General features: G+C 42.5%; 1 protein-coding gene across 1 annotated transcript; it reads left to right on the top strand.

Moving 5' to 3' along the window:
* Positions 1-29,331: 29,331 nt before the first annotated feature.
* PPA1 (inorganic pyrophosphatase 1) lies at positions 29,332-140,689 on the top strand. Its single transcript, XM_044297448.1, has 11 exons — positions 29,332-29,480; positions 66,494-66,558; positions 96,233-96,286; positions 99,087-99,206; positions 119,811-119,897; positions 121,218-121,344; positions 126,167-126,294; positions 127,489-127,574; positions 132,759-132,828; positions 137,726-137,765; positions 140,314-140,689. The coding sequence occupies exons 1-11, from the start codon at positions 29,420-29,422 to the stop codon at positions 140,343-140,345; spliced, it is 870 nt and encodes a 289-aa protein (XP_044153383.1). The 5' UTR covers positions 29,332-29,419; the 3' UTR covers positions 140,346-140,689.
* The last annotated feature ends 3,490 nt before the right edge of the window (positions 140,690-144,179 follow it).

The following is a 144,179-nucleotide window of genomic DNA, read 5'->3' as shown; positions in this document are numbered from 1 at the left end:
ACCGTGAAGCATGGAGGAGGAGGTGTGATGGTGTGGGGGTGCTTTGCTGGTGACACTGTTGGGGATTTATTCAAAATTGAAGGCATACTGAACCACAGCATCTTGCAGCGGCATGCAATTCCATCTGGTTTGCGTTTAGTTGGACCATAATTTATTTTTCAACAGGACAATGACCCCAAATACACCTCCAGGCTGTGTAAGGGCTATTTGACCATGAAGTAGAGTGATGGGGTGCTGCGCCAGACCTGGCCTCCACAGTTACCGGACCTGAACCCAATCGAGATGGTTTGGGGTGAGCTGGACCGCAGAGTGAAGGCAAAAGGGCCAACAAGTGCCAAGCATCTCTGGGAACTTCTTCAAGACTGTTGGAAGACCATTTCAGGTGACTACCTCTTAATGCTCATCAAGAGAATGCCAAGAGTGTGCAAAGCAGTAATCAAAGCGAAAGGTGGCTACTTTAAAAAACCTAGAATATGACATATTTTCAGTTGTTTCACACTTTTTTGTTATGTATATAATTCCACATGTGTTAATTCATAGTTTTGATGCCTTCAGTGTGAATCTACAATTTTCATAGTTATGAAAATAAAGAAAACTCTTTGAATGAGAAAGTGTGTCCAAACTTTTGGTCTGTATATATATATATATATATATATATATATATATACTGTATATATATATGTAGAAAAAGAATCCAAGGCAGCACACAGATATCCGTGAAAAAAGGGTATTTTATTCACCCATGTGTAGACAGCAACGTTTCAGCTCTCTCTATGGAGCCTTTGTCAAGCCATGATACTCAGTGCAAATTCAGGTGCTTATAAAGCATGCATAATTAACAGAAAGTGATTGCATGATTATATTCCAATTAAAACACAAACATTAATAAAACCTGTGAATCTCGATTGTACATGATTATATTATGAAAAGTATAGCCACATGAAACCAGATATAAAAAAAGTGCTATGTGCCACAAATATTGATCGTCGATACATACAATTATAGTGTATAAAATCGTCATTTGATAATCTCTTGCAGGTGTACAAAGTTGTGTTAATTAAAAATTATTCATTTACTTATGGATATCTCACATGTCTCTGGAGACCGCAGGACTCAGTCGGCGTCCGGAACTCGACATTGCGCAGGCGCGGGGAATGTTACATCCCGCGAGACTGCCTGTGACATACAGCAACCAGCGTCCCACAGTCAAGATGGCGGCTTGGCATCACACATGCGCCATGCCTGCAACTGCTGTCCATCCATATTCTATCAGGAAATCTCACAGTCACAGAGCGCGAGAGATTGTGAGATTTCCTGATAGAATATGGATGGACAGCAGTTGCAGGCATGGCGCATGAGTACATGATGGTTGTCTAGCGCTGACAGTGTCGGCGTGTGTTTGCTTGGCCCTCCCAATGTGGGGACAGTGACACAGTCACTTTACGGTGACATCTGTGCTCGCTGGACCCATTATGGTGTGTTGCCCCTGTTCTGGTTTCCCCCAGCGAAGGCTTCACATATATGGAGAGCAGGTATGAAAGTTTATGCTGTGCGGACCTGTGGATTGACAACTTTAAATATATAAATATGGGGATTAGGTGTTCTAGGGTGACAGTGGCGTCTTGCCATTAGCCCGCAGTATACCGCTAGACCCCCCTTGCTATGGACGAGTAACTAGGATACGAATAACGTAACAGGTCCGTTGCTATGCATGATTGTCAGGTGACCGGCCACATGATCGCCGTGTCTGTTTGACTGTGCCCGTCTAGTTTTGGGAGTGAGCATGCTGGGTCCGTGTGTGATGCCAAGCCGCCATCTTGACTGTGAGCCGCTGGTTGCTGTATGTCACAGGCAGTCTCGCGGGATGTAACATTCCCCGTGCCTGCGCAATGTCGAGTTCCGGACGCCGACTGAGTCCTGCGGTCTCCAGAGACATGTGAGATATCCATAAGTAAATTAATAATTTTTAATTAACACAACTTTGTACACATAGCACTTTTTTGATATCTGGTTTCATGTGGCTATACTTTTCATAATATAATCCTGTACAATCGAGATTCACAGTTTTTATTAATGTTTGTGTATTAATTGGAATATAATCATGTAATCACTTTCTGTTAATTATGCATGCTTTATAAGCACCTGAATTTGCACTGAGTATTATGGCTTGACAAAGGCTCCATAGAGAGAGCTGAAACGTTGCTGTCTACACATGGGTGAATAAAATACCCTTTTTTCACAGATATCTGTGTGCTGCCTTGGATTCTTTTTCTACATATACTCAGCTGGATCAAAGTCTGCAATCCATTTCGAGGAATTGCACCATCTTGGATTTGTGTGCTGCTCGTCAATTTTTTTATTTTATATATATATATCTATATATATATATATATATATATATATATATATAAAATAGCTATCAGTACTGAATATCTGAAATAATTCAGGGATAAGATAGAAACAGTTGATGAAAATAGCTATCTTGATTTTACCAGTTGCCATTTCCATAAGTGGAAAAGAAATATCCCTTATAGACAAATGACGCAAGTTAGTAGAAATTGTTCAGAACAACTAGAAACTTTACAGAAGAGGTTCCAAGATAAAGGTTACCTCTCGGGCCTCATTATGGATTCCAGAGGGAAAGTTCTAAAAGAGAGTCAATTAGACTGTTTGAAACCTCACACTCCTACCATAAATGTAGGTACTCCTAATATTAACTTTAACTCTATTACTAGGTATAACTTCAAACATAATCTCATCAAAAAGGTTTTACCGAAACATTGGCCTATCTTACATAAAGATCTGATTATTGGTAAGGCTCTTCCCAAAGTTCCAAACATTACTTTTTGTAGAGCATGCACCTTAAAAAATCGGATAATCCCCTCATGCCCCAAACTCCAGATCAATACCACTTCACCAGGCCAGTGTTCTAAGGAAGAGGAAAAGTAGTCATTCCGTTGTGGTTCAAGGCGGTGTAAGTGCTGTTTGAACATTTCCAATTGAGTTAAAGTAGTAACAATTACTAGTACGAGGGAATCTATTAAATTGAAACATCATATGGATTGCAACTCCAAGAATGTAATTTATATGTTGGAATGTTCATGTAGCTGTAGTATATAGGCCGCACTACCCAAACCCTGAGGGAGAGGCTGAACCAACACCGTTCTAACATCTACCGCCAATATATGAAACAGTGTTTCCAAACACTTTTCAAAAAAACACATGGGTAACTCTGATTGCCTAAGATTGACTCCGATTGATTTGATACCCATTCCTACTCCCAGTTGTGTAGAAAAGAGATGTAATGGATTTATAAGTTTAACACCTTACTTTTGTTTGGCTTAAACAAATCATTAGAATACAGTCACTGCTAAACAGATCACATTATCCTAGTTTTTTTTTTTTTTTTTTTTTTTTTACACATCATTTGGTTACAATAATTATTTATTATATTTTTCAATATAATTTAGTTAGGTCAACCACTTACCATTTACTTTGGCCAAAATCCAAATATTTAATTGTCCTCCTTTCATTGAGGTAGTGATGCGATAATAGTTAAGGGATATTACTTACTTTAGCATCTGGATATTACTAGAATTAACATTTCAATGGGTACTGCTATAATACATATGTTTCTATTGTTTTGGCTTTGTAGATAATATATGAAAATCTCCCATATTGTATCTATATATTTTTTTTATCAATGTACCTGTATTTATATATATTCTACCAATATGCTTTGGATCTATGCATTTTATGTATGTAATAAGGTCAGTTCTCTATTTTTATCATATTAATTTTATCATATCCATCATTTTTAATATCTGTGATCGATTTATTTATATATATATAGTAGGAGGGTGCAAGGGTCCGTAGTTTGATTGAGGGTACGTGTCACCGAGGTTCCTGGCCTCGGTGAGATAAGAACCGGTAATTTTGTGTGTCTGCGGCAGCTAGTGCTCTCTGACACTGTTTTACTTAGTGTGGCTGTAAAGCCAATCCGGGCCGGTTCTTATTGGGAGCAGCCAAAGAGCAGGGTGGGTGGCTGTTCCCCACATCCAGGCCAGGTTTTGGTCTGGGGTTTAAAAACCCAGCCAGCAGCTCAGCTGGGTGTGGTATATTCCTACAAGTGAGAGTGGAGCTGTGAAAGCTCTGTGTTTTTGGGAGCTGCATCAGAGCCGCCTGCTGGGAATCAGGCGCCCTAAACCTGCTGTGGTCTGCCAGGTGATTTATGTTATTTTTAGGAGCTCTTGCTGTGTGAACTAACACTAGGACTCTGTAAAGCATTGTTTTTTTCTTTTCTGCCTTTGCTGTGTGAATAAACAATGGACTTTTGTTTTTTCAACCGTGGTCTTGCCTCTGTATTGCGTCCGCTTACCCTGCCTACCAGAGCAAATCCCTACAATATATATACATTTCTATTTTATTTCTGAATTATTTCAGATATTCAGATAAATTTATATATATTGTGGGGACTCGCTCTGGTAGACAGGATTAGCGGACGCAGTATGGAGGCAACAACAAGTTCTTTGGATCAAACAGTTCAGTGTTTTATTCACACTTTAGGCAAGTGACAAAACAAGCAGTCATATTCAAACAAAAAGTCACCTTGCGGTGTTGGTGGTAATTCACACCATGCGGCAATTCTGCCTCAAAGAGTCCTTGCTCATAGCAGCACCAACCTGTTTTCACACCAAACAGGTAGCAAGCCATGATCCAGACACAAGGCTCCTAGATCCCAACACTGAGACATGACTTCTGAGCTCAGCTACCTATTTAAGGACAGCCAGGTGCTCCCAAAACCCGTACCGACATTTAAAATCCAGTCTGGTATTTGACCTAGGAGGAAAATACTTGTTTTCCCAGACCAAACCTCTCACTGTGTCACTATACTGTATATATATATAATATATATATATACAGACGTGGACAAAATTGTTGGTACCCTTTGGTCAATGAAAGAAAAAGTCACAATGGTCACAGAAATAACTTTAATCTGACAAAAGTAATAATAAATTAAAATTCTATAAATGTTAACCAATGAAAGTCAGACATTGTTTTTCAACCATGCTTCAACAGAATTATGTAAAAAAATAAACTCATGAAACAGGCATGGACAAAAATGATGGTACCCCTAGAAAACACAGAACATAATGTGACCAAAGGGACATGTTAATTCAAGGTGTGTCCACTAATTAGCATCACAGGTGTCTACAACCTTGTAATCAGCCATTGGGCCTATATATATGGCTCCAGGTAATCACTGTGTTGTTTGGTGATATGGTGTGTACCACACTCGACATGGACCAGAGGAAGCAAAGGAAAGAGCTGTCTCAAGAGATCAGAAAGAAAATTATAGACAAGCATGTTAAAGGTAAAGGCTATAAGACCATCTCCAAGCAACTAGATGTTCCTGTGAGTACAGTTGCACATATTATTCATAAGTTTAAGATCCATGGGACTGTAGCCAACCTCCCTGGACGTGGCCGCAGGAGGAAAATTGATGACAAATCTAAGAGACGGATAATCCGAATGGTAACAAAAGAGCCTAGAAAGACTTCTAAAGAGATTCAAGGTGAACTTCATGCTCAAGGAACATCAGTGTCAGATCGCACCATCCGTCGTTGTTTGAGCCAAAGTGGACTACATGGGAGACGACCAAGGAGGACACCATTGTTGAAAACGAATCATAAAAAAGCAAGACTGGAATATGCCAAACTACATGTTGACAAGCCACAAAGCTTCTGGGAGAATGTCCTGTGGACAGATGAGACAAAAATCGAAGTTTTTGCCAAGGCACATCAGCTGTATGTTCACAGACGAAAAAATGAAGCATATCAAGAAAAGAACACTGTCCCTACTGTGAAACATGGAGGAGGCTCTGTTATGTTCTGGGGCTGCTTTGCTGCGTCTGGCACAGGGTGTCTTGAATCTGTGCAGGGTACAATGAAATCTCAAGACTATCAAGGAATTCTAGAGAGAAATGTACTAGCCAGTGTCAGAAAGCTTGGTCTCAGTCGCAGGTCATGGGTCTTGCAACAGGACAATGACCCAAAACACACCGCTAAAAACACCCAAGAATGGCTAAGAGGAAAAAATTGGACTATTCTAAAGTGGCCTTCTATGAGCCCTGACCTCAATCCTATTGAGCATCTTTGGAAGGAGCTGAAACATGCAGTCTGGAAAAGGCACCCTTCAAACCGGACACAACTGGAGCAGTTTGCTCATGAGGAGTGGGCCAAAATACCTGCTGAGAGGTGCAGATGTCTCATTGACAGTTACAGGAAGCGTTTGATTGCAGTGATTGCCTCAAAAGGTTGCGCAACAAAATATTAAGTTAGGGGTACCATCATTTTTGTCCATGCCTGTTTCATGAGTTTATTTTTTTACATAATTCTGTTGAAGCATGGTTGAAAAACAATGTCTGACTTTCATTGGTTAACATTTATAGAATTTTAATTTATTATTACTTTTGTCAGATTAAAGTTATTTCTGTGACCATTGTGACTTTTTCTTTCATTGACCAAAGGGTACCAACAATTTTGTCCACGTCTGTAGCACAAACATATGATCAAAGTAAGGAGTGCCAGCAATAAGACACAATCCACCGTCATAAAATGCAATAAAGGAAAGACTGCAGCACTTCCAATCAGTGAAAAAAAAATTGAGGTCCTTTATTCACCCATGCGACGTTTCAGTCTGCTTACTGGGACCGTTCTCAAGCCTTGACAACGGTCCCAGTAAGCGGACTGATACATTGCATGGGTGAATAAAGGACCTCACTTTTTTTCACCGATTGGAAGTGCTGCAGTCTTTCCTTTATTATATATATATAAATATACAGGGAGTGCAGAATTATTAGGCAAGTTGTATTTTTGAGGATTAATTTTATTATTGAACAACAACCATGTTCTCAATGAACCCAAAAAACTCATTAATATCAAAGCTGAATATTTTTGGAAGTAGTTTTTAGTTTGTTTTTAGTTTTAGCTATTTTAGGGGGATATCTGTGTGTGCAGGTGACTATTACTGTGCATAATTATTAGGCAACTTAACAAAAAACAAATATATACCCATTTAATTATTTATTTTTACCAGTGAAACCAATATAACATCTCAACATTCACAAATATACATTTCTGACATTCAAAAACAAAACAAAAACAAATCAGTGACCAATATAGCCACCTTTCTTTGCAAGGACACGCAAAAGCCTGCCATCCATGGATTCTGTCAGTGTTTTGATCTGTTCACCATCAACATTGCGTGCAGCAGCAACCACAGCCTCCCAGACACTGTTGAGAGAGGTGTACTGTTTTCCCTCCTTGTAAATCTCACATTTGATGATGGACCACAGGTTCTCAATGGGGTTCAGATCAGGTGAACAAGGAGGCCATGTCATTAGATTTTCTTCTTTTATACCCTTTCTTGCCAGCCACGCTGTGGAGTACTTGGACGCATGTGATGGAGCATTGTCCTGCATGAAAATCATGTTTTTCTTGAAGGATGCAGACTTCTTCCTGTACCACTGCTTGAAGAAGGTGTCTTCCAGAAACTGGCAGTAGGACTGGGAGTTGAGCTTGACTCCATCCTCAACCCGAAAAGGCCCCACAAGCTCATCTTTGATGATACCAGCCCAAACCAGTACTCCACCTCCACCTTGCTGGCGCCTGAGTCGGACTGGAGCTCTCTGCTCTTTACCAATCCAGCCATGGGCCCATCCATCTGGCCCATCAAGACTCACTCTCATTTCATCAGTCCATAAAACCTTAGAAAAATCAGTCTTGAGATATTTCTTGGCCCAGTCTTGACGTTTCAGCTTGTGTGTCTTGTTCAGTGGTGGTCGTCTTTCAGCCTTTCTTACCTTGGCCATGTCTCTGAGTATTGCACACCTTGTGCTTTTGGGCACTCCAGTGATGTTGCAGCTCTGAAATATGGCCAAACTGGTGGCAAGTGGCATCTTGGCAGCTGCACGCTTGACTTTTCTCAGTTCATAGGCAGTTATTTTGCTCCTTGGTTTTTCCACACGCTTCTTGCGACCCTGTTGACTATTTTGAATGAAACGCTTGATTGTTCGATGATCACGCTTCAGAAGCTTTGCAATTTTAAGAGTGCTGCATCCCTCTGCAAGATATCTCACTATTTTTGACTTTTCTGAGCCTGTCAAGTCCTTCTTTTGACCCATTTTGCCAAAGGAAAGGAAGTTGCCTAATAATTATGCACACCTGATATAGGGTGTTGATGTCATTAGACCACACCCCTTCTCATTACAGAGATGCACATCACCTAATATGCTTAATTGGTAGTAGGCTTTCGAGCCTATACAGCTTGGAGTAAGACAACATGCATAAAGAGGATGATGTGGTCAAAATACTCATTTGCCTAATAATTCTGCACTCCCTGTATATATATATATATATATATATATACATATCCCTTCCTTTTTCCACTCGTCTAGACTATATTTTAGTTTCTTGCTAATATCTAATGCGTTTCACGTTGAGACACAAGTTTCCCGTCCCAATGCTTTCTATGTTTAAATGCAAATCTGTAGATTCATTAAATCAGGGCTAGCGTCTTTTTGCTCCTCCCTGTCCTTTCCTCTTTTGACGTATTAGTATTCGCCTTATGCTCAATTTCTCAAACGTTTATTATCCCCCTATCTTCCCCTTCTTTGATTCAGAATGTATCCGGAGAACATTATTTATTACTTTTAAGTTGGACATTTGCCATCTTGTTCGACCTATTGATTTCATGTTTATTTACAGTATCTATGTGGATACTTTGTGCTTGCGTTCCAGCGGTGGAGGGCAATTACGGCGTGTGCGGTCATCAGAAGGAAACGCTAGATACCAAGTCGGCCAATGATTGACACTATACAAATTTGAGTCTTTATGATATACACTACGTGCAGAATTATTAGGCAAATGAGTATTTTGACCACATCATCCTCTTTATGCATGTTGTCTTACTCCAAGCTGTATAGGCTCGAAAGCCTACTACCAATTAAGCATATTAGGTGATGTGCATCTCTGTAATGAGAAGGGGTGTGGTCTAATGACATCAACACCCTATATCAGGTGTGCATAATTATTAGGCAACTTCCTTTCCTTTGGCAAAATGGGTCAAAAGAAGGACTTGACAGGCTCAGAAAAGTCAAAAATAGTGAGATATCTTGCAGAGGGATGCAGCACTCTTAAAATTGCAAAGCTTCTGAAGCGTGATCATCGAACAATCAAGCGTTTCATTCAAAATAGTCAACAGGGTCGCAAGAAGCGTGTGGAAAAACCAAGGCGCAAAATAACTGCCCATGAACTGAGAAAAGTCAAGCGTGCAGCTGCCAAGATGCCACTTGCCACCAGTTTGGCCATATTTCAGAGCTGCAACATCACTGGAGTGCCCAAAAGCACAAGGTGTGCAATACTCAGAGACATGGCCAAGGTAAGAAAGGCTGAAAGACGACCACCACTGAACAAGACACACAAGCTGAAACGTCAAGACTGGGCCAAGAAATATCTCAAGACTGATTTTTCTAAGGTTTTATGGACTGATGAAATGAGAGTGAGTCTTGATGGGCCAGATGGCTGGATTGGTAAAGGGCAGAGAGCTCCAGTCCGACTCAGACGCCAGCAAGGTGGAGGTGGAGTACTGGTTTGGGCTGGTATCATCAAAGATGAGCTTGTGGGGCCTTTTTGGGTTGAGGATGGAGTCAAGCTCAACTCCCAGTCCTACTGCCAGTTTCTGGAAGACACCTTCTTCAAGCAGTGGTACAGGAAGAAGTCTGCAAGGTAACAAAAACATGATTTTCATGCAGGACAATGCTCCATCACACGCGTCCAAGTACTCCACAACGTGGCTGGCAGAAAAGGGTATAAAAGAAGAAAATCTAATGACATGGCCTCCTTGTTCACCTGATCTGAACCCCATTGAGAACCTGTGGTCCATCATCAAATGTGAGATTTACAAGGAGGGAAAACAGTACACCTCTCTGAACAGTGTCTGGGAGGCTGTGGTTGCTGCTGCACGCAATGTTGATGGTGAACAGATCAAAACACTGACAGAATCCATGGATGGCAGGCTTTTGAGTGTCCTTGCAAAGAAAGGTGGCTATATTGGTCACTGATTTGTTTTTGTTTTGTTTTTGAATGTCAGAAATGTATATTTGTGAATGTTGAGATGTTATATTGGTTTCACTGGTAAAAATAAATAATTGAAATGGGTATATATTTGTTTTTTGTTAAGTTGCCTAATAATTATGTACAGTAATAGTCACCTGCACACACAGATATCCCCCTAAAATAGCTAAAACTAAAAACAAACTAAAAACTACTTCCAAAAATTTGATATTAATGAGTTTTTGGGGTTCATTGAGAACATGGTTGTTGTTCAATAATAAAATTAATCCTCAAAAATACAACTTGCCTAATAATTCTGCACTCCCTGTATGTATGCCAGTTTGCTCCTGAACAAGGGGTTTATGATTATAAATACCCGGAAATGCATCAAGCTTTTTACCACTATTAAAGCATCCTTTTTGAAGTTATCTCTGGAAGTCCTCCAGTTCATCATTTTGTAAGGACGGGGTGCAGACCATTTAACAGGTGACCGCGGCGAGGGAGGGTAAGGCAGCAAGTGTCTTGAGTTTATCTTGCACCCCCTTCCCTGGTGAAGTGAGCATATCAAATGTTTCCTTCTCTTGCTGAATACAACTGTGTATGTTTGAACTTCACTCTAAACGGACACTTCAGTATTTATTCGACCGGCCACCATGTTCAATACTGCTAATAATGGGATATTATTTCTGGGATATTATTTCTAAATATATTCCACTTGACAATATATAGCTCACCCTGCTGATGATCCTTTTGAGTTGTTACGCCTTTCTGGCCCCCACCTTTTTCTTTTTCCTCCTCGATAACCTTAAAGAGGACCTGTCACCACAAAATGCAGTGCAGTCTGAAAACACCATGTTATAGAGCAGGAAGAGCTGAGCAGAATGATATATAGTTTTGCAGGAACATATTCTGTAAAACTTGTAAGTCATACATTTATATCTTTGTTTTTTACAGCTCTGTGAATACGGTACATAGATGAGGTGTTATCTAGGGGTGGACTGGGGACTTAAAGTGGACCCAGGAAAATAAATAGAAGTGGTCCCATGTTGTAGGGAGGTCTAAATTGACAGAAGGTGAGGCAACACAAGTAGGCAGGGTCAACAATGCCGTAGCGCAGCACAATATACTGCCCCAAAAGCTGTCCCTCTGTGTTGGCCATTAATAGATGCCATTTTCTGTCCTCCTCTTCCAATTGTCTCTGATTAAGAAATGGAGCAGAGGGCTTAGGAAGTGAGGTGTAGGCCAACAGCAGTTGAATTCAGGAGGGCATGTGTGGTCACTGGCTGAGTACCTGATTCTCACAGTGTTAATTACTGCAGAGACCTCATAATGTATCTTGCCAGCGGCAGATAGGAGGCCTTGGGCAGCACCCTGGGCATTGGTCCACTTGGAAATTTGCCTGTAAGGTCTATGGCCAGTCCGCCCCTGGTGTTATCAGTAACTGACACACGTATACACACATTGCTATCAATCACTGAGAACACCTCCCGTACCAATAGGTATTAACTCGAGGTGAAAAAAGCTTTGCTATACATGTATAAATTGCAAGGTTTACAATTGCAATTTCACATTAGAGGCAGGGGAGTCTGGCAGGCTGTTCCAGCGGGTGAACAGCCTGTCAGATCCATCCTGCAGCTAGTTCACGTGTGCCCCGGACTGCTGCTCAGTCCCCATTGACTATAATGGGGGCGGAGTTCCGGCAGCAGCTCACGGCAAGAGGCAGCCGGACAAAATGTACGACATGCAGTACTTTTAGTCTGGTAGCCTCTCGCCATGCGCTGCCGTGCTGCGACCGAACTCTGCCCCCGCTCCCATTATAGTCAATGGGGACGGAGAGGAAGTCCAGGGGCACACGTGGACTAGCAGCAGGACGGATCCAACAGGCTGTTCCGGCGGGTAAACAGCCTTTCGGATCCGTCCTGCCGCTAGTCCACGGATAAACAGCCTGTCAGATCCGTCCTGCCGCTAGTCCACAGATCCGACAGGGTGTTTACCCGCCGGAACAGCCTGCTGGACTCCCCTGCCGCCAGTGTGAAACTAGCCTTAATCTTTTTCCCACAAAAATAGGCATCAATCTGCTCTGTAACATGGTGCTGTCAGATTGCACTGCATTTTGTGGCGATAGGTTCCCTCTAAATATTGTTTCATCAATACACACCAGACTGGAAAAGGAAACATATAACTAATAAGGGTAATTCTATCCGGAAATAAAGATAACGGATATGGAACGTGACCTAAGTGATTGCAAAGAAAAATTGTTTTGAAAGAAAATAAAGAATTAAAGGATTTTGATATTGAAGGCATATCCCTATGATTGACCATCAATATCAGATCGGCGGAGTTAAGACTCCTGGCATACCCGCCGATCAGCTGTTAGAAGAGGCCAATGTGCTCACCGAAGCAGCATGGCCTCCCAGAAGCTTACAAAGCACAGTGTCGTCCATTGGATAGCAGCTCAGCCTTATTCACTTGAATGGGACTGATCTGTACCTAGGCCATGTGACCAATGTACGGTGACATCACTTGCCCATGAAGAGGTCTAAGTCTATTAAAATATTAACCTGGAATGTTAGAGGGTCACGGCATAAAGTAATTTGGTGTGTAATTTTCAGTGTCATTAAGAGACATATACTGGCAATTGTGGTCTTTTTGGAGACATTTGACATCAGATAGGTTGAGATGGGTGAAAAACACTTGGTAGGATAAGACTTTAACTCTATGCACACTTTTTATTCATGAGGATTAAGGTGGTACTTTAATAAAACCGGATTTTAGACACCGGTCTAAATATCCCCTATACCTGCTGGTGGAAGAGGCACTGGCATCTACATAACTTTGGCGGATCCACTGCCACTTTTAAATATAAGACAGCTTAAGAAGATAAAGAAGGAAGATTTGTTGTTCAGTCCAGGGACGGCACTGCTGCAGCCGTACACTTCCTCTGCCAGTCAGGGGAATGTCAGCTCCAGTAAGCAGGGAACCAGGAGAGCAGGGCAATGCAGACAGGTGCTGGTAGTGGGAGACTCCATTATTAGGGGAACAGATAGGTCAATCTGTCACAAAGACCGTGATCGCCGAACAGTGTGCTGTCTTCCTGGCGCTAGAGTTCCACATATCGTAGATCGGGTTGACAGATTACTGGGAGGGGCTGGAGAAGATCCAGCGGTCATGATCCATATTGGAACCAATGACAAAGTTAGAAGTAGGTGGAGAGTCCTTAAAAATGGGATTTAGGTCAAAAGCTTAGGGCAAGGACCTCAAAGGTAGTATTTTTCGAAATACTGCCTATACCACGGGCCACACAAGAAAGGTAGCGGGAGATTAGGGAGATTAACAAGTGGCTCAAGAACTGGTGTAGCAAAGAGGGGTTTGGGTTCCTAGAGAACTGGGCCGACTCCTCTATCGGCTACAGGCTCTATCGTAGGGACGGGCTGCACCTCAATGGGGAAGGGGCAGCTGTGTTGGGGAGAAAGATGGCTAGAAGGTTGGAGGAGTGTTTAAACTAGGGACTGGGGGGGGGAATTATATTATAGGAGGGGAAGATAGTGCAGATAGAGACCGGGGGCAAGGTAGTGGGACTGGGGGAGGAATGGAAGGAGGAACTAGAACAGTTCAGAAGGAAAGGTGTAGGGTACAAAATATACATAAACCTCTCAATTGTATGTATACTAATATTGGAAGCCTGACTAATAAAACTGGGGAACTGGAATTAGTGATGTGTGAGGACTATGACATAGTGGGAATAACGGAAACTTGGCTGGATGATAGCTATGACTGGGCAAGGTTACTGTCTGTTTAGAAACGATCGCCAAAACCGGAGAGGGGGGTATGCCTTTATCTAAAGTCCTGTCTAAAGCCCACACTCCGGGAATATATAAATGAGGGACATGAACATGTGGTGTCACTGTGTGTAGATATACATGGAGCTAAAAACACTAATAAATTACTAATAGGAGTTTACTATAAACCGTCTAATATACCACAGAACATCTAGTACTAAACCAGATAGACAAGGCGGCAAATCATAATGAGGTGGTTATTATGGGGGACTTCAACTACCCAGATATAGAATAGGAAACTGAAACTTGTATATCTCATAAAGGAAACAGGTTCTTGGCAATAACCAAAGACAATTACCTCTTCCAACTTGCTCAGGACCCGACTAGATGGACGGCCATACTGGACTTAGTATTAACCAATAGGCCTAACAGAACAGCAGACGTGCAGGTTGGGGGACACCTGGGAAATCGTGACCATAAAGTAATAACCTTCCAATTATCATTCAAAAGAGCGTTTCTACAGGGAGTAACAAAAATACCAAACTTCAAAAAAGCTAAATTTTGCCAACTAAGAGAGGCCATAGGCCTAACTAACTGGGAAAAAGTCCTCAAAAATAAAAATACAGCCACAAAATGGAATATCTTTAAAAGCATCCTAAAATCTCATTGTGAGAGGTTCATACCGTATGGGAATAAAAGGTTAAGGAACAAAAAGAAACCAATGTGGATAAATAGAACTGTAAAGAAAGCAATACATGACAAAAAGAAAGCATATAAATCACTAAAACAGGAGGGTAGCACCGAAGCACTGAAAACCTATAAGGAAAAAAATTAGAACATGTAAAAAACTAATAAAAGTGGCCAAACTAGAGACCGAGAGATTGCCAAAGAGAGTAAAACTAACCCTAAAATGTTCTTCAATTATATAAATGTTAAAAAGTATTAATCTGAAGGTGTCGGCCCTTTAAAGAGTAATGAGGGGGGAGTCGCAGAGAGCGGAGAGGAGAAAGCAAAGCTGTTAAATATTTTTCTCTCCAATGTATTCATTGAGGAAAATAAACTGTCAGATGAAATGCTGAATGTAAAAATAAATTCCCCATTAAAAGTGTCCTGTCTGACCCAGGAAGAAGTACAACAGTGACTTAAAAAGATTAAAATAGACAAATGACCAGGACTGGATGGCATACACCCCCGTATCCTAAGGGAATTAAGTAATGTCATAGCCAGACCCTTATTTCTGATATTTGCGGACTCTTTATTGACAGGGAATGTCCCACGGGATTGGCGCATAGCAAATGTGGTGCCAATATTCAAAAAGGGTCCAAAAACCGAGCCTGGAAACTATAGGCCGGTCAGTTTAACATCTGTTGTGGGTAAACTGTTTGAAGGTTTTATAAGAGATGCTATCTTAGAGCATCGAAAACGGAAATAAGAAAATAACGCCATATCAGCATGGCTTCATGAGGGATCGGTCATGCCAAACTAATTTAATCAGTTTCTATGAGGAGGAGTTCTAGACTTGACAGTGGTGAATCAATAGATGATGTATATTTGGACTTCTCCAAAGCATTTGACACTGTACCACATAAAAGGTTAGTATATAAAATGAGAATGCTCGGACTGGGAGAAAACGTCTGTATGTGGGTAAGTAACTGGCTGAGTGATAGAAAACAGAGGGTGTTTATTAATGGTACACACTCAGATTGGGTCACTGTCACTAGTGGAGTACCTCAGGGGTCAGTATTGGGCCCTATTCTCTTCAATATATTCATTAATTATCTTGTAGAAGGCTTGCATAGTAAAATATCAATTTTCGCAGATGACACTAAACTGTGTAAATAATTAACACTGAAGAGGACAGTATACTACTACAGAGCGATCTGGATAGATTTGAGGCTTGGGCTGATAAGTGGCAGAAAAGGTTTAACACTGACAAATATAAAGTTATGCACATGGGAAGGAATAATGCAAGTCACCCGTACATACTAAATGGTAAAACACTCTGTAACACTGACATGGAATAGTATCTAGGAGTTTTTATAAACAGCAAACTAAGCTGCAAAAACCAGTGTCAGGCAGCTGCTGCCAAGGCCAATAAGATAATGGGTTGCATCAAAAGGGGCATACATGCCCATGATAAGAACATAGTCCTACCACTTTAGAAATCGCTAGTCAGACCACACATGGAGTACTGTGTACAGTTCTGGGCTCCTGTGAACAAGGCAGACATAGCAGAGCTTGAGAGGGTCCAGAGGAGGGACACTAAAGTAATAAATGGAATGGGGCAACTACAGTACCCTGAAAGATTATCAAAATTAGGGTTATTCACTTTAGAAAAAAAGACGACTGAGGGGAGATCTAATTACTATGTATAAATATATCAGGGGTCAGTACAGAGATCTATCCCATCATCTATTTATCTCCAGGACTGTGACGAGGGGACATCCTCTGCGTCTGGAGGAAAGAAACAAACATAGAAGAGGATTATTTATGCTAAGAGCAGTGAGACTATGGAACTCTCTGCCTGAGGAGGTGGTGATGGATGTACAGTACAGACCAAAAGTTTGGACACACCTTCTCATTCAAAGAGTTTTCTTAATTTTCATGACTATGAAAATTGTAGATTCACACTGAAGGCATCAAAACTATGAATTAACACATGTGGAATTATATACATAACAAAAAATGTGAAACAACTGAAAATATGTCATATTCTAGGTTATTCAAAGTAGCCACCTTTTGCTTTGATTACTGCTTTGCACACTCTTGACACACTGTGCGACAGGCTGCGTTACTGCAGTGTTCTGCTCCAGACTTGATGTGCCCGATATGGAAACTGAGAGCAGACTGGTGCTTGCGGCGTGTGGAGCAAAATTTTTACAAATTTATTGTGTGCTTTACAAAGTAAAAATATCTTTGAAAAAAAAAAATCTAAGGAACATTTTTAATGTTTTATGCCTGGGAGCACATTCCTGCTCTAGACGAAGAAGTTGCTTCTGTCAGAGGTGTCTAAGTTTATTTGTTGTGTTGCCCCAGTCTGGTGGGGGCCCATTCCTGGGAGTACATTGCTGCTGCAAAGAAAGAACATGCTGCTGTTTGTCTGTCCTGATCATGTTGAGTTATGTGTAGGCCTTATACTACACCATTACCTGTACCTGCTGCTGTCTGTCTTGATCCTGCTGAGTTATGTGTCGGCCTTATACTACAGTGTTACCATTTACCTGCTGCTGTCTGTCCTGATCCCGATGAGTTATGTGTAGGCCTTATACTCCACCGCTACCATGTACCTGCTGCTGCTGTCTGTCCTGATGAGTTTGCCCTGGACTAAAGGGTCCTTACTGCAACCTTATCTGTTAATATTACACTAAAACACAACATTTTGTTAAAAAACAAAAGCACACATTATAACTGAACAACATATTTATTTTAAATTTTGGCAACAAATATGCCTCCATGGCACTACCTTAGGTTTCTCAGGGTCCAGCAGCTCCTGGATTCTCTGACAGTGCTGCTCCTCTATCTGCTGCATCTTTAAAAACATCAGCTGCTTCTTCCTCTGCTGCTCGCAGGGCTCATTAATTGATTTCAGGTGCTCCTGTTGCAGCAGCCTTATTTTTTACTTCAATTCTATTTGTACTGTTAGGATTAAACATAAAAAGGATGAAAATTACTTGCAATTCAGATTAAGAGGCAATTAGTGCATTGTGTGGATTATTTGTTAAAGCACTTCCGATTTACATCTAAATTCTTTAGTTTATGATATTTATGATGATTATATAGTTGGTTAATTATTGATAGTTATATATTATTGATAGTGTATATATATATATATATATATATATATATATATATATGGTGTTTCCTGAATGGGGAGAAAATGGGGAACATAAACTGGGGCGAATTTTGTCATGTTATCCCTTGTGAAAGTGAAAAATTGGGGACTGTTAGTAATTTTACATAATTACAAATGTGTGCTTTGAAATGCTTTCACTATTGTCTCTGCCTTCTGTGATTCACCTGTTTGCTGACAAATACCGTACTCTTTCCAACACTTAAAATGTTTGTACAGAGGTGCTGTTTCTGAAAAGGGGTCACTTGTTGGGGTTTTTAATTTCTGGGGACCACAGGAATTTACTTAATGCTACATGGTACCTAAAATACAGTTATGCAAATAAGTATTTAATCCATTTACAAATGATTACTTAGTACCTGGTGTGACACGTAGCAAATCAGATGATTATATCATACATCTGCACGTCGCTGCATATATATATATGATGTAACCGGCTGATTTGCTACGTGTCACACCAGGTACTAAGTAATCATTTGTAAAGGGATTAAATAGTTATTTGCATAACTGTATATACAGTTGCAAGAAAAAGTATGTGAACCCTTTGGAATGATATGGATTTCTGCACAAATTGGTCATAAAATGTGATCTGATCTTTATCTAAGTCACAGCAATAGACAATCACAGTCTGCTTAACCTAATAACACACAAATAGTTAAATGTTACCATGTTTTTATTGAACACACCATGTAAACATTCACAGTGCAGGTGGAAAAAGTATGTGAACCCTTGGATTTAATAACTGGTTGAACCTCCTTTGGCAGCAATAACTTCAACCAAACGTTTCCTGTAGTTGCAGATCAGACGTGCACAACGGTCAGGAGTAATTCTTGACCATTCCTCTTTACAGAACTGTTTCAGTTCAGTAATATTCTTGGGATGTCTTGTGTGAATCGCTTTCTTGAGGTCATGCCACAGCATCTTAATCGGGTTGAGGTCAGGACTCTGACTGGGCCACTCCAGAAGGCGGATTTTCTTCTGTTTAAGCCATTCTGTTGTTGATTTACTTCTATGCTTTGGGTCGTTGTCCTGTTGCAACACCCATCTTCTGTTGAGCTTCAGCTGGTGGACAAATGGCCTTAAGTTCTCCTGCAAAATGTCTTGATAAACTTGGGAATTCATTTCTCCTTCGATGCTAGCAATCCGTCCAGGCCCTGACGCAGCAAAGCAGCCCCAAACCATCATGCCCCCACCACCATACTTCACAGTTGGGATGAGGTTTTGAGGTTGGTGTGCTGTACCTCTTTTTCTCCACACATAGTGTTGTGTGTTTCTTGCAAACAACTCCACTTTGGTTTCATCTGTCCACAGAATATTTTGCCAGTACTGCTGTGGAACATCCAGGTGCTCTTGTGCAAACTGTAAACATGCAGCAATGTTTTTTTGGACAGCAGTGGCTTCCTCTGTGGTGTCCTCCCATGAAATCCATTCTTGTTTAGTGTTTTACGTATCGTAGAATCGCTAACAGGGATGTTAGCATATGCCAGAGACTTTTGTAAGTGTTTAGCTGACACTCTAGGATAATTCTTCACCTCATTGAGCAGTCTGCGCTGTGTTCTTGCAGTCATCTTTACAGGACGGCCACTCCTAGGGAGAGTAGCAGCAGTGCTGAACTGTCTCCATTTATAGACAATTTGTCTTACCGTGGACTGATGGACAGCAAGGCTTTTGGAGATACTTTTATAACCCTTTCCAGCTTTATGCAAGTCAACAATTCTTAATCGTAGGTCTTCTGAGAGCTCTATTGTGCGAGGCATCATTCACATCAGGCAATGCTTCTTGTGAAAAGCAAACCCAGAACTGGTGTGTGTGTTTTTATAGGGCAGGGCAGCTGTAACCAACACCTCCAATCTCATCTCATTGATTGGACTCCAGTTGGCTGACACCTCACTCCAATTAGCTCTTGGAGATGTCATTAGTCTAGGGGTTCACATACTTTTTCCACCTGCACTGTGAATGCTAAAACCACCTTGATCTCTATTGCCCTTGAATACATGTGCGAAGTCCCCTGATGATGTCTGGAAAGAAAGACAGAAACATGGCATGTAGGGCGTTGTAATTAGGGCTATATAGAACACTAGACCCATACTGAGGGAAAGGTTCGGTGTGGGGTCGCCCCTGTTGGGGCGGGTGCTCCATGTGTGCTAGGCAGGCTATAAGAACAGCCCCTTACCCCTAGGAAGATAGGAAAGCCATAATAGGGTGTATTAGGAGCGGATTTGGTGCCAACCAAGACACAAGCACCCTGGTCACACTGGTCCCAGGTATTACCAACTGCCAGGACCTTCCTCTACGGTTTGTGGATCCTGCTAACACGGGGTAAGATCCACCCTTTTTATCATTCATTAGTACATGATTTGATATAGTGGAGGTATTTTGTTGTTATTGTCGTCTCTCACCCAGTGTGAATCACTATTTTAAATGACTTCGTAAATGTTACGTTTTATAAATCCCAGATTACAAAATTAATCTGTCTTGCAGGAAAGACCTAAAAAAGCAGTTTCTAAGAGACATCACAAAGAATATGCCTTATGCAAATGTTCTCTGGCTTCTGAATATAGCAAGAGGTTATTCCAGCAATGCATAGATAAAACAGTGGCTGAGGAGACTCCATCCTTTTATAGTTGTCTGCAGAATTTTGTAAAAGCTGAGATTAAAGCTTCTTTATCCTCCAAGAAGCCTGTTAGTTCCAGAGAAGCTAAATCTTTGAAAAAGGAAAAAGAGTTTAAGGTGGTTTCTTCGGACTCAGATGAGGGGAAGGAGGGACAGTCTTTCGGTTTGGACTCGGACACTTCGTCCCTCTCCTTAGATTCCGATAATGATGAAATTAAGAGAGCTTTCTTTCACTTGGAGGATGTAGATAAACTCTTGTAAGCGATCAAAGCAACCATGGGAATAGAAGACATAAAAGAGGCTAGATCAGTGCAGGATATTATGTTTGGGGGGCTGCAGACAAAACAGTCTAGGTCGTTCCCTTTGCATAACAATGTATCAGCCTTAATTAATGAAGAATGGTGTAAACCAAACAAAAGAGTCTTTATTTAAAAAAATTTAAAGAGGAAGTATCCTTTTTCTGAGGACGTAGCCACTATCTGGAATAAAGCGTCAAAGATTGACGTTGCCACGGCTCTTCCATTCGAAGGCATGGGGTCCTTAAAATATCCCTTAGATAAAAAAGCTGAGCGGTTCCTGAAAGGAGCTTGGGAAGCCTTGACGTCTTCCTTCAGACCTTCCATCGCTTCAACCTGTACTGCCAGATCCCTTATTATGTGGTTGTCAGATCTAGAGGAACAAATACAGAACAAGAGCCCTAGAGAGGCCGTTTTAGCTAGTCTTCCTACTATTAAAAAGGCGGTAGATTATTTTAGTGGATGCATCTGCGGATGCTATTAGATTGTCCGCCCGCGCGGCAGGACTAGCTAATTCCGCTCGAAGGGCCTTATGGCTAAAAAATTGGAAGGGTGACCTACAGTCTAAGAAAAGACTACAGTATGTGCGGTGCTTTGTGGGGTGCAGTGTGAGGAGAGTATCTATTCGGACCAGCTCTGGATGACCTGCTAGATAAGGCTGCTGACAAAAAGAAAAAATGTCCCTTTTTTTCCAGGGAAAGGTCCAACCGATCCTTTTGCTCCTTCCGTTCCTTTCAGAGTAACAAAGAAAATGCAAAGGAAGAAAAGTCTTACAAACCAAGATCCCGGAGAGAAGGAGCAAGAGGTTTTTTTCTTCGACAAACAGACCAGAGGAAATAAGAAATCTGAACAGCAATGATGCCAGGGACCATGTAGGGGGAAGGTAAAACACTTTTGGCCTGCATGGACTCAAATTTCCATCAGCCCTTGGATTCTGGACACATTAAAAGAGGGATTAAAGCTGGAATTTCGTTTAAGTCCTCCTTCAAGGTTTGTGATTACCGAAGCAGCACAAAAAGATGGAGGGGCAATCAGGTCAGAAGTGCAGTCATTAGTAGAAAAGAAGGTCCTAGGGGGAGTCCCAAAGCATCAAAGAGAGGGGTTTTATTCCTCTCTATTTTTGGTTAAAAAAAAAGCCAGATGGTTCCTACAGAACCATAATCAATTTATAGAAACTGAACCATTTTCTCTTAGAGAAAAAGTTCAGAATGGAGACCATCAATTCAACTATAAATCTACTCTTCCTAGATGCTTCATGGCGGTTCTGGACTTGAAGGACGCCTATCTCCATTTTCCGATCCATCAGGATTATCAGAAATACCTGAGATTTGCAGTTCAGATGGAAGGGGTATTGAAACACTGGCAGTTCCAGGCGCTCCCATTTGGTTTAGCAGTGGCCCCCAGAGTCTTCACCAAGGTGATAGCGGAAATGTCAGCTCACTTCCGGGAAAAGGACATATTGTTTATACCTTATCTCGACGATTTCTTGATTGTGGCAGAAACAGAGAAAGCTTGAGAGTTGGCAGTCTTGGAAGTAATCCGCATCTTGAAGAAGCTGGGTTGGATTTTGAACGACAAGAAGTCAAAGCCAAGGCCTATTCAACGTCCGCAGTTCCTGGGCCTAATCTTGGACTCCAAACACCAAAGTGTTTTTTGACAGACAAGAAGGTAGCAGGTATATGAAAGAAGATCCAAAATTTTATAGATCATCCTCCGATCACTTTGATAAAAGGTATGTCGATCTTGGGGAGCTTAACTTCCTGCATCCCAGCCGTCACTTGGGCACAGTTCCATACAAGAAAGCTGCAGTGGGAGATTCTAGAGACTTGGCAGAAGGGGAGTCTTCCTCTAGATATGAAATTCACAATATCTTCCCAGACCTTACTCAACCTAAGGTGGTGGTTGAAGACAGACAATTTAAATCAAGGTCTTCCTTGGCTAAAGAACAAGATTGTTTGACAACAGACGCAAGTCCGTGGGGCCCACATTCAGAAGTTATCTTTTCAGGGACATTGGGAGGGAAGCTAATAAAGGCTTCCTCCAACATGAAGGAGCTCATGGCGGTGAAAGAAGCAATTCAGGAAGCTCTTCCACTATGTGTAGGCGAGGATCTAAGAATTATGTCCGCCAATACAACAGTTGTTTCCTACATAAACAAGCAGGGGGGGACAAGGTTTCAGGACCTAATGCTAGTACTAAGTTACATCCTCCAGATGGTAGAGGGCAAATGCAGGTCTATTTCAGCAGTTCACATCAGTGGGAAGGAAAATATCCAGGCAGACTTTCGCCATCAGATTTCCCAGGGGGAGTGGTGTCTGGACCACAAGATGTTCACCCAGTTCTCGAAAAGCTTTGGTCTCCCATATATAGACCTGTTTGCCACGGCTCAGAACAAAAAGGTGAAAAGGTTTTTTTCCCTGTCTCCAGAGGGATCCCCCTGTGGGCTGGATGCTTTCCTCCACAGGTGGGATTTTCCTCTGGCCTATGCCTTTCCTCCTTTCCTTCTGATTCCCTGACGGTGTGGAACTTGAGAGGCAGTTGTTGAGGAGTAAGGGATTTTCAGTCAACCTAACAAATACCCTTTTAATTAGCAGGAAAAAGATAAATATGTCTATTTATGCCAGAACCTGGCAGAAGTTTTTGTCTTTCTCAGGTCTTCAGTTTAAAAACCTTCCAGGCTTTCCACCCTTAAATAAGGAACTAGAGTTCCTTCAGAAGGGGCTAGAAATGGGTCTCTCTCCAAGCACTCTGAAAGTCCAGGTGTCTGCCTTGTCTGCCCTCTTTAGCGAATGCTGTTTACAGATCTTCCCTTAATGTTTCCCAGAGAATAGCCCCTTGGGACCTAAATCTGGTTCTGCAGGCCCTGACAGACCCTCCCTTTGAGCCTATCCATCAGATTAATATAAAAATCCTTTCTCTAAAGGTATGTTTATTAGTGGCCTTAACTTCTGCACGTAGAGTCTCCGAAATCCAGACGATTTCCATAAATCCCCCGTACACAACTATCCTTCAGGACAGAGTCATTTTAAAACCTGACCCGGCTTTCTTACCTAAAGTAGCTACTAAATTCCATAGATCACAGGAAATTATTCTTCCTTCCTTTTATGATAATCCATCTTCAGAAAGGGAGGAAGTTTTCCATTGCCTGGATGTCAGAAGAGGTCTCATTCAGTACCTGAATGAGACTAGGGAGTGGAGGAAATCTTCCTCGCTATTTGTTCTTTTTCAGGGGAAAAACAAGGGACATCAGGCATCAAAGAAGACTCTGGCAAGATGGATCACTTCAGCTATTACTTTGGCATACTCTTCCTCGGGGAAGGAACCTCCTGAGGGTCTGCGTGCGCACTCCACAAGGGCTGTACCTACGTCATGGGCTGAAAGAGCGGCGGTCTCTATCGAGGACATCTGTAAAGCGGCAGTTTGGTTTTCTCCTTCTACCTTCTTTAACCACTACCAGTTACAATTGAACTCTCCTTCTGATTTATTCTTTGGAGCTTCGGTGCTATCTGTTGTCATCCCACCCTAGTTTTCCTTGGCTCTCTCTCTTGTGGTGCTGTTGTGGGTGAGGGGTAAAATTGGATTGTGCTGAAATATCTCAATTGGCTGTCTTGTCCCACCTGATGGATGTGTCATGGGTCAAAGTTCGGCACAATGCAAAATAATATGGCACATGTTCGGCGAATCACTAACGATATTGCGGAACGGATGCAGACCCATTTGCGGACGTGTGAATGGAGTTGCATCTCTTGACTACCAACTCTCATTGCAAAGGAACGTAAACCACAAGGTATGTGTTTTGGGGGATGATTCCCCTGAAAGTATACTTGATTAAGTAACAAATTGTTGCAATGCCCAAACCTATGCCATAATTACAGTCTGGCATATGTTGTACCCATTATAACCATACTTGCTAGGTCTCTTGAAATGTTCAGGCGATAACTGGAAAAAGAGAAGACCTCATGGACTGAGGTGGCGAATCTCCACATCCTCTATAATGTGTATGGAGGTGTACTGTAGGTAAAATCCCAAGCACAGAGATATCATCTACAGCACGGGTGTCAAACACAAGGCCCGCGGGCCGAATCCGGCCCGCAAGACCTTGTCATGTGGCCCGCGTAGCCGCCGCCGGCCGCCAGCCTTCACCTTTTTATTATCATTATCACTTACACCCGATACAGGAGCCGGGAGGATCAGCTGTGAGGGAGGCGGTACTTACATCTACAAGCGCTCGCCGAGAGGAGGGAGGAGGCAGGCTGGGAGGATGGGCGCTGGCAGCGTGAGTCATACGTCACGCGCCTGCGCCGCCCACTTTATGAATGAAGCAGACGGCGTGGGCGCATGTTGTATGACTCACGCTGCCAGCGCCTGTCCTCCCGGCCTGCCTCCTCTCGGCGAGCGCTTGTAGATGTAAGTACCGCCTCCCTCACAGCTGATCCTCCCGGCTCCTGTATCGGGTGTAAGTGATAATGATAATAAAAAGGTGAAGGCTGGTGATTGTGAAACTTGAAAGGGGGGAAAGACCGTATGTGAATGGCTACTGGGCTGGCGCTGCTGAAAGGGGTTAATTATAACTACTGTGGGAGCAAAGGGGGGAATAATTAGCTACACTGAAGAGGGGACTGAAAGGGGTTAATAAATACTGTGAATGGGGGACTGCTGAAAAAGGGGTTAATAACTACTGTGAAGCCCCTTCACAGTAGTTAACCCCTTTCAGCAGTCTTCACAGTATTTATTAAACTCAGCAGTCCCCCTTCAGTGAAGGGGGGACTGCTGGGGTTAATAACTACTGTGAAGGGGGACTGCTGAAAGGGGGAAATAACTATGAAGAGGGGGCTGCTGAAAGGGGTTAATAACTACTGTGAAGGGGGACTGCTGAAAGGGGTTAATAACTACTGTGAAGGGGGACTGCTGAAACGGGTTAATAACTACTGTGAAGCCCCTTCACAGTAGTTTTAATCTCTTTCAGCAGTCCCTCCTTAACAGTATTTATTAACCCCTTTCAGTCCCCTCTTCAGTGTAGTTATTTATTCCCTCTTTTGCTCCCACAGTAGTTATAATTAACCCCTTTCAGCAGTCTTCACAGTATTTATTAAACTCAGCAGTCCCCCTTCAGTGAAGGGGGGACTGCTGGGGTTAATAACTACTGTGAAGGGGGACTTCTGAAAGGGGTTAATAACTACTGTGAAGGGTAACCTCTTTCAGCAGTCCCTCCTTAACAGTATTTATTAACCCCTTTCAGTCCCCTCTTCAGTGTAGTTATTTATTCCCTCTTTTGCTCCCACAGTAGTTATAATTAACCCCTTTCAGCAGTCCCAGCAGGGGACTGCTAAAAGGGGTTAATAACTACTAGGGGAGTGACACCATTTTCTACGGCACCGGGTGACACCAGCCCTAGCAACGCCACTGTCAGCGCTCCTTATGCGATTATATACATACGGTAACCATTAACTATTAGAGATACGATTATACAGTGAGTGGACGCATAGTCCTACAGATACAACCGGCCCTTTGAGGGTGACCAAACTGCTGATTTGGCCCCCGATGCATTTGAGTTTGACACCCCTGATCTACAGTGTCACCTGGGAATTACAAGCTGCAGGGATGAGAAAAGGTGAGTATCTGCAGGTTCTGATCTGTGGTCTGTACAGGCGGATCCATTACAACAGCGTTCCCCAACTCCAGTCCTCGGGCCCACCTACCAGTGACAATTTGAGAATATCCTACAGAATGAAAATATGTGGTAAGTATTAGGAAATCCTGAAAACATGACTGGCAGGTGGGCCCTAAGGACTGGAGTTGAGGAAAACTGAATTACAATATTAATTTGTAGAGATGGCCTTGTGGTTTGCCCGGCGGTCATTTTGCATTGTGTATTGTGGATCCGAAATACACCCGGCCAGCACCCCCATAGAACTGCCTATTCTTGTCAGGAATTGTGGACAAGAATAGAACATGTACTATTTTTTTGTTGAGCTGCGGCCTGGAAGTTCGGGGACGCGCTCCAGAAATGCGAATGCGGAGAGCACATAGTGTGCTCTACGCATCTCTTCCGGCCTCATAGAGAATGAATTACCCATGTCCTCAGCTCTATGCACAAAACCCGGTGACAGGTTCCCTTTCACAATAAGGCTTCATGCACACGACTTTTGTTTGGGTCCGCATCCGAGATGCATTTTTTGCAGCCTGGAGGTGGACACATTCACTTCAATAGGGCCGCAAAAGATGCAGACAGCACTTTGTGTGGTGTCCGCATCCGTTGCTTCGTTCCGTGGCCCCACAAAAAACATGTCCCATTCTTGTTTGCTTTGCAGACAAGAGCAGGCATTTCCATCATGGGCCGCCTATCTGTGTTTTGCAATCTCCAATTTGAGGACTGAAAAACATGGCGTGGTCGTGTGCATGAGCCCTAAGTCTGTTGCCCACAGAGGTGCACCACCAATGAGGCGAGATAAGGCAGCACCAGGTAGGGGCAAGAGGGGGGCAGTGGAAGCCCCATTGTCTGTTTCTGCAGTATAGTATTGGGAAGCACAATGGGCACAGTATATGGCACTGTATTACCTTGTCCAGTCGTGGCCAAAAGTTTTGAAAATTACATAAATATTGGAAATTGGAAAAGTTGCTGCTTAAGTTTTTATAATAGCAATTTGCATATACTCCAGAATGTTATGAAGAGTGATCAGATGAATTGCATAGTCCTTCTTTGCCATGAAAATTAACTTAATCCCCAAAAAACCTTTCCACTGCTTTTCATTGCTGTCATTAAAGGACCTGCTGAGATCATTTCAGTAATCGTCTTGTTAACTCAGGTGAGAATGTTGACGAGCACAAGGCTGGAGATCATTATGTCAGGCTGATTGGGTTAAAATGTCAGACTTGACCTGTTAAAAGGAGGGCGATGCTTGAAATTATTGTTCTTCCATTGTTAACCATGGTGACCTGCAAAGAAACGCGTGCAGTCATCATTGCATTGCATAAAAATGGCTTCACAGGCAAGGATATTGTGACTACTAAGATTGCACCTCAATCAACAATTTATAGGATCATCAAGAAAAGAGGTTCAATTCTTGTTAAGAAGGCTTCAGGGCATCCAAGAAAGTCCAGCAAGTGCCAGGATCGTCTCCAAAAGAGGATTCAGCTGCGGGATCGGAGTGCCACCAGTGCAGAGCTTGCTCAGGAATGGCAGCAGGCAGGTGTGAGCGCATCTGCACGCACAGTGAGGCGAAGACTTTTGGAAGATGACCTGGTGTCGAGAAGGGCAGCAAAGAAGCCACTTCTCTCCAAAACAAACATCACGGACAGATTGATCTTCTGCAGAAAATCTGGTGAGGACTGGGGCAAAGTCATATTCTCTGATGAAGCCTCTTTCCGATTGTTTGGGGCATCAGGAAAAAGGCTTGTCCGGAGTAGAAAAGGTGAGCGCTACCATCAGTCCTGTGTCATGCCAACAGTAAAGCATTCTGAGACCATTCATGTGTGGGGTTGCTTCTCATCCGAGGGAGTGGGCTCACTCACAATTTTGCCCCAAAACACAGCCATGAATAAAGAATGGTACCAAAACACCCTCCAACAGCAACTTCTTCCAACAATCCAACAACAGTTTGGTGAAGAACAATGCATTTTCCAGCACGATAGAGAACCGCGCCATAAGGCAAAAGTGATAACTAAGTGGCTCGGGGACCAAAACGTTGACATTTTGGGTCCATGGCCTGGAAACTCCCCAGATCTTAATCCCATTGAGAACTTGTGGTCAATCCTCAAGAGGCGGTGGACAAACAAAAACCCACTAATTCTGACAAACTCCAAGAAGTGATTATGAAAGAATGGGTTGCTATCAGTCAGGAATTAGCCCAGAAGTTGATTGAGAGCATGCCCAGTGGAATTGCAGAAGTCCTGAAAAAGAAGGGCCAACACTGCAAATACTGACTCTTTGCATAAATGTCATGTAATTGTCGATAAAAGCCTTTGAAACGTATGAAGTGCGTGTAATTATATTTCACTACATCACAGAAACAACTGAAACAAAGATCTAAAAGCAGTTTAGCAGCAAACTTTGTGAAAACTAATATTTGTGTCATTCTCAAAACTTTTGGCCACGACTGTGTTTTGTAGCTATGTATGTATGTCTTTAACAGTAGGGCTGGAGGGAAGGTGTTAAATAAAAAAAATTGGCATTGGGGGGTTGGAGCGCCGCTTCAGTTTTCGGCTCAGGTAGCAGAAAGGCTAGGTGCATCATCCTGTGAACAGAGAGGTTTCTCTGGTTATACCAGTTCTGAGCACTGAGGATATGACGGTACAGATGGGAAATAGTGTTCTGCTCTATCAACTCCCAGGTACCAGGCCTGGCCACTAGGCGGGAAAGTCCTTACCTAACTGGGAGCCAGCTGACTAAACCATCATAAGGTAACTAGATGCCACCCAGCATGCAAACTCCACGTGGCGCCAGCACTAGAGCAGGACGTCAGTCAGAAGGCGGAGCTCTCAGCCTCGTCTGGCAGGGGGCGCATGACGTCACTCCCCTTCATTCATTGCGTATGCTGGACCACGCCCATTCACTACGGCTGGCGGCTATTGGCTGTCAGTTCTGTGGGTGTGTGCTATAAAGAATTCTCTTTTGACAGCAGGCCCGGCCCAAGACACACCCACGGCCTCTGCGGCCAATGAAATAAGAGCCGGGCAGGCGTGTGAGGATATGGTCGCTGCGCGCCGCCCGGCCTGTCCTTGTTGTGCCTGACGTCAAGCCAGAGCAGACTACAGAGGACCTGCAGCATGTCATTCAGCGTGGAGCAAAGGGCCAAGGCCAACAGCCTGGAGTACCGGCTCTTCTTCAGTGAGTGATGTGACCGGGGGAATAGACAGTGCGATCGGGAGGGGATGTCAGTGAGAGGGGTTAATGGAATGGCCTGACTCATATGTGACCCAGATAACACATTATAGAATGTATACTAATGCTACCTACACAGTACAGAACATATACCGCTGCTCTGTACACCTTACAGAATATATACCGCTGCTCTGTACACCTTACAGAATGTGTACCGCTGCTCTGTGCACCTTACAGAATGTGTACCACTGCTCTGTACACCTTACAGAACATATACCGCTGCTCTGTACACCTTACAGAATATATACCGCTGCTCTGTACACCTTACAGAATATATACCGCTGCTCTGTACACCTTACAGAATGTGTACCGCTGCTCTGTACACCTTACAGAATGTGTACCGCTGCTCTGTGCACCTTACAGAACGTGTACCACTGCTCTGTGCACCTTACAGAATATATACCGCTGCTCTGTACACCTTACAGAATGTGTACCGCTGCTCTGTGCACCTTACAGAATGTGTACCACTGCTCTGTACACCTTACAGAACATATACCGCTGCTCTGTACACCTTACAGAACATATACCGCTGCTCTGTGCACCTTACAGAATGTGTACCGCTGCTCTGTGCACCTTACAGAATGTGTACCGCTGCTCTGTGCACCTTACAGAATGTGTACCACTGCTCTGTACACCTTACAGAATATATACCGCTGCTCTGTACACCTTACAGAATATATACCGCTGCTCTGTACACCTTACAGAATGTGTACCGCTGCTCTGTGCACCTTACAGAATGTGTACCACTGCTCTGTACACCTTACAGAACATATACCGCTGCTCTGTACACCTTACAGAATATATACCGCTGCTCTGTACACCTTACAGAATGTGTACCGCTGCTCTGTACACCTTACAGAATATATACCGCTGCTCTGTACACCTTACAGAATGTGTACCGCTGCTCTGTGCACCTTACAGAATGTGTACCGCTGCTCTGTGCACCTTACAGAATGTGTACCACTGCTCTGTACACCTTACAGAATATATACCGCTGCTCTGTACACCTTACAGAACATATACCGCTGCTCTGTACACCTTACAGAATATATACCGCTGCTCTGTACACCTTACAGAACGTATACCGCTGCTCTGTACACCTTACAGAACATATACCGCTGCTCTGTACACCTTACAGAACATATACCGCTGCTCTGTACACCTTACAGAACATATACCAGTACTTCGCACACATTACAGGATGTATACCGATACTCGGCACACGTTACAGGATGTATACCAATGCTACATACACATTACACAACATATACCAATGCTCCGCACACATTACAGGATATATACCGGTACTCCACACATCTTACATAATGTATGCCGGTGTTCCATACACATTAGATGACGTATGCTGGTGCTCCGTGCACATTAGAGTATACAGTATAACAGTGCTCTGTACACATTACAGAACGTATACCGGTACTCCACACATCTGTAACACAGAATATATATATATATATATATATATATATATATATATATATATATATATATATATACACTGCTGCTCTGTACACAGTACAGAATATATACCGGTGCACTATGATAATGACCGGACAGCAGTGACAGATTGTGGCGGCCTCCATTGTGAGTGGATGAGCCAAATCCTTTAATTCAGTAACAGGAAATGTAATCAGTGGTTAAAGGGGTTCTCTGGACTTTACAACCTTGCTGTATGCTAACCTGTGGAGACAAGATAGTCTTCTCTGTACTTACCGCTGTGTAGCATCGCCACTTTCGCTATTTCCACTGTGTTCATGTGACCATGGGGACTGGATGTGGGTTTTTCCGCTCGGGTTCTGTCCGGATGTGTTCCGGAGTCTTCCTCTTCATCTGTGTGTACAGTATATGCAGCTGAACAGGAAGACTCGGGAACAGATCTGGTCGCGACCTGAGCGGAAGAGGCCGTAGCCAGTTAGAGCAGCGAAGGAGACAACAGAGGAGTAGGTACTGAGCAGATCATCTTGCCCTCACAGATCAGTGCACAGCAAGAAAGCGCAGAGAACTCCTTTAAGATTCTGGGGAAAATGGAATCGTGAACAGTTCTGGAACTGTCTAATTGACTTGATGTTTCTATTTCTCAACAAGATGTCTTCCTGTGATTGCAGAGGACATGTATCACTCTGCTTGTCTCATAGTGGATTGCTCTGCCTGGATACAGTGGTAGCTCTAGTAATGTAAACAAATCTTAGCTCTAAATGTAAAAAAAAAAAATCGTTCCATTTACTGACAGCAAGCAGTGGAATGGTGAGGACTAAAGTCTTTCAAACCGTAAAGCTAGCCCTGCTGCCCATACGAACTAATCCCTCCCTTGTGCTACAGTTTTGATAAATGAGGCCCATATATTAGAACATTACATATCACTATGTGGTAATTAAACTTGATCTATGGTCCAGCCCCTGTGAACAGATTTCTAAGTTTTAAAGAATAAAATTGGTTGAAGCCTGCTCTATACAGTGCTGCCCATAATTTTTCATACCCCTGGAAAATTTTGACTTAGTTACTTTTATTCAACCAGCAAATAATTTTTTGACGGGAAATGACATAGGTGTCTCCCAAAAGATAATAAGACGATGTACAAGAGGCATTATTGTGGGAGAAAAAAACATTTCTCAGCTTTTATTTACATTTGAGCAAAAAGTGTCCAGTCCAAAATTATTCATACCCTTCTCAATAATCAATAGAAAAGCCTTTATTGGCTATTACAGCAATCAAACGCTTCCTATAGTTGCAGACCAGCTTTTTGCATGTCTCCACAGGTATTGTTGCCCATTCATCTTTAACAATGAGCTCCAAATCTTTCAGGTTGGAGGGTCTTCTTGCCATCACCCTGATCTTTAGCTCCCTCCACAGATTCTCAATTGGATTCAAGTCTGGACTCTGGCTGGGCCACTCCAAAACGTTAATGTTCTTGTCTGCTAACCATTTCTTCACCACTTTTGCTGTGTGTTTTGGGTCATTGTCATGCTGAAATGTCCACTGGTGCCCAAGGCCAAGTTTCTCTGCAGACTGCCTGATGTCGTCGAGAATCCTTATGTATTGCTCTTTTTTCATGGTGCCATTTACTGTGATTAGGTTCCCTGGTCCATTGGCTGAAAAACACCACCATGTTTGACAGTAGGGATGGTGTTCTTTGGTTTGAAGGCTTCTCCTCCTTTTTTACGCCAAATGAAGGAAACATCATTGTGACCAAACAATTCAATTTTTGTTTCATCTGACCATAATACAGAAGACCAGAAGTCTTCTTCTTTGTCCAGATGAGCTTTTGAAAAGGCCAAGTGAGCTTTTGTATGCCTTAGGCCTCATGCACACGGCCGTGTTCCGTGGCCGAGAGCGGACCGTGGAAACCCGGCCAGGATTCCTCCTGACAGCATGAGCGCACGGCGTCATTGGTTGCAATGACGCCGTGCGCTTCATGCAGCCACTGCTGTACAGTAATTCACTAGTATAGTGTATTACTGTACAGCAGCGGCTGCATGAAGCGCACGGTGTCATAGCAACCAATGACGCCGTGCGCTCATGCTGTCAGGAGGAATCCCGGCTGGGTTTCTCCATTCCGCTCTCGGCCGCGGAACACCACCGTGTGCATGAGGCCTTATCTGAAGTGGAACCCATCGGTGTGCAGTGTCCGTTGGATTGTCTGCCTTGAGACATTTCCACCAGCAGAGCCCAGATTCACCAGGATGGCCTTGGTGTGATCCTTGGATTCTTTTTCACCTCTCTAACTATCCTCCTGGCCAGCACAGGTGTCACTTTGGGCTTCCGACCACGTCCTCAGTGCGGAACATCTTGTATTTTTTGCTCAAATGTAAATAAAAGTGGAGTTGTTGTTTTTTTCCACAATAATGCCTCTTGTACATCGTCTTATCTTTCGGGAGACACCTATGTAATTTCCCGTCAAAAAATTACTTGCTGGTTGAATAAAAGTAACTTTAGGTCAAAATTTGCCAGGGGTATGAATAATTATGGGCAGGACTGTATGTGCTCCTAATATGTAATGTAGGTCTCCCAAAAGTCTTCTTACGTCCACCACGTGCACAGAGAGCTCAGTGGACACCTGCCTTCTTCATAGGTGCTGGATGTACCTTAGCTGCACCCTTCAAGATCTGCTCTTGGATGGGATTGTGACAAGTTCACTGGAACAAGTGCTGAAAACTTGTAGGGTTCCTTTAATAGTATGACCATACAAGAGCTTAAAGGAGGTGTCTAGCTGCAGATCATTATTTAGGTACCACCCAGACAGATGCATCCTCACCTGGTCTCCAGCCACGTGGCCCCACTGCCGTCTTCGCTGCTCTTTGGTCCCCACATGTCAGTTCCGGCAGAGATGGAGATCATGTGCTCATTTGCAGCCAATGACTGGCCGCAGCAGTCATGTGTCCCCCCCCCCCAAGAGGCTCTGTGACCCCTGTCCATGCCGGAAGTTTACATGTGGGAACCGAAATCCATTGGAGACAGAGGTGGACCCATTATGGCGGAACAGAGTATCAGGGAGCAGGTAAGCAGGGGCAGATTGGCCATAGACCCTACAAGGAAATTCCAGGTGGGCCAATGCTAAAGGGAGCCGCCCAAGCCCTCTTTACAGCCGCATGCCACGCTCAGTGCCCTCCTGAACTCAACTGTGGTATTGCAGACCCCGCCCACTTGCGTTGTCCCCGCCTATCTGTCACTTTGGACTCTCATACAACATCGGGCCACTCCAACCCTGCAGGTAACTATGCTTCCCTCGACCTGTAACTTGGTAGGGTGTGGTATTTGAATAACTATTTGAAGTTGGGCGTGGTGAGGGAAAAATGCTCGCAGGCTGCCAGCTTCCTCACTGCACCTGCGCCGAATACTGAACGGCGCGAGATTTTACCAGAGCACAGGGCTGGCAGACAGATGCGAGCGCTGCCTGGCCCTGTCAATCAGTACTTGGAGGGAGGCGACAAAGGTGGGAGAACGGAGCCTCTAGGAGCAGGAACAACGCCCCCACCTCCTGCTCCTAGAGGCTAATTAGCATATTATAAGTTAGATTTCTGGCATAACGGGGCATAGATAAAAGTAGGAATAGGCCAGTTAGGTTTAGCTGACATTAGCACATCGCTAATGTCAGCTAGTTTAATAGGGTTAAATCTGGTGACAGAATCCCTTTAAGAAAATGAGGTTGGGTATGGCCGCATGGTCAGGTTTCTGCATGCAGTTTTGAAAGCCGGAACCAGCAGTGATCTCGTAAAAAGAGAAGTTGTTCCCTTTTTCTACTTTTATGCTCCACTCCTGATTTTGTGTACTCTTAGCATTTCTGCACCAGTTATTTCTCCTAGTGTGAACAGAGTCTAAAGGTTCCGGGCTGATAAGGCGATCGATCATTTGTTTGCAACCAGTGCTCAATGCAAGGCTATTATCTGATCAGCTAAGAAATGAGCAAACTATTGTACTGTTTATTGGCTAATTTTTAGGCGGGCATCAGTCAGCAGATTTGTACCTCTGAAACTGGCTGGCCTGTTACATGTGCACTTGGCAGCTGAAGGTATCTGTGTTGGTCCCATGTTCATATGTGCCCACATTGCTAAGAAAAATGATGTTTTAATATATACAAATGAGCCTCTAGGAGCAACGGGGGTGTTACTGTTACACCTAGATTATCTTCTCTCTCTACAAATGAACATGGGACCAACACAGATGCCCGTAGGATAGGTATAAATCTGCTGAGAGATGCCCATTAATGCCCGCCTTGAAATGTGATTGGGCAATAAACGATAGTTCACTCATGTCTTAGCTGATATGCATACATTGACCAACAGTTGGAAACAAATGCTTGTTTGCCTTATCAGCCTGCAGAAAAGGACCTTTAGACTGTTCACACCACAGTCCAGGAGAAATACCCAGTGCATATGCTGAATGTATCCCCAGAGCCCCAAGGACCTGGTAGATGACAACAGAGTGTCCTTTTAGCAGCCTATAGTCTATTATAGTGCCGAATCGAGCATACATATATGTGGGAGGAATAAGAGAGATTGCGAGTCACTATAATTGCTCCAGATAAATCGGGCTAAATGAGTGATGATCAACTTGCTATATCATCGATCGGCGCTGGATACAGGAAATCAGCCCATGCTAAAAGTCCCATAGACACAACTGGGACATAGATGTTGGTCCATGTAAAGTCTTCCCATTTATTAGTGCATGCGTGATATGTATCCTCCCTTGTATGTAAGGATAATATGGACCAGTATCTTTAGGACCATATTTGCTAATGTATCTGTGCCAAAAAATCTGTATAAAAAAAGTGCCACAAACTGCAGAAATTTGCAGCTCAAGTTTCTACACTTTTTTTTTTTTTTTTTTTGTAATACATGCCTGCAAGGGAGCAGAGTTTAGCAGTAGGGGCCGAACTTTACTAGACAGAAGCAGGTCCTAAGATGCACCATTCGGCGCCAAAATTTCACTACAATTCTGGGGTAAAAATCTCTCCCAAAGTAAGCCGACCAATGTTTGGTATAGAGGGAGAGAAAAGCGTCCGTCCCTGCGCTGGATTTATCATCCTGCTTGGGCCGTTGTGATAAATCTGAAGCAGGTCTAGACAGCCTGTCTAGAGGGTAACACTTTTACAACACATTTATTTCTTCTTTATTCCTTGTATAAGGAGGTTGTCTTAAGTTGATTTACTAACATTACTAGATGCTTTTTACTACCTGTATTTCCCGCCCTATAAGATGCTCCTAGGTTTTGGGGGAGGAAAATAAGAAAAAAAATATTTCATCAGACCCCCTATCTTTCAGACCAAAATAAAAGAACCTACCTCTCCTGCTCCAGACGGAGCAACCACCTGGGAGATCCATGCACTTTTCCTGCAGCGCTGCACTGTGACCTGATCTTCTTAACCGTAGTGAGACCTCAGCACACGTCTAATTGGATGGCTTTTGTGGGTGCTCGTCTCCTGATAGCCTCCTTCCACCCGTGGAGTGAAATACAGGTCCTTCTAAAAAAAATTGCATATTGTGATAAAGTTCATTATTTTCTGTAATGTACTGATAAACATTAGACTTTCATATATTTTAGATTCATTACACACAACTGAAGTAGTTCAAGCCTTTTATTGTTTTAATATTGATGATTTTGGCATACAGCTCATGAAAACCCAAAATTCCTATCTAAAAAAATTAGCATATTTCATCCGACCAATAAAAGAAAAGTGTTTTTAATACAAAAAAAGTCAACCTTCAAATAATTATGTTCAGTTATGCACTCAATACTTGGTCGGGAATCCTTTTGCAGAAATGACTGCTTCAATGCGGCGTGGCATGGAGGCAATCAGCCTGTGGCACTGCTGAGGTGTTATGGAGGCCCAGGATGCTTCGATAGCGGCCTTAAGCTCATCCAGAGTGTTGGGTCTTGTGTCTCTCAACTTTCTCTTCCCAATATCCCACAGATTCTCTATGGGGTTCAGGTCAGGAGAGTTGGCAGGCCAATTGAGCACAGTAATACCATGGTCAGTAAACCATTTACCAGTGGTTTTGGCACTGTGAGCAGGTGCCAGGTCGTGCTGAAAAATGAAATCTTCATCTCCATAAAGCTTTTCAGCAGATGGAAGCATGAAGTGCTCTAAAATCTCCTGATAGCTAGCTGCATTGACCCTGCCCTTGATAAAACACAGTGGACCAACACCAGCAGCTGACATGGCACCCAGACCATCACTGACTGTGGGTACTTGACACTGGACTTCAGGCATTTTGGCATTTCCCTCTCCCCAGTCTTCCTCCAGACTCTGGCACCTTGATTTCCGAATGACATGCAAAATTTGCTTTCATCCGAAAAAAGTACTTTGGACCACTGAGCAACAGTCCAGTGCTGCTTCTCTGTAACCCAGGCGCTTCTGCCGCTGTTTCTGGTTCAAAAGTGGCTTGACCTGGGGAATGCGGCACCTGTAGCCCATTTCCTGCACACGCCTGTACACGGTGGCTCTGGATGTTTCTACTCCAGACTCAGTCCACTGCTTCTGCAGGTCCCCCAAGGTCTGGAATCGGTCCTTCTCCACAATCTTCCTCTGGGTCCGGTCACCTTCTCGTTGTGCAGCGTTTTCTGCCACACTTTTTCCTTCCCACAGACTTCCCACTGAGGTGCCTTGATACAGCACTCTGGGAACAGCCTATTCGTTCAGAAATTTCTTTCTGTGTCTTACCCTCTTGCTTGAGGGTGTCAATGATGGCCTTCTGGACAGCAGTCAGGTCGGCAGTCTTACCCATGATTGCGGTTTTGAGTATAAACCAGGCTGGGAGTTTTTAAAAGCCTCAGGAATCTTTTGCAGGTGTTTAGAGTTAATTAGTTGATTCAGATGATTAGGTTAATAGCTCGTTTAGAGAACCTTTTCATGATATGGAAACACGCAGACCGGCCATCCAGCTTGACAAAGGGCACCGAATGGGCCCGAAACGTTGCACATGGCAATAAATGTCTTAAGAATATATTGAGAATATACCACTGGTAAATAAAGGTTGAATATAAAGCTACATTGGTGCACTGTGACCTGATGACTTTGTACTCAGTCAGGACACAGCACAGTGCGGTGCCAGGAGAAGACCAGGGAGCGGTGAGTAAAGCCAGCTCCCACTATATTCACCTCTCCTGGTCCCACTGTATTAAAGGAGTTGTCTGGGATTTTAATATTGATGACCTATCCTCAGGATATGTCATCAATATCAAATCGGTGGGGGACGGATCACCCAGCAGCCACGCTGATCAGTTGTAGGTAGAGACTGTGCGCGCAGTGTGCACGTGCCGTCTCTTCCTGCTGCTATGTCTATGGCAAAGCAGAAGAGAGAAGGTGCGTGCACGCTGTCTCCACATACAGCTGATCGTTCGGGGTAGGATAGGTCATCAATACTCAAATCCCAAAGAACCCCTTTAGTGAGCGCTTCCATAATGGAGTATTCACTTTATACGACACACTGCCATTCCCTCACCCTCCTTTTGTGCGGAAAAATGCATCTTATAGTACAGGAAATATGGTACTTTGGCTGGAACTTTTTTGGTCCCTGTCGCCTGTCGTGCTTAAATTTGTATGGGTCCACAATAAATGCAACAGTACTTGGATGTCATCAATGTCCAGTACACATCCATGTGGCTGTTCATAAAATTATAGCACATGTCCTATTGTCCATTTTGTGGGCATGCAAACGGCCGGTATCTGTATTTTGTGGATCTTCAGTTTGCGGAACACAAAATTGATACACTCTTCTGCATGAGGCCTTAGGATCGTAAAGAAAATGGTGTCTGGTCCCTCCTGCTCAGCCACAGAAGTGACCCACCTCAGCCAGGGTTTAGCAGAGCGGTCACCTTTACTTGTCGAAGGGACCAGGAAGAGTCTGGATGGGAGTGGTAGGGGATTGGTGAGGTGAGGTTTTTTTTTTTGTTTGTTTTTTAAGCTATTATAAAATGTTTGACAACCGGTTCAAAGCATACCTCATGTTATAATTTACGTGAATCGGCAATGTATGTGCATGTATGACTCTTTGTTAGATATCTTGTTAGAAGAAGTAAGCATCTTCCAGTATCCTGTAGGTTCTCCTTTCTCTGTCTGAAGGCTCCCTGTAAGTGTGCAGAAACCTCCTCCCTCACCAAGGCGCTTGTCTGTATTATCTCAGAAGCCGAAGACAGGGGCAGAGGTTGCTCTATAGATTTCCCAGTGGAGCACAAAGATTCCTCTAGCCAAGGAGGATTGTGCCATTTACAGTGATGTAAATTATTAAAACCTTACTATTTACTATGGGAAATGGCATTGCTTCCATGTATAAATAGGGAGCTGAGGTAATTCTTAACTTGTGTTACATCGTTCACCGCAAAATAACCGTGAATGAGACAAAGCTGTAACACCCTGCACCACTGCTGCTAAAAGAGAGCCCGGACGTAATGAAGAAGCTGCAGCACTCGCACAGACCACTTCAAAGAGCTGATCGGTGGGGGCGCCGAGACTCCGACTCCCACTGATCTGATATTGATCTTGGACTATCAGTTTTAAAAGGCTGGATAGCCCCTAAAGAAGAATTGCGGGAAATTGGTTTATTTAGAAGTCATTCGTATCCGCAGTGGGGATCTTCTGTAAATATCAGCAGTTATGAGACTGTCTGGAACATGTTCTTAATGTTGACGGCAAGCTCAAGAACATAAGCATTTATTGGGAAACTTGCTTGTAGGTCATGGTTACATGCGGCTACTTTGGCCTCTTCTGCTCTCTAATCTTTGTGCAGCTTAAAGAGACTTTCCAGAGAGAATAAAAAAAATAAAGGGCCAGAAAGTAGTAGTAGTAGTAGTAATAATAATATTATTAATAATAATAATATTATTATTATTATTATTATTATTATTATCTCACCTCCACTGATTCTCTGCTGCTCTCCACTACCCTTTTCTAGTTTGTTTGCCAAGAAAGGCTCACTCCAATCACTGGCCTTATCAGTGACCTGCCGCTGATTGGCTGAGTGGGTCCTTCTTGCCATTTCCGGTGTGCTAATCCAGGGCAGTGGAGAGCAGTAAGGAAACACTGGTTGTGTTTTTTTTTTTTTTTTTTTTATTGTCCCAGGAAACCCTTTTTATGGGTGTTTTCCCAAACAGACAGACTCATGAAGAAGAGATGAGCATGAGATTGATGCAGAAATTGGATAGTGCATGTAATTTTCAGATAAAAACTCGGTTGCGACCATTATTATTGCAATATAAGACCTTTAGTATGTAGAGTAATGTTTAGGGTTAAAAGGGTTGTTCAGCTTTGAAACAACTTTTGCCACCACCCCCCTAGAACTGTGGAGGGAAGCATACGTACCTGCTCACCACCACTTGGTCCCAGCACTTCAGTGTCCTGCTTGCCAACTTTCAGACTGGGTCACATGTCACTTGGAGGACACATCACTGCTGCAGCCAATGACACATGTGCCGCCGCTTAACTCCGGAAGAGAGGAACCGGAGTACGGTGAACTGAAGGAGCCAAAACTAAACGGTGGGGAGCAGGCAAGTAACCCCAACCATAGCATTGCCACTGACTACATATGAAAGTAGACAGTCTTCTACTGCCATGTCTCACCCCCTACAACTTTCAGACAGCCCTAGAGGTGAACATGTCCACCTTCCCATGACTTTGGTTTTTCGTCAATGGTGGTGAGCAAATGAGCAGTTTAACATTGAATTACCCCCTATTATGTAATGGGACATTGGTCCACACCAGGAATCAAGTCTTATGGAGATTTTTTGGTCTTCAGTTTTAAAGATTGTGTGAAGATATCTGGCATGTGATCCTAGGCCTAAAGTCTGCACATACTGAACTTTTTAGTTTAAGGTCTTGTGAAACTCTGGCTTTGATTGGATCAGAGTTTTAGCCACAAGAATAATTTATTTGTTCCTTACATAACTTTAAAGGGAACCTGTTATGTTGAACATGTTTTCAGGGGTTTATTCTGCTTGGTGCAAAACAAGCTGGCTTCAGGTGGATGTTATGCAAATCTTCTTTATTGAAGGTGATCCACAAAATAATGCGTTTCGAGGATACCTAGGTCCCCTTCATCAGGTTACACTTGCTGGATATGCAGTACAACAGTGGGAACACATGTGGGAGGTTGTCCCTGACATCTGGTCACCCCTTTGTGGGGTGTGTCCTAGAGTGTGAAGTTAGTTCATGCATAAAAAGCTTTATTTCAAAGATCTTCACTTGTGGACTAACATGATGGAGGCCCATTAAAGATAAGAAGAAAAGAGTAGTGGAGATGATGTTTAAAAAGATTCCAGTGGAAATATATGCATAGATCACGTGATCGCTGAGGATGCGGTGACGTGACCCATAGCAGGGGGAGAAAGGGGTGTTGCTGGCGATGTGCCTTGCTGGTCTGGTCATGTGATCGGAATGGTCGCTGTCACATGACCCTATGCCAGTGATCACGTGACTGGTAACCCGGACACCAGAGGATTGAACGGCGTGTAAGCTGGGTAGCCCTGTCACATGATCGCAGTCACATGGCTGATTACCCCAACAACAGGACGCTAGATGCGGTTCCACTAGGTGTAAGGGAGAATAACAGGAGTGTGTAGAGAACTACGTGCCATTGAAACGTGTGATTTGAGGAATGACCATTATTGGAGACCACTGTACCTATTATAAAAGGACAAACCAAATTAATACAAATGCAGAAGCGATTATAAAGAAAAAGTAAAAGCTGTGATTTGTTAGCCTGACTTGAAGGATCGAATGGACGTCGGGGGGGGGGGGGGGCTGTGTAAATAGAGAATTAGGGAGATAAGCCCTACCCTATACTGTATGGTGTCTACGGTCTCTCCAAATTGTATGTAAAAGCATGACTGTATATGATTCTTTAAAATGAGTCACGTGATTCTCCTATGATGATAGTCGTGAGGTGGATATGATTAGGGAGAAAGAAGGTTAAGTGTCTGTGTACAATTTCATAAACCAAATAAAATATGGACAGTCTAAAAAGCTGGTATACATCAAAAGTATGAAATGTACATGGAAATAAATACACAACTGGCAAGTTAAAATACTGTATCTTAAAAGAGAAGCAACACTGCTAAGTTGTGAAACCCTGGCGTCTCCTCCTCCCTGTACCGATGCTCGGCATTGGCCTATTGAGCGCAAAAACTTCAGGACGGCGTAGGGGCGATGCTTAAAAACAAACCGGGTGGCAGCATACAAGTACAGGTATTTAGCTTCTATAAGTAAAACAGATGAAAGGTCCTCTTTAAAGTCATGGTCAGATCCATCATGGTTGTCCGCAGCATGTCTCGAGCCGCTATGTTTACAAAATTTATTTTTTACTTTTATGTTTGTTAAGCCTGTTACATAGAGTCTGTATTGTTTGTCCTATGTATTGGAGGCCACATGGGCACTCCAGTACATAAATTATATGGGTGGAGTTACAATCTAAGTTGATTCTGATTAGAAACTCTTCGCCGTTTTGATTGTTACAAAATGAGGTAGTGGTACTTATGCTTTTACAGCATATGCATCTGGGTTGTCTGCACTTTTGGCTGCCCCATATACGCTGGCTAGTCTGCTTTGTTTTCGTAGAGTTACACCTGGTTGTGCTTAGGTTCGCTTTAAAAGCCTTTCACCTCAATTTCACTTAATAAACTAGCAACAGTACCTTATAGATCATCTTCAGTGTGTTCTTATACATCCTTGTGCCACTTTCATGCGCTGTATATGCCTGAAAAAATTGTCTTATAAAGTAATCATTTCCTGCTCCAACAGTCATGCTAGAAGTCAAGGGGGTAGCCCTTCCCTCACTTCAGGCTGTACCTCCCCTGCCCTAACCCCGCCTCTATGCACTGTAATTGACACCCAGCTCAGTCGCCGGGACCGCGCTTGTACAGGCTGCGCATGCACTGTCCTCCTCATTCGCCGCGCGACCCGGCTATCACGCGGACTCAAGCACGATCCTGTAACCTGCATCCTCACCTGAGTTTTTTCTTTTGGTGGGTTTGCAGCCCCCAAAAAAATGTTATTGTGGTGGTATTGGGACTTTTCATTATCGGGTTTATTGTGGTTGGGGTGATTGGTGGCAGGGATAAAATATATAGTGTAGTTGAAGGTCCTGCTATTGCTAGAGATGCCGATACATTTTTGGTAATGGTCCAGTGTATATGGTTAGATTGAAGAGCTTCCTCCTGGTGTAGTGTACATGAATTATTGATAAGGTTGTTGTTATTCAGAGACCAAGTGGTTGTGATTTCCTGTATAGTAATGAGCAAATCTGCTTCAAGGTCCTGAGGTGTAGTGGGTGGAATCTGATCCTTGATTGGGATAAATGGAAAACTGGGTTGGAGGTAAGTTGAGTGGGGCACATCCAGCTAGGATGTCATCATCAAATAAAGGTGGGGCTGGAGTCTTGATAAGGGAGTTTTTATGAGACCCTGAGTAGTTGTGTCTATGGGTAGGTGTCCCATGGCAGTATGAAACTCCTGATTAGGTGTCTCAATGCTGAATGGATAGTTTGACAAAAGCAGTGGTGTTCTTACGATGTGCTGGAGTGGTTGTATCCCCAGAGAGGATGTTTGTGGATGTTGCCATTGCCGATAAGCCGGAGAGGGGAAAATACTTTTTGGTGTAGGATTGGGTTTCCTTCTATTACTGTTGATGAACGTGTGGCTGTTCTTTGTGCATTTCAGGTGGGAGTTGGGTTTGTTGTGTTTTCTGTGTCTGTTGTCCTTGTACTGTGATGTTGGAATTCGGAGTAATACATGAATGGACGTAACCGGCTGATTAGAATCTGCCATGTCTGAAGGGCTGGTGACCTTTTGTGCTGCTGGACTGTTACTCTATTGGACCCTGGTTTTGAGCCAGTATTTGATGTTGTTAGTAGAGAAGTCTAATCTATCTCTTGCTAGTTTGCTGGTTTTTCCCTTCACCCATGACAGCACCATAGAGAGAGATGGCTCTGCCCCCACAATTGGACTGGAAGCCCCAGAGCAATCAAAATGGGAACACCCACTTCCTCACTCAGTGTGGTTTCCTGTCCTCTGGACAGAGGAGACTGGAGCATGCAGCCTCCAGGGCTGTGATACAAGAAACACCTTATGAAGGATTGAACTTAGGTTATACAGTGAATATTTGTGTTATGTGGTTGGTATGATTCTCTTGGTGCCTTTAGCATGATTAATAGGTTTGAATTTTTGAGCGGTTAAACGCCTATGTATGATATGTTCAGGGCCTGGATGACTGCTTTGGGGCCTGGTAGTCTGCCTCAGGGCTTTGGGGCCTGGTAGTCTGCCTCAGGGCTTTGGGGCCTGGTAGTCTGCCTCAGGGCTTTGGGGCCTGGTAGTCTGCCTCAGGGCTTTGGGGCCTGGTAGTCTGACTGCCTTTGGGTCTATAAATCCAAACAGTACCATAGAAAATTATGCAAAATATAATGAGGGCCTAGTAGCAACATTTAAATACTCCTACACTAGATCAAAACCAATAGCCCATATAGAATACACTGAGTATAATATAAAATATATCAACTTTTTTTATTTATTGAAGAAAGATCACATAAAATATATATTTATATAAGGCCTCGTTCACATCAGCGTTCAGCCTTTCCGTTTTCCTGCTCCGTTATAGGAGCAGGAGAACAGAAAGGATGGATTGGGCACATAACTGAGGCGAGCGGAGCCTACGGACTACATAGACATTATATAGTCTATGGGGTCCGTAGGCTCCGCTCGCCTCAGTTATGTGCCCAATCCGTCCTTTCTGTCCTCCTGCTCTTATAACGGAGCAGGAGAACGGAAAGGCTGAACGCTGGTGTGAACTCAGCCTTAAAGGTGAAAAAACTGTATGGGGATCAATTGGAACAGTCCCTCACCAGATCCCTACATTACAGAGAGTGCAGGTGCAAACCCAGGACACACCTTGTATGGGAGATCACATAAATGAGATCTAATATATAAAATAGTTTCTCGGACTATCAAACGCCCGCTTGTGTCTTAGAAGTCAGAATGGGCTTCCCGAAGTGTTGGTGTGACGTCCCGCATGTACGACAGCCTCTGGGAACCAGAAAAGTTTAGCTGCCTTTCGGTCTCTGCCTGGTCGGCTGGCTGCCTTTGGGTCTCTGCCTGGCTGGCTTGTTACCCCTTTGGGTCCATGCCTAAATAATGATGGCTGCCTATAAGCTGGGACCTTTATGGCTGACTGCCCTGAGACTGTGATATAAACAGGCACGATTTCCTATACCTATGGAGCTGTTTTCTTTTGTGTTCATGCTTGCTGGGATGTCTGCTTCTGCAGCTTTGCATTGTAGCTGCCTGCTTCTGCTGCTGGGCTTATCAAGTGGAGCTGTGTTTGATCAGCTGCTTACTTTACACTGCTTCCGGGTCTTCATGGTTGGCGTCTTATGCCACTGTGTCTTCATGGTTGGCGGCTTAAGCATCAGTATCTGGATGACCGTACTTGGCTCTGAGTGGGTGTCAATGTGACCAGCTGTGACTGAGGTGCCACCATGTCTTGGTGGCGGTTTACTTTGATAGCTATGTCTGGTTGACAATTTGTCCTATAAGCCCAAATAATACTCCTAGTGGGGAGTGAGAAGATGGGCTGAGTCCTAAAAGTCTTCTGGTTGGGATTAAAGATATGGGCTGGTCTATTTAGTCTGGATAGCCTACAGGAGATATGGCTCACCAGCAAATCCCTATAAATACTTGCCGCTGATCTAGTACTTCCCAGAGAGTCGGCGGCTGTCTGCTGGATTCCTTCGTGCAGTAGTTTCTTGCGGTGGAGAACCTAGGAGGGCTGATGGGTCCAGGGGGCTCCTTGGACCTCTTGCAGCAGATCCGTGAGATTCTCCAGAAAAGGGACAGATGCCACTGTAGGGTTCCATCATGGATGCCAGATTCTGAGCAGTGGTTCTTGGATGAAAACATCTGTATCGCAATATAATCTGCACCAAAGGAATTGGTGTTCAGCGATCATATTCAGTTGGATCATTCTGTGTCAAGATAAGTACTTCTCAAAAAAAAAAAGTTTTTTGTTAAATCTGTTATGATTATTTTTAACACTTGATGAGAAACCCATATGAGATTTATTTTAGAAGATTATTCTGGGTTTAAAGTATGTCTAGTATTGAATTTTCCTAGGTTTTAAGATGTGTATTCTGGCTTTCTTTTAGTTCGAACCTCTTGTTAGCCTTTGGGTTCACTATGCTTCCTTCTGGGTATCCTTAGCTTAGATTACTTTTCAAGCACTGTCCCTCCCGAGGGATGGTTTTTCTCTGGTATTCGGTCTCTCTATAGTGCTATCATGGGTGAAGGGAAAAATAATAATTACACTTAACGGTAATTGGATTTTCCACAACCCATGACGGCACCCCTCCAAATTCCTCCCTGGTGCTTATGGTTGATGAGAATTGTTTGTCTTTCAAGAAAAAATAAAATGAAGTTATACTGTACCTATTGTATTAATTTGGTTTGTCCCTTTACAATAGGTACAGTGGTCTCCAATAATGGTCATTCCTCAAATCACTCATTTCAATGGCACGTAGTTCTCTACACACTCCTGTTATTCGTACTTCCACCGAGTGGGACCGCATATAGCGTCCTGTTGGGGTAGCCAACCATGTCACCACAATCGCGTGACAAGACTACCCAACGTACACACGCCGTTCATTCCTCTGGTTTCTGGGTTACCAGTCACATGATCACTCTCCCACGATCACGCTCTGTATATCCAGCATCATTTAACTTCTCCTTGGTGATGGGTCATGTGACCGCATCCTCAGCGATCACATGATCTATGCATACATCTCCACTGGAATCTTTTTAAACATCTCCACTACTCTTTTTTTTCTATTTTCTTCTCATCTTTAATGGGCCTCCATTATGTTAGCCCACAAGTAATCTTCGAAACAAAGCTTTTTATGCATAAACTAACTTCACACTTTGGGACACACCCCATTAATGTGTGCTCAGATGTCAGGGACAACCTCCCACATGTGTTCTCACTCCCCCTTTTTATGTATTTAAACCCCACAGTACTGTTATATATCCAGCAAGTGTAACCTGAGGAAGGGGACCTAGGTATTTTGCTGATCACCTTCAATAAAGAAGATTTGCATAACTTGCACCTGAAGCCAGCTTGTTTTGCACCAAGCAGAGTAAACCCCTGAAACCTCACTGTTTCTTTAAGAGATTGTGCTCCTCCAGTCAAATAATCTCCTCCTGCGGCAGCATACCTGGCTCCCCCGATTGCAGCTTCTACAAGCTTACGAAAGAGTTGTGCCTACTCCTAGCACAACTCCATAAGGTGAGCCCCATTTTGGAGTTTCTACCCTTGGCAGATCGCCTATAACGTACTTTACCCCATGTTGCGCCTTTCTGTGTTTTTACAGCCAAATTGTGCCTTTTTTTTTTTTTTTTTTTTTTTTTTTTTTTTTTTGTGTGTGGACGTTGAACATGGTGTCTGAGATGAAGGCAGGAAGAGCTGAGCCGTGCCTTTTGTGACATTGATGGCATATCCTAGTGATAAGCCATCAATGTCTCAGACAACCCCTCTAATCTGTTCTGCAAATCCCGAACTATAACATGCTGCCTTTAGATTTTCATTTTAAGCTGTCATGAAGGCATCCATGAGTGCAAAGTGTTTGATGGCATGTACTATATGTAAGGGAGACATATGAAAATTAACATAAGAGTTATATCTTACTTGTGTGACCAGAGTAATATTTTCAAGCTCTGACTCATCTCAGGTTAATTTGCATATCTATCAAATAGTTTTTTTACACAATAAAAGCACACAGAGCTATGGGGACTGGATATTACGGATCTAGCAACCCATGTCCTCAGCTCCATACCCAAAATCCCAGTGACAGGTTCCCTTTAAATATAAGCATTAATCAAACTCAGTAGTTGACCATAGATTTTCTACCTTAGGCTTAGTTCACATCACCGTTCAGCCTTTCCGTTCAGAAGCAGGAGAACGGAAAGGACGGAGAAGGCACATAACCGAGCCAAACGGAGCCTAAGGACCCCATAGACTATAATGAGGTCTGTTATGTTTCCACTCATTTGAAGCGGAGACAAAAGTCCTCCATGGACAACTTTTGTCTCCGCTCCAAAATCCATCTTCTGAGTGTAAACATAACAGACCCCATTATAGTCTATGGGGTCCGTAGGCTACGTTTTGCTCAGTTATGTGCCTTCTCCGTCCTTTCTGTTCTCCTGCTCCTAAATGGAAAGGCTAAACTATGATGTGAAAGAAGCCTTAATTACATTGTCAGGGAGTGGAGTCGAAGAGAAGTCCCCCATTTAAAAGCCTTATCTTGTAGCAGAGTAGAGGGCAACTTTAAAAAGCATATCTCACTCTAGGGCAGGGATCAGCAACCTCCACAACTCCCAGAGTCCTCTATACACTTCTAATGGAAGCTAGAAGAACAGCCCAGCATCTTTGCATGCTGGAAGACAGTTGTAGTTTCACAGCAGCTGGAGTGCTGAAGGTTGCTGACCCCTGCTCTATGCTCTAGAGCAGGCATGCTCAACCTGCGGCCCTCCAGCTGTTGCAAAACTACAACTCCCATCATTCCCTGACAGCCTACAGCTATCTTCCTACAGAAGGGCATTGTGGGAGTTGTAGTTTTACAACAGCTGGAGGGCTGCAGGTCCAGCATCCCTCTTCTAGAGGATCCTGCAGGCCCATGCATTACACAGGCAGCCACTGATTGCGTTATTTACCTTGCGGTGGCGCTACAGGAGAAGCGCACACTTACTACCAGGTTTGCCTAGTGATTTACAGCTGATCATGAGGGTCCTACCCTGCATCATCTGAGGGCCCCTCTAACAAAAAGGCTTGTCAAAGTGGCCAACCCTTTTAAATGTACGTAATTTAAGAATTTTTTTGCCTTTTATTTATTGTGCCTTTCTTGTGTACATCACATTGGCGAAACATTGTTTACTGTGGAAATTGTTCAACTTAACTGTATTCTCCCTTGTGGCTGATGCAATACTCTGGAGCCTCCATTTCCTGTGATGGCTATCGCCAGCCTTATTACCTTCATACTAGGGCTAGCTGAATGCCAAGGGTTTAGCACTGTGGTTAAAACTTCACAGGGGCAGAAATCTGAGGTACAGTCTATGGACAGACATGGAACTGTTTCTGGGGGAAAAAAATCAGACCCTTTTTTTTGTAATCTTGAACATGCCCTTTAAGGTTGGGTTCACACAGCAGTTTAATGCAGGGTATAAAGTGGTTTATTTGATAAGGCTTCTGAACATACAGTAATTAGAAAAAGTAAGGAACCATTGTGTTTACTGCAAGATGTATTTTTGAACATACTTTTGCACATTTTAAATCCACTTTTAAAGGGATTCTGTCACCAGGATTAACGATATAGCGATATTTATATGTGCCCATTAGTCTCCATGCAGTGTTTAAAATGATCCCACTGTTTATGCTTTGTGTGTGTGTTAGATTCTTATAAAAACCTTATTGATTATGTAAATTACCTCTGTCAGGAGCCCAAGGGGTTGTCCCACAATATGTTGGAGCCCAGCCACACCCAACGATCCAGAGCCCAGCACCGCCTACCTCTTAATTTATTAACTCAACTATCACTGACTTCAGTAATTTTCAGTGCCGTAATCTCGCGCAGGCGCAGTGGACACTGTAGTCTGGGCCCGTGCGGACTACTGGCACCAGCTTCGAGTCAACTGCGCATGTGCCGGTTCCCTCTGCACGAAATTACGGCACTGAGAAGAACTGACATCAGGGATAGTGGAGTGAATAAATTAAGAGGTAAGCGGTGCTGGGCTCTGGATCGTTGGGCTCGGCTGGGCTCCAACATATCGTGGGACAACCCCTTGGGCTCCTGACAGAGGTGATTTACATATCAATAAGATTGGTTTTTATAAGAATCTAACACACAGAGCATAAACAGTGGGATCATTTTAAACACTGCATGGAGACTAATGGGCACATATAAATATCGCTATATCGTTAATCCTGGTGCCAGAATCCCTTTAACAACTGAATATGGCATAATTGCTAACATTAGGATGGGGATTGCAAGACCTCTTAAACCAAGGTTCTCTTTTGCTTGGAAGTACCTTTAATTGGTCACTGCCATTATAACAAACTTTAACTAAATCAATAGCACAGGTTAATGTAAGAAACAATGTTGTGTATCTTAATGGAGAAAAATACCTTGTCCTCCCTCAAACAGCTCATTCTTCCTCTTTAAACAAGCTTTTTTTTTTTGTCTCTTCTCTCTCATTGCAGCTCACTCCTCCTTACCCCTCCCTCTCTCTAGATTTCTAAGGGCTAGAGCCAGGGATCTTTTGATCCCTTGTCCTATTCCCCCTAATATAGATCTATTAGGGTGAACAGGATTTTGATGTGCAACCTGCTGAGCTGTGCCTCGTGCACAGTTCAGCAGGGAGGTTACTATGACGGCCCTGAGCAGGGAAGCTGGGGAAGCCTTAGCAGGCCCCAGGCTGTCATGGTAACAGATCAGAGCCCCACGATTTCACTGCAGGGGCTCCAATCAGAAGGCAGAGGGAGCCGCATCACTTTACCTTACCTTACATATGCTTCAGTTTGTGTTGATCACGGCATCTGAGGGTTCGGCATGATTGCTTTTCCCTGTCATTGTGGCCAGATGCCTGCTGTATTGATTCCATATCAATATCTATATTTAAACAAAAAACATAAAATCCTGCAGTTTTTTGCACTGGCCACTAAGCCTAATAGTTGTACTGGTTTGTACAGATCACTTTACTGCAGTTATCTCCTTGTTATTACAGGTAGGGTTAGAGTGAAGATAACCTCTCTATAGATAGATAGATAGATAGATAGACACAGGATCCACCATTCACAGTAGACGAGATCACTCCCTCCTGACTTGCACATGTCGCAAAGCATTCCTAGAAAATTCTCACATAGAAATCAATGAGGTCCCCTGTCACTATGGACCAAGTGGCTGCTGTAAAGCATATCTCTCGATGTATTAAGAATCGCTCAGGGAAGATGGCAGCCCCCACAGTCCTGTTCGGGAAATAGAATAAAACTGTAAAGCCTCATGCAGACGTCCATAGAACACGGTCCGTGAGATACCGGACTGGCATTGCTATGCTATTGCTAGGCTGTGCTTGGTTGCTATGACCCCGTGCGCTCCTGCGATGCCAGTCTGGTATCTCACGGACCGTGTTCCACGGACATCTGCATGAGGCTTAATCAGAAAATAAAAACAGATTAGAAAAAAAGGTTTTGTGCTGCTATCTAGTTTTAATTGGCAGAAAAAACTTTTGGTGACACATTCCCTTGAAGGTTCACGTGCAGTTGTGGGTTTATAAAATTGTTGGGTGTTATTGATTGGGTTGCACCGCTGGTCAAATGGTGTCTGTAGGAGACTGCGTCTATTGTTTGGAATGATTACTGTGTAAGAAGCTCACGTCTGCCACTAGCTTATTGGGAAATCCATGTCTGATTATTAACTGCAAATAACCTCCATTCTGAAAGTCATTAGACACACCAGTACTGATGCTAATGGAAAATACCTGAGCCCTATAAACATTCATCTAAGTATAATAATTTTAATAGAATAATAAAAAAACAAAACCTGCTCATAGTTCCATTAAAATTAGCATTTTAATAGTAAAACCTGAATACCAGATAGGAAATACAAATTCAGGGTCCTACAAGATTCCCATAATATGGTAAATTAGGAGTGGGGTAGCGTGGAGACGCTAAAGAAGGACCACGGAAGAGGCGCCAAAATCCCTAGTATCTAAAATTGTGGGGGTATATAACCCATAAAAAAAATTAAAAAAAAAAGCACTTTGTCGCTAATTGAGATAAAAACAAATGGTTAAGACAATGGTAAATTGACAAGTATAAAATTGAAATATAAAATCAAAATTTTAGTGACTCGCTTCACCCAGGAGGGTAATGTGGGATAAAGCTCAAGACACCCACACTACACCTCCTGCGCCTGGATCGCCAGTAGAGTCTTAGAAATGGACAAAGATCACTCTCGAGTCCTTGTTCTTTCTTTTATTCTTTTTATTCCAAAAGCCAGGGTTGGGGGAAGGAGCAGCTCGACGCGTTTCGGGGCCTCTTAATGGGTCCCCTTCATCAGGAGCATATACATTAAATATACAATAAAATGGGGTTTAAATAGCATGTGAAATAGCCAAAAAGACCGCCAAAAACGGCATCAAATTGTGTCCCTTCCGGTTTCTGCATGCGTTCCACTGTGGAACGCACCGGAAGTGACGACCTCTGTCTCAAAAGCATTGGTTCGATAGGTAAAAATCGATCTATAGTACAATGGTGGCATTTAATCTACATATGGGGTTAGTGGGGGTAACCTACACCCACCTTTGAATGTGAAAGAAGGTGTGTGTCCCCCTCTATTCATTGCGCCCACTGTGGAACGCAAACCGGACTTCCGGCATATTCCACCGTGGAACGCACCGGAAACGGAAGTCCCGGGTGCTCCTATGGGTCTGTGCAAAGTCTTGTGTAATATTCGTGGTGGAACGCATACCCGACTTCAGGTGCGTCCCATCGTGGAACGCACCAGAACCGGAAACGCGCCTCCAGACGGGGGTGTATATGTTATATCGTCAAGAGGTTTGAAAACGAGAGGGGGGGTCCTTAATTATAGATTCATACTGTGCCTCAGGATGTTAATAAATATAGGTTTTGCACAATGGTGTCAATTAGTGTGGGTGGAGTCATTTTATCCCTTGTCATGTGATTGGGGTTTCAAGGGAAGGGTTCTAATTAAAGGGAAACTGTTCATATAAGAGGCGATATTTTAGATAATACAAGGGGGACTGCAGCAGGTATCCATAGTAATCCAACAAGTGATAGTGGAAAGATCATGATTAATTGATAAATAGACAAGGGTGATACTGATAATAAATATATACATAGATCACCAGATCATATCTAGAAACGATAGATAGATAGATAGATATCTATCTCATAAAAAATATATAGCTATATAAGAATATATATATATATATATATATATATATATATATATATATATATATATATATAAAAATATATATATACAAGAAAATCTATAAATATGTAACATAAGACTCTTTTTCATTACATATGAATATGTTTGATACAAGAATACATAAAAATAAAACGTGTTTGATAAAAAATGGGGGTGGATGATTACATGTATAAATAAATACATAAATATCATGTTTTAAATGCGTATATGGATCAGGACGTATAGATGATGCTGTGATTGTATCATAGGTGACAAATACAGGATTTGGATAGTGGTACTGTGGAAAAGTACCACTATCCAAATCCTGTATTTGTCACCTATGATACAATCACAGCATCATCTATACGTCCTGATCCATATACGCATTTAAAACATGATATTTATGTATTTATTTATACATGTAATCATCCACCCCCATTTTTTATCAAACACGTTTTATTTTTATGTATTCTTGTATCAAACATATTCATATGTAATGAAAAAGAGTCTTATGTTACATATTTATAGATTTTCTTATATATATATTTTTTTTCTTACATATATTTTTTTCTTATATAGCTATATATTTTTTATGATTGATAGAGATAGATATAGATAGATATATATATATATATATATATATATATATATATATATATATATATATATATATATATATCTATCTATATCTATCTATTTGTCTGGTCTGGGGAAAAGTTCCTTACTAAATTATACACTAAACCTACGGACAAGAATACCATATTAAGGTATGATAGCAATCATCCGAAAAATATGGTTAGGCATTTACCGTACTCGCAATTTTTGCGGGTACGTAGGATAACGTCAGAGGATAGCAATTTGACGGAGGCCCTTGAGGATATGTCAAGGAAGTTTGAAGACAGGGGTTATCCGCCAATGTTGCTACATACACACAAACATAAGGCTTTGGAGATGGATAGAGAGTTGACCTTATTGAGGAAAGATAAAGAAAATCCCCAACGTCGGATTCCTTTTATCTCCACACATACGGAGGAAAGTGCAGCTATTAGCAAGATTATTAAAAAACATTGGAGTATACTGGGCAATACCTTCAGTGATATTCAAGAATTCAGACTGCCTCCCCTGTTCTCATACCGGAGAGCCAGCAGTCTGAAAGATCAATTGGTGAGAGCAGATTGTGGTTCAAGGCAGCGAGCACGTCAAATGAAATTGTCAAAATATGGATTGGGCAGCTTCCCATGTTTAAGCTGCGTAAATTGCAAATACATAGGCAAGGGACGCAGCTTTACACATCCTGCCACTGGTAAAACTTATCCTATTAATTTTCATTTGACGTGTAATTCTAATTTTGTAATCTATGTGTTAACCTGCCCATGTAAAATTTTATATGTGGGAGAAACCTCCACTGATTTGAAAACCAGGTTAAATAACCATAGATTTTCAATTCGCCAAAAACGACATGATTTACCAGTACCGAAGCATTTTTCTGAGCAGAAACATTCAGAACGTGAATTAATATGCTGGATTGTAGACCATGTAACCCCCCCCTAGGAGAGGTGGCAACCGATTAAAAATATTGAAAAATAAAGAAATGTGGTGGATCTACACTTTAGATAGCCTAAAACCTAAAGGGTTAAATGTGGAATATAATCCTGGATGTATTTAGATGACTGTTTGCCTGATACCCCACTCTTTATGCTTTCTGACATGATCCCTGTTGTGAAGATGGAATTTAGATAAGATTCACAAGCACATGAGTAATTTTCTCTTTTTGCTTTTTAGACACCACACAGACTGATGCGGAAACAGTGAACATAGAAGTCTGGACACATGTGACCGCTCGCGATGTTCTATGTGTATAAATTTAACTGGATAGATTTTCCTCTGTTACTGTATCCACGTTGTGTCAAAATCAATTTCTGCTATGAAGTGATTTATATGGGAGATCCCCATTACACTGTCTATGGACCGTTATAATGAGACGGTTCGGGGTGCACTACATTTGCATGTGGTGTCCCCCTTACCTGACCATAACTTTGGAGGGGTTTTTTTTTTTTTTTTATATAAATATATCTTTATTGTTTTTTTTTTTTTTTTTTCCAAGTATAAACAAGATAAGACAGATATCTAATCACAAAAAATACACACGTATATCGAATCACTTAAAACAGTGTATCACTGCCATACCAGAGAACATACATATGTGGAAACACATCTATAATCAGAGTAACTCAATTTTTGCGTCAATTCTCTGGCATGAATGTCAAAACTCAGAAACCCATCCCCCCCCCTCATCATCCCCCCACCCATCCCGTCTGGCATTGGTGCGGCCGCCACGTGGGGCGACAAGGTCCGCCCACTCCTTTCTGAGGTATTTCTCCGAGCATTTTATCAACTCCATATTATCAACTCCATCTAGTGTGGACAGTGCCGATAAAGTTTATTGTATAAGGATGCAAGTAATTTATTAGATTATGGTGAGGTAATAGTAATAGTCACAGCAGTAGATGGTCATAGGTTTCAGTCAGGGTGTTTCCTCTCGCCATTTCCCCTCTGTATACGCCCATTCATATGGCGTTTCTTACCCCGCATCGTTTCATGTCCTCAAAGTGTGTTATTCTCGTCATTAAGCTTTGCCATTCATTTATTATAGGAGGTCTATCTTTCACCCACTGTCTCAGAATTATCACCTTGGCCAAAAGAAATCCCTTCAGCCAGTACGCCTGTTCTTTTTTGGTGGTTCTATTTTTGTACTCGGGAGGAAAGAGTCCAAGCACAGCTACTTGGATAGTAAAGGGGGGATTATTCCTACAATTTACCACCATAGTCTGGAATATACTGCCCCAGAAGGTCCTAATGGCAGGGCAGTCCCACAGCATGTGTACAAACCCTGCGGCTACAAGAGAACATTTCAGGCAGCTAAATTCCTGACCCTTATTACTGTACATTTTGGATAAAAGACTCGGGGTAACATATAGGCGATGTATTATTTTAAATTGTATCAATCGGTGTTGTCGTGAAAGGGAAGCCTTCTTAATGTTTTGGTATATTTCCCGCCATTGTAAGGGGTTACAATCCCCGATGTCCATCTTCCATTTATCTACACTTTTAAATTTAATGATGGAGCTTAATTCCTCAATAAATCTCCTATATATTAGTGAAATCTTAACTTTATTCCCAACGATATTGTAACAAAATAATAAAAACCCCTGCGTGAAACTTGTAAAAGGTGTTTTTTTAAGTGTGCTTACTAATGCGTGTTGTAATTGGCAGTATCTATAGTGCTCTAATGCAGTTATTGGTGTCTGTTGTGTCAATTCTCCTATTGATTTAATTTTCCCTTTCGTGTATATATGTGAAATTAATGTGATGCCTCTACGAGTCCAATATTCATTTTCGTTAAGTGTCCGGAATTCTGTTAACACGGGGTTATCCCATAGCGGGGAAAAGTCCAGAATTTGGGGGGCCTGAATAAGTGCCTTAATTTTATTCCAAGATTTCTGTAGCGCGGCCCCAATGGGGCAGAAATAGTCTATGCGCTGAAACAGCCCAGTTTCCAGTATACTAAAAATATTGTTTACATGCAGTTGGCGTTGACCTAAGATATGGGATAGTAGTACTCCGTCCCCAGTATTAACACACCATTGTAGCTGTGCACACAGGTAGTACATTTGAAAGTGGGGTAAGCCTAGACCACCATTACTTGGCACCATTTGCAAATATTGTAATTTAATGCGGACCCTCTTTCTGCCCCATATCAGGTCATTTATCAAGCGATCAATCAAATTGAAAACACTGTCCTCAATCCAAGCTGGACAGGAGCTAACCGTGTATAGTATCCAAGGCAACAGAACCATTTTAATTAGCGCAATCCTGTTAATCTGCGAGAGCGGAAGTTTCTGCCATACCCTTATTTTTTTTTTTATCTTCACAACTAAAGGGGTAATGTTGAGCTTATTATAATCCATAATGGTATTACTGATTTTTATCCCAAGATAGTCTAAATGGTCTGTAGGGGCAATGATTCTAATCCTAAGATCATTCAGGGGAGGCATCTGGTTCAGGGGGAAGAGTACAGACTTTGTCCAGTTTATCTCATATCCGGCAATTCTGCCGAATTCCTCTGTTATCCGCATAACATCAGGGACGCTTCTCCATCCGTCATTCAGGTAGAGTAAGACGTCATCTGCGTATAGACAGATCTTATCATCTGTCCCTCTCCCCCCGAAACCCACTATACCGGTTTCAGCGCGTATTCTGCAGGCGAGGGGTTCCATAAAAATTGAGAAGAGAAGTGGGGAGAGGGGGCATCCCTGGCGTGTCCCCCGCTTTAGAGAGACAGCAGGGGTGAGCACCCCATTAACCTTAATTCTGGCTGTTGCATCACTATATAGCAATTTAACCCATCCAATAAATTCCTGGCCCAGATTCATCCTATGCATAACACGCCAGAGGAAGGGCCACTCCACCCGATCGAACGCCTTGGCGGCATCCAATGACAGGATGGAGCGGTCCTCCCCCCCTCCAATCTGAATATTCAGGATGGTCCGGCGTATGTTGGACTGTATCTGTCGCCCGGGGATGAACCCGGTCTGATCTACATGGACCAGGCGGGTTATTACTTTTTTAAGCCTATTGGAGAGAACTTTTGCAACTATTTTATAATCTGCATTAAGCAACGATATAGGGCGATAATCCTCCACTTTATTGCCCATTTTCTCTTTCTTAAGGATCAGTGTGACCGTTGCTTCAGTCAGAGAGGGGGGCAGCCTTCCACATTTGCTAGATTCATTTAGGACCTGTAACAGTCCGGGCAGAAGTATCTCCGCATGGCACTTGTATATGCCAAATGGGAGCCCGTCCGATCCGGGCACCGAGGATCCCCGGGTCTCATGCAAGGCCACCTGTAGCTCCTCCAAAGAGATGGGGGCGCTCAAGGGGGCAGAGTCCGAGTCCGACAGCACCGGGATCCTAACCTGCTCTAAATAGTCATCTATTTCAGTCACTGTATCTGTCACACTGGATCGATATAAACTGTCAAAGTACTTAACAAACTCTCTCTCCATCTCCACTCCTCCTTCCAATCTACGCCCGTCACCCGTCAGTATTTGTCTAATTCTTTAGGGGGGCTTTTGGTTCGCTATAATGGAAACCAGTAGTTTACTCGGGGTGCCTCCCTCACAGAAATCTTTATAGCCCCTAAAAAATAATTGATTCTGCGCTTTTTTCCTCATAAAGATGGTATACTGATCTTTAGTGGATTTTAACTTAATGCGCGTATTCGCATCATTCCGTACACGGATACAACCCTCCAGATATGAAATGTTTGCCTCCAATTTTTTTTGATCAGCAAAAAATTCATTTTTTTTCCTTTTTATTCTGGAGAAATAGAGCCCGCGCATAAATGCCTTCATGGCATCCCACACAAAGTGGACATGTGCTGTGCCATTATTCTCTTGCCAAAATTGCGCAAGTTCTCTATCTATCCCTGCAGAGTCATTTAGTATAGTTAACCAATGTTCATTCAATCTGAACGGTCTGCTAATCCCAGTTTGTTGTCCGGTCTTCATCACTAGTAAGATCGGTGAGTGGTCGGATATGCCGTGGACCTCATATGTCATTTTTAAAACGGAATCAAGCATCTGCTCATTAGCCAAAGCCAAACTTTGGAGGGGTTGATCTACCCGGGAGGATGGATCCCTCTCTGATGGGTCCTGACAGTTAAGTATATACAGTGTTAAGCGCCTTACTACAAAGACGATGCCTTTAATAATGTCACATTGTGCGCATGCAGTAGCTCCTACATGGCAATATTATGAAATCTGGTTGCCGATGATGTATTGGAGCGCAGTTGCGAGCGCACATTGTAGGCAGAGGTCTGTCTTTGACATTCTGTGGTATTGACAGTATTAGTCAACAGTGCTGCTTTTGGCCAGTATTCACATGAACATGCGGTTTTGTCGAACATGATCAAACCTTCACTGTTTTCCCTCAGCCTCCGTGGTGTATGATTTTAAACATCAATATATGATTTATTTTTTGTATCTTTATGCACTTTATCTATGCACATATGCACTTTGTTATATACATTATTCAAATGTTACAAGCTTGGATACAACACTAATGGACACATCCCTGTGTATCCAGCAGTATGGTACTTTGCATAAGTAATTGTTCACATGATCTAATGAGGTGAACTACTCTCACATGTTTAATAGTCACATGTCTTGATTTGTAAAATTCATTGGTTGTCTGATTTTTGAAAAAGCTGTATAAGACATGCACAGTCTTGTGTTTCATTGCTTGAGAAAGGCTCAGTTGTGAGCTGAAACGTTGCAATTATTTTTCACATGGGTGAATAAAGATTTCTACTTTTTTCAAGTCTTGGAGTGCTGTCCGATTCTCTACATATATAAGAAGGTGAAAGCTCATTCCTTTGGACATAGCACCTGAGCCAACAGACTGGTGCCGCCAAATCTCTTTTTCTGCTATATATATATATATATATATATATATATATATATATATATATATATATATATATATATATATATAGCTATATATTTTTTATGAGATAGATAGATAGATATCTATCTATCTATTGTTTCTAGATATGATCTGGTGATCTATGTATATATTTATTATCAGTATCACCCTTGTCTATTTATCAATTAATCATGATCTTTCCACTATCACTTGTTGGATTACTATGGATACCTGCTGCAGTCCCCCTTGTATTATCTAAAATATCGCCTCTTATATGAACAGTTTCCCTTTAATTAGAACCCTTCCCTTGAAACCCCAATCACATGACAAGGGATAAAATGACTCCACCCACACTAATTGACACCATTGTGCAAAACCTATATTTATTAACATCCTGAGGCACAGTATGAATCTATTAAGGACCCCCCCTCTCGTTTTCAAACCTCTTGACGATATAACATATACACCCCCGTCTGGAGGCGCGTTTCCGGTTCTGGTGCGTTCCACGATGGGACGCACCTGAAGTCGGGTATGCGTTCCACCACGAATATTACACAAGACTTTGCACAGACCCATAGGAGCACCCGGGACTTCCGTTTCCGGTGCGCTCCACGGTGGAATATGCCGGAAGTCCGGTTTGCGTTCCACCGTGGGCGCAATGAAGAAAGGGACACACACACCTTCTTTCACATTCGAAGGTGTAGGTTACCCCCACTAACCCTATATGTATATTAAATGGCACCATTGTACTATAGATCGATTTTTACCTATCGAACCAATGCTTTTGAGACATAGAGGTCGTCACTTCCGGTGCATTCAACAGTGGAACGCATGCAGAAACCGGAAGGGACACAATTTGATGCCGTTTTTGGCGGTCTTTTTGGCTATTTCACATGCTATTTAAACCCCATTTTATTGTATATTTAATGTATATGCTCCTGATGAAGGGGACCCATTAAGAGGCCCCGAAACGCGTCGAGCTGCTCCTTCCCCCAACCCTGGATTTTGGAATAAAAAGAATAAAAGAAAGAACAAGGACTCGAGAGTGATCTTTGTCCATTTCTAAGACTCTACTGGCGATCCAGGCGCAGGAGGTGTAGTGTGGGTGTCTTGAGCTTTATCCCACATTACCCTCCTGGGTGAAGCGAGTCACTAAAATTTTGATTTTATATTTCAATTTTATACTTGTCAATTTACCATTGTCTTAACCATTTGTTTTTATCTCAATTAGCGACATAAAGTGCTTTTTTTTTATTTATTTTTATGGGTTATATACCCTTACAATTTTAGATACTAGGGATTTTGGCGCCTCTTCCGTGGTCCTTTTTTAGCGTCTCCACGCTACCCCACTCCTAATTTTCCAATCACCCACCGAGAGGTCCTCAAGGTGGGTTGAGACCATTTGGCAGCCTGCCTTTACCTGTCCCACCACTTTCACTTTACACATTTTTTTTATTTTTTTTTCCCCCCAAATATTCAGGGGAAATTAAAGGATACTCATTCTGTCCCACCTTTGGCGCCCTGCGTAGTTAACCCTGGACCATCGTTTTGAAGTCCCAGTGACTAACCCTCTCTTTTTTTTTCCTTATCCTGTCTCTGACCTATAATATGGTAAGCCAGGTGAAGGCTAGAATTCTACTACAAAAAAAACCCCACATAAGACATGGTAGATCTCTATGTGGATGTAACGGCGGTACTATTGTACAGAACTGGCCTTACACAATTAGTGATATATGCATGGTGCTAGAAGTTGGATTGGGTAGAAAGAGGTGTGGAGGATCTGGGTGTTACATCCAGAATTCAAAGTAGTAGTAAAAAAAATAAAAATAAATTTAAAGGGGCCGTGCCACCATAAAATGTTATTTCTGCATGCACTGGTTGGTTTTGTACCTTGCGAAGCTCTCCTCCTGGTGTTTAATCATTATAGTAATGAGCACATCCACCTACTAAGGTGGTCACACATGCTAATCTTCAACCTTCAACTGCCACCAGCCATATCTACTGTAAGAAGCTGTGACCGTTGCGGGGAGAGAGCTGCAGCAGAAAGAACATGCCCCCTGAGAAGGGACAAACCTCCTGAGCTGCCAGCTTGAAATAACTCTAGCAGAGCAATGAATGGGGAGATCTCTGGACCCATGTAAGGTACAGGGCTGGTTCTAGCGTTGTAAGAAAGAGGTTGTCATGTACTATCTACATCACTCATGGCATAGCCCCTTTTAAAGGGAACCTGTCACCTCCAAAACGCATTTTATACCGACATTATTACCTTACAGTAGCCCCCAGTGTGTTCCTAATCATGTTTTTCATTCCTCCACTGGTTGCTGTATACTTTAAAAAACAGTGTTTTTATAATCTGTTTTCGCTATCCTCAGAGTCAGCTTGAAGTCAAGCTAAACCCGCTCCTTACCCGTCCTCCCTTCACTGTGATTGACATCCTGCTGTGAGGCTGGGATTGTGCAAGTCTCGCACATGCTCCTTGTCACAGCGCAATCCCGTCTCAGTCTCCCGCACTCAGTCGGCCGCTTTCCTCTCTGCACATGCGGTGGGTGCGTGCGCACGATGGTAAAGCCCGGCGCATGCACAGAGAGAGGAAAGATGCCGAGTGAGTGCGGGAGCAGCAGGATGTCAATCACAGTGAAGGGAGGACGGGTAAGGGGCGGGCTTAGCTTGACTTGAAGCGAGGCGGCCGCTGCCCCCTTGACTTCAAGCTGGCTCTGAGGATAGCAAAAACAGATTAAAACAGCGTTTAAATAAAGTATACAACAACCAGTGGAGGAATGAAAAACATGATTAGGAACACACTGGGGGCTACTGTAAGGTAATGATGTCGGTTTAAAATGTGTTTTGGAGGGGACAGGTTCCCTTTAAGTCATCTACGTTATAATATTCATAGTAGGGCTCGCCATTTTTTTCCCCATTATGAAGTGGTTTCCGAAAATTAGGTTAAATACTTGGTAGCTCTCATGTCTCTGTATTATATATTTCATCTTCTGACAAAGGAGCAATGGAAATTATTAATGCCATGTTTTTGGTATCTACCCAGGTAGCAAAGTGCAGGATCAATGAAGAAGTCTTAGGCATTCTTAAGTCTCCGTGGTCAGAGCAGGGGGCGTCGTGGTTCTTAATCTCTTAATAAGATTCCCTTCTATAATTAGCCTTACATCTTGACCTTTCACAGATATATAATCCTACAACCTGTAGAGAAATTTCACATGTTGGAAGGTCTGACTCCATATGTTAAGAAAGAAGAAGCCTCTCTAATAAAAGTTAATTTTTAAGTTCTTTTCAGTTATTTTACTAGGCATGTCTTCTTTTTTTGCTCTGACACATTATTAGATACTATAAAAAAAAAAAAGTATATTGTGCACCACAATATGTTTTAACCAATGGCCTATTTTTTATTTATTTTTTTTCATTGCTTTTTATTTGGACAGGTGAACATCATAAGGTGCTCTCTTGCTTAGGTCTTGTTCACATATCCGTTATTTGATCAGTTATTTCCATCAGTGATTGTGAGCCAAAACCAGGTGTGGGTCAAAAGCACAGAACAGGTGCAGATCTTTTCATTTATACCTTCACACCTGGTTTTGGCTCACAAATAACTGACCGAATAACTGATATGTGAACAAGGCTTTAGGATAATTATTTTTTTTGAGCTAAAGAGCAGGTCAACTTAATTTCACCATCTCCAACTCTGGAGCACCTATCCATTTAGCTGGTCACCCCAGAATCCTGCATTTCTCCTGTGGTGGCCAAATGTATGGCTGACTGCAACTTCTTTTGACTTTAACGACTGATCACCAGGGATTTCAGAAGTGTAGCGATCAGGTGATCCCTGAGCTGACGTCATTACAAATAGAAAAAAAAAAATCTTTCCTTAGTGCATAAGGGTCTGTGTTCTCCACTTAAAGGGGTATTCCGTTTTTTGAAGTTATCCCCCTCCCCATAGGGTAGGGGATAACTATTATATTGGTGGAGGTCCTACCGCTGGGACCCCCACTGTTCACAAGGATGGAGGCCTCGTACCCCCTTCAGCCCCCCAGAAATTAACAGCGTTCGGTCCCACATGTGCATGGCCGCTCAATTAATTTCTGTGGGAGTTCCGAAGATAGCTGAGTACAGCACTCTGCTACCATCGGCATTCTCATATAAATGAATGGAGCAGCTGAACGCATGCCCATTTATTTCTGGGGGGTTGCAGGGTTACAGGCCCCCATTCTTGTGAATGGTGGGGTTCCCAGCGGTGGGACCCCAACCAATCAGAATACCCTTTTAATTGTAAGCATTCACCACTATCCTGTATTTTATCCTTTGCTACCTGACCTCTGCCCAATCACTGTACTGAACTTGACCTTGGACTATTTACCATATTGCATGTACTCTGCCAATCCTGACCTCGGCCTATTCCTGACTACCGTTTTGCCTGATCCCTCAGTGCCTTGCTCCGGTGTCTCTTGATCCCCCATGGGTCAGCTGTGAACCAAACTGACTACTCCAAGAGGTACCAGCCTGGTGTTTCTCCTGCAATGAGGTCCAAATACCTGTACACAGGGTAAAGGGAGAATACCAGAGGACTGCCAGGATAATGTCCTTAGGAGTAGCCCCAAGTCAAATCTGTTTTGTTGACAGTGGTTCCACACCCACCGCGTAACGGGTATTATCATCTCTGCTATTCCTACCCACCATATACGGCGGCCAGAGCTGGATGGAGCTACAGAAATCGCTGAGCGGGATGCGCTATGCTGCTTCGGTGACTCCCATGAAAGTATATAAGCCCTATGGAAAGGTTGTAGCGCAATGAGCTACAATGATCCAATAACCTAACAGCTATGCAAGTAGCACAGCCAACACTGGTGTTTGTGACCTCAGCCACCTCAGGTCATCGTATACGATGGCTATTCCCATGGGAGTGCCCCCTTTAACCATCATACATTATACAACTGGCAATATTCTGATTTGTGTGTGTGTGTGTGTGTGTGTGTGTGTGACTTGCTGTAAGTAGAATACAAGTCTCAGGGTAACATTGCCAAGATGGATCCATCATTAACTCCATTGACTTGCATTAGGGTTAATGCCGGATCCGTCTTGCTCCGCATCCCAGGATGGAAAGCAAACTACAACATGCAGCAGTTTGCTCTCCGGTCTGAGAATGCAACTAAACGGAACGGAATACATTTTGGAGCATTCTGTTCTGATCAGTTCAGTTTTGTCCACATTGACAATCAATGGGGACAAAACTGAAGCTTTTTTTTTTCCGGTATTGAGCCTCTATGACGGAACTCAATACCAGAAAACGTAAATGCTAGTGTCAAAGTAGCCTTAAATGGGTTTTCCAGGACTTGGATATTGATGACCGATCCGCTGGAACTATACATTGTATGAATCTAGAAGCGGCCCCGTACAGTGTATAGTGGCCATGCTAGGTACTGCAGCTCGGCTTCTTTTCAAGAGAATGGAAGCTGAGCTTCAGTACGCCTGTGTCAGAAGTTAGAAGATTGGAGAGACTAACTGCACCTGAGGTTAACTGACAGTCTCTTGATTCTCAGTGTTGTGGTTTGGTAATGACCACACCTCTTGTCAGTTGCAGCCTGTGGTCATTACTGCATTCCCTACTTAGTTTGGTCTGACACTTCAAACCATGCGGTTGATATTCTCTGCTTGGATTTGGAAGAGTTGGTGTGTGTACCTTACCTGTGTTCCTGCTCATCCATTTTCTATAAGAAAAGTTGTACTGCTCTTTTTATTTGGTTGTTTCTCTTGTGCTTGTTTCTAGGCCTCATGGAGACGCTGGTTCGTTCACCTGGGAAGGAACCAGTAGTCTCATTCCCTGCCACTGCCTAGGGAATTTTAGGGCTCCTAGGGTCTAGGTTCCGGCATATGTATTTTCCCACCTTCAGGGTCTATACATACTGACAGGAGTCAGGGCCAGGTTTAGGGGCCTACTAGGAGGTGACCTTTTTTCTCTCCCTAGCCTTGAGGCCTAGTTCTGTGTCCCTCCCCTCTCCTGTATTCGTGACAGCCAGACCTGGAAACTACACAATGTATGGAGCCTTCGGCTCCCATTGTGTATACTGTATAGTTTCCATCTCCACGGCTGCCTGAAACGGTGGATCAGTGAATGTGCCGACTGGGTACTGGATCCCCACCAATCTGACATCGATGACCTATATATTGTCAGTTTTTTCACTCAGCCCTTGCCAAAAGAAATGAATACGGCTGTGTGAAAAATGGAAGGCATCCGGTTGCAATGCGTTCTTCACTGGTGGTTGCTAAGAAGTGTTCTTCAGTTTTTCTTCACTCATTAAAAACAGATGTTAGGCTGTTAGGTCTGTGTCACACGAGCAGATGCCGAGCGTGTCATCCGCTGCGTGAAAGAGCCAAGCCATGTTCCGGACAGCAGAGACACGGAGCTCCGTGCCTCTCTGTGATCTCTTTACTACAAAATCACGGTGACGACTTCATCTCACTGTGATTTTGATTTTGTAGTAAAAAGGTCACAGAGAGGCACGGATAATTATCAATCATGTTAATGCTCCGTGTCTCTGCTGTCCAGTGCGAGGCTTGGCTCTCTTTAACGCAGCGGATGACAGTCATCCCTCGTGTGAAACAGCCATTCACACTTTCGTTATTTGGTCAGTGATTTCCATCAGTTATTGTGAGCCAAAACCGGGGATGGGTCAAAAACACAGAACAAGTGCAGATCTTTCCATTACACCTGATCTGTGTAGGCTTTGCTACTGGTTTTGGCTCACAATAACTTATGGAAACAACTGAAGCACTGAAAGCAATCGCAGACAAAACCTATTCAACATACATGCAAAGCCATCCGTTTTTCACTGAACAGACCCTGACACATTCTGTATCGCTCATGTGAAAGAGGCCTAAAGGTCTACAGGCTCTTAATGCAAATCGATTTTTATATTTTTATACTTCCATATTCCACTTAATATGGACATATTCCATAATACTTACCCAGTTTTTTTTTTTGCTCTTGTATTATAGAAGACTGCAAGGGACAGTACATCTCTCCATTCCACGACATCCCTATGTATGCAGATGAAGCAAACGTAAGTCTATGGCTAGGGCCGTGTGGATTGTAATGCTTTATGTTGGGACTTGTCATCGTGGCTCCTAATTTCTTAATGGCAGCTTTTCTTTGTATCTACGGTCTTAATTGTTAAGCACCAAATAAACAGGAGCCTTTAGAAATTTTCTTTTCTTTGGTGAATTACGCCTGTGTTTATTCTGCAACTATAATAGTTATTCAGTACCTTGTTTCATTCATATTTGCATATATTTCATTGCACATCTTAAAGGAATTTCCCCCTATTACAAAGCAGTATGCCTTGTAGGGCTTGTAGAGTGTCATAAAACATAACCCTTCCCTTTTTTAATTAGTCTTAAAACCACTTTTACATGAATGTGTAAAAGAACAGTTAAGGGCACTCAGTGCACCGTAGTCCTTTCACTGTTCTGTGGAAGCCCCTCCATTTCTTGGCCGATTGGCAGCACCAGGCGCCTAAATTCTCATCTCATCCAGCCATGTAACATCACGCCTGTGCAGTACAACTTTGGTGCATGTTCTCCTGGGCAAGAACAGCTGTGCATGTGCCAAAATAGTACCAGGTTAGAGGAGAATTCAGACATTAGTGCAAGCACGGCCACTGCTGATGGATTGCAGGGTGGTTGTAACTATGGAAACGAGTAGTGTATAATGTGATGGAAAAATGAATCCAGCCAGCAAAGGAAGCAATATGGACAATCACAATACATTAGTAAGTGCCTTGTATTAACTTTTGCTACAAGACCGTATTGCCACTCCCCTGAATAGGTCTACAATCCAGAAGATACGGTCCGGTGCAGAACAGAGGCACGGATCAGAAGCCCATGGAAGCACTACGGAGTGCTTCTGTGGGTTTTCTGTCCGTGCCTTTGCACCGCAAAAAAGTAGTGCATGCATGAGTCTTAATAAATGTGATTTGCTGATGTGTCACAACTTCTTTAAGGTTTTGTAATTTTGGTTACTGCAAACGGTGTTTAAAGTCATGTATTTTAGAAACGTTTTGGAAGGAGATGTTTGTTTCACGGCACACACCAGTAGATCATTCATGGTCTTTTATTGGCTTCACAGCAGGTGAAAACATCGGGTAATATACTTGCATTATTTCATATTATTTCAGCCGGGCACAGTGGTGCACCAGAAGCAATGTTTTGGGCTAATATAAGCCCTTTATCAGGCAGAATCGTGACCACATGAAGGATGCAGCTGATGTACCACTGTACCCGGCTGAAATAATATGAAATAAAAATCACTAAGGCTACTTTCACACTAGCGTTCTGCTGTCCGCTCGTGAGCTCCGTTTGAAGGAGCTCACGAGCGGAGCAGAACGCTTCCGTCCAGCCCTGATGCAGTCTGAATGGATGCGGATCCGCTCAGACTGCATCAGTCTGGCGGCGTTCAGCCTCCGCACGGCCAGGCGGACAGCTGAACGCTGCTTGCAGCGTTCAGCTGTCCGCCTGGCCGTGCGGATCCGTCCAGACTTACAATGTAAGTCAATGGGAACGGATCCGCTTGAAGATGACACCATATGGCTCAATCTTCAAGCGGATCCGTCCCCCATTGACTTTACATTGAAAGTCTGAACGGATCCGCTCAGGCTACTTTCGCACTTAGAAATTTTTCTAAGTTATTAATGCAGACGGATCCGTACTGAACGGAGCCTCCGTCTGCATTAATATGATTGGATCCGTTCAGAACGGATCCGATCAAGCGCAAGTGTGAAAGTAGCCTAAGCATCATAACTGCTGTCGGAGTGCTGTCTAAATCTATACGACGTATTCAGTTCTTGTGGTGGAGCGAAGAACTAAACCCGGACGTGCACCCAATTCTGCCAGGTGCTGTGGTCAAACAGATTTGAAACTATTGAAATCCATGGGATATCTGTGTGCTGGTCCAGATGGTAATGCCTTTAGTAATTCTCCATCTGTTTTCTAACCCAGATAATTCATCTCGTATGTTACTCTTGTAATGACATAGAGCAATTGCTGCTGCCACTGCTACTGGCACACTAATATAGAAGACATTAAAGCAGTACTCCAGGCAAAACTGATACTGTGTTATGCTGGAAGCGGTGCCATTCAGGATGGCGCATGGCCCAGTAACTCAAAGGACAGTAAAGAGCATCCCGGTGTCAGGCACCGAGCCTCAGGCCTACTCTAGGCAACATATATTGGTCTTAACCTAAGTGTTCTTTTTATGAGTATCTATCTGTTTTTAGCCATTTTGCTTAACCTTACAGTCAATTAAAAATAGCCGAAGGAGGAAATTCATATACAGCTAAGTATAAAGTTCACCTTCTGTACAGTACATTACCATTATTTGCTGCTTTCTACAGTTTGTTTCTTGCTGCTAAATTTGCTTTATTTTATCTTCTCATTAAACACAAATCTATTGTTTGTAAATGTTACTTGCCCATACTATAAGAAATTAATACTTTTGCGTCTGGGGAATCTGATGAAATTGGCTATATTTTTTATAAAAAGATATAGTAGATACTCTTAATTAAAGGTTTGCTGCATTTTTTTTGTGTGCCTTTTTTATAGGCCAGAAATGCTGTTAAGAGTGGGTTCACACTAGCGTTAGGGACTCCGTTATGGCTTTCCATTATAACAGGGTTATAACGGAATCCATAGGATGGAATGCAAAACAGAAGAGGCATTCCGTTTTCCTCTGTCCTAATAGAAGTCTATGGGAAAGCATAACGGATCCGTCTGGGTCCCATTATGCAAGACTGAAAACAAAGTCCTGTTGACAGCACTTTGTCTTCCGTCTTGCATAATGGGAACCAGACAGATCCGTTTTGATTCCCATAGACTTCTATTAGGACAGAGAGCAAGCGGAATGCCTTTTAAAGTATATGGGCAGCAAAACAGATCTGTCCTTCCGTCTTATAGATTCCGTTATAACCCTATTATAATGGAAAGCCATAACGGACTCCATAACGCTAGTGTGAACCCACCCTAAGTTGTGGTTGGGAGAGCAGGACAGACATGCCTTTTGTGGAGCTTTTCTCATCAGGAGTGGTGTGACTATGAATTTTTTTTTTTTTTTTTTTTTTCTGGTGTGAGCATGAACAGAGTCTGGCAGAATGACATTTCATAGTCATACTACTCTGGAACTCCTGGGGGGCCTCTGGAAACCCCATTTATTTAAAGATCAGGAGTCTCCTGACCCTAGTCGTTTCAGATAAGGCTTCAGCCATATCCAAGAGACTGAATAAAGAATGGCTGCTTGCTCTAAGGAGGTATAGTTAAGCAGATTTGACATTCAAGGATCTGGGAAAGCTGGCCTAAAAAACAGATATAACAAATGATTGAGAGGAATTGAGGAACAATATGACTGAAGAGGTCACAAATTTAAAGGGTTGTTCAGCCTGTTTATATTGATGACCTATCAGCTGTTTGAAGAGGAGGCGGGGCTCCATGCAATCTCTGATTTCTCTTCATTTTACCACGCGTAGTCTCCCCGTAGTGGTGGCGTAGTGCAATTACAATAACTAGGTTCATTCAAGTGAATGAAGCGAGTAGCTGTGATTGCGTTGCACCTCAGAGATGATGGGCGTTGTAATGAAGAGGACTTGGTGCTCACATGGCCGCCTCCTCTTCAAATAGCTGGTGGGGTGGGTACCAGGTGTCGGACCACCGCTGATCAGATATTGATGACCTATGCTGAGGATAGGTCATCAATACAGACAGGCTGCACAGCCCCTTTAATTTATACTATATAGTTTGTGGGAAAGAATTGTGGCTCAGAGGTGAAACTCTTTAAAGCAGGGATGTCAAACTCGTGGCCCTCCAGCTGTTGCAAAACTACAACTCCCATCATGCCTGGGCATACTACAGCTATCAGGGAATGATGGGAGTTGTAGTTTTGCAACATCTGGAGGGCCATGAGTTTGACATCCATGCTTTAAAGGGCATCTGTCTTGCGGGCACATCTGAACATGGCAACATTGCTGAGAAAAATGAACTATTAACAGGGTGGATAAAAATCAATGATTTAAAAAAAAAAAAAATTTTTACATTTTATTTCAATTGGATTTTTTTTAAATAAAATGCTTTTTGAGGAAAATATATTACAATCTAAAGGTTATTCCATCATGAAATAAAGATTAGTTTTTTAATTATGTAGAATAAGGCTGTATATGTTTAATTTTTTGGGTAAATAAATTCCATTAATCCATTCACAAGGTCACGCTCTTCCAGAGGTTTTTGTAAGATTATTGGGCCGTTTCTCTGCCTACAAGATATTATCACAGATGCTTGGTTTACTTTTGCAGTTCTCAAAACTGAATTTGACTCAGCAGAGATCACATGCCTCTTCACAGCAAAAGTGTTATAACATGAACAGAGTTGAGAAAAATACCTTAATCCTAACTTCTACAAACCTATAAATACAGAATCAACCTAATCAAACTAATATGAAAAGTTATTCTAAAACTCTTCATCTACTTGCATATTATAAGTTCTACCAGCAAGAATTAGTCTTTATGTAGAAAACTATGATTTAAATCAAGCCTTACTGACTAGTGATTTAAATCAGTTTGATTTAAATCAAATCCACCCTGACTATTAATATATGCAAATTTGGCCTCTAGGGGCAATAGGGGTGTTTCCGTTACTCCTAGAGCTCTCTCGCGCTCTCTCTCGCTCTGTCTGTGTTTCTCTCAATCGATTTAAAGGTGCTGGTCCTGTCAATTAAAGAGGACCTTTCTTGGGTTTGTAGTAAGTGAGATAAATTACCTGTACCTGTGGGGAACCCCCCCCGCTGTGCTGCCACTCTGCCTGGTTTCTTAAAATGGCGCTCCTGCGCCCTGTTATGGCCCCTGCAAATTTCATGCTCAGTATGCTAATACTGAGCATCGGTGCAATAAGGAGGAGATGCAGTCTTTCTCTTTAGGCATCTTCTTCACCCTGGCTGTAGCGCTGTCCAATCCCTGGCTGTGATGCGCTGCGATTGGATAGCGCTACAGCCAGAGAGAAGGAGACTCCCACAGAGAAGGACAGAATCTCCTCCTTATTGCACTGATGCTCAGTATTGGCATACTGATCGCGAAATTTGCAGGGGCCATAACAGGGCGTAGGAGCGCTATTTTAAAAAAAATAATAATAAAAAAAAAGGCAGGGTGGCAGCATCAGCAGGGAGATAATTTATCTCGCTTACTACAAACCCATGAAAGGTTCTCTTTAAAGTACAGAGGGTGCAGCAGCTGCAGAGAGACCAGAGCCTCTAGGTGTAACTGTGACACCCCTGTTGCTCCTAGGAGCTCATTTGCATATATTAAACCATAATGTTTCTCAGACATGCGGGCACATTGGAAACATGGGAGCAACACAGATGCCATCAGCTGCCAAGAGCACATGTAACAGGTCAGCCAGTTTCATAGGCTCAAATCAGTACCTGTCAGATGCCCTTTAGGTACAAATCTGCTGACAGATGCCCTTTAAAGGTTTGACTCCCTTTAAAAACATTTTTCACATGTGATCTGGTGGAAGTGGAGAGTGTAGCTCTCATGGATTCCAAGGGAGAGGGCATGTTATCCTTTTCAAGCTAGTTTGATGTTAGAGTTCCAGTAGCATTGAAATCTTCACCTAGTTTGGTATTTTGAGATTCTATAGAAAGCGGTCTCCATACAAAATGTTTAAAAATGTTGTTTTTTTTTTTGTTTTTTTTGTGCTTACACTTGATTGCTTGAAGTTACAGGGACAGCTTAAAATTTCCTTTCCTGATTTCTGTCAGGTGCAATATGGTTCTGGAGCGCTTGGGGGCTACATGATATGCTGTATTTTACAGAAATCATCCCTTGAGAATCTGTCAAACATCACAGGCTTTGGGCCCATAAATCCAAGCAAATATACTTTTGTCGTAGAAATAAGACATTTAAAAAAAAAATATCTGATTTGAAATGTACAAAGAGCTTTTTCATATCAGATATTTTTATTGGAAATTTAGAACAGACCACACATAAAAAAACACCAAAAACAACCCCTTTCCCACGCATCCCCCTTAAGGGCAAAAGTAACATTATGCTATGTACAAACCCAGAACCACACAGTTCTGATCTCATATTAGCACATGAAATCAGAACACCACCACATAAGAGTTAGGCCTCATGCACACGACCGTTGTGTGCATCCGTGGCCGTTGTGCCGTTTTCCGTTTTTTTTCGCGGACCCATTGACTTTCAATGGGTCTGTGGAAAAATCGGAAAATGCACCGTTTTGCAGCCGAGGCCGTGATCCGTGTATCCTGTCCGTCAAAAAAATATGACCTGTCCTATTTTTTTGATGGACAACGGTTCACGGACCCATTCAAGTCAATGGGTCCGTGAAAGAACACGGATGCACACAAGATTGGCATCCGTGTCCGTGATCCGTGGCCGTAGGTTGCTTTCATACAGACGGATCCGAAGATCCGTCTGCATAAAAGCTTTTTCTGATCTAAGTTTTCACTTCGTGAAAACTCATTTCCGACAGTATATTCTAACACAGAACCGTTCCCATGGTGATGGGGACGCTTCTAGTTAGAATACACTGCAAACTTTGTACAAGACTGCCCCCTGCTGCCTGGCAGCAACCGATCTCTTACAGGGAGATATGATGGCACAATTAACCCCTTCAGGTGCGGCACCTAAAGGGGTTAATTGTACTATCATATTCCCCTGTAAGAGATCAGGGCTGCCAGGCAGCAGGGGGCAGATCCCCCCCCCCCTCCCCAGTTTGAATATCGTTGGTGGCACAGTGTGCCTCCACCATCGCCCCCCCCTCCCTCCCTCTATTGTATTAAATCGTTGGTGGCACAGTGTGCCAACCACCATCGCCCCCCCCCCCTCCCTCTATAGCAGTAACATTGGTGGCAGTGTGCGGTCTCAACAGTAGAAGATTCATACTTACCTGCTTGCTGCTGCGATGTCTGTGAACGGCCGGGAGCTCCTCCTACTGGTAAGTGACAGTTCTTTAGCAATGCGCCGCACAGACCTTTCACTTACCAGTAGGAGGAGCTCCCGGCCGGACACAGACATCGCAGCAGCAAGCAGGTAAGTATGAATCTTCTACTGTTGAGACCGCACACTGCCACCAATGTTACTGCTATAGAGGGAGGGGGGGGGCGATGGTGGTTGGCACACTGTGCCACCAACGATTTAATACAATAGAGGGAGGGAGGGGGGCCGATGGTGGTTGGCACACTGTGCCACCAACGATTTAATACAATAGAGGGAGGGAGGGGGGCCGATGGTGGTTGGCACACTGTGCCACCAACGATTTAATACAATAGAGGGAGGGGGGGGGGCGATGGTGGGGGCACACTGTGCCACCAACGATATTCAAACTGGGGAGGGGGGGGGCCTGCCCCCTGCTGCCTGGCAGCCCTGATCTCTTACAGGGGAATATGATAGTACAATTAACCCCTTTAGGTGCCGCACCTAAAGGGGTTAGGCTACTTTCACACTAGCGTTCGGGTTTCCGTTCGTGAGCTCCGTTTGAAGGAGCTCACGAGCGGACCCGAACGCAGCCGTCCAGCCCTGATGCAGTCTGAATGGAGGCGGATCCGCTCAGACTGCATCAGTCTGGCGGCGTTCAGCCTCCGCTCCGCTCGCCTCCGCACGGACAGGCGGACAGCTGAACGCTGCTTGCAGCGTTCGGGTGTCCGCCTGGCCGTTCGGAGGCGTGCGGATCCGTGCGGATCCGTCCAGACTTTCAATGTAAGTCAATGGGGACGGATCCGTTTGAAGATGCCACAATGTGGCTCAATCTTCAAGCGGATCCGTCCCCCATTGACTTTACATTGAAAGTCTGAACGGATCCGCGCAGGCTACTTTCGCACTTGCGCACTTGCGAATTTTTTTAAAGTTATTAATGCAGACGGATCCGTACTGAACGGAGCCTCCGTCTGCATTAATATGAGCGGATCCGTTCAGAACGGATCCGCCCGAACGCTAGTGTGAAAGTAGCCTTAATTGTGCTATCATATCCCCCAGTAAGAGATCGGGTGCTGCCAGGCAGCAGGGGGCAGTCTTGTACAAAGTTTGTAGTGTATTCTAACCTGAAGCGTCCCCATCACCATGGGAACGCCTCTGTGTTAGAATATACTGTCGGATCTGAGGTTCACGAAGTAGCTCATATCCGACAGTATATTCTAACATAGAGGCGTTCCCATGGTGATGGGGACGCTTCAAGTTAAAATATACCATCGGATTGGAGAAAACTCCAATCCGATGGTATAAAAGAACTCCAGACTTTACATTGAAAGTCAATGGGGACGGATCCGTTTGAAATGGCACCATATTGTGTCAACATCAAATGGATCCGTCCCCATTGACTTGCATTGTAATTCAGGACGGATCCGTTTGGCTCCGCACGGCCAGGCGGACGCCAAAACGACTTTTTTTTTCATGTCCGTGGATCCTCCAAAAATCAAGGAAGACCCACGGACGAAAAAACGGTCACGGATCACGGACCCACGGACCCCGTTTTTGCGGGCCGTGAAAAAAAACTGTCGTGTGCATGAGGCCTTAATAACATAAGGTATTTGTAAGGATACGTCCAGAAACACAGCAAACTTAGAAAGTGCTACCTGTTATCCTTAACCACTTCAGCCCCGCTAGGTGAAACCCCCTTCATGACCAGGCCACTTTTTACACTTCGGCACTACACTCCTTTCACCGTTTATCGCTCGGTCATGCAACTTACCACCCAAATGAATTTTACCTCTTTTTCTTCTCACTAATAGAGCTTTCATTTGGTGGTATTTTATTGCTGCTGACATTTTTACTTTTTTTGTTATTAATCAAAATGTAACGATTTTTTTGCAAAAAAATGACATTTTTCACTTTCAGCTGTGAAATTTTGCAAAAAAAACGACATCCATATATAAATTTTTCGCAAAATTTATAGTTCTACATGTCTTTGATAAAAAAAAAATGTTTGGGCAAAAAAAAAATGGTTTGGGTAAAAGTTATAGCGTTTACAAACTATGGTACAAAAATGTGAATTTCCGCTTTTTGAAACGGCTCTGATTTTCTGAGCACCTGTCATGTTTCCTGAGGTTCTACAATGCCCAAACAGTAGAAAACCCCCACAAATGACCCCATTTCGGAAAGTAGACACCCTAAGGTATTCGCTGATGGGCATAGTGAGTTCATAGAACTTTTTATTTTTTGTCACAAGTTAGCGGAAAATGATGATGATTTTTTCTTTTATTTTTTTTCTTACAAAGTCTCATATTGCACTAACTTGCGACAAAAAATAAAAAATTCTAGGAACTCACCATGCCCCTCACAGAATACCTTGGGGTGTCTTCTTTCCAAAATGGGGTCACTTGTGGGGTAGTTATACTGCCCTGGCAATTTAGGGGCCCAAATGTGTGAGAAGAACTTTGCAATCAAAATGTGTAAAAAATGACCGGTGAAATCCGGAAGGTGCACTTTGGAATATGTGCCCCTTTGCCCACCTTGGCTGCAAAAAAGTGTCACACATCTGGTATCGCCGTACTCAGGAGAAGTTGGGGAATGTGTTTTGGGGTGTCATTTTACATATACCCATGCTGGGTGAGAGAAATATCTTGGCAAAAGACAACTTTTCCCATTTTTTTATACAAAGTTGGCATTTGACCAAGATATTTTTCTCACCCAGCATGGGTATATGTAAAATGACACCCCAAAACACATTCCCCAACTTCTCCTGAGTACGGCGATACCAGATGTGTCACACTTTTTTGCAGCCTAGATGCGCAAAGGTGCCCAAATTCCTTTTAGGAGGGCATTTTTAGACATTTGGATCCCAGACTTCTTCTCACGCTTTAGGGCCCCTAAAAAGCCAGGGCAGTATAAATACCCCACATGTGACCCCACTTTGGAAAGAAGACACCCCAATGTATCCAATGAGAGGCCTGGCAAGTTCCTCAAATTTTTTTTTTTTTTTCGCATAAGTTAGCGGAAATTGATTTTTTTTTTGTTTTTTCTCACAAAGTCTCACTTTCCGCTAACTTAGGACAAAAATTTAAATCTTTCATGGACTCAATATGCCCCTCAGCAAATACCTTGGGGTGTCTTCTTTCCAAAATGGGGTCAGTTGTGGGGTGTTTGTACTGCCCTGGCATTTGAGGGTCTCTGCAATCATTACATGTATGGCCAGCATTAGGAGTTTCTGCTATTCTCCTTATATTGAGCATACAGGTAATGAGATTTTTTTTTCCGTTCAGCCTCTGGGCTGAAAGAAAAAAATGAACGGCACAGATTTCTTCATTCGCATCGATCAATGTGGATGAAAAAATCTCTGCCAAAAAAAAAAATGGAGGGGAAAGGCGTCTGCCAGGACATAGGAGCTCCGCCCAACATCCATACCCACTTAGCTCGTATGCCCTGGCAAACCAGATTTCTCCATTCACATCAATTGATGTGGATGAATAAATCATTGCCGGGATTTTTTTTATATATATATATATATATATATATATATATATATATATATATATACATACATACATACATACATACATACATACATACATACATACATACATACATACAGTTTGCCAAAGCATAGGAACGCCGCCTCCTCCTCAGCTCGTATGCCTCGGCAAACGTATCTGTCACTGCAGAGGAGAAAATCCCGTCTTGCAGCGCCGCATACACTGACTTGCGTGTAATCTGACAGCAGCGCAATGCTTCTGTCAGAATGCACATCGGTGCTGCAGCTAGTCAATCGGTTGGTCCACCTGGAAGGTAAAAAGACAAAAAAAAAAAAGAAAGAAAAAACCAGGCCACAACGCAATAATTTTATTAACTTTGGAACAGAACCTGTAAACTTTAACTTTTGGAACTAAACATTAACCTGTTTGCTTACTGGTGTTTTTTTTGTTTGTTTTTTTGTTTTTTTACCTTTATAGAACAAACCTCTCCTTCCCCATGGGTCAATGTGCAAAGCGCAAATCGCCCAAAGATGTGGCGAAGTACGTTAGGCACTTTGTCCCATGTGAAAGGAGACGTTTGCAGCAGCTGTGAGTGAATGGGCCCTAATAGCCCTGTGTGCCTATCCTGGTGAGATGATCCCTATGCTAGGTGTACCTGTGTGTGGTACTTTCGGAAACACTCCCCTAAGCATAGGGCAGGGTGGTCAGGACAGAAATAGCGGGTGTCACGCCTTATTCCACTCCTGCTACAGACACGACATTTTTTTCGGGATGGCGGTCGGTTTGAGGTACCAGCAACGACACTGGGGAAGTGTCGCTCGTGTAGACGGCTAACTACACTGGTGGATGGGGCCACGGAACCTCCTGGATACAGGAGGTTCGCGATGATCTCTTCCTGAAATTTGAGGAAGGATCCAGTTCTCCCAGCCTTACTGTAGAGAACAAAACTATTGTACAGAGCCAATTGAATCAAATATAGACACCTTCTTATACCAGCGTCTGGTGCGTCGGGAAACTAAATACGGAGCCAACATCTGGTCATTGAAGTCGACCCCTTCCATGTGGAGGTTATAGTCGTGGACTGAGAGGGGCTTTTCAATGACACGGGTTGCTCGCTCAATTTGTATTGTCGTGTCTGCGTGAATGGAGGAGAGCATGTAAACGTCACGCTTGTCTCCATTTCACCGCGAGCAGTTCTTCGTTACACAGTGCGGCCCTCTGCCCCCTTGCAAGACGGGTGCTAACGAGCCGTTGGGGGAAGCCCGCGTGACTAGTTCGCGCGGTTCCACAGGCGCCAATCCGTTCTAGAAACAAATGCCTAAAGAGGGCCACACTTGTGTAGAAATTGTCCACATAAAGATGGTACCCCTTGCCGAATAAGGGTGACACCAAGTCCCAAACTGTCTTCCCACTGCTCCCCAGGTAGTCAGGGCAACCGACCGGCTCCAGGGTCTGATCTTTTCCCTCATAGACCCGAAATTTGTGGGTATAGCCTGTGGCCCTTTCACAGAGCTTATACAATTTGACCCCATACCGGGCGCGCTTGCTTGGGATGTATTGTTTGAAGCCAAGGCGCCTGGTAAAATGTATCAGGGACTCGTCTATGCAGATGTTTTGCTCAGGGGTATACAAATTTCAGGTTGAAATGGTCTATGAGGGGCCGAATTTTGTGGAGCCGGTCAAAAGCAGGGTGGCCCCTGGGACGGGAGGCGGTGTTGTCACTAAAGTGCAGGAAACGCAGGATGGTCTCAAATCGTGTCCTGGACATAGCAGCAGAGAACATGGGCATGTGATGAATCGGGTTCGTGGACCAATATCACCGCAATTCATGCTTTTTTGTCAGGCCCATGTTGAGGAGGAGGCCCAGAAAAGTTTTAAGTTCGGAAACTTGGACTGGTTTCCACCGGAAAGGCTGGGCATAAAAGCTTCCCGGGTTAGCGGTGATAAATTGTGTGGCATACCGGTTTGTCTCTGCCACGACTAAGTCTAAAAGCTCCGCAGTCAAGAACAGCTCAAAAAATCCCAGGGCCGAATCGATCTGAGCTGTCTCAACCCGAACTCCAGACTGGGCGGTGAAAGGGAAAACTACAGGTGCGGCTGAAGTTGGGGACTGCCAATCGGGGTTTGCCAGCACCTCAGGGACTCTAGGGGCTCTATGGGCACGTCTTTGCGGTGGCTGCGACGGGGTCACTACTGCACGTGCCACCGTACCAGCTTCAACTGCCCTTCTGGTGCTCGCTACTAGGTCCAGGAAGGGCTGGGCTGCTGGTGTATGCCTCACCACGTAATCCGACAGCACCAGCCCCACTCTGCTGCTCTTGAAGCGGATCCTGCGGTCTCGCGACACGGGGCCGGGTACGCCTGGTGGTATCAGGGACCTCAGCCTCCTCGTCCGAACTTTGGGTCAGAGAGCCACTGCTTTCTACAGGTTCGTATTCTGACCCGCTGGATTCATCAGATGAGGGTTCCCACTCCTCATCCGACTGGGTCAGAAGCCTGTAGGCCTCTTCAGAAGAATACCCCCTGTTAGACATGTGGGCAACTAAATTTAGGGGTATTCCCTGAGACTACCCAAGAAAAAAAAAGCAAGCCTGTCTTACAAATGGGAGGCTAGCGAAGTACCGGAGGCCGCTGCGGTTGATAAAAAATATCAAAACTGATTTTTTTTATCGCCGCAGTGCGTGTAAAGTGAATGTGCAGCGATCCAAAAAAAAAATTTTTTTTTGTCACTGCAGTGGGGCGGGCATGGGTGTACGCACGTGTGGGCGACCGATCAGGCCTGATCGGGCAAACACTGCGTTTTGGGTGGAGGGAGAACTAAAGTGACACTAGTACTATTATAGATCTGACCGTGATCAGTTTTGATCACTTCCAGATACTATAAAAGTACAAATGCTGATTAGCGATACGCTAATCAGCGAATAACGGACTGCGGTGCGGTGGGCTGGGCGCTAACCGATCCCTAAACTACCTAACCAAGGGGCCTAAACTATACTGAAACCTAACGGTCAATGCCAGTGAAAAAAAAAGTGACAGTTTGCACTTATCACTTTTTTCCTTTCACTAGTGATTGATAGGGGCGATCAAAGGGGTGATCAAAGGGTTAATTGGGGTGATCTGGGGGCTAAGTGTGGTGTAGTGGGTACTCACAGTGATGATGTGCTCCTCTGCTGGAACCAACCGACCAAAAGAAGGAGCAGAGGAGCACAGCAGCCATATAACCCCATCATATTTACTAATATGTGGGGTTAAATGGCTGCTGATTGGATTTTTTAAAAATCAGCAACCTGCCAGCCAATGATCGTGGCCGGCAGGCTGCTGACGAAATACTGTGCTGCGAAAAGCCGGCCCGCGATGCGCATGCGCGGGCCGGCTGTGACGTAATCTCGCGTCTCGCGAGATGACGCGCCGATGCGTCCAGGAGGAACAAATCGACCACCTCCCGGACGCATCGGTGCGTACAGCGGTCGGGAGGTGGTTAAAGGGGTTGTCTCACTTCAGTAAGTGGCATTGATCATGTAGAGGAAGTAAATACAGTACAAGACACTTACTAATGTATTGTTGTTTTCCATATTGCTTCCTTTTTTTCTATCACATTATACAATGCTTGTTTCCATGGTTACAGACCACCCTGCAATCAATCAGTGGTGGTTGTGATTGCACAATATAGGAAAAAGCATCAGCCTCTCTGGTGGCCGAAACCAAAGGAGCGCACATAAGCTAGTGCTTTTTCCTGTAGTGTACAAGCACGACCACCACTGATGGATTGCAGGATGGTCTGTCACCCTGGAAACGAGCAATGTATATTGTGATGGAAAAATGAATCCAGCCAGCAAAGGAAGCAATATGGACAATCATAATACATTAGTAAGTGGCTTGTATTAACTTTCTCTACATGATAAATACCACTTACTGAATTGAGACAACCCCTTAAAGACTCCTTTTTAAAAGGGTTTTCCAGAATTTTTATTTTGCTGACCTATCCTCAGGATAGGTCATCTGTAGTGTTGAGCGAAGTTCAATTTTTTTTTGATTTGCCGCTAAGCTGAATGTCCTTGTGCTTTGTGGTAATGATTCAATTTTCCCTGAAATGACAGTAAAAAAATAAAATAAAATCATACTTGCCTCATCCAAGAGGCCACCGCAGGCATTTTGAAGATCCCGTGTAAAATATTGTGTGCGATGATGTAATCACGCGCCCCACAAGATTTCACGCTGGATCTTCACGCAAGATGCCCGCGGCAGCCTCTTCATGATCAAATGGATGAGGCAAGTACAACTTTATTATTTTTTTTTTTATTGCAAACTCTAAAATACTTTAATATGGATCTCTGATACCGCGATCGGCAATGAACGCGGCATCTGAGGGGTTCGATGGCAGGGGTGTCTCAATCGCAGTTTCCTTTCATTGAACCTGCTATTTAAAAAGAAATGTGCTTCGTGACCAAGTATGCAAATTTTGTGTAAAATGTGACAAAGCAGCTGAATCTAATTTTACAGAACTTCGATCATCTCTAGTCATCAGTATCTGATCGGTGGGGGTCAGACACCTGGGACCCCCATTGAGCAGCTGTTTTGAGAAGGCACCAGTTCTCCTGTGAGCTCCGCTGCCTTCTCGCAGCTTACCAAGCACAGTGCTGTACACAGCCAAGCTGCTCCTAGGCCTCGTGACACAAAGTGTCTGTCTTCACTGGCCTAGGAAAAGCAGATCGGCAGGGGTCTGGGTGTCAGTGACCCCAACCGATTTTTAGATACTGAAAATTAGATATTAAAAACTTGGAAAACACCTTTTGTATGAGTGAGGGATCCTGGTAATCTTTAATTCCCACACATCAGACCTTGGCATCTCCCAGACCTCAAACCAAAGCTCTTTTTAAATTGGATTTTCCATTCAAGTCTGGACCCGTCTTCACATTTCTGATGTAGTTTTTGAAGCCAGAACCAAGTGAGGATCATAAAGGGAGAGTAAATAGAAGCCGATACTTCCTCGTATCTTTTTTTTTTTTTTTTTTTTTTTTTTTTTTTGGTTTGGGCTTAAAAACTGCATGGCCATAAATCACAGGCCATAAATCAAATAAGGCTTTAGGTGACAGGTTGTTCTTGTCCCGATAACAAACCTGGACTTTGACTTGTCAACTTGTAAAGTAAAGAGACGGTACGCCCGTCCGGTTTCATTCTGTCAGGATCTCTGTAAGATAAAACCTCCAGTTGTCTGCAGTTTCAGGAAATTAGGCTTTCATTTTCATGTACTTCAGACTCCCGAAATGCTGGCTTTTTGCACATCTCAGTGTTCTGAACTACAAAGTGTATTAAAAGGTACATTACAAGGGGATCTGAAGCTTTTGGATGGAAATGTTAAGATGTACTCAGTGCACTCATTTTCTTTTCCTCTATGGTAGAGGGATAATCCTTCTATCTTGCCAAATGGGGACCACTGTCTGAAGGAACATGGCATCCAGCTCTTTTTCACCCATACAACTGAGTGGTTCCACCATTAAGGCTTAATGTACACGGCCGTGGCCCGTATTGCGGCCCGCAAACTGCGGGTCCACAATATGCGGGCACAGGCCGCGTGCCTCCATACCGCAAAAAAATTGAACTTGAACTTGTTTATTTTGTTGATCTGAGGCTCCAATCCCGAATTATGATGCATTTTCTTAATATGAGGGCATCACCATTGCGCTTGTTACACCTAAGCTCCACTCATTTCTGTAGCCAGACCCTCCCTTGCTGCTTTGCAACTGCCTGGGCCCTGTCAATCAAAGTAGCGAGGCCCCAAGACATTCACGGCAGATGACCGATCCTTACGAACCCCCACCAATTAGCTGTGTTAGGAAGCTCCATTGCCAAAACCAGAAACCAGCTGATTGGTGGTCCCAAGAGTCGGACCCCTGCAAGTCTGATATTGATGAGCTATCCTTAGGGCTAACTCGCAAGTCAGTGACTGTGAGGAGTGGAGGCTCCACAGAGATGAGGTAATAAAAATGGTAGGTGAGTTTTAGCTCGCAATCAGTGATTTCCATCACTGATTGCGAGATAAAACCAGAATCTGAGACTACACAGAAATAAGGTATAATGAAAAGATTTGCACCTGTTATGATGTTTTTGACCTGCATCTGAGCTTTGGTTCACAATGGAAATCACTGACCAAACATTGACTGTCTGAAAGCAGCCTTATGGCGGATTTTCATGGCCCGATTGACAGGAAGATTATCAGGGCTGAACATTCCCGATAATCTGCCCATCTAAAGGTGCAGCCGATCAACGGATTGTAAATACTGGACATGTTCTATTTTGTCCTTTTTCACAGCCCCCATACAATTCAAGGGGGGGCATTTTTCAGAAAGGCAGCCATGTGAATATAGCCCTAGGATAGGTCATCAGTAAGTCCTGTATACTATGCGGTGCGGCCTTAGCACATCTCACAGATTCTGGGTTTAAGAGCTAAGGAATTTTGGAAGCCAAGTTAACACACTGAAGTTGAACTCTTTTTAGTATTTTATTCTTCAAAACTGCAGTCTGCAGTAATGTTTAGGTAGGTGGTACATATCAAAGATCGCAATGACTCCTGTGCAAGCATCAAAGATGGCTGTTCAGGTCATTTTACTTCCTAAAAAAACATATCAATATGTGTTTAACTTTTCCCTGCCATTCATGAGCGCAGGGCGCAGCGATGCTGCCGGTGCCTGAAATATCCAATAACAAAGCTCCGTGCAGAAAGGAGCTTTGTTATTGGTCGGTTTGGGCGGCTGCCAGATAGGGAGTGCTATTGTGCCCTGCATCAGGGGGCAGCTGGGGGAATAATAGCTGTAATTGATACGGAAAGAGGGATTAGCTCCTGAGCCGTTGGTGTAACAGGAGTGTAGGGGGGAGCGGTGAGCTCTGCCTGGAGACACCTGCGAACATGGTGGCAGTGGAGCTGGATTCTGGAGTGGTGGGTAACTACTGCCAAACGAGGACATCCAGTTTGACGTGCAGTACAAAGTGACAGCACAGTGTGTGATGTATGGATATGTGTAATGTATAAGCAGGGTGTGTGATATGTATGTAGCATGGTGTGTGATGTGTTTCAAGAGATAACAGGTCGGCACGACCTTATTTTGGAGTTGCGGGGCACGTGTCAGTGGATTGGTGTCCAGAGAAACAATGTGACAAGAAGACCGGCACTTCGCAGGATATCAATCAGTGAATTGGATTTATTTGTCACATATTATATCATAGTGACGCGTTTCAGTACCAGTGTGCTTTCTTCAGACTATGTACAAACATCTCACATAGGCTCTTTTAAATAGACAAATGAAATACAGAGGAACTGACATCAGCAAGACTCCTCCCCCTCAGTGACGACTATAGGCAATATAATGAAAAGTATATAGTGGGATATTATCCAATCTGTTTGGTAATCAATTCCGCTAGGGAAATGGAAAATGCATTTATAAACTATATGCTTATACTATATAATTATTACAAATAAAATACAATATATGAAAGGCAGAATACATCAAAGAAAACAAGATACATTGTATTCACGATTGAGGCCCCTGGGTTCCATCGTTTGTAAACGGTGGATCCAGTAGGCCTCTCTCTTTAGTAACAATTTATTTCTGTCAATTTGATACCGCAGTTGTGCAATATTATGTTTTTTTGGGGTGAAAATGAAGGGGTACTGAAAGTAATAAATTACCTTTTCTGAAAGTAGACTTGTGTTTACTCAGTCTGTCCTTTCTCATTGAGGTTTTCTCCCACATATAACAATCCACATGGACACTTGAGAATGTAAATCGCAAATCTACTATCACATGTAAATGTGCCCCTTATTGGAATCTTTTCACCTGAATGTGGGTGGGAAAAACATGAGCCCTTGATGACACTAGAGCGATTTACACAGTTAAGGCAGGGAAATAAACCTGTTCTTGGGGAAGACAAAGTACTTTTACCTAAAATGTGCCAATGTTTATTGACCATAGGCGTCTGAGGACTATTGTCAATAAACATTTGCACATTTTAGCTATATTGGTACCCACAGATAGGTGAATTCCAGAGACCACCCATGATGTGTTATAAACGTGCCGATAACATTAGAGATAAAAATAGTTTGGGCGGATGTGGGTAGTAACAGAACAGAAATAAGACAAAGTACTTTGTCTTCAGCAAGACAAGGTTTATTTCCCTGCCGTAACTGTGTAAATCGCTCTAGTGTCATCAAGGACTCATGTTTTTCCCACCCACATTCGGGTGAAAAGATTCCAATAAGGGGCACATTTATATGTGATAGTAGATTAGTGATTTACATTCTCAAATTGTTACTAAAGAGAGAGGCCTACTGGCTCCACCGTTTAAAAAAGATGGAACCCAGGGGCCTCAATCGTGAATACAATGTATCTTGTTTTCTTTGATGTATTCTGCCTTTTATATATTATATTTTTTTGGCACCCTGCAATTTCATTCTCGGTGGGCCAGAGCCTGGGAGAGGGAGCCTCCTTTCTTTAAATCGCCATTGACTGCAGTATCTAAGAAGTTATACACCCCGGATCAGCTCTTCTGCTAATCCTGGCAATTAGAGCAGGAGCCCGGCTATCATGAGAGAGAGGGAGCTCCTGCTCTTTAGTACATGGGAGACCCATGCAGTGCTTAGACTAGTCTCCATCAAAAGGCGGTGGCCTAGCTCAAGGCTCGTTTTGACCGCTGTAAAAAAAAGGCTCATTGGCGGTCACCGGTTAAGGTCTCATGCACATGGGCGTATGTGATTTTGTGGTCTCCAAATTGTGGATACACAAAACAGTGATCCCGGCTGTGAAAGGCCTATTCTTGTCTGCAAAACTGATCGGCAGGGGTCTCGAGTTTTGGACTCTCTCAGATCAGACACTGATTGCCTATCCAGAAGATAGGTCATACCGTAAGTCAACAATCTCCGAAAACCCTTTTTAAAGCCTCATGAACCATATTCACTTGAATGGGTCTGCAATCCGGGAGATACAGTACAGGGCGGAACAGAGGCACGGAATGGAAGCACTACACCACAAAAAAGTAGTGATTGCACTGCACTGGCCGGGGCGGTACACGTTTGTGTGCATGATCCCTAACTCGGTACACGTTTGTGTGCATGATCCCTAACTCGGTACACGTTTGTGTGCATGAGCCCTAAGTCGGTACTGTATAAAATAAAATCTTGTCTATTGACTGTGCAATGCTATGATCCAGTTTCTTTAAGGCAGAAGTTATAAGCATTTTATCTGCTGCTCTGAACACTCCCAGCTCATGATGGTGGATTAGTGAGCTTTAAGGTCAGCTTATTCTAGTGGTGGCCAAAGATAAGAGCAGAGCTTGAAAGGTCCTCTTATAATACACCCATGTTATACCCTTGCCATCTTATCACTTTCTTTTGTAATGTGAAATCTGCAATGTGCAGTAAAGGAGATTCTTCTTTTTCATTGTGAAGTAAAAGCGCTTGTAAACACTCCATATGTCACACTGTAACACATTCCTGATGGCAATCTAATCTGAGCAAACAGTAATACAGGTACGAGGAAATCAATCACAGTGACCAATATAGTAACATAGTTTATAAGGCTGAAAAAGCCATCTGTCCATCCAGTTCGGCCTGTCGTCCTGCAAGCTGATCCAGAGGAAGGCAAAAAACCTGTGAGGTAGAAGCCAATTTTCCTCATTTTAGGGAGAAAAAAATTCCTTCCCGACTCCAGTCAGGCAATCAGAATAAGGCTACTTTCACACTCGCGTTTTGGCTTTTCCTTTGTGAGATCCGTTCAGGGCTCTCACAAGCGGTCCAAAACGGATCAGTTTTCCCCTAATGCATTCTGAATGGAAAAGGATCCGCTCAGATTGCATCAGTTTGCATGAGTTCAGTCTCCATTCCGCTTTGAAGATGGACACCAAAACGTTGCTTGCAGCGTTTTGGTGTCTGTCTGATAAAACTGAGCCAAGCGGATCCGTCCTGACACACAATGTAAGTCAGTGGGGACGGATCTGTTTTCACTGACACAATCTGGCACAATAGAAAACTGATCCGTCCCCCATTGACTTTCAATGGTGTTCAAGACGGGTCCGTCTTGGCTATGTTACAGATAATGCAAACGGATCAGTTCTGAACGGATGCAGACGGTTGTATTATCTGAATGGATCTGCACAACGTGAGTGTAAAAGTAGCCTAACTCCCTGGATCAACGACCCCTCTAGTAGCTATAGCCTATAATATTACACTCCAGAAATACATCCAGGCCCCTCTTGAATTCCTCTTGAATTGTACTCACCCTCACCACCTCCTCAGGCAGAGAGTTCTGTAGTCTCACTGCTCTTACCGTAAAGAATCCTCTTCTATGTTTGTGTACAAATCTTCTTTCCTCCAGACACAGAGGATGTCCCCTCGTCACAGTCCTGGGAATGAATAGATGATGGGATAGATCTCTGTACTGACCCCTTATACATTTATACATATTAATTAGATCTCCTCTCAGTCCTCTTTTTTTTTTTTTTTCTTCTAAAGTCAATAACACTAATGTTGATAATCTTACTGTACTGTAGTCCCCCATTCCAGTTATTACTTTAGTTGCCCTCCTCTGGACCCTCTCCAGCTCTGCTATGTCTGCCTTGTTCACAGGAGCCCAGAACTGTACACAGTACTCCATGTGTGGTCTGACTAGTGATTTGTAAAGTGGGTAGGACTATGTTCTCATCACGGGCATCTATGCCCCTTTTGATGCAACCCATTATCTTATTGGCCTTGGCAGCAGCTGCCTGACACTGGTTTTTGCAGCTTAGTTTGCTGTTCACTAAAATTCCTATGTCCTTTTGCATGTCAGTGTTACCCAGTGTTTTACCATTTAGTATGTACGGGTGACTTGCATTATTCCTTCCCATGTGCATAACCTTACATTTGTCAGTGTTAAACCTCATCTGCCACTTATCTGCCCAATCCTCCAATCTATCCAGATCGCTCTGTAGCAGTATACTGTCATCTTCCATGTCAATTACTTTGCACAGTTTAGTGTCATCTGCAAAAATTTATATTTTACTGTGCAAGCCTTCTACAAGATCACTAATAAATATATTGAAGAGAATAGGGCCCAATACTGACCCCTGAGGTACCCCACTAGTGACAGTGACCCAATCTGAGTATTTACCATTAATAACCACCCTCTGTTTTCTATCATTGAGCCAGTTACTTACCCACATACAGACGTTTTCTCCCAGTCCAAGCATTCTCATTTTATATACTAACCCTTTATGTGGTACAGTGTCAAATGCTTAGGAGAAGTCCAGATATACGACATCCATTGATTCGCTGCTGTCAAGTCTAGAACTTACCTCCTCATAGAAACTGATTAAATTAGTTTGACATGACCATCAAAGCTTATCTTGTTACCATTTGGTGGTCCAGTAATAACTGACGCATGGTTTTGCACAACCCCTTAACGTTCTTTTTGTGACAATGACACGCCAGAAGTTTTGACTGGTGGGGTCCGGATTACTGAAGTGAAGGGCAGGAGGGATCCTCTCCGCACTGAAAGTCTGGCTATGATCGGCTCTCCTTGGAGAGATGGGGTTAGCAGTGTATGGACTCTACACCGAGCAGAGCTGCTCACAGCAGAAGAAGCCCCTTGATCCCCACTGATCAAACATCTGAAATGTCTCTGATGTGTCAGAGGTTTTGTGAAATGACAGGCTATGTAACTAACTTCACATCACATTTGCAAGGATGTACGTGGTATATTTGTCCATGGGACTTCATTAGTGGGGAGGTCATAAGAATGTCCTTTTGGCCACCATCTGTTAGTATATGTCACAGTACTGCAAAAAAAAAAAAAGCATTGACTACGCTATTCCATGCCACGGTATCCAGTAAAAAAAATTAAATTAAATGTTTACATGTGACATCCATCTTCTTACAGGTCCCTATGGGTGACAGATGCCATAGATGGCATCTATCAAAAGCATCCGGTTAATGTATAAAACAAAAACACTGCTCACTTGGGATATATAATAACGAGAATGAAAATTTAACCAAGGATTCTCACTTTTCTGGTGCCAACAGAAAGGAAAAAGGTCAATATACTGATTAAAAATAATGAGTTCCTCTAGGGATATATTATATATTAATCAGGAATATTTGATAGAATACAAAATAAAAATAATACAAATATGTAAATATAAAATATGTGCACATATATGATATTGGCCCAGTAGCTAATATAAATTGATCCATAGTGTATATGCAAGGTATTATGGTTATTACTAAACAAGAATCCAATATAAAAATTATCCCCTAAAAAATATGGAGGTTATAATGGATCTTTAGATACTGAACTATCACTGACTTACTAATTGGAGTAACAGCGACTTGCGTATTCTGTACGATCATTGGATATTATGGGGGTCATTTATTATACTGAAATACACCTATATTAGTCTAACCGTTGCGCCACTATCTGCGACTTTGCCCTGCACACAGCAAGTCTAAAATTGTCAGTGTGGTGTGGGCGGCGAAGGGGTCGGGCCGTAGAAAAGGGTCTAAATGTAAGACAGCTAGGAAGTAGTCTTACATTTAGAAGCGGCAGTGGATCGCCAAAGTAATTAAGAGGCCGGCACATCTTAATAACTACCGCCAGCTGCAGGACTTTATTAGGACCAGGATCTAAAACGCCGGTCTTAATAACTGCACCCCTATATCTAAAGAACCATACTTGCACCTCTTCAGCAGATGTTCTCCTTCAGTTCATCCAGGGGATGTGGATTGTTAGCAGACATTTTCTGGTTTAAATTTCCCGACAGATAAAAATCACATGTGGTTAAGTCTTGGCAAACGTGGTAGCCATAACCCCTTCGTTCCTCCGTAAACAGTTCATTAATCCGTACCCGTGAGTTCTGTGAGGTGCGACATGTTGCCTCATCTTGTTGGAAAAAGCAGGACATTTTTTTTCTTCTGATGTTTGGTTGTAAAAAGATGTCCAGGTAAATTGCCGTATTCACAGTTGAGTTGAATAAAATTGGGCCCACAATTCATGTTCTGCCAATTTTCTGGTCATGAAAGTGGTGTTTCGTGAGTCGAATGGGGATTTTCAGCTTCGTCCGTCATGAAGTACAGCAAAGGGTGCAAATGTCAACAATCCTAGTCAGCACTAAGTCCAGTAATTTACCAGTTTATGGACAACTAAGACAGATTTACTATTAGGCAGTTTGATTTGGAGATATTGGAGCAGCCTGTATAGTATATCCCCAGAGGAACTCACCATTTTTAATCGGTTAACATATACGTTGGGAGCTTTTTCCAGTAAATACATTAAATGGTGGTCATAAACATGATGTGAACAGAGCCTTACACTTTAAGAGAAAACATAAAGCCTAAATCTCTCATAAAAACTCAAATTTACCAATTGTGACCATAGCACCACACCCATGAATGTGTCTGGTTTTGCAACTCTACTCCATTGAATTGAACAGGGCTGGGCTGCAGTACCACACACAACTGAAAGAATGAAGACATGGTTTTGTCTCCTGTGTAACACCTTTTAAATGTGTTTTCTAACTTCCCACTGATCAGTATCATCGTTGTACAGTGGCTGTGCTTGTTATCGCTACTCTGCCCCATTCATTTGAACGGGACTGAAAGGCGCCTAAGCCACGTGATTGATGAACGTAAAGTCACTGGCCTAGGGAAAACTGTCTTCTCACTGCTAATCGTTAGTCTGGGGAGTCAGAACCCCACTGATCAGAAACTGATGACGACCTTTTCAGAGGATAAAAAAGCTGGAGAACCCCTTTAAGTATCTTAGAAGCAGTGGTATAGCTATCAGGGAAGCAGCTGCTTTGGGGCCCGAGCTCAGAAGGGGCCTGGGAGCAGTCACAGTACTTCATCACCTGGGCCCCAAGGGGTCAGAGCAGCTGCCTTCTCCTGCACCAGGTCCAGAGTCCTGCACTTGCACCTCTGTCACTGACTTGACATCAGTGATATTGCTCCACCTTTCCCCTCCTCAGTTCTCATGATGGACAGTGACCGGTCCGATGTGGGCAGAGCCCATACAAAAATTTGCTGTGGGGCCCAGTCAGTTCTAGCTACGCCTCTGGTTGGAAGATTAGACTGTTGTCTTAGACAGCAAGTGATGTTAAATGATTGACCACGTCAGGCAGGAAGACCACATTTGGAGCAGAAGAGGGCATCACACAAGAAAATGATGGCCACAACGTGCCATGGAACATTGTGGTTATCTGTTACATATGACTATAGCTACTTTATCACTGAACTTGGGTTTTAAAGAGGACCATTCAGCTCTTAAATTTTTTGTTTTTGTACGTAAATTATGAATGATCTTCTCTTGCAACTCTGTGCTATTTTATTCCTCTGATCTTCCTGGAAATGTCTGGGTGCTGCCATACCAGTCCAGAGATGGTAGGTCACCATAGACTCAATTTCCAAGCTAATCAGATTGTTTAGGGACACACCCTATTGACACTGTACATTTACAGTGTCCTTCTTAGGACATCATCAAATGTCAGTAGTAGTCAAATAGCATAGTAATATAATCTTGAGGCAAATGACGCACCCGGACTGTAATACTTGACTCTTCTGACTCCAGAAGCTGACATGCGACTCTGACCGCCGATGTTGATATGACTCTAATTAGCATCAGAAGGTCAGCATTCAATGTCGATGGTTGGCGTCGGATGTCAGGTGTTATCCTCGAGCTTCCAAGTCATGGACTACAGTAGGTTGTAGTGGGTTTTGCCATGATTGATGTCAGACCTCATATAGTACATGACCATCTCTTTCTACTGAAGATGGAAACGTCCCTGTACCTCACATGGAACCAGAGATCTCCCCATTCATTACTCTCGTTGTTCTGCTCGATTTTTCAGGCTGGCAGTTAAGGGGCTGTGTCCTTTCTCCCTATCAAAGCTCAGGGGGCATGTCCTTTCTGTTGCAGCTCTTTCACTGTCACAGCTTCTAACAGCAGATATGGCTGGTGACCATTCAAGATTTAAACTGAGGGCATGTGACCAACTCGGTCAGGTAGTGGGGGGAAAATAAAGAAAAGAGCAAACAGCAGGTGGCGCTATACAGATGCATTTTAGTGAATAACTCAGTGGCTATGCTTAATTTTTAATTACATTTATTTGTAAAAATATTCAGATCCAGGTGCTGGTTTTTCAAAGGCGAAATGAGACTAAGCCCCAACCACCAGGTGGCCGGAAAACAGAGGGGCAGGCCGGCGGCCCACTGTTTCAGCAGCTCCAGTGCATGGGAACTACAGAAAGTGTAGCACAGCAAGCTATGCTGTTTCGGAGTTTGGGAAAGAGTTTTTTTGATCCATTTTTATTTATTTTTTTATTCCATCACATTCCTATGCCGCTCTGAACATATTCTCCCCGCTTACCGCCAATTTAGGTTTAGAATTTTTCAAGTATTTCCAGCTGTGCATCTTGCAGTAATGTCATTTCCAATATGAATAAAGATATCTTATAACCCTTTTTCTTTTTTTTCTAATCTCAGTGAAAATTTGAGTAGAATTGAATATAATTGACTTCATGCTTTATTTTTCTTCCAGCAACAGTTAGAGTTAAATCCGTTTTTCAAGGTCTTGCAGCACTTTCTGCTAGGCAGTGATGGGATTTCAGAGACGTGTTCACCTGGAGATCGCCCTGGGTAGCCGTCACTGCAATGTGCTATAAACTGGTTAGAATAAACCCATCTGCTGTCTCTAAGCTATACAAATTGAGGGATTTCTTGACTTCATACAGCTTTTCCTGCGGAGCAAGCGTGAAATCGAACTAATACATAGTATTAAAGAAAAAATATAACCTGCAGACGGTTCTCCATCATAGATGACTCTGTCCAAGGAACTTGAGTAAGGACCAAAAAAAGCTGCGAAGACTGACTGCTAATACCTGCCCTACATCCGTTATAATAAAGATAGCGTTCCATTCTTCATACTAAACAGCGCCTGCCTGTGTGCACTTGTCCCTATCTTTTCGCTGCTGCCATGCCTTCCATAGCGTGGCAAACATCTTAAAGGGACAGGTATTGGTATGCACCTGTCCCTTTGTGATTGAAGCATCCTCTGATCTGCCGCACCTTGGTTCCTGTTCGTTTGTGAAGATGGCATGATTCTGGGCTTTAGATTTGACTAATTGCTACCTTGGTACCTCATCGTGAAATGCCATCTGCAGTCTCTCACCATCTCCTATGGAGGCCACTCAGGGAAAGCATCGTGGTCCTATCCTGCACAAAGACCATACCCGTGTTACTCGTATTTGTGCAATGTATAAGGCCTCATGCACACGACCGTTGTTTCATTCAGTGTCCGTTGTTCCGTTTTTCGTGATTTTCTGCGGACCCATTGACTTTCAATGAGTCAGTTGAAAACTCGGCTAATGCACCGTTTGCCATCCGAGTCTGTGATCCGTGGTTCCATTCCGTCAAAAAAATATAACCTGTCCTATTTTTTTCACGGAAAACGGTTCGCAGACCCATTCAAGTCAATGGGTCGGTGAAAAAACGTGGAGGCACACAAGATTGTCATGCGCGTCAGTTTTTTTCCTATCATTTGCAAGGCAAACTTGACTTAGACTTTTTTTTTACTTTCCGTCATGTCTGGTAATCCTCCAAAAATAAAGGAAGACACACGGAAACGGATCACGGAACAACGGAACCCCATTTTGCGGAACGGAACACAGCAACGGTCGTGTGCATGAGGCCTAATACTGTGAGTGACGCATCTTAAATGGTACCTTTATGATACAATTCCTTTGGAATTTCAGTAACGAATTTTAAATGGGTCCAGCGCCTTGGAATTTACAATAAAACATAACTTATTTGCATGATTAAAAGAACTCCAAGGTGGCACGTTTTAAGTGTCATGGGCTTGATGAAGCCTAATCTGCTCGAAACGCGCCACCCAGAGGACACCATGGAGTTCTTTTAATCATGTAAATGTAAGTTACATTTTATTGCAATTTCCAAGGCACTTGATTCATTGAAAATTTGTTACTGCAGTCTCTCAGGACCCCAGATTGGGGGATTCATCCGTGCTGTCTTTTCCTTCACATTACGGGAGTGTCTGGATTACGCAAATTCAGGTGAAGCTGTGCAAAACTCTTTTTATTTTTATTTCCTTTTGAAGGAACTACAAATTTCCTGAATACGCATTTAAAAGAAGTGGTTGCAGAGATTAATGTTGTAAGTATTAGCTCAGTTTAGCAGCTGCCAATTTATGGTCTCAAGCTTATTTTCTTCTGGCCTTTCTTCTATGGTTGAAGGAATCAATTACGGACGTGCACCCATAAAAGCCATTTAGTGGATAAGTGCTGTGGCCGTACTCTGGTCTGTTATGGACATGGTCACATGCACCACTGCAGACAATGATTGGCTAAGGCTTTAGTGGTGACTTGTCGCTTGGGGATACGCTGTCCGTACCCAACCAGAAGAAAACAAGCCTGTGACTCAAGGTTGGGCTAGCAGGAGCCAGCATGCAGGAACAGAGCAATAGGCCTTGGGTAAGTATGAATCTTTCAATAAGTGATGCAGCCACTTTTCACTTTTTTGTGGGCCGCTAAATCACCAGCATGCCATTACACAGCTGGAGTTTAGACTGCTATGAAACTGGTCCGTTCCAGGATTACCTAGCAAAAGAAGTTGCGGTAATATTTACTGGAGATGATGGTACTCCTCTCCAGAGAGTATGGGCAGATGCACATCTCGCTTCACTACTTATGTTCCTGATGCCACTGGAGAGGAGTCCAGGACTCGTCTCCAATAAATTCTAACTTCTTTTTCTATGAAATCCTGTAGTAGCCTTGGAGTTGCTAAAAAGCTAAAGCCCAGGCAATTTCCCCCCTCGAGAACATAGTGAGATGAGAGAGAGGGATTCCGATCGCCCTGCTACTCTAAACAGTGTCTGGGCTGGTGCGGCTCTGGGCGTCCTATGTCCCCCTGTGCAGCCTCTCGCTCGCGCTCTCTCTCCGGCGCCGCTCTCCCTTCTCCCCTCTATTCCAGCTCCAATATGGAAAGCGTGTAAACCTGCACTGGATTCCGGGTTTGGCGCAGCTGCGGCTGTCGTGCGGCTCGTCCGCTATGCGCTGTGATGTGCACGGTGCGCCTGGTCGGCCGACTTTGCGCCTCCGGTGCTGCGGCTGCGCCGGGTTTTCTGGCTGTCAGCTCGCACCCCTCTTCTCACTGGGGGGGGTCTCTTCCTCCTGCAGCCGGCCAGGTTAGTTGTAAACAAGTTCTCCACATGCTTGGGCCTCTCCCTGCCATTGGCAGCCGCGCTCAGCCAGACTCAAACGCCCACACAGGCGGAAAATAAACGTGTGCGCCTCTGTGTGCTCAGAGCAGCCGCTCACTTCCCCTGCCGCATGTAGCAGGGCTGAGGGTGCTGCACGGGTGGAAGAGGTTCTGCGGCAGCTGCTCACTGAGTGTGCTGCTGCAGAACCTCAGCCAGGACAAGATGTTCTGCAGCAGCTCCCTGTGCAGACTGGTTGCTTGCATTAAACCTGCAAATAACATCTGCCAGTGTAATGGACAGCACAGCCTGACAAGATGTTCTTCAGCAGCATCATCGGTGCACTCCAAGGCTTCAGCTGCTGCAGAACCTCAACCAGGCAAGATGTTCTGCAGCAGCACAGACTGGAAGTGCCCCTCCTGAGACAGGCTCTGGATCCGCCATTGGCCCAGCTGCATAACAGCATGCTGGTAGTTTAGCAGCCCGAAAGCAAGCTGCAGGTTCCCTTTAAACTCCTCCAGAACATTTTGTAGTGCTTTATCTTTTATGTTTTGTCCTTCTGACACAAGGCATAGGCTGAAAGGTTCCAGCCATTTTGTTCCATGTGTCTGCACTTCTGGAAAACATTCTTAAGAAACTCTTGAGACATGATGACAGATGAAGGCAATTATCTTGATGGTTTGATGCGTTCCAAGGATAGAGGTGCAGGAATGTGATTAGCTGTAAGGTTTTTCTTCAGACCTGTTCACAAATCTGATTCTCTGTGGTAAGGACCAAACGTGAATGCAATAAGAGAACTGCAGGAAATATTGAAAAGTAAGAGTTACACAGTATTTCTTTTTAATTTTTAATCTGAAACAAATATTAGCCTGGATAAAATGCAGTGGATTACAAGTATACAATGGATGTTTCTATCTAGGAGGTACATGTGTAACAGGTAGTAATGGAAGAATCCGTTTTTGTTCCCTCCAGGTACTGAACAGAACATGGTCCATGTGTCGTGATGGGTCTCCTGATTTTTCTTTTTTCTTTTTTTTGCAGGGCATATTCAACATGATTGTGGAAGTGCCACGATGGACTAATGCAAAGATGGAGGTTAGTTAAAATGTATATTAACATACTGTATACTCTATGGAAAAACTACAAACTACATTCCATCTCCACTTTCCCCTCGTACTGTGTAGACTCCATTTTACATGGTTGGTCCTTACCCACTGAAAACCTAAATAGAATCTTGTCATTGTGTTCAGGATCATTCCGTTTGACACCAACACACCACCCGAGCATTGGTGACCAATGTTCAGCATACCCCAGTCCAAGATACCAGTACATGTAAAGGCAGGACAAAGAACTGTTTGTGGCCAAGGTGATGCTTTAAGAACATGGCGCTTTCTAACATGATAGATGTTGGGCGGACAGAAATTCAGCTAGTTGTCCCCTAGTGTTGACATTTTTAAAAGGAACGCTGATAAATCATTCAGGCAGAACATTGCTTTAAAAAAAAAAACGCACAAATTGCACCCCAACGTCCCTATGGTGCTCTTCCACCTACCCGCCTCTGAGGACATATACTGTACAGTATTTCTATGTTTCTCAGAGTGGAACTGGTCAGAAAAAATTGTCAAAGGAATTGTCTCGTGGAGATAACTCCAATCTACATGGCCTGTTAGTATGTAGGATGATATCTATATGCCATCTTCTGTGTCTCAATGGAGGGTTTTTGGTTACCTTAATTCCGCTATACTATATCCTAACTGGTGATGCTGTTTAAAGATGACCATATACATTAGATTGCTGACAGTTGTACAAATCAGGAGGATCAGTCAACATAACCCTAATGCATCATTATTATTGTATGTATATAGTACCAAAATATTCAGCAGTGCGGTACAAAAATCATTCACCTGCAGGGGTGCACCTAGCCTTTCTGCAGGCGAAACCTGAAACTCTGCCCCCCCCCCTTCCTAATGCAAATTTCTTAACCTAACCCCTTCCTTTCAGCCCATGGTCCTTCGGCTGCCCTCCTCTTGCCCCCACCTGGTGCTGCCTGAGGCGATCACCTCACCTGGCCTCATTGGTGGTACACCCCTATTCCCATTGGGGCACACAATCAGTATGTTTTTAGAGCATGGGAGGTAACCAGAGTATCTAGAGGAAGCCCATGTGGGGTAGAACATACAAACTCCACTTATACTGACCGTGTATGGCAAGGGTATGATAACTACAGTGTAGTACATCTGAGGACTGCTAATAGTATCGGCGCAGGCTATAATCATGACCCAAATACTTTTGGTATTTGCATGTAATCTACTGTCTGTGGCCCAGCAAGGACATTCAATTTGCTTGTGGGTCCCACATAAGTTGGCTGGATCTGCCAAGAAATACGCCATGTTCATGGCTAGCTTTAATGCCAAAAACAGTTTCAAGTATGTAACGATATAATCTTGAATAATGGATAAAGACTTTATCATTTTCCTTTTTTCCACCATACACATTTCCATCATCTAAAGCAGTTCTGCCAGTAATTGCAAAAGGAACCCACAGCATGAAGCTAAAGGAACCTTTTAATTGTACGCTCTTCCCAACATCTTTTAAAGGGAACCTGTCAGCAGAGTGGCGGTTATTAAACTACCAGCATGTTGCTGTAGGCCTGCCTTTCGTAGACTTGTACCTGTTGAAATCATCAGTATGCAGGAGATAAAGAAGTAACAGCAGGGCTGCATGTTGCTCTGCACTAGTCATTTGGCCGGTGCTGCAGTCACGGTTATAATCAATCATTCTTGCTTGGCATAGATAACGCTGACGTCGCACCCGGAGACCCTGATTACCACCGAGACTAGTCCTGGCTGCAGCACCAGTGAGATCACAAGTGGAGAGCAGGGTTGCCAACCTAATTATTATATTAATTTTTTTTGTGTGGAAAATTTTATTAAAAAAACATGGACAGTCAACATTTTTTACGGACAAATTGGAAAAATATAATGAACTATAAAGATTCTAAGTAATACATGTCTATAGCTCAGATACTAATACTGAACACATTACAAGCAATTACTGTGAAGTCTAAAATGCTGAGATTTACAATCAAACGGACCTGCTCAAGGACCACCAACCTCCAAATTAAATTGCGGACACCTATTTTTTTTTCACGGACACTGGAGAAAAGTCCCCTATTTTTATGGACTGTCCAGGACGGTTGGCAACCCTGGTAGAGAGCAACATGCAGTACTATTATTACTGTTTTTCTCTCCTGCATACCGACACTGGCAATTTCAACAAAGACAAGTCTATAATGGTAGTTTACTCCCTACACTAGCATTCTGGTGGTTTAGTAACCACCATTCTGCTGACAGGTTCCCTTTAAAATATACAGCGGTTATGGTGAGCGGTGATTCTCAGTCTTTAATAGGCACAAAGTTAAAAATGGATGAGTCATGTCATACATACTGTATATGCACATTAAGTTTGGAAAGTGAAGAAATAATGACCTAGTTTATTGCGGGGAATGAATAAAGCCAATTGTACGGTCTGCATCCATCCATTCAATCTATAATGTCCTCTGGCTGGTCCAGAACTGATGGATCGTGTTACAGTAGCTATAACAACAGCCTCACAATGCTGCTTCAATGTCTGTTTATCCTTGACACCATAAGATGGATTATCTTGATCCCAAGGGTTTTTCCTTGCTTGTTTATATTGGATCTTATGAAAACGAATGTGAGAAAAAGGAAACAGACCATGACTTGAGTTGCTTGATGTGCGGGGGTTTTCGGCTAACTTGTGTTGAAGCTATGATGTTGTTCATGCCACACTGATCACATTTTAAAGCTTATTTTTAAAGACTGGAACTCTTTCTGGGCTTCCAGTAACTAACTGTTCTTGCTTTTGTTTCCAGATTGCCACAAAAGACCCATTGAATCCCATCAAACAAGATGTGAAGAAAGGCAAGCTGCGTTACGTGGCCAACGTGTTCCCTCACAAGGGTTATATATGGAATTATGGAGCCATCCCACAGGTAATAATAAGCATTTAAAGCCACAAACGCGGGATACATTTGAACACTGTCTGTGTTCCCAAGTAATAATTACGATGCCAAGCACTGTGTGGCAGCTTTATATAACATCTTGTAAAATCGGTTCAGAGTGTAGAGTTTGTGCCAGAGGATTCCCAGCGCTAGCATATAATCAGAAAACTGCAATTTTTTATGATATTACAGTGGTTTTGTTGCCGTCAGTGATTTTCCCTCTTCAGCTACTATTCTCGGGCTGTTCCTCTACTTCTGGACAGCTCACTTATTTGCCTAGTATCTTTAAGCCTACCATTACACTAAAGACAGGGATCCTCTATTCAGCCTCTAAGGCCTATGGTAAGATTTAGAAATTGTCCTCTTGCTAACAAATGCTAAATTTGCAAGAGGTATTATAACAAATTCATATAAACTGGGTACAGTAATGTCTAAAAATGTACATCATTTTTACATCTAGAAGGTAGCGGATCCTCATGTAACTGTTATAAATGGGAGCTCTGTTCTGACTACAAACTGCAGTGAATACATAAAAACGGCTCAAAAAATTCCATAGCTCTTACAGGGAACATAGGGTGTAATGTTGTAAGAGCCAAGAATCCTATTTAGATAATGGATCATGTGCAATGAGGAGTGGGCCATTGTATCCAACCGGGTGTAAAATGGATTAAAAAAAAACTTGTTTTAGTATAAAATAAACTGCATCAAGGGAAGAAAATGGCAGGTAACTTATCTTACATGGCATCTATCTATATACAGTCAGGTCCATAAATATTGGGACATCGACACAATTGTAAAATTTTTGGCTCTATACACCACCACAATAGATTTAAAACTAACAAGATGTGCAGACTGTCAGCTTTAATTTGAGGGTATTTACATCCAAATCAGGTGAACGGTGTAGGAATTACAACAGTTTGCATATGAGCCTCCCACTTGTTAAGAACAGAATAATAATCATAAATCAAACTTTCACTTTTTAATACTTGGTTGCAAATCCTTTGGAGTCCATTACAGCCTGAAGTCTGGAACGCATAGACATCACCAGACTCTGGGCTTCATCCTTGTTGATGCTCTGCCAGGCCTCTACTGCAACTGTCTTCAGTTCCTGTTTGTTCTTGGGGCATTTTCCCTTCAGTTTTGTCTTCAGCAGGTGAAATGCATGCTTAATCGGATTCAGGTCAGGTGATTGACTTGGACATTGCATAACATTCCACTTTTGTTCCCTTTAAAAAAAACTCTTTGGTTGCTTTTGCAGTATGCTTTGGGTCATTGTCTATCTGCACTGTGAAGCGCCGTCCAATGAGTTCTGAAGCATTTGGCTGAATATGAGTAGATAATATTGCCGGAAACACTTCAGAATTTATCCTGCTGCTTTTGTCAGCAGTCACATCATCAATAAATACAAGAGAACCAGTTCCATTGGCAGCCATACATGCCCACGCCATGACACTACCACCACCATGCTTCACTGATGAGGTGGTATGCTTAGAATCATGAGAAGTTTCTTTCCTTCTCCATACTCTTCTCTTCCCATCACTTTGGTACAAGTTGATCTTGGTCTCATCTGTCCATAGGATGTTGTTCCAGAACTGTGAAGGCTTTTTTTAAATGTCGTTTGGCAAACTCTAATCTGGCCTTCCTATTTTTGAGGCTCACTAATGGTTTACATCTTGTGGTGAACCCTCTGTATTCACTCTGGTGAAGTCTTCTCTTGATTGTTGACTTTGACACACATACACCTACCTCCTGGAGAGTGTTCTTGATCTGGCCAACTGTTGTGAAGGGTATTTTCTTCACCACTGAAAGAATTCTTCGTCATCCACCACAGTTGTTTTTTCCGTGGTCTCCTGGGTCTTTTGGTGTTGCTGAGTTCACCCGTGCGTTCCTTCTTTTTAACCATGTTCCAAACAGTTGTTTTGGCCACGCCTAATGTTTTTGCTATCTCTCTGATGGGTTTGTTTTTTTTTTTTTTTTTTTTTTCAGCCTAATGATGGCTTGCTTCACTGATAGGGACAGCTCTTTGGATCTCATCTTGAGAGTTGACAGCAACAGATTCCAAATGCAAATGGCACACTTGAAATGAACTCTGGACCTTTTATCTACTCATTGTAATTGGGATAATGAGGGAATAACACACACCTGGCCATGGAACAGCTGAGAAGCCAATTGTCCCATTATTTTTGGTTCCTTAACATGTGGGAGGCACATATGCAAACTGTTGTAATTCCTACACCGTTCACCTGATTTGGATGTAAATACCCTCAAAATAAAGCTGACAGTCTGCAGTTAAAGCCCATCTTGTTTGTTTCATTTCAAATCTATTGTAGTGATGTATAGAGCCAAAAATGTTAGAATTGTGTCGATGTCCCAATATTTATGGACCTGACTGTGTGTGTGTGGAGAGAGGCAGTGAGGGCAGCAGCAGTTAGTGTGGAGCATGTATCTTACGTTAAAGGGGTTATCTCTTGACTAATGAAAAAAATGAAAATCAGACCTCATATAGTACATGACAATCTCTTTCTTGCAAAGCTAGAACCATCTATGTACCTCACATGGATCCTGAGATTTCCCCATTCTTTGTTCTGTTAGATTTATATCAAGCTGAAAGCTCAAGGGGAGTGTCTTTTATGCTACAGCCAAGGGGGCGTGCCCTTGCCCTCCCTATCACAGCTCAGGGAACAGTTGAAGGATGAAACTTAGCATGTGCGGCCCAGTGGCATTAGAAGAATTTTGATATCTCTGACTTTTTAGTCTAACCAGACTGTCTGTCTGTTACTCCGTAATTCCTCTAGCGCCGTTCTATGGAAGCAGTAGGTTTAAAGAGCACACCAAATGCTTGAAATAACTTCTTTATTAACGTCAACTTTTCTTCATATAACACTGCCGCCTCCACAGCAGATAGTCCATGTACAAAACACGTGTTAACTAAAGTATCATAAAATGGTGTTATGCATAATATGGTGGCTCAACTGTTCAATCTTGTCATTTAATATAAAATGGTGGATATATTTCTCTCTTGAGTATCTGTACTCTCACTTCAAATTATTTTAAGCACTTTATGATCTCTCTGAGAGGTAATATCTGAGGTTAACCAATAGTTCACTTGCTCTACTTGGTTTGCAGTTTGCTCTATACAATTGCTTATGATCTGGTAGGAGCAGTTCGCATTTGTATGCAATTTGTTTGGATTGTATGATTGTATGGCTCAGTAGTTCGTTTGTATGGTCGAACTGTAAGTAAATATATATATATATATATATATATATATATATATATAACCAATTCAGTATACAGTTCTAATCACTATATTCACAGTAAGAACATTATATAACTGTTCTAAATACCTATTTTGGCCTCTGTGCTTCCATAAAACACAGCTCTTAGTGGATTGAATGTCTGTTCAGCTTCTCTCCTCTGGTGTAATGGTTCTAGCAGCTCCTGCTAGGGGAATTTCCCCGCAGTGTGTGAGGCTGGCTGTGATTTGTCAAAACTCTTGCTGTGTGTGAGGCTGGCTGTTATTGGTCGAGACTCCTGCCCAGAAACAACAGTTTAACTCTATTTTCTGTTTCTCCTGTGTCATTGAGCTTACCTTACATTATATAATAAATCTTTTTCTGCTTCTGTGGACATAAAATATAACTATTACATGAGATCCAAACATGAAGGCACTGTAAATAACTCTGCTTTTGTCTTTAACACACAAACATAGGAACTGTATTAAGGTTATTGGCAGGTCTAGCTGTATAAACACACAAGCTATATTAGCAACCTAGGACAGGTCTTAGCTGGCCGGCTACATAGTGAGCAGGTCAAAGAAATAAGAAAAAAAAAAACCCGCATGTGGCGCTATACAGATGCATTTTATTTAATAACTCAGTGGCTATGCTACATTTTTAAATACATGCAATTACAAAAGTGTTTAGATCCACGTGCTGGTTTGAAAATTGTAGAATATTTTTTGTGGGGCAACCCCTTTAAGTAAACAGAAGACGGGGAACATTGCCAAGGCACAAAATGGGCCACTTTAGAGATATTTTTCTAATAAAATGTACAATTTCAGTAAAGTATTTTTAAAAATGGTCAGTATCACCACTGTGCCTACACATTACAAAAAAAATGACAGTCCAAGTTCACACTCCATTTATTTGGTCAATTATTTCCATCAGTTATTGTGAGCTAAAACCAGTACTGAAGCTTACTCAAAGATAAAGTATAATCTACACCTGTTCTGTGTTTTTGATCCACTCCTGGTTTTGTCTCCAAATAACTGACCAAATAAGGCTACTTTCACATTGGCGTTAGCAGGGTCCAGCAGGGGAACAGTCTGCTGGATGCGTACTAACACTAGCCCATGTGTGCTGCCGGAAGTCCGCTCCGACCCCATTCACTATAATGGGGGCGACCGGAGGTCGGGTTCAGCACGGCAAACATGCTGAGATGCGGCCGGACAACCTTTGTGATCTGCCAGCTAGGATGCTTATTACAACGTCCATCTCAACATCCAAGCAGGGTGGAATCTTTTGCGTCTCGGCCTCAAAGAACGTTAAAAATGAAAATAATAAAGATTTTTTAGAATCCAATGAAAAAGGGGGGGTATAGAAAATTAATATAAAATCAGGCATACAGGAGGTCAGAGATGTGGAGAGGGATTGGTAATTGACCATCCACCACTCTGATAGCCTGAATAATAGCCTGTTGCTTGCTAACACTCAGTATATTGTAACACTGATATGGGTGTAGTCTATAGCAACCAGGCTGTAGTCTATTGCACCGGTCACGCTAGCTTACAGCTACAGGGATAGTCCTCTTGCCTGTGCTTCTCCTTTTTAAATGTGGACTCTATCCCTGAGGAAAAAAAGCGATCCTTTCGAAATGCTTCGGATTTTTGGTCCACAACAGCTCTTGCAGCTGTAAGCTGTACTTAGGGGCAGTTAAAGAGGAAGTGCAGGAATTGTTCTTTTATTTCTTCAATTTGTCATTGCGGCAATCACCTTTCTTGCAGCATACTCACAACATTTTTAAGTAAGAGCGCCAGTAACCTTTTATTTGGATTTAGAATTTACATTAATATTGAGGCTGCTTAAAGTGGTTCTCCGGGAATAAAGAAAATGAAAATACTTAAATTACTTTTTTATAAATATATTTCCAAATACCTTTCATTAGTTGTAATGGCTTGTTTTGTCTGGGGAGCAATCGGCAGGGAAAGTAAAGTGGCCGCCATCCTATTAGTACACACAAAACCTGTCCTAATCACACAGCAGGACAAATATTATTGTATTTATAACGTAATATTTAAGTCTTTTTTTTCTTTTCTTTTTTTGACAAATCTTTATTTAAATTTTCTTTCATCAATATGACAATTGCGAAGGAGACGTTGTACAAATGTACGTTGAACATAAAAAATTTACAACATAGATGTACATCCTTGGTCTGATACAGAGACTGCATAAATACATGTATGAATTCACATAAAGCAATGATAGAGATTTTAAATGAGTGATACAACTGATATATCATGGTTACTAATGTATTTTCATTTTCTTAATTCCTGGAGAACCCCTTTAACAAAGCTACGACCAATGCATCTGTATCCACAATGTTCATATTTCTTAACTGACAGAAGTAATATTCATTTTAATTTTTTTAATGGTTTATGTAAAATACATTTTCCTGTGTTCTTCATGATATTTCCTTTGTCACCAGACATATTGGATCCTCTGTTGACCATCAGTTCCTTAGTACATCAAGTTTTAAGGCATAAAGTTCCACAATGTCTTGTAAATATGTTTATTCTCCAGATATATAAAACGTCACCTTTGTATAATGTATATCCTTTTAGAGTAAGTAAATACATTGAAAGGATACAGAAATGTGGTGTACATACAGTACTTCAAGAGGATTTCCAAGAAATAAATATGCCCATGTTTATATCTGGAGGGAAACTGCTATGATGGAAATGTATGGAACGTGATGCATTAGCATTTAATGGACTGAGAAACTGATGGTTACTCAATTATGTCTTCTGCCTAGTGACAAGGTATATGATAAAGAACATAAGGGAATTTATTTTCCATTTATGAGACTCTTCCAGAAATGAAAACAACTATTTATTACTACTGGCAGGTGATAAATATGAACGTTCTGGAGACAGATGGTTCAGTTTGTAATGCTGATTTAGCAGTATTCTGATAATTATAAGTGATCACCTATCCACAGGATAGGGTATAACTATTAGATTGGTGGGGAATCCCATCTCTGGAATCCCCACCAAACAAGTGAATGGGGGCCCTGTATCCTGCAGCACCCTGTGAGCAGCCGGGTGAGCTTGTGATCTGCTGCTTTATTCATCTCAACCATCTCTGGCAGGCTTCTAGAGATGAATTGAGTGGCAGTGTGCATGCTAAACCTGAAGCCCAATTCATTTCAGGGGGTCCTGTGGGGTACAGGGCTCCCTTCTAGTGATCATTGGGGTTCCCGTGGTAGGACCCGTGCCAATATAAGAGTTATCCCCTAATCTGTGGATAGGAGAGAACTTTAAATGATCAGAATAGACCATTAAGTGACCATGTAATTATGTAAATTCAAAAACATGGATTGATGGAATTAAGAGGAATAAAGAAATACAATGCAAGAGGGATAGTTGTCAACTGTATCAATACCTGGTGAACGTGAAAGTCAATATATACATGCAGCATATAGGGAAATGGCGCACATCACAAGTTTGTGAGCAGGAGCAAAGAATATTGAATCGGAGCGCTGCTGAACCTAAATGTTAAAGGGTACACACTGAAAAGTCTTCAATCCCCTGAACCCAAGTGGAGGAGGATCCGCACGAAGTAGAAATGTGGACTTTGTTCTCATTGATCTGTGGTATAATATGCAACTTTAGGGCAATCCTAAAGGCTGATTATCTGATGATGCGTTCAAGGCCTTGCATAGGGATCGATTAGGAAGAGCAGGAGCTTGTGTTTGTAGAATGCTGATACATGGCTGAAAAGGATAGAGCATATCATATAGAACATTATAAAGCTGAATAGTGCCCCATGCCAGTTGGCTCTGAATCCCTGAAGAACCTGATTATTCAGCTAAGCATATATGTAAGGTACTATTACACTTGCGTGTTGTTTGGCAGGGGCAGTTAATTGAAGTTACGCCACTGCACTTGATTCTGTGAGTAGAAGGTAAATGGTCTGAAAATTGAGTAGTTGTGTTAGAAGGGTATTTTATAAATTAAATACTGATTGGTTCTTTCCCCTTTAATTATTATATTGCCTTTTTATATTCCTTGAATGTAATTACCGTATTTTTCGCCGTATAAGACGCACCGGCGTATAAGACGCACCTAGGTTTTTGGGGAGGAAAATAAGAAAAAAAATATTTTGAACTAATTGTGGTCTGTGGGTGATGCACTGTTATGGGGATCTGTGGATGACGCACTGTTATGGGGGATCTGTGGGTGACACTTATAGGGGATCCTCTCTGGATGGCGCTGTTATGAGGATCTTTGTATGACAGTTATGGTGGGGATCTGTGGATGACACATATATAGCATCTTATGCTATGTGTCATCCACAGATCCCCTCCATAAGTGTGGGGGTCGCATTTGCTTTTATAATGGGGGTGGGGGTCGCATCTGCATTTATAATGACAGCGGGGCCCGTGCAGTGACTGTATTCTACTACACGGGCCCCGCTTACTGTACAATCATATCCCTAATACCGTAGTTAATTGTTGTGTGCACTGCATGTAAAAGCATAATGAGCGATGATGAGCGCTATTACTTACAATTAGAAGCGCTTGCCGTTCGGAGCAGGGAGGAGGGAGGAGGCAGGAGGCAGGCCGGGAGGACGGGCGCTGGCAGTGTGAGTCATCCGTCATGCGCCCACGCCGCCTGCTTCATTCATGAAGCAGGCGGCGCAGGCGCGTGACGTATGACTCACACTGCCAGCGCCCGTCCTCCCGGCCTGCCTCCTGCCTCCTCCCTCCTCCCTGCTCCGAACGGCAAGCGCTTCTAATTGTAAGTAATAGCGCTCATCATCGCTCATTATGCTTTTACATGCAGTGCACACAACAATTAACTACGGTATTAGGGATATGATTGTACAGTAAGCGGGGCCCGTGTAGTAGAATACAGTCACTGCACGGGCCCCGCTGTCATTATAAATGCAGATGCCGCCCCCAGCCCCTCCTCCCTCACAGCTGATATACCCGCCGCACGGCATCGCGGCGGGTGTATCATTGAAAACTAAGCAAAATCGGCTACATTCGCCGTATAAGACGCACTGCTATTTCCCCCCCACTTTTGGGGGGGAAAAAGTGCGTCTTATACGGCGAAAAATACGGTACTTATTTTGTTTTGCCAGTTAGTATATACAAGGCCCCCATTATGCTGTGAAGACTAGATTGAGGTACATACGTTCTAAACACTGGACATCCTGAGGCACAGGGGCCAGAAGGTATAAGGCTTTGTGCATTAACACGCTTCAAGCTCCAGGAGACATCATGTGAGGAAGGATGTCTGTCACTAGACCACTCGTATTACCTTGGTCATCGGTCATGTGCTACATTGGTAGCGTGGGTGATTGGAGCTTGTTTGTTAGTTTGAAAACCGGTCAGAGTGATTGTGTGTGTTTTTTTTTTTTTAGCTATGTATGGGAGTTGTTTGTCTGTTTTTATCTTTAATATATTTAATCACATTTAGTAAATATTTCTGTCAATTTAACCTGTGTAAGCCTATTTATTCTTGAATCTTTGAATTCACATTAAAACAGCTGCAGATGGGGAAAGGGGGAAAAAGTTAGAATTTTTTAAGTATATAATAGGAATATATATAGTTTCAAACTGTCAAGAGTATTTCAAGCTTTTCAGAGAAAATCATTTAAATATTAACTGTTAGAGTTTGATTATACGCTGGAAGGGAGACTGCTAATATTCAAATTTATTATGACCTGAATGTCACGTATACTTCCTTTTCATCTTGGCATGCAAGTATTTTCTTGTCAAGATATTTAATACTGTACTTATGAATATTTAGCCTAGAGGTATTTTTAGTCCCTATACACAATCTTATTTTAATGGATCATTTTATGTTTTCAGCATGTATGTATTTTTCTATAATTATACCGTTTTAACCAGATATCCTTTCTTTATCTGATTCAAAATATGTCAATTAAAGACCTTGTTTAAAGGCACATTAATTAGAGGTCTAAGTTCCTCACTATGCTCAGTTAGGGATATTCTCCCCAGTAGTGTAAAAATGATTGCATTTCTTAAGGCCTCTTTCACACTTGCGTTGTCCGGATCCGGCGTGTACTCCACTTGCCGGAATTACACGCCGGATCCGGAAAAACGCAAGTGTACTGAAAGCATTTGAAGACGGATCCGTCTTCAAAATGCTTTCAGTGTTACTATGGCACCCAGGACGCTATTAAAGTCCTGGTTGCCATAGTAGGAGCGGGCAGCGGGGGAGCGGTATACTTACAGTCCGCGCGGCTCCCGGGGCGCTCCAGAGTGACGTCAGAGCGCCCCATGCGCATGGATGACGTGCCATGCGATCACGTGATCCATGCGCTTGGGGCGCCCTGACGTCACTCTGGAGCGCCCCGGGAGCTGCACGGATGGTAAGTATGCTGCTCCCCCGCTCCCCGCTACACTTTACCATGGCTGCCAGGACTTTAGCGTCCCGGCAGCCATGGTAACCATTGAGAAAAAGCTAAACGTCGCATCCGGCAATGCGCCGAAACGACGTTTAGCTTAAGGCCGGATCCGGATCAATGCCTTTCAATGGGCATTCATTCCGGATCCGGCCTTGCGGCAAGTCTTAAGGATTTTTGGCCGGAGCAAAAAGCGCAGCATGCTGCGGTATTTTCTCCGGCCAAAAAACGTTCCGTTCCGGAACTGAAGACATCCTGATGCATACTGAACGGATTTCACTCCATTCAGGATGCATTAGGATAAAACTGATCAGGATTCTTCCGGCATAGAGCCCCGACGACTGAACTCTATGCCGGAAGAAAAGAACGCAAGTGTGAAAGAGCCCTTACCTGTCTTGATGGAAGCTGCAGATGCTTTTCTCAGCCTTTGGGAGGGTTGGCTTCATTGTCTGCATTTTTCTAACCCTGTACAAGCTGTCATATCACATACACAGGATAGCTTCACTCAGTCTATCTTATACCTTGTAGTCACAAAGGGAGCACACTGACAGTCATAGTAGTATTGAGTTAATGGATGGAACCACTGCCTTTGGGAAGCAAGTCCAGTTATAGACACTCAGCTCATGCTACTTTATGATTGGCTAATAAATGTAACGATAAGGGAGCGTTGTAGAGCATGTCAAAGTATACAAGAAGACAGGTGGGAACATGATGCATAGAAATTTGTAAAACATTATTACTAGTGTGTTCGAAAGAAAAATGGTACAGTAGAGCAGTGTTTCCCAACCAGTGTGCCTCCAGCTGTTGCAAAACTACAACTCCCAGCATGCCCGCACAGCCAAAGACTGTCCAGGCATGCTGGGAGTTGTAGTTTTGCAACAGCTGGAGGCACACTGGTTGGGAAACACTGCAGTAGAGGATGCTAGGTAGGCTTTGTAGGCGCTGTTCCCCCATCAATAGACTCTAAAACAAGTAGATTACTTTAATAAAAATAGAAACTGTACTCCTATCCTATCTATCCATTGATACCCAGGAACTTTTTTAGGTTTTAGTCTGTCTCATGTAATGAATTAGGCTAATCTATTCTAGAACCTTATCAAACACATTAAATTCCCGTAAGTGAGTCCTTCAGTTATATCCAAGAGGAATAAGAGCTTTAAGTTAAAAAGCTCATCATTACGTGGGAGACTATTGAGTTCATTATGTACTTTTAGAAATGTTTCTTGAATTCTTTTAATCTTTACCTGCAACATGAGTATTCCCGCAGCAAATTCTGCTTAGCAATGCTTACTGATGTATTTTCCACTTTTCAGATGAAGCCAATAACTGTACTGTGAAAACTTTTTTGTTCAGTAAAACTTTCATATGGTTTTGGATCTGCAGCGCCTGGCTAATGATGTGGCTGACAGCAGTTATACAAACTTCAAAACTTGAACGTTGTTTAAAGGGTAACTGTCATGTTTTCATCAAAAAGCTATTTTGGCATATGTTACTACTACTGCTGCAGCAGCATTATACATAAAGCAATCTTTAGTTTCTTCACATACCACTGGTTTCCTTGAGTTTTTCCCATAGTTACGGCTTTTTAAACATTTACAATATGAGGACCTTCTCAAGATGGCTCCTCTGCCAATTCTCTGAGGCCAAAACTGCTTTCCCTCACTTCCCATACACACTTGCTGTAGCCAGCAGCTCCCTGCCAGCCAATCAGATTGGATTACTGAGACACGCCTCCTCACTCTGAAGCCTAATGCAGGCATGCAGTGTGAAGGACCACCCCTCCGTCTTCCTGTCTTCTTAGCCGGAGACAGACAAGCCATATTCCCAGCTGATAATCAGTACTAACAATACACCGCCATGGTTTACTATAAGATTGTCAAGTGGATACATTAATGAGAAGAATTCTCATGAGTGCCTGCAAAGATGAGATGGAGCAAGAAACATTGTTTTTCTTTAAAATTTTGTAAATGTCTTGGCAGGTTATCATATCTCATTAAAGGTTACTGTGATTTGTTTTCTTCCTTACAAAGATTCTACATCGCATTTTCAAGTGTCAAAATTCTAAGCAGTTATGTAATTCCAAAATGTTATATGATATATACATTCCACAGATAAGTAATTGATCTATGAACATTTTGTATTTATTGTAAAATAATAAGACTGGCATTACATATGAAAGTGTGCCAGCTGTCGGGGGGTGTCAGGCCGGCTGCTATGAGCACTTCCATTAATACAGATGGAAGTGCTCATTGCTGGAGAGCAGGGGAGCCAGTGGTTCTTTCATTCACTAACACAGATCATCTCCCTGCCTGGCCCAGCGGTAAAGTCATTATGTGTTTCTCACTTATACGCCAGGCCGGAGGAGAGAGAGAGCAGGGAGATTTGCTGAGGTTAGTAAATGAAAGGACCACCAGCTCCAGCAATAATAGGTATGTGAGGGGGCCATTGGGGATCATGATACTCTGTGACGGGGCCACTGAGGGGTCATTATACTGTGTGAGGGTCCCATACATAGTATAATGACCGCCGGCGTCCCCATTCAGTATAATGACCCCTTGTGTCTGCTCACAGACGATAATGAACCCCAGTGCCCCCCATTCAGTATAATGACCCCCAGTGAGGAGGACCATTGGGTGTCATACTGTATGGGGGGCACTGGGGGTCATTATACTCTGTGAGGAGGCAACAGAGGGGGTCATAATGTATGGGCGATCACTGGGGGTCATTATACTGTATGGGGGGGCTACTGCTGTCCGCATCTGTTGTTCTGTTCTGCGGCCCCGCAAAAAAATATAGAGCATGTCCTAATCTAGTCCGCAATCATGGACAAGAATAGGCATCTCTATAATGGGCCGACCGTTCCGCAAATTGCGGAAGGCACATGGGCGGCATCCGTGTTTTGCGAATCGCAGTTTGTGGACCGCAATATATGGCGCTGTAGTCTGAATGTACCCTTTAAGATATCGTAATCCTAATATCACCTGTGGATAGAAGGGTATGAGAAAAAAAAAGCGAATAACCACAGGGAGCTGTTCCAAAGAAGTAGCCTTAATAAAACTAGTAAAAGATAGTATAACAATAAAACATAGTATACGGCCTCATCTCAGATGTATCTAAGGAAGGAGAATGTCTCTAAAACGTGTTGGAACAGCACCCTGTGATTGTCCACTTTGAGGGCATGGATAAGGATGGGACAAAGCGCATTATAATATGCTGACAAAGGCAGCTACGGTAGTTTTTAGTTACAAGTATGTGGTACAAGATTCCCTTTAACCCTTAGAGGACCTTGCAATTTTCCGTTTTTGCATTTTTGTTTTTCACTCCCCACCTTTCTAGTGCCATAAAGTTTTTTTGTTTGTTTTTTATGACTGCTTATTGGGTGGAATTGGAAAAAAATGCCATTCTGCCAGTTTTTGTTAGTTTTGTTTTTTTACAGCGTTCCCTATGTGGCAAAATTGACCTGTTACTTTCATTCTCCAGGTCAGTACGATTACAATGATACCACACTTGTATGGTTTTTCTTGCTTTCTAATTTACAAAAAACAACAACTTTGAAACCTTTCCTTTTCATCCCAATATTCCGACCCTTACAATTTTTTGTTGTTTTGTACCGAGCTGTTAGACGGTTCATTTTTGCGGGGTGATCTTTACTTTACAGTGATACAATTTTGAAGTGTGTGTGACTTTTTAATCACTTTTTCTTACTTTTTTTTTTTTTTTTTTGGGGGGGGGGGTGTTCTGTCTTCAGACATGTTTCACACAGTCTGCAGTCTGAAATTCAGCATAAATTATTCCTGTCTTTCAAATAAGAGGACTGGTTCTTTGTAGTCTAACTTGTTTATTGGCAAAACAGGAGTATTTGAGGTAAAACTATAAGAATACAAATAACATGAATAAGTATATAGCATATCATGTACTGTAACATTTGCATAATACTGAAACACATGGTAAAATGGCTGCCTGTACAAAGATTGCATGGCTAGCTAACATCTAATAACAACTTCCCAAAGTAACAATTCAACTGACTGAACAGCTTTGCATAACATAATGTCCCTGAAACAAAGATAGATCTCTCACCAGATATGCTTCTACCAGGATGGAGGAGTTTAAGAAGATATGCAGGAGACCGCTTTGTACTGTGTCCTGGAGAATTATTTCCTAGGTTGCTTTTCCCTCCCACAAACCTTTGCACCACCTACAATACAGAAGTCTTGGAAACAAGAAAAACAAGGTGCAATACAATATAACACCACTAGATGGTGCTATTACCACATCAATCACTACAGAAATGGCAAAACCTGGCTGACGTAAAAAATTGAATTAAATTCAAATCCTGCTGGGCAAAACAGGGGGTGAAGTAAAAAAATGGTGAATTGGCCATAGTACAGGCATTTTCACACGTGGCGATGCCCATTAGGTGAATTTTTTTTATATTTTTTTTATTTTGATTTTGGGGTAATTTAAACTTTTATACATATTTTTGTAAAACTTCTTTTTTTTTTTTTTTTTTTTTTTACTTTTTAAGTCACACTGGGTGACTATAACTGGCAGTCATTAGCCCATTTGTGTTCTGTGATGGCTGAATAGTTATCATAGCACACTCTATTTACAATATACCAATATGGTGCTGCCACCTGTTGGTCTGTATTGGTATATACTAGTAATAGCTACTGAAGCCTGCTTGAGGCTTTGGGCTATTACTATACCATAACAGGTTCTCAGATCTCAGCCGGGGAACACTGTTACAGGTGCGGGAGCATGTGGCTCTCACTTCCAAACTGCTCAGATGCTGTGGTCATAGCTCCATAGAGGTCACATTTATGTATATTAGCCTTCAAATCAGATCAGATAATGGGCGAACAAATCTACTTCCAGTCCATATAGCCCAGTGAGTGCATATTTTTGTCCTGGATCGCAAAGAATCAGCGTAGATAACCTAATGTTGCATTTAATAATTTACTAAGCTCCGAAAGCGTCGGTGTATGAGCCAACTTCCAAAGCCTCGTTTTCCCACTATGAAATAAAATTTTACAGAAGCAACAGCAGTGAGTAACATCCTATAGGCAATAGATAGTGCTTTCCTACAACTACCAGGAACCAAGAAATATCTGGCGAGGGGGGACTGCAGACTAGAAAGAAAAATGTCTAATTTGTAGGTTAAGTTAAAAAAAGGGAATAGGGAAAATCTAGACCTCATAGGATAACAGGTATGGGTTTGATAAACTGTGCTGCTAAGATTGCTCTTGCCAGAGGAGCATTGCCAGAGGAGCATTGGCCATGGACCTTACAGGGAAATTTCCCAGTGGGACGATGCCCAGGGGGGCCACCCAAGCACCCATCTCTGTCTCTGGCTGGGTATATAATAAGCTATCAGTGGTAATTAACTCTGTGAGAATCAGGTACTTATGTATCCAGCCAGCGACATGCCTCCTTTAATAGATTATGTCCCACATCTCACCTAAGCACCCTGCTCTATATCTTAATCAGAGACATCTGGAAGAGGAGGACAGAAAATGGCCTTGTGGGGCAATACAGGTGAAAATTAGAATATCGTGCAAAAGTCCATTTATTTCAGTAATGCAAATTAAAAGGAATTGCATTATTGCAGCTTAAAATTTGAATTTTGTGAAAAGGTTCAATATTTCAGGCTCAAAGTATCACACTCTAGTCAGCTAATTAATCCATACCCCCTGAGCAAAGGGGACCTGAGATTGTGGCTTTGGGGTTTCAAAGGGCGGTAAGTCATAATCATCCAAATTATAACAAATAAAGGCTTGAAATATCCCGCTTTGCATGTAATGAGTCTCGTATGTTAGTTTCATCTTTTAAGTTGCATTACTGAAATAAATTAGCTTTGCGTGATATACATTATTTTTCGAGTTTCACCTGTATCTTGTGCGGCAGTGTGGTATGTAATATTTTGCGCTATGGTATTGCTGATACCAATCCCCCTACTTTTGTTGCTCTGCCTCGTGTCAAATTATTCCCTTCTACAATATGGGGCCACTTTTTTTTTTTTTTTTTTTTTTTTTTTTTTTTTCTAGGGCCACTTTAGGCTCCCAATCCACTGCTTCCTCTCACAAAAGAGTTCTCAATGTGGAGCCATTGCGGGGTGCATGGTTCCCTCCACCATTCTCTAAATTTTGTCTGTTAGGCTAGTATGATGATAATGAAATTCACTAAACCACTAATTTAAAACATAACTTTTAATTGATTTATTTAATACCAATTCACCCAAATAGATATACAATAAAAAAGAAACCAAAAAAGCAAGATTTATATTCCGATCTCATATGGTTGTAGGTGGGTATAGTAGACATACCATTAGTATAGGGTGTGGGACAGTATCCCTATTGATGTCCCTACCTCTGCCGCCCTGCCTACAAACGGAATAGCCGCCCCAATAGGGGCGATCCTGTGTCTCGTGCCTCCTGGAAACCCTAGGATGGCCCTGACAGAGGGATATATTCCAACAATGTGGAATAGTGGCCTAGACTAACTACCTAGACTGCTATAAGTTACCAAAAATAATAACAAACAATATTAGTGCCCCAATTAAAGTGACCTGATCCTCCAAATAATATACAGCAAAGAAAATAATCTAGAGAGAGAAATACATAACAATAATAAATGCAATATGTCCTCAAACAGTTCCAACGCTTTTCGCCCAGTTGATTTAAAGCTCCTCAGGGGACACTCCAACACAGAAAAACACCTGTCCCCTCAAAGATTATCAAAAAGACTTAGACAGAATAACTGCAGATACTAGGAGCACAGTACTCGTTATCAAGATAATTGAGGACAGACAAATAGCTGATAAATCAATCTAGGTTAAATTTTTTAGCTGTACTGGGATAACAGATACACCAAACCTATCCATTATGTAAATATCTCCTCCAGTGCCTATGATGGCATTTCTCTCATAGGTACACTCCCCTACTCAAAAGTGCACCCTGATGGATTAAACAAGATAATAATCATGTAAAGTCAATGTTAACACTGCCAGTATATTCTGTTTTACAGTGAATAAAGATTGCATACAATCTAAACCATACCGGTACACTGTGGGCATGAAGCACCTGGTGCACAGCACACCCTGGTTATGTATTATACTTGCTAGCCCATCACTGATGGGGATCGGTCCGAGTCAGATGCATTATAGGTCCCACAGAGAGTGGAGGGGTTGGCAGAGGTGTCCGCAGATGAGAAGCATGATAATGAGTCAGATTAGGCACTCCAGAACCTCCCTCTCTAGATAGATGTTCTCGTCGGGAGTTTCCCCATATAAATGCAGAGAGATCATATTGCAGTTGACTAAGATAGGGAGTAGAAATCATCAGCAGAATACAGCGAAGAACATCCTAGGCAGGATATTCATTTTAACCAGATTAATTCTTGCAATCCAGGACAAGGTAAAGAATGTAAAACTTGCATAAGTAGGCTTAATGTCAGATATCAAGGACTGAACATTAACCTTTAATTAAAGAAGAAAGAGATAAAGTAAGCAAAATACCTAAATAGGTGATGTGCGTATCTGACCAGACAAAATCATATTCAGATTGCAATGGGGCCCTCTTAGCATCTGGGATATGAATTGGAAGCAAATGCAACTTGGATACATTCAGTTTGTATTAAGACACCCCAGAAAAATCTTGTATGATAGCCATAGTAGTGGATAGGAAGTCTGCAGGAGATGGTAGAGAGAGGATAATATCATCCACATATAAGCCAATGGCATGCGACCAGCCAACCCACTGCCACCTCCTGTACATCTAAGTTTTTCCGCCACGGGCTCCATGACTAGTGCAAAAATGCGGGGAGATAGTGGGTACCCCGGTCTTGTGCCATTAGACAAACTGTTTAGACATAAACTCAGAAGCTAACACTGAAGTGGTAGGTATGGAATATAGACCCAGGATCGCACTCACAATATGACCATTAAAGCCAAATTTCTGCAGGACTGCCTCCAGGTATCGTCAGTGAACCCTATCACATGCTTTTTCAGCATGCAAGGCTAAAAACACTGTGGAGTTCCTGGAGGCTTCCACAATTTGTAATAGGTCTATCATACATGCCATCCCTACACTGCCTACCTATTACAAAACCAACTTGATCAGAGGAAATCGGAGATGGTAAAATAACATTTAGTTGCGATGATCTTAGAAAATGACTTAAAGGGAACCTGTCACCAGGATTTTGTGTATAGAGCTGAGGACATGGGTTGCTAGATGGCCGCTAGCACATCCGCAATACCCAGCCCCCATAGCTCTGTGTGCTTTTATTGTGTAAAAAAACCGATTTGATACATATGCAAATTAACCTGAGATGAGTCCTGTCCCTGACTCATCTCACATACAGGACTCATCTCAGGTTAATTTGCATATGTATCAAATCGGGTTTTTTACACAATAAAAGCACACAGAGCTATGGGGACTGGGTATTGCAGATGTGCTAGCGGCCATCTAGCCACCCATGTCCTCAGCTGTATATACACAATCCGGGTGACAGAATCCCTTTAATGTTGGAGTTCAATAAAGAAATTGGCCTGAAATATTGCAGAGAATCTGCGGGATTACCAGGTTTGGGTAGGGTGACTATAGCAGCCTGAAACAACTCTGTACTAATATGGCCAGTAACTAACAAATGATTAAACAATCTGTGCAGGTAAGGAAGGTTGGTATCACTAAAGGTCTTAAAGTGGTCTGCACTATACCCATCTGGTCCAGGAGCTTTGACACTTGGCTGACGTAAGAACCTCAAGATAGGGTTGTTGCGATACCAACATTTTGATTCGATTTCGATACCATAAAATAGTATTGCGATACTCGATACCATTTGATACCACGCGAAAAAAATAAAACCCCAAAAAAGCAGCGTGCATTCTGCATTTTATGGCACGTCCAATCCTTTTTTTTGTGGGGACAAGGTGACAAAAAATTGTGAATAGCGCGTTTTTTATTTTATGGCGTTCACCGCATAGGAGAGATTTTTTTATTTTATATTTTAATAGTTTGCACTTTTTGGGGCGTGGCGATATGTAATATGTTTATTATTGTTTATATATTTTATATGTAAAATTGGGAAAGGGGGTGATTTTAAACTTTTTTTTTTTTTTTTGTACTTATTAAATAATAGTAACTATTAGCCCTCTTAGGGGCTAGAATCTGGGATCTTTTCAACCCTTGTACTATTCACCCTAATAGAGCTCTATTAGGTTGAATAAGACCTCACACTGTGCCTGCTGTCCTGTGCATAGTACACACAGCAGCAGGGAGCTGACCATGGCAGCCAGGGCTTCAGTAGCGTCCTGGCAGCCATGGTAACCGATCAGAGGGCTCAGATGAGAAGCTGCCACTGCACCACCAATGAAAGAGGATCCCCTCCTCCGCCCCTCTCTCTTCTTATTGGCGGCAGCAGCGGCACAGGGGGAGGGAGAACGAGTGACTCCTTCTCCCCTGTGCTGCTGAGGAGAACGCAGCGCCTGCCATGTTCTGTGATACTAGGCTGTATCGGTAAATGTCAAATCCCGGTATTTGATCGATATCGGTACTAAAGTATCGCTAATTCTATACATAGAAACATAGAATGTGTCGGCAGATAAGAACCATTTGGCCCATCTAGTCTGCCCAATATATCTGAATCCTATGAATAGCCCCTGGCCCTATCTTATATGAAGGATAGCCTTATGCCTATCCCATGCATGCTTAAACTCCTTGACTGTATTTGCAGCTACCACTTCTGCAGGAAGGCTATTCCATGCATCCACTACTCTCTCAGTAAAGTAATACTTCCTGATATTACTTTTAAACCTTTGCCCCTCTAATTTAAAACTGTGTCCTCTTGTGGTAGTTTTTCTTCTTTTAAATATGCTCTCCTCCTTTACCGAGTTGATTCCCTTTATGTATTTAAAAGTTTCTATCATATCCCCTCTGTCTCTTCTTTCTTCCAAGCTATACATGTTAAGGTCTTTTAACCTTTCCTGGTAAGTTTTATCCTGCAATCCATGTACCAGTTTAGTAGCTCTTCTCTGAACTCTCTAGAGTATCTATATCCTTCTGGAGATATGGCCTCCAGTACTGCGCACAATACTCCAAGTGAGGTCTCACCAGTGTTCTGTACAGCGGCATAAGCACTTCACTCTTTCTACTGCTTATACCTCTCCCTATACATCCAAGCATTCTGCTGGCATTTCGTGCTGCTCTATTACATTGTCTTCCCACCTTTAAGTCTTCTGAAATAATTACTCCTAAATCCCTTTCCTCAGATACTGAGGTCAGGACTGTGTCAAATATTCTATATTCTGCCCTTGGGTTTTTACGCCCCAGGTGCATTATCTTGCACTTATCCACATTAAATTTCAGTTGCCAGAGTTCTGACCATTCTTCTAGTTTTCCTAAATCCTTTTCCATTTGGCGTTTCCCTCCAGGAACATATACCCGCTACAACCCTACCTCAAGAGGTGTGATGGAGGAGTTAAGGCCATTCATTTCAGAGACAGGACAAAGCAGAGGCACAGAATCTAAAAAGCTGTTAATTAACTCAGGCGAGGGAGAAGGGATAGTCAGATCGTTCCTTAAATTATACAGAGAGCTATAGTAATCAGCAGAGGCATCAATAATGCCTTGAGGGTGAGACTGCTCAATCTTAGAAGAGGCTATCCTTTTTTTGTACACGTCGGGCTAACATTGCGCCTGCTTTATCGCCTAAATGATGAAAGCGGGCTTTAGTGCGTCTTCATGCTGGCAAATGAACAAAGACCTAAGTAGAAAGCGGGCAGTGTGATGTCATTTTGCTGTGTAGAAGTGACTTATTTCAGACTAAAGTAGAAAATATTGCCATAGGACTCATTTCTCAAATATTTCTTCTGACTGACCGTAATTACAGCACCTGGCCCTTAAGTGGATAATGAAAAACGTTAACCCAATGATCTTTCTTGTAGACTTGGGAAAATCCAACGCACATTGATGAGAATACTGGATTTGGTGGTGATAACGATCCCATTGACGTTTGTGACATTGGGAGTAAGGTAACGGAATGTAATTTACTTCTGTATCATGCATATCAAATATAGAAGATTGAAATGGCTGCCGAAATGTTTGGGATGAGCTTTGTATGAAAGTACTTGTGTAGCTGCTAATTATGACTTGTTGACATTGCAGAGAATTGGGCCCTACTTTAGAGAGGACCTGTCACCACTCCTGACATGCCTGTTTTAATGGCTTTATGCATTCCCCATGTAATAATAATATAATAAGAATATATACTCCAGAATTGTTAGTACGTGGGGAATGCATGAAGCTATTAAGATAGGCAGGTCAGGAGTCGTGAAAGGTCCTCTATAAAGGGGTTCTCTGGGAATAATGAGAAGATTCGTACGCACCTGCTCCCGGCCGCTTCGGTCCTCTACGCTGCCTCTGGTGTCTCCGTGTTACATTCCCTGCAGTGTTGACATCTGGCGCCGCATGAATATGGTCACATGCTGTGCTGCAGCCAATCACTGGCTTCAGCAGTGAAGTGCTGCTTGTGGCCGTGTCACCGCTGAAGCCAGTCATTGGCTGCAGCAGATCATGTCCATACTGCACTGGATGTCAACACTGCAGGGACTGTAATATGTACACAGCGACAACGCAGAGGAGCAGGTGAGTGAGAATCTTCTGTTCAGAGACGCAGGCTGTGGGCACTTGCTAGAAACTCATTATTCCTGGAGAATCCCCTAAGTAGGTCTGGACAGTGTCACTTCTGAAAATGTGCGCAATTATAGGTCTACAACATAGAAAAGAAGAAACCATTAGGCCTCTTGCACACGAACGATACGGATTAGGTCCGGATGTGTTCAGGGTGCGTTCAGGAAAACTCGCACCATTTTGCAAGCAAGTTCAGTCCGTTTTTTTTGTGATTGCGTTCAGTTTCTTTAGCATGGGTGCAATGCACATTGATGCGTTTTTCACCCACGTGATAGAAAACTGAAGGTTTAAAAACAACATCTCTTAGCAACCATCAGTGAAAATTGCATCGCATCCACACTTGCTTGCGGATGTGATGCGTTTTTCATGAAGCCCCATTCACTTCTATGGGGCCAGGGCTGCGTGCGAAAGGCAGAATATAGAACATGCTGCAATTTTCACCCAACACAGAACTGATGCGTGAAAAACAACGCTCATGTGCACAGACCCATTCAAATGAATGGGTCAGGATTCAGTGCGTGTGCTATGCGTTCACCTCACGCATTGCACTCGTGTGAAAGGGGTATGTAGCATAAGGCGTGATGTCTGGGCACACTTGAATCACATCTAAGAATAAAGGCCCACAAAGAAATCTGTACATTAAGAACCTTGCCTTTTCTTAGGTTTGTGAACGAGGAGAGGTTATTAAGGTTAAAGTTCTCGGCACCCTTGCATTGATCGATGAAGGAGAAACCGACTGGAAAATAATGGTTATCAATGTTGAAGACCCTGAGGCTGCACTGTATAATGGTGAGTAGCACAGGGTGCTAAGGGTTAAGTAATCATAACCTGGAACTATCACCGAAAGATATGGAATAAGATCTGTATAATCTTACCTGTCCATGAGTAACAGACTAGACATGGTCTACGGGAAAATTGTGCAAGAATTGATGACCACTACTGGGGCATAGCATTTGAGGAAAAAACAAACCTGAATGGTCTATACTCAGCATAGGCCATTACTATCTGATCAGCGGGGGTTCGACATTCTGCACCCCCACTGATTAGGTGTTCTGCAGTAGCTCTGGTGCAGAAGATGGAGCTGATGACTGCAGTGCTGCTCCTAGTGAAGAGTAGAAGCACCATCTGTACTTCAGGTGCCTGAGCTGCTGCACAGCTCCGGTGTCAGATAATGACCTATCCCGAGGTCAGGTCATCACTTAGAAAGGGTTGGACAGCCCCTTTAAGTTCTTGATCTTTAGGGTATCTTCACACTGTAGATTTTCAACATAGATTTTTGGGCATATTCTGCCTTGAAATCTGTATTAAAACGGCATACCGTATAGGTGTTTCTAGTAAAATGTCCTAACATGTAATGATGTGTTATATATTGTCACATGTATGTGGTAATAGGACAGGTCTTCACTTGAAGGCCCCCTGCTGCCTATGGACCAGATTGTCACAAGCTGCCTCGTCTTAGCAGGCACTGAACAGGAACAGTGCAGGTACAGGAGATTTTGCCGACTGTATCTGCGCATGCGCTGACATGTTCAGCGCCTGTTCAAAAGGCATCCTGGGATTATGAGGTAGTGATCACATAGGAAAATCGCATGACTACCACCATCTTGGTTCCTATGGACACAGGGACTTACCATACTTTACATGCTCAGTCCATGAGCACCAAAGGACCTTGAAGCGTAGATCCGGTATGTAATAACCCCATTAACGCCACATAACAGCTTAGAACATTTTACTATAATGTGGCCAATCCCCTTAAATAAATTAGAATTTCATAGTCTATGAGGATCACTTTCTAAATTCCTTAATTGTGCTGCAATATATACAATATATATCTAATAATCTGGCTAAGGTTGGCTTTTTGGTAGAATAGGGGCTTTTTTTGTACTGATTTCTGTGTTAACTCAATGTTTATTTTATCATTCTGAATTCTTGTCCCAAAAATATATTATTTCTTGTGTGGAGACTGCCTTTGCTGTTCTTTGTTCTTAGAAATACCGTTGCTTTCTCCACTTTAAAGCAATAAATACCACAGGAGACTTTGAAAGGGAATTTAGTAAATTCCATAATTACACAGCATCAACTATTGTAATCTCGTAACACCCACGCATTGTCTTGTTTTATTTTCTTGAGACCCACATACTATGTGAAAAATATGTAAAATAAAATCTAGTCCAAAGGAATCGCAGCATTCTCAATTGTAGTCAGATCCAATTTAACGTATTCACTCAGCGCAACCTTTCAAGCTGATAAAAGCCCCAGCAAGAGGGCTGAAATGTTGCTCTGGGTAAATCAATGTCACAATATTTAACTACAACTGAGAGTGCTCCAATTCTTTGGGAGTAAATTATGAATACCCAGGATCAGGGGTTGTACTTGCTGGCACACTGCTGACAGATTCACGTTGTGCTGCTTTTTCTTGTGGTCTAATAATATATACTATATATAACCCCAACTTCCAAAAAGCTGGGACATTGTGTAAAATGAAAACAGAAAGCAATGACTTGTAATTTCATTGACCCATATTTTATTCACAATAGAACACATATTAGATGTTGAAAGTTTACCATTTCATGGAAAAAAAAAAACACCTTTAGAACTCAATGGCAACAACACATCTTAAAAAAAATTATAATTGAAAAAGCGACAACAAAAAGCTGGAAAAATAGGCATTACTCATAAAAAACTGCTGGAGGAGTAGTTTGCTACTAAGTAACATGTCTGTATAAAAAAAAAAAGCAAAGATGGGCAGAGGTTCACGAGTCTGCGAGAAACAGAGTCTAAAATTTTTGGAACAATGCCAGATAAATATTTCTCAATGTAAAATTCTGAAGACTTTCAATATCACACACAAAATAATATAATCAAAAGATTCAGAGAACCTGGAGAAAACCATGTGTGCATGGGACAAGGATGATGGTCAGTATTGGATGCCCATGTTCTACAGGCCCTCAGGCGGCACTTGATCCTGTACTTGAAATCAGGGAATGGACTCAAGTACACTTCCAGAAATCATTGTTTGTGAACAAAAGTTCCTGTTGCAATCCACAAATGCATGTTAAAGGTGTATCATGGATAGAAGAAGCCACTTCTCAACACGACCCCAAAACACTGCCATCTTCCCTGGGCCAAGCTCATTTAAAATGGACTGAGGCAAAATATTTTGCGGTCAGATGAATAAAAAAAAAATGAAATTAATTTTGAACAGCACGGACGCCGTATACTGTGGACTGAAGAGGAGAGGGACTATCCAGCTTGTTACCATCCCACAGTTCAAAAGCCTGCATCTCTGATGGTATGAGGTTGCATTAGTACCTATGGCATAGGCCATTTACACATCTGGAAAAGCACTATCAATGCTGAACAATGTATAGATGTTTGAGTACAACATAAGCTTCCATCCAGACAACTTTCAGGGAAGGTCTTATATATTTCAGTAGGACAATGCTAAACCACATAGTGCATTCATCACCACAGCATGGCTTCTCAAAAGAAGTTTACATGTGTTGTACTGACCTGCCTGCAGTCCAGACCTTTTCACTAATAGAAAACATTTGGCAAATCCAGCAATTTTAGCAGTTAAATCCTACATCAGACAAGAATAGGACAACATTCCTCTACCAAAACCTCACTGATTGGTATCATCACTTCTCAGACTGTTGTTAAAAGAAGATGGGATGCTACACAATGGTAGACATGGCCCTGTCCCAACTTTTTTAATATGCATTGCTGCCATCAAGTTCTAAATTAGTTAATGTTTTCATGAAATGGTAAGATGTCTCATTTTCAACATCTGATATGTGTTCTATAATCTATTGTGAATAAAATATGGGCTGAGGAGATTTGCAAATTTACCTACATTTTACACTGCGTCGCAACGTTTTGAAATTTGAGCTACATATACAGGATATCACTGAAGGGCTAAACCCCGATTATATTTCGAATACAGTGCTGTCCAGTAGTGCAGCTGTGCATAGGTACATCGTGAGAAGTATCAAAAGATCATATTGGTCACTTTGTCTCTCTTTTTTTAATTTTTATTATTACTCTATATTATTTAATGGTGAAGTTAAGGCTTCATGCACACGACTGTATTATTCATCTGTGTACTATCCATATTTTTTTGGCAGATATTACACTTACCAAGTAATTTCTATGGGGTCATGCACACAATTACCGTATTTTTCGCTTTATAACATGCACCTGATGATAAGACACACCCCAGGTTTTAGAGGAGGAAAATAAGAAAAACATACAGCCCTCATACATCAAATTCTCAGATCAGACCCTCATATTAGGCCCTCAGGTCAGATCTCCAGGTCAGACCACCTGAAAAAAGCTGTAAAGTCATGGCCACTAGGGTTCTCACTTCCACCTAGGTTGCAGTCCACTGGTGTTCCAGCCGTGCCTGGTAACAGACACAGAAAAGACAGCTGAGATGATCTGGGGGGGTGTCAGAGCTAGCTCAGCTTGTGAGCCTGATATAAAAAAAACTGCTTCTACACTGCTTCTGAACATCACAGGAGCTTCCTGTGTGTCTAAGTTTGTTCTTCCCCTCCTTATCTGTTCTGTCAGCTCTGGAGCTGAGAACAAACATAATGGGAAGTAAGGGAAAGGAAGTCGCAGGAGTACAGTGCTGACTTCCATGGAAAGGAGACATCCTATGCTTTTGAGAGAAATTCATCTAACTGTGCAGCTGAAACAGAGAATAATATGGTTGAAAAAAACATTAAGAAAACCCAAACATAACTGTTCCTTCGCAGTTATGATTGTACAAAGAAGCACAGCCATTATGCAAACTTTTTTTTATTTATTTTTTTAACTCTGGTATGCTTTAAAACAACCCACTGAAGAGATCATGTAGGAAAAATGTTTGTGAACAAAACATAAAATACATTAAATAAAATGGATTTTTGCAGCACATATGACAATCCCTATTTTTTTGCAGCTACGATATGTATTCCTTTTTTTACGTTTGCTTCAGGGAACAGGAGGGTTTCTCACATAACTGGGTTATCCAATTTCCCTAGTGCTGTGAAAATGTATTCTTTGGTTTTGCATTCATAGGATTGCGGCGAAAGATAACCTTTTCTTTTCTCTAGTATTACTTTGAATTAATAGAACCTAAGATTTAGAATGAAGATAAGAGTTAGGATAATTATTAATATTTGGCAACTTTATCTCCAGTTATTTTCTATTGATAGGGCAGAAACTCGTTTACAAACTATAGGGGTTGCTGCAATGGAATGTCATATGACATTCGTATTATTATTTTTATTAATCCCTATAGTCCCAATGGGGGGGGGGGGGAAGAGACCAAGAAATCCTGATGTTACTAAAGGTTCTTATCACATGCTTTATATATAGAGCGCTCTTCAGACTGGCCCTCTGCTTGTTGCAGTACTTTCAAAGATGACATCATTTTGCAATCTTTCTTCTTTGTGGAGCCCCTTACACAATTATTATACTCCTGTTTTATAATGTTGATGACTTTGCTGGTTCTTCAGCGTCAAGAACATCCTCATTACTTTATAGCAGCCACCCTACATATATTTCAGAATAGGTCTAATTAATTGGATTATGTTACGCTAATAATGGAGTCTTCTGCTTTCAGATATCGAGGATGTCAGGAGACTGAAGCCCAATTATCTGGAGTCTACTGTTGACTGGTTTAGAAGGTACAAGGTTCCTGACGGCAAGCCAGAGAACCAATTTGCCTTTGATGCTCAATTTAAGAATAAGGTACTTTTTTCTTTCTTTAAGCTATGTGTTTATTATATGCAAATATAAAATATATGTGAGTAATGTAAGAAGGTACTCTGCTTTAAAGGGAATCTGTCACCACAATTCTGGACTATGATCTGCAGTAATACATGAGTAGTACTGCAGATAAGGGTCCATTCACACGTCTGCAAAGTGTTTTGCGGATCCACAAAACACAGACAGCGGCAATGTGCATTCCACATTTTGCGGAGCGCACATTGCCGGCACTAATAGAATATGCCTATTCTTGTCCGCAATTGCGGACAAGAATAGGACATGTTCTATTTTTTTCGGGAACGGAATTGCAGACCCGGAAGTGTGTGTCCGCAATTCCGTATCCGGGCAGCACATCGTGCTACCCTATAGAAATGAATAGGTCCGCAATTATTTTGCAGAACAAAATTGTGGACGTGTGAATGGGACCCTAAATCGCCCAGATTGCTTTATTTTTTTTTTATACATTTTCCTACTGCCCCTATATGCCGCTGTCGGTACTTAACACTGTGCTGCAATATATAGTCCAGACTGCTGTGTTAACATAATGGAGAGGACTCCTTTGTGCATGCACTGTATGACGTGACTATGTATTTCAGCGCAGCGCTAACTGCGTGGAAACCAGCAGCAGTAGGAAAATAATAATAAAGAATCAATCTGGACTCCTTATCTGCAGTACCATTCATGTATTAGTGCAGATAATGGTCCAAGATTGTGGTGACAGATTCCATTTAAAAATAGCCTAAAGAAAAGTCACGTGTGATATCACTAAGGGTCCATTCACATGAACATATGACCTCTGTGCCTATGTTGCGGACCGCAAGCAGTGGGTCCGCAATACACGGGCAATGGCCGTGTGAACTCTATATCACAGATGCGGGCCTGTTGACTTGATTGGATCCACCTCAAAGGATAAGACAGTTCCTATCTTTTGCCATATTTTGCAGATCGCGGACCCATTAAAGTCAGGTGGGTCCGCACCGCAAAACTGAGTTCACACAGCCGGTGCACGCGTATTGAGGACTGCTATTTGCAGAAACAGAGGCCTTGCGTTCGCGTGAATGGACCCTTTAGGGGCATAAAAATGTAGCTGTAGTCTGTGGCTGTGAATAAAAGAATGCAGTGCACTCGTTGAAATGTTATCTTTTTATCACGTGTTCTTTGCACATTTTGATGCAGGAGTTTGCATTAGAGGTGATCAAATGTACCCATGCTCAGTGGAAGGCATTAGTGAACAAAAAAACGGACGGTGGAGAAATCAACTGGTGAGTTCTACCTTTTATAAAGTATGTAGAACATTCTCAAATGTGAACCGAGGTGACGTTTGCAGGTCCTGGACTTGAGTGCCAAAGCTGTAGCGCCTACTCGACCACCCTGAGGTTGTGACATCACATACTGCTATATGCAATGATGTCATACTGTAACCATATAGTATCCATTTGAAGAAAATATCAATTCATACATTATCTAAAAGGGCATCTGTTGGCAGATATTTACCTATGAAACTGGCTGACCTGTTCCATGTTCACTTGGCAGCCGAAGGCATCTGTGTTTGCCCTATGTCCATATGTGCCCGCATTGCTGAGATAAATGAAGTTTCTATATATGCAAATGAGACAGGGCAACAGGGGGATGGTCGTTAGACCTAGAGGCTCTGCTCTCTCTCCAACTGCTGTGCCCTCTCCACTTTGACATAGCCCTGTCAATCAAAGTGGAGAGGGTGCGACAGTTGCAGAGAGAGCAGAACCCCTGTGTAATGGTAATGCCCCTGTTGCTCCTAGTGGCTCATTTGCATATATTAAAACATCAAAAATGTATGTTCCAAATTTACAGTGAAATGTCTTTCAGATGACCACTCAAAACTGCTTTGAGCAGTGGTCTTCTAGTAGGGTGGTCTTCTCAAAGAAGATGGGCTGTATACAGAATATATGGTGGAACAGGAAATCTGATCTGGATAAAGTGAGTGGTCTTTTGGAGTGGGTTCGCTGTATGTATATTCACTCATTTTCTTAAAATTAAAAAATTTATAATGCTAATTGTAAAGCTGCTATTGAAACCCCAGGTTTGTTTTTTTACCATGTAATTGTGCACACAGATCATTAAAACCAACATCAAAAACTGAACAATATGAGTACAAAAACTGCAAAACACCCCCTCTCAATAAATATTGCTATAGTCGCATAGTAACTAATAGCTTGCATCCAAGCACAGACATGATGATTGGGCTGTAAAACCCTGCTGAGAACATCTTCCCATCCCCAATTGTATTATCTAAAGCTAACAGCGCCACCTACTGTTAGAAGTCTTGTAACATTTTTGGTTAACTACTTGCAGACAACCCAACTTAAAAAAAAAAAAAAAAAAACATTGAGCTTGTCTGCCTATACGGTACCACTATGACTCTACTAGAATATGCGGAAGATTTTAAAATCCACTCTAAATAAAACTTTGCATCTGGAGTTGATTTTGTTATATATCCTGGTTTGTTAATTATATCAAGACTAGAGCTTCCTTTTTGTACACTGGTTGGGCATGTGCCCTTGATGGAAGCAGGAGTGTTGGGGTACTTTCACACTTGCGGCAGAGGATTCCGGCAGGCAGTTCTGTCGCCGGAACTGCCTGTCGGATCCGGAAAAAACGGATCCGGCATTTATTTATTTTTTCTAATTTTTTTCCGGTCTGACCATGCGCAGAACGCAATGCCGGATCCGTTTTGCCGGAACACTCAGGGCCGGATCCGGCATTCCGGCAAGTGTTCCGGAATTTTGGACGGAGATAAAACCGCAGCATGCTGAGGTATTATCTCCGTCCGAAAAAGGCAAAAAGACTGAACTGAAGACATCCTGATGCATCCTGAATGGATTGCTCTCCATTCAGAAAGCATTAGGATAAAACTGATCAGTTCTTTTCTGCTATTGAGCCCCTAGGACAGAACTCAATGCCAGAAAAGAATAACGCTAGTGTGAAAGTACCCTTAACATGCCTCTCTCTGCCTTGGCCAGAAATTTAGATACAAGGGTTATAGTAGTGAACATTAGCCCCATGTAGCCTAGATCTTTCAAGGATCGCAAAATACCACAGGCAAAATGATGTATATATGAACTACTATCAACAATTCTCAAAGGCTGTATACTTGTATTTAGACATACAGTACCTCCTAACTTTCAAAGAAGAGAAAGTGAGACAAAGTTTCTGGCGCACACAGAGGCAATGTATTTTTTTATGTTAAGCCATACTTCTAACCCTAATTTTTCTCCATACACATCTAATTCTGTGTATTGTCCTTTGTGCACTTTTGTGCTCCTCACATTTTGAGTGCCCTGTTTGTGTCACACTATAATAGTTTAATTCTGACAACAGAAAAAATATACAGTGCCAGGCATTGCATAGTGCAGTGGAGAAGCACTGGTAAAAGTGTTGCACAAGGCTTCTATGGAAAGGCTCTCACCTTGTTTGGTTGTGATCAGCCACAACTACTATTATGGCGTAGACACAGGGTAAATAACCGGGGTAGTAGTCGGCAACAGGTGTCCCCTGATGATGCCATGGATTAGAACTGGATATGAGGAAGGGTGCACAATGAAAACACAATGGTACCGCATAGGAAAAACAGACTCCAGCGCTCAACCAACTGAAGAAAATCGAAACTTTATTGATGGTATATGTTATCAACAAAGCTTGGATTTTCTTAAATCGGTTGAGCGCTGGAGTCTGTTCTTTTCCAGTACGTCACTTTGAGGTCCCTCAGAGTTCATTGTGCTCACTGTAATAGTGTCCCCACCACTCATTATGCCTGCTGTGCCCACTCAGGATAATGATACCCCCTTAGTGCCACCCTCACTGTAGTTATGCCCTCTTAATAACCCTCCCCACTTCCCCCTCACAGTATGAATTCCCCCTAGTGCTCGACTTACAGTAAGAATTCTCCTTTTGGTGACCCACAGTGATGCAGTAGTTATGCCCCCACTAGTGTGTCCTCACAGTATAAATGCCCCCTTAGTGCCCCACACAGTAGTTATCCCCCAGTGTCTTCTCACTATTAAAATTACCCTTTAGTGCCCCCTTCACAGTAGCGAAGCCACTATAGTCTTAATAAAATAAAAAAAGCAATACCCCATTCCCTTAAAGAATAGAGGTAGTCACCCCCCCCCCCCCCCCCCCCCCCCAGCTTGTTAGCTTTCCTGTTCAGCTTAGCAGGTGCGATGACATCACTTTATCACTCCTGCCTGCTGGGAAAAGCATTGGCCGATGCTCCCTGCTCCACCATTATATTCAACTGTATCTGTGTTCTCAGGACGCAGATGCAGTTGAAGTCGGGACATGCAGTAGCTCTCCCAGGACCTTTGGACAGCGGCTGAAATCCGGGCCTGTCATGTCAGATCCTGGACAGTTGGCACGCATGTTTAGATGGCAGTAATGTGGGTACATTTTAGCATCCGTATTACAGCTTCAAATAACGCCCCGACTGCAGGTCTAATGACCAAAACAAACAGCATCCTAGGGATCGATCATGCTGTTTGGATCATTATACCTGCAGTCCTGCTGGGATTTTCATCTGCTGACAACTAAAATGGTCTTTTCATGTTCCCTTAAATTTGGTTTCAGAAATTGCCAATGACCTATGGTGACTCACCCACGTGGGTCCTGCATAGTTGTTTGTTCAGTTTGTCTGGTAGGGGTTTTCCTTCCCCATTCGGGATCTTAATAATCCTAATCAACTCTAGGTTTTAATACGTTACTGCCCCTTATTTTTTCATATATTTCCTGTCACAGAGCAGTACATCCCGGGAGAGTGCTTTCGCATCATCTCCCCCTAGGGACCATTCCTATTTTCTTCTTTTCCCCAGCACTGCAGAGAAGGGAATGAGTATAACGTGATTTTTATTTTATTTTTTAAGCTTTTGCAGGGCTTGTCTGAAATTTTTAATTATTTTGGACATTTTTAAGTATGGAATTCCCAAAGATGTCCTTAAACATATTGTATTATGGGTTGCAAGCCACTTTCAGTTATGAGTGATAATGCTGAATAGTAAACGTGAAGAATCTTGAAGGATAAATATATAAGATATGGATCTTACCCCAATTTTGACTTCTAGTGACATACAGTAGCTTTCACCCTAGTACCAGGTTCTAGGAATGCTATCAAATCCCTGGTGTCACAAGTGTACAATAATGTATAGCGCTTCCAGCAAATGGAGAGCGCCATTTACTGGTTGAGGAACAGTATCCTAAAAGAGAGCTGTCGGTTGATAAGGAGATCTGTCAGCAGTTTTGACCCCTTGAAACTGTTGACCGTAGTAGAGGGGTTATGGGGAATTTATACCTGGGGTGCTGTTTATAGTTGCAGCTTAGGACATAAATAGAAGTGTTAAGACTGAGTACAGCTTCTGCAAGTGCGACTGCTCTACTGCCCACTGGGAGACCACTACAGTCATCACTCCGCGCCAACATGGCATGTTAAAACTTCTACTTCTAACCTATAGAGCAACTATGAATAGCAACTGTTTTTTCCCTATCACCTGTTTATTGCTGTCAGCAGTTTTGTGGTGTTGAAACTGCTGACAGACTTGCTTTAAAACGCAATCCCCTGAAACAAAATCATGTTATTCTTTCAACAGTATCCCTTCAGCAAAAACTATTAAATTCCCAACATACAGTCTAATGAAACATGTTGTATTATGTCTGCTCTCTACAGATAATTCATGTCAGATTTTTGCTATATGTTGTATACTGTCTTGCTATATACTGTGTGCTTACCATGCATGTCTGTATCTGATGCATGTGTTCGTGATGAGAAGAAATAATGAACATACATAAATGATATCCTCTTTGGTATGATAATGGAAGAATCAAGCCTTCCTTAGGATATTGTAGAGATAAAATCACATATATGCAAGTGGCCATATCTGCTCTCCGGAAGGGATGGTAAGGTGTGGTGCACCCCAAAGAGAAAGAAGTCCAAAGAGTCAGGGTCTGCCGTAAACTAGGGCTGATGACTTATGGTCTGTGTCTCAGCATCCCCATCTCATGCAGACTGGCATGAGTCTCCCCCTCCAAGCACTGGTCTCCAACTGCAGAACACTAGTGGCTCTGACTAGCTAGACTGGAACCTTCTAGTGGGAGCGGTGGAGTGGAGAAACTCAGCAGAAACAATTGCATTGCAAAGTGGAAATTCACAGGAAAAAAATGAACATGCTCAAGATTTAAAATCCAAACTGCATGTCCATGTTTTTTTGTTTTTTTTTGCAGTGCATGGATGAAATGTTTAAAAATGTCATCCACTTTGTACCTACATCAAAACGCTGGAGCTTTCCAGCTATTCCACACCTGCAGTACCTATGCACCCTCCTGGGTGTGTTCTAAGCATGTCAATCAGAAGGATATGTATGAATGCTTAATCCTAGTAGTTTCTGTTACAACTCTGATTGGAATATTGTTCTTTTCTGCAGCACTAACACCACGGTACATGACAGCCCTTTCTTTTGCAAGCCAAGTCAAGCTCAAGATATTGTACAAGCGGTAAGTTGGTGGCCCTGAATGTGTGTGTAAATGATGTCTTATGGTGATGGCTGGGTGCAGCGATCTGACACCTGACTTTGGATATACAGATCTGGTTTCATATGTAGAAAATGATGATGATGATGAAATGGATAGTGGGATATTATATATATATATATATATATATATATATATATATATATATATATATATTTATTACAGGTCCTTCTCCAAAAATTAGCATATTGTGATAAAGTTCATTATTTTCTGTAATGTACTGATAAACATTAGACTTTCATATATTTTAGATTCATTACACACAACTGAAGTAGTTCAAGCCTTTTATTGTTTTAATATTGATGATTTTGGCATACAGCTCATGAAAACCCAAATTTCCTATCTAAAAAAATTAGCATATTTCATCCAACCAATAAAAGAAAAGTGTTTTTAATACAAAAAAAGTCAACCTTCAAATAATTATGTTCAGTTATGCACTCAATACTTGGTCGGGAATCCTTTTGCAGAAATGACTGCTTCAATGCGGCGTGGCATGGAGGCAATCAGCCTGTGGCACTGCTGAGGTGTTATGGAGGCCCAGGATGCTTCAATAGCGGCCTTAAGCTCATCCAGAGTGTTGGGTCTTGCGTCTCTCAACTTTCTCTTCCCAATATCCCACAGATTCTCTATGGGGTTCAGGTCAGGAGAGTTGGCAGGCCAATTGAGCCCAGTAATACCATGGTCAGTAAACCATTTACCAGTGGTTTTGGCACTGTGAGCAGGTGCCAGGTCGTGCTGAAAAATGAAATCTTCATCTCCATAAAGCTTTTCAGCAGATGGAAGCATGAAGTGCTCCAAAATCTCCTGATAGCTAGCTGCATTGACCCTGCCCTTGATAAAACACAGTGGACCAACACCAGCAGCTGACATGGCACCCCAGACCATCACTGACTGTGGGTACGTGACACTGGACTTCAGACATTTTGGCATTTCCCTCTCCCCAGTCTTCCTCCAGACTCTGGCACCTTGATTTCCAAATGACATGCAAAATTTGCTTTCATCCGAAAAAAGTACTTTGGACCACTGAGCAACAGTCCAGTGCTGCTTCTCTGTAGCCCAGGTCAGGCGCTTCTGCCGCTGTTTCTGGGGAATGCGGCACCTGTAGCCCATTACCCTGCACACGCCTGTACACGGTGGCTCTGGATGTTTCTACTCCAGACTCAGTCCACTGCTTCCACAGGTCCCCCAAGGTCTGGAATCGGTCCTTCTCCACAATCTTCCTCAGGGTCCGGTCACCTCTTCTCGTTGTGCAGCGTTTTCTGCCACACTTTTTCCTTCCCACAGACTTCCCACTGAGGTGCCTTGATACAGCACTCTGGGAACAGCCTATTCGTTCAGAAATTTCTTTCTGTGTCTTACCCTCTTGCTTGAGGGTGTCAGTGATGGCCTTCTGGACAGCAGTCAGGTCGGCAGTCTTACCCATGATTGCGGTTTTGAGTAATGAACCAGGCTGGGAGTTTTTAAAAGCCTCAGGAATCTTTTGCAGGTGTTTAGAGTTAATTAGTTGATTCAGATGATTAGGTTAATAGCTCGTTTAGAGAACCTTTTCATGATATGCAAATTTTTTTAGATAGGAATTTTGGGTTTTCATGAGCTGTATGCCAAAATCATCAATATTAAAACAATAAAAGGTTTGAACTACTTCAGTTGGTGTGTAATGAATCTAAAATATATGAAAGTCTAATATTTATCAGTACATTACAGAAAATAATGAACTTTATCACAATATGCTAATTTTTTTAGAAGGACCTGTGTATGTGTATATATATATATATATATATATATATATATATCTATATATATAATAAAAAAATATATATTTTTTAAAATCTTTTAGCATTAACTAACTATGTTGGGATCAGTTTCCAATCACATCCTGGCCCTGATGCCTGAGCTGGTTCAAAAGGCCCCTCTGTCTTACAGGACCAAAATCTGTTAAAAAGGACCTTGCAGCTTCCTTGATATACCCACTTAAATAAATACTTGTATTCCCAATTAAATAACAAAGCCTGAGCATCTTTTGTTTTTAGAACTCTTTTATTCCTCCTGGAAATGCATGAATAAATTGACAGCTGGGTGCTACAATTCCCCTTCTGAATGTGTGTAGATGCAGTCTGGCGTGGTCCATTCAGTGCTAACCGGATCGGTGTGTGTTGGAACATGCCCCATTGAGGATGTAACATCCACCTAGTTGTCAGTTTATTCATACATATCCAGGAGGAATAAAAGGGAAACGTCACAAAGAGTTATCAGAAAGGGGAATTATTTTACAGAGCCATATGAGAGATGACGAGTCTTCTTTAAAGAAGAGTAATAGTTTAGGGCACTAGTGCAGATTACAGCCCGTGAGCTTTAAAGGGGTTCTCCAGGATAGGCCATCAGTATCAGACGGGCAGGGGTCCAACACCCCACTCCGATCAGCTCTGGCACTGTCCTGTCCGTTGTGTAGTGGACAAAGCTGGTAACTTAAGTGAATGGAAGAGGCGTTGCAGGAACCAGCTCCATCCACTGCACAACAGACCGAGCTGTGTATTTCCAGCACAGACTACCAGCGCTGGAGCTGCAAGATATCGGAAGGGATGCAAGGTGTCAGACTCTCACCAATCTAGAATTGACGGCCTATACTGTGGATAGGCCATCAGTATCCAAATCCTGGACAACCCCTTTAAAGTACATCAGTGCCTTTCAGAACTGCTGTAGAATGATAAAACTGGACAGAAATCAAGCTGCATGTATCACTTCTGATGTACGTCAACACATTGAGAACACAGCACAATAGATGGCTGATTTAATTGTAGCACTTGTGTTGCAAATGATAGAGCATGCTGGCTCAGACATTGATGGAGTAGAACCCCAGCACACAGTATTTCAGCCTTCTGTCTTATGGCATTGATGGAACCTCTTTAACAACAGTAGGTATAAATAAATGCCTATTCTCTATCAATCAGAGCTGATATAATGAATAGGTACGCAGCCGAGAGCCATAAAGCATTTTACATTGTAATCATTTCGAGATAATGATTAAACATGGCTCGCCTCCCTTGCGGCCCCCTAATGCCTGCAGGAAATATCAGTCTCCGTGTTCTGACTGCGTTGTAAGGCAGATAATGACTCCTCCATATTTTTCAGTGGATAGTTAGGTAGTTCCGCCCCATTTAGCTAAGATGGTAGTGGGATGGCAGCACCGGCTAATCATTCTTTGGTCCTGAAATGCAAGTGCTTTGTTTTTGTCCATTAGTCACAGATCTCTCATGACCTATACATATTTCAACGGAACACTGCCTAATTTTGACTAGTATTGATTTCTGACATGATGATTCCTGGGGTAGCATTTCATCTGTCTTGACAAAATAGCTTTATTATGTTTTAATGCAAAAATTGGAGTCAGCAGAAACAGTCTTTTGTAAATAAGAAGAAAGAAAAAAAAGAAAAAAAAAAACCATTGTTTCTCTAGAATTGCAGCCCAGTTTGATTTAAAGTACTATTCTGGTTTTTCAATTTTCAGCATCAATTGACAGGAAACAACACATGTTATCACTTACTAATAGTGATCGTTTATGTGTAATGACTTTTTTCCTGCACTTCACCGCGGTCACGTGACACTTTCCACTGTGTTTGCTCCAAATCTACTTCTGAGGCATGGCAAGGCTTGTATGGTTCTGCCCTGTAGGCACATCATCATCAGTGACCTTGCCTCTGAGGGCAGTGTTCTGCTCTTTCACCCGGACCCTGCCCTGTAGATGTGATGTCAGCAAAGGGCAGGGTTTTCCAGCATGGCTTCAAGCAGTCCTGGATAGGAATTTCAGGGCTCCACTACAAACTATGTGCTCCCCCCACCCTTCATTTTTATTCACACTGTTTACCACCATAAATCGCTGTTAATAATATGATCACTATATTGTACAAGTTAATACGATTGCAGAGATCCTAAATACTGTTTTATGATGTTTATTTAATTAAACAGTAACACTATAAGGCACAAAAAATCCCACCTTCACACCAGAGCTTTTCTATAGAGGACTGGGTAAGGCAGCTGTTTACTCTACAGATGGTCTGGGGTTCAAATCTCACTGAAACCTGTAAAATAATCTTTATTCTAAGTTATGGCAGAAAAATATAATTTTTACTATACAACTTTTTTTATTTTATGGTAAAAATAAAAAATTTCTGCAAAGTTATTTTTACTAAAAACAAAAATAACCAAGCAAAAAACAGTAAAGTTGTTAAAACATCCTTAGTATGAAATATCACAAACGGTATTTGGTATCCACTGTAATCATAAGGCCTCATGCACACAGCCGTGCCTAAGCTGTACAATATAGTGAACATATTTATGGTGATTGGCTGATGGCGCAATTGTTTTTCCACTAATTTCAGGAATATACTATTTCTTTAGTGTTACGCTTGTGAAGAAGATAGCTTATTATTTTTATTTATTTTTTATATATATTTTTTAAAGCATAGAAAATTAAGCCCTTCCAACAGAGCAGTTGAAAGATGAAACTGAGCATGTGCGGCCTTCATTAAGAGCAGGTCAAAGCAATGAAGTGCCACTATACGGATACATTTGATTGAATACATCAGTGGCTATAAAAAAAAAAAATTACATGCAATTACAAAAGTATTCATATCCAGGTGCTGGTCTGAAAACTGTAGAATATATTTTGTGGGACAACCCCTTTAAGTAAAGCCACTATCCAATGTACAGCGCCTTTCCTCCTCAGACGATTTCCTATTGGTGACCTATCCTGAGAATAGGTCATCAATATGTAAATCCCATTTTAAGAGAGCTTGTTTTTTGTTAGGAATATTTTGTCTTAGTGTTGTAAATGATGGTGATGGTTCAACTTTTCTCTTTCAGACACCTCCATGTGGACCGGCTGACACCATCCCAATAGATGGTAAGTAGATCTTTAGGGTACGTTTACACAGGATGGAAATGCTGTGGATTACAGTATCAGCCATTTGGATAAAATTTGAACAAATCTCATGCACATGCTGGAGAACATTTCTGCACCAAATTGACCTGCAGTGCAGATTTTAAAGTACACAGTATGTTGATTTATGCTGCAGAATTTCATTACTGATTTTGCCCTTTTCAATTGGCAGTGAAATCCACAGACTGTTTTTTGGCAGTCCCCCCCCCCCCTGTATGTAATTGTTGCTGCATGTGGTCACCATTCAGATCATGCTACAGTCTTAGGCTACATGCACACGACCGTATGTGTTTTGCGGATCCGCAAAAAAAAACGGATGACGTTCCGTATTGGCATCCTTTTTTTTGCGGATTCGTTTTCTTTTGCAGAACTATTGCGGAACTATTGTAATAATGCCTATCCTTGTCCACAAACTAGAAAAAAATAGGACATGCACTATATTTTTTTTTTTGCGGAGCAACAGAACGGACATACTGATGCGGACAGCATACTGTTTGCTGTCCGCGTTTTTTCCATAGAATCATCCTATCCGAAAAAAAAAAACAGATCGGACATGGAAACAAAATACGGTCGTGTGCATGAGGCCTTAGTCTTACAGTCTCCTGTTGTCTTTGCTTATTCCTTGGGAAGAAAGTCTCTAGTTTTGTTGTCCCTTATTAGTGAAATTTTTTTGATCTTTACAACAAAGTTCTTGGGACAAGTTTTTAATTGGGTAGACTTTCATTGGGTTTTTGAAGGTGTAGCACTGCCATTAATATTTAATGTCTTATGAGCAAAAATAATGCTCCAGGTAGTAATAATAAATATTTTTTACGTTTTACATGTACAAAAGCCACATTTATTCACCCACTGGTAAAACGCCACGAATAGTACTGTCCCTCATTAGTAATTTTTGTTTTGTTTTTTACTTTAACCCAATCAAAGGGGTTGTGTAGTAAAGATATTGATGACCTCAGATTCGCGGCACCTCCGCCGATCAATTGTTTGAAGGGCTTATGTGAGCGCTGCTTTCACTTCACAATTACCTGCGCATGGTTATGCTTGTAGAGGCGATGCAATCTAATTATAACTGGGACAAGCTCCTGTAATTACACTGCGTCGCCCTAACAAGCGAGACAACACGCCAGGAATTTTGAACCGGGAGCAGCTCTAACATGAGCGCTGCTACCCCTTTAAACAACTGGTCGGCGGGGGTGCCTGGAGTTGCAACCCAAACCCCTGCGGTGATCTGATATGGATGACCTTTCCTGAAGATAGGTAATCAATTCAGTTAAACTCGCACCATTTTGCAAGCAAGTTCAGTCAGTTTTGGCTGCAATTGCGTTTAGTTGTTCAGTTTTTTCCGCGCGGGTGCAATGCGTTTTGATCAGTTTTTATCACGCGCGTGAAAAACGCAAGGTTTACAAACAACATCTAGCAACCATCAGTGAAAAACGCATTGCATCCGCACTTGCTTGCAGATGCAATGCGTTATTAACGCAGCCCCATTCACTTCTATGGAGCCAGGGCTGCGTGAAAAACGCAGAATATAGAACATGCTGCGATTTTAAAGCATTGCAGAAGTGATGCATGAAAAAAAACGCTCATGTACACAGACCCATTGAAATGAATGGGTCAGGATTCAGTGCAGGTGCAATGCGTTCACCTACTGCATTGCACCCGCGCGGAAATCTCGCCTGTGTGAACGCAGCCTTAAAACTTCAGTACGTTGTCACAAGGATTTGCCGCTGCAGGCCCCAAAAGTGAAGTGGGCACAATTCAGTCAATGCGTTTTGCGGAAGCGCGCGTTCCCTATCCGATCAGAAGAAAACCTCTTTAAGCTCAAATCATCCACTTTAATGTATATAGACAAAACATCAGGTCCCACAGGTATCCTTTTCCACCGGATATTCCTGCGGGATATCATAAATCGCACTGATAGTGAAGCACTGTGACTCCATGCTCACACTCATATTATTATACTCACGAGCGCAGGTAATAATGCAGGCACATCAGACTGATCAAACCACCTCAGTTTTTTGTTTTTTCTTCTCTTTTTCTTCAACGTAACTCTATGGAATATTTAAATTGCTGCAATAGTGAAGCACTGTTTTCAATACTGATATAAAAGTAATTTTATTATACTCACAAACACGCGTAAAATACAGGCAACACGATCCTGCCCGACCCGGGTTTCACTCCAAGCTTCATCGGTGGCGTAAGGTTTCAGCTGTGCCTAAAATTAACATTGAGGTCATTCTGTTCTGTACTTAACTATACCATAGAATTAGGTACTATTTCATTATTTCTAAATTAAAATACATTTACAAATCTCTAGGAGATGGTGGTTATGAAAAACTGCCAATGTGAAGGAGACTTTGTGCATTTTACCTAGGTAATTGTTAAGGCCGTGAAAGGAATCTAATGCTCATTTGTGTAGAATGAATACATTTTGGTTTTCTTTGTGGCCGCTGGAAATGTTCTTTTCATGTTTCTCTCGCTCACCTCCCTTTGCTTTTCTTTTCATATGCAGTGGACAAGTGGTTCTATTATCAGAAGAACTAATTAACAGATGAAGACCTGGCGCTATTATTGCATGCCTTTCCCTAGGCGTTTGGATCTGCACCATAGATGCCATATCGACAGAACAGTAATAAACTGTAGCCAGTGTAACCCTTTTTAGTTAAGATATCCAATATGGAGCTGCATGATGTCTACGATAAGCTGCCACCTCCTTACATGGGTTACTGTTAATATCAACGGCATTATCTTTATTGTGTATCAGCAATTTTGGATTCTGTTTTGCTCTTGCTAGTTTTGTAGAAGCAAAATTGGCATGCGGAAATTTGTGAAACCTCTGTGTAGATTTCCTGTACTACAGAAGCAAATAAAGCTACTTTTTTGGTAAAGTCTGGTTTCGTCTCCTACAATGTGTATTAAAAGCTTCTCATTTTGAATAGAAGAAGCCTTCACCCCGCCGTTAGCAAAAGGTTATTTTAAAAAAGCAAAGCAATACCAGTTTAGAGGCACAAATATCAGACATGTTCTCTCATGTCTTGTTTGCTTCTTTGTCTTTACCCAGACAGTGACCCTCCCCATCATTACCACAGCTTGCGGCGACAAATGTCTTTTAGGGTCTATTGAAAAAACCATCCATGGGTGTTTTGCGAATCCGCAAAACAATGACATCGGCGATGTGCGTTCCGCATTATGCGGACCGCACATCGCCGGCACTTAATAGAAAATGCCTATTCTTGTCCGCAATTGCGGACAAGAATAGGACATGTTCTATTTTTTTCGGGAACGGCATTGCGGACCCGGAAGTGCGCGTAGAAATTAATGGCCCATAGAAATTAATGGGTCCGCAATTCCGTTCCGCAAAATGCGGAACGAGATTGCGGACGCGTGAATGGACCCTTACTTTGTTATCTGTATAAAGAATTAATAGCCTGTCGATAAAGGCTCCCACTATAACAATTCAGTCACAGCTGCTACATCCTTCACAGAGTAGCGACCTAGGCTAGGCTTGGAAATAAAGGAAAACCACAAAGTTCTGATGGGTTTGCAAAAATTATTATATATATTTTTTTTTTATTATTTTATAGAAACTCTGCCCTGACAGTCCTTGGACAGTGTCTAGCATTGCATTTCAGCCACTTTCATTCGAATGATACAATTGGAAATAATAATGATGTGGTGCACTGGAGCAACAAGAGACCAAGCGAGGTGCTCTCAGTAGAGTAGGCTCAACCTGTCTACTCGAGAGAAATGCAATAAAAATGGAAAAAACTGGGCACTCTCAGATACTGAAACCATCAATAATTTATTATAAAACCAATAAATAATAGAGCGTGAATAGACAATTGATAAATAGGGCCTATTCCTGCCTCGTGCATAAAGTAAAACACAATAAGCAATTGGAAAATAAAATATAGATACTGACGCCAGCAATATCAAGCACAATTGAAGTCCCAGCAAATGGAAATAAAGTGCATCAAGTGCATATTGCCAGTGTGGTATAGGTATGGTCAGCAACTAGAAACAATGTCTCTTTCTCCAATAAATGATGAAAGAATAAATAACTCTTGCTCCAATACGTAGTCCTTGAAATGCATTGATTCAAATAAACGATCATACGACTATGAGCTAGTTGGGTACCCTCATTCCAAATAAAGGTATTGTAAAATAATTGTACTGATCGCTTCTCCACCGTAAACACCAATACTAGCGGCGTCCCGCTGAAGCACAGTTAACTGCGTGCTTTCACAATATATACAGGTCCTTCTCCAAAAATTAGCATATTGTGATAAAGTTCATTATTTTCTGTAATGTACTGATAAACATTAGACTTTCATATATTTTTGATTCATTACACACAACTGAAGTAGTTCAAGCCTTTTATTGTTTTAATATTGATGATTTTGGCATACAGCTCATGAAAACCCAAAATTCCTATCTCAAAAAATTAGCATATTTCATCCGACCAATAAAAGAAAAGTGTTTTTAATACAAAAAAAGTCAACCTTCAAATAATTATGTTCAGTTATGCACTCAATACTTGGTCGGGAATACTTTTGCAGAAATTATTGCTTCAATGCAGCGTGGCATGGAGGCAATCAGCCTGTGGCACTGCTGAGGTGTTATGGAGGCCCAAGATGCTTCGATAGCGGCCTTAAGCTCATCCAGAGTGTTGGGTCTTGCGTCTCTCAATTTTCTCTTCCCAATATCCCACAGATTCTCTATGGGTCAGTAAACCATTTACAAGTGGTTTTGGCACTGTGAGCAGGTGCCAGGTCGTGCTGAAAAATGAAATCTTTATCCCCATAAAGCTTTTCAGCAGATGGAAGCATGAAGTGCTCCAAAATCTCCTGATAGCTAGCTGCATTGACCCTACCCTTGATAACACACAGTGGACCAACACCAGCAGCTGACATGGCACCCCAGACCATCACTGACTGTGGGTACTTGACACTGGACTTCAGGCATTTTGGCATTTCCCTTTCCCCAGTCTTCCTCCAGATTCTGGCACCTTGATTTCCGAATGACATGCAAAATTTGCTTTCATCCGAAAAAAGTACTTTGGACCACTGAGCAACAGTCCAGTGCGGCTTCTCTGTAGCCCAGGTCAGGCGCTTCTGCCGCTGTTTCTGGTTCAAAAGTGGCTTGACCTGGGGAATGCGGCACCTGTAGCCCATTTCCTGCACACGCCTGTACACGGTGGCTCTGGATGTTTCTACTCCAGACTCAGTCCACTGCTTCCGCAGGTCCCCCAAGGTCTGGAATCGGTCCTTCTCCACAATCTTCCTCAGGGTCCGGTCACCTCTTCTCGTTGTGCAGCGTTTTCTGCCACACTTTTTCCTTCCCACTGAGGTGCCTTGATACAGCACTCTGGGAACAGCCTATTCGTTCAGAAATGTCTTTCTGTGTCTTACCCTCTTGCCTGAGTGTGACAATGATGGCCTTCTGGACAGCAGTCAGGTCGGCAGTCTTACCCATGATTGCGGTTTTGAGTAATGAACCAGGCTGGGAGTTTTTAAAAGCCTCAGGAATCTTTTGCAGGTGTTTAGAGTTAATTAGTTGATTCAGATGATTAGGTTAATAGCTCGTTTAGAGAACCTTTTCATGATATGCTAATTTTTTGAGATAGGAATTTGGGGTTTTCATGAGCTGTATGCCAAAATCATCAATATTAAAACAATAAAAGGCTTGAACTACTTCAGTTGTGTGTAATGAATCTAAAATATATGAAAGTCTAATGTTTATCAGTACATTAAAGAAAATAATGAACTTTATCACAATATGCTAATTTTTGGAGAAGGACCTGTATTTTCTTGCCGGCATATATTTTAGAAAATTCTTACCATGTATTGTAGTCTCTGCCCTTTATAGGAGGGGTGTTTTGAGGGGACTGATAACTACTGAGGAAGGGGTCATCTATTACTCCGAAACGCATCTGGTTAAATCCCCCAAAGGACCATTTTTCATTGTGATGAAGCTAAAAAGTTTGTATTGAAGTGTCTATTCAAGTACCGTCTGCCGCGCGAGAAGCTGCAAGACCGCAAACGAAACTAAAAGGGCACACAAGTGGCGTGGGAGTTCAGACTGGAACAGCTCGCGAGATACCGGTCCGTTGTATTACATGACCAGGGTCCAGAGCGACATTTGGGCACAGACTACAATACACGGTAAGCATGTTCTAAAACCTATGCCGGCAAGAAAAGATATATTGTGAAAGCACGCGGTGAACTGTGCTTCAGCGAGACGCCACTAGTATTGGTGTTTACGGAGGAGAAGCGATCAGTACAATTATTTTACAATACCTTTATTTGGAATGAGGGTACCCAACTAGCTCATATTCGTTTTATCGTTTATTTGAATCACTGCATTTCAAGGACTACG

Source organism: Bufo gargarizans, chromosome 6 (genome assembly GCF_014858855.1).
Source record: "Bufo gargarizans isolate SCDJY-AF-19 chromosome 6, ASM1485885v1, whole genome shotgun sequence".
NCBI classification, from domain to species: domain Eukaryota; kingdom Metazoa; phylum Chordata; class Amphibia; order Anura; family Bufonidae; genus Bufo; species Bufo gargarizans.
Note: the sequence above shows the minus strand (reverse complement) of the source record. Positions and strands in the feature narration are given on the sequence as shown.

Bases quoted from the DNA above. Each gene is read 5' to 3' on its own strand.
- PPA1 (XM_044297448.1), top strand. From the start codon at position 29,420: ATGTCATTCAGCGTGGAGCAAAGGGCCAAGGCCAACAGCCTGGAGTAC. The intron at 66,559-96,232 runs GTAAGTCTATGG...TTTTTTTTGCAG, and splicing joins TGTATGCAGATGAAGCAAAC to GGCATATTCAACATGATTGT. The intron at 96,287-99,086 runs GTTAGTTAAAAT...TTTTGTTTCCAG, and splicing joins GGACTAATGCAAAGATGGAG to ATTGCCACAAAAGACCCATT.